This window comes from Urocampus carinirostris, chromosome 3, assembly GCF_059441175.1.
Source record: "Urocampus carinirostris isolate Australia breed hairy pipefish chromosome 3, RoL_Ucar_1.0, whole genome shotgun sequence".
Lineage (NCBI taxonomy): Eukaryota > Metazoa > Chordata > Actinopteri > Syngnathiformes > Syngnathidae > Urocampus > Urocampus carinirostris.
This window is the reverse complement of record NC_142351.1, coordinates 8,291,781-8,396,479: the sequence shown is the minus strand read 5'-3', so window position 1 is coordinate 8,396,479 and position 104,699 is coordinate 8,291,781. Positions and strand designations below refer to the sequence as shown.

Here is a 104,699-nt window from a genome sequence, read left to right as displayed (position 1 = left end):
GTTATAGTCACGGTCTAGCATTAGGTTTATCATTAGGGTTAGAGGTTCAGGTAAGAAACTTAGGGTTGGGTTTATTGTTATGGTAAGGTTAGGGCTGGAAAGGGTTTAGGGTAATCATTAGGGTTGGGTTAATCGTTGAGGTTGGGTAAAGGTTAGGGTTAGAAAATTGGGGCTAGGGTTCTCATCAGGGTTTAGGGTTCAATTTATTGTTTGGTTTGGGTTTATTGTAAGGTTAGGGTTGGAAAGGGTTTATTAAAGTTGCCATTGGGAATTAGGGTTTAGAGTAATCATAAGGGTTGGGTTTATTGTTAGGGTAGGGTTAGAAAGTTTCTTTCTGTCATTCTCTTATCCTTTTTCTTCCTTGCTTCTTTGTTCTCTTATCTCCTCTCTTTTTGACTTTTTTCTCTTATCTTTCTTTTTCCTCTTTTGTTTTCTCTTCTGTTCCTCTTCTTTCTCTGATCTTTCTCTTTCTTCCTCTTTTTTCTTCTCTAACTCTTTCTTTCTTACTTACTTTCTGTTATTCTCTTATCCTTCTCTTTCTTTCTCTCCTCTCTTTTTGTTTTCTCTTCTGTTCCTCTTTTTTCTCCTTACTCTGACTCTTTTCTTTCTCACTAACTTTCTGTCTTTTTCTTCCTCTTTTTTCTTCTCACTTTGACTCTTTCTTACTCGCTTTCTTTCCGTCATTCTCTTATCCTTCTCTTTCTTCCTCGCTTTTTTGTTCTCTTTTTGACTTCTTTCTCACCATCTCTTATCTTTCTCTTTTTCCTCTCTTTCGTTTCCTCTTCTGTTCCTCTTTTTTCTCCTCTCTGACTCTTTTCTTTCTCACCAACTCTGTCTTTCTGTTATCTTTCTCTTTCTTCCTCGCTTTTTTCTTCTCTCTTTGACTCTTTCTTTCTTACTTTCTGGGCTATCATTACGGTTCATGATTAGGTTTATTTTTTTGGGTTAGGGTTAGAAAGTTGCTTTTAACGACCAGCCCAAAGCTGAATGCTGGCTTCATTGAGCTGCAGCTGGCCAAAGAGACGGACGCGGTATCGATTTTCCATCGATTGTTGTATTTATGAAACTTCCGGCCTGTCGGACAAAAAAAATCCCGTACTATGACTGTAAAATGTTCGTTTTTGTTGTTTACATTCGACGTCTCGTGTCAATCGGATGTCGGGGACGAACCAAACCGGTAGAGCTCCAAAGACGGTTTGGATTTCATGTTGTGAAATTATTTATTGGGTCGAAGCTTTTTTGAGGAACCTGCTCCGGCAAAGGACTCAGGAAATGTATGAAAAACGGTCTTAACGTGGTTTTAAATGTTTCCACAATAATGTAAAAGCACAATGACTGAATTAGTTGTTAGAAAGACTGTAACTGGATGTACTCTTCATTTTATCTTCTCAGATTAAAGATATACTCAACACCGATTGGCCGATCGGGACGGCTCAGTTTTCCACCTCGAAGTCCGCCGTCAGCTGCGGACAAATCAAACAAAAATCGGGCTTGAAAATCTCTCGTTTTGGTGAAATTTGACAATTTAAGGTACCGTATTTTCCGCACTATAAGGCGCACCTAAAAGTCTCAATTTTTTTCAGGAGCTGACCATGCGCCTTATAATACAGTGCGCCTTATATATGGCTCAATATTAATTCGCAAAGTCTTGCAACTTACGCAACAGCCGCCGACTCGATTTTCCCCCGAACGCCAAGTAGTCCGCGGTGTATGATGGGATTTATATACCGGCGTTTCATTGGCTAACCAATGTGTCAATCATCATTTGAATCGATCCCTATTGGCTAAAGTTATTCGGAGCCTCGGATAGGCTAGAGGGCCAAAACAAACCCTGCAATTGGCCAAAAAAGATGTGTCAATCATCATTTGAATCGATCGCTATTGGCTAAAGTTATTCGGAGCCTCGGATTGGCTAGAGGGCCGAAACAAACCCTGCAATTGGCCGAAAAAGATGACTGAATAGCAAGCTTGCTAAAGTACGCCATAAAGAAACATGTTTCATTTAGTCTGTATTTGTAAATATTTGACTCTCCTGGATTTACTTCACTCACGGTTGTAAGAAGACCATGGTTACGTATCATTATTGAACGTGAGAACTTAGGTGAGCTATGCAGCTTTATAGCGAAAAAGAAAATAGAAACTAAGGAATGGTTGGCATTTCTTGAATCCCAAGACTTTAACCTTCCGAATGATATTTGGAACGACGCATTTGAGTGACATCGTCCGGACACCGCATCCGCACGTGTCTACGAGACGTATTTGCAAGCTTTGGGAATGTTAAGGGGGTAATCAGTTGGACTGAACCATCTGACTGTTTTGTCCACGTTCCCCTTGTAGCGCCTTATAATCCGGTGCGCCTTATCTATGGAAGATATAGGACCAAAAACTATTTTTTTGGGGGTGCGCCCTATAACCCGGTGCGCCCTATAGTGCGGAAAATACGGTACTTGTGACCTGGCGGAAAACGAAGTGAGTGTTTGAATCAAAACGTGAGTCATCTAAGTTGGAACGCACAAGCTTTCTTACTTTCTGTCTCTCTTAACTTTCTTTCTTCCTCGCTTTTTTGTTCTCGCTTCTCTTTTTTCTCCTCTCGTTCTTTCTTACTTACTTTCTCTTATATTTCTTTCTTCCTCTCTTTCTTTTGTTTTCTCTTCTGTTCCTCTTTTTTCTCCTCTCTCTCTGACTCTTTCCTTTCTCACTAACTTTCTGTCTTTCTTATCTTTATCTTTCTTCCTCTTTTTTCTTCTCACTTTGACTCTTTCTTACTCACTTTTTCTGTCATTCTCTTATCCTTCTTTCTTTCTCTCTTTTTTGTTCTCTTATCTCCTCTCTTTTTGACTTTTTTCTTTTCATTCTCACCTTCTCTCTTATCTTTATTTTTCCTTTCTTTTGTTGTCTCTTCTGTTCCTCTTTTTTCTCCTCTGACTTTTCTTTCTCACCAACTCTCTGTCTTTCTTCCTCTCTATTTTCTTCTCTCTTTGACTCTTTTTTACTCACTTTCTTTCTGTCATTCTCTTATCATTCTCTTTCTTCCTCGCTTTTTTGTTCTCTTTTCTTTTTGACTTATTTCTTTCTCACCATCTCTCTTATCTTTCTCCTCTTTCTTTTGTTTTCTCTTCTGTTCCTCTTTTTTCTCCTCTCTCTGACTCTTTTCTTTCTCACCAACTTTCTGTCTTTCTCTTACCTTTCTCTTCCTCGCTTTTTTCTTCTCACTTTGACTCTTTCTTACTCACTTTTTCTGTCATTCTCTTATCCTTCTCTTTCTTTCTCTCTTTTTTGTTCTTTAATCTGCTCTTTTTGACTTTCTTTCTTTCTTTCTCACCGTCTCTCTTATCTTTCTCTTTTTCCTCTTTCTTTTGTTTTCTCTTCTGTTCCTCTTTTTTCTCCTCTCTCTTTCTCACTACCTCACTTGCTGTCTTTCTCTTATCTTTCTCTTTCTTCCTCTCTCTTTTTAGTCCAGCCCTGTCGAAGCTCTCACGGCACGCGGACGGACGGACGCCTCGGTCGTTCGGTCGGCCATCCGTCCGCGGCCGGCCCTTTTCTCTCTTTTGCTCACCGCCTGCATTTCGGCGCAATTGACGGACTGCTCCAGAAGGTGGTAGACGTCGGGCGCCATGGGCATCATTTCGTCATGCATCCGGGTGGGGTGTCTGAAAAGGGGGCGGGGCCAGCAGTTACCAACCAATCCCAGTCACCGTATTCCTCGGTGTATACGGAGATCCCTCGCTTTTTTTTAGTAAAATAGATTTGCGCCGAGAGAGAGAGAGAGAATGGAAAACAGTTTGATTTTAAATTGAAGCAGTATTTTAAAAAAGTCAATTTTTTTGAGGATGTGCCGACTGAAAGAGAACAAATACAAACCCGCTTAAATTTTAACTTTGTCATGAGTGAGTGAGTGAGTGAGAGAGAGAGTGAGAGAGAGAGGGAAGAAACAGATAGAGACAGATATGTCGCGGAGCAGAGAAAAAGAGAGAGACAGATAGACGGGCAAAAAGGGAGAGTGAGAAAAAAAGAGACACAAAAAGAGAGAGAGATAGAAAGACAGAGAGCAGAGGGAGGGAAAGACAGAAGGAAAGAGAGAGAAACAGAAGGAGAGACAGTGACAGAGAGATAGCAAGGGGCAGAGAAAAGGAGAGAGAGTCAGATAGACAGACAGACAAAAAGGAGAGAGAAAAAAGAGACACACACACAGAGAAAGAGGAAGACAGAGAGAGACACAACAGACAGAAGGAGGGAGAGAGAGAGATGGCAAGAGGCAGAGAGAAAGAGAGAGATGGACGGACAGACAAAAAGGAGAGAGAAAAACAGAGAGGGGAGAGAGAGACACAACAGACAAAGGAGAGGCGGGAAAAAAGAGGGAGCGAGAGAGAGGGATGGCGAGGGGAAGAGAGAAAGAGCGAGAGAGAGAGAGAGACACATGACAGACAGGGAGGGAGAGAGAGAGAGAGAGAGGGAAAAAGAGAAACAAAAGGAGAGATACAGAGAGATGGTGAGAAGCAGAGAGAGAGAGAGAGAGAGACAGATAGACAGACAAAGAGAGAGGGAGGGAGATGGCAAGGCAGACACACGACAGACAGGGTGGGAGAGAGAGAGCAAGACAGAGGGAAAAAGAGAGAGGAAAAGAGAAAAAAAGGAGATACAGAGAGATGGTGAGGGGCAGAGAGAGACAGAGGGAGGGAGATGGCGAGACAGACACATGACAGACACAGAGAGAGAGAGAGAGAGAGAGAGCTGCATGGTTTACACAATTATGACGAATGCACGGTACTTTTCTCAGCGAGATGCAACGTACGCAGAGCAGGTGTCCAGACACCAAACAGTATAAAAGACGCCATGTTATGAATTGGCCAATCCGCATCAGAGATCTCGAGTCAAAAGGTTTCGGCCAATCAGCTTGAATCTCGGCTGTCCGAAACAATCTTTTTGTTATATTTTTGATTTTTGTCATGTGATAACTGAAGCGCAAAGTAGCAAGGGGTCTCCGTAACACCGTTTCTCTTTACCTCAAAAGAACGCCATATTGGGTGAGCGCAGGGTTGGGATTACATTCAATGACTTTTGGATGACTCCAATAGCAAATATGCTCATAAAAGACAAAAGAAACTCAATAGGAATCAAATGATGACTCACAACACGTGGTAAGCTTTCTCTCCTGGCTTTGATCTCCGGCAAAACGAACATGAAATGCGACAGAAACAAAATGAAAATAAATCCAACATCATTTTTGCCGTTCCATGAGTTCCATTACTCATATTTAGTTTCTTTTGTCTTTCATGAGCATATTTGGTATTGGAGTCATCCAAAAGTAACTGAAAGTAATCCAGTTCAAGTAACTCTACCCAACCCTGGGTGAGCGTTATACAGGAATAAATAGGGGTTGAAAACGTACACTTCAGAGATGGATATGAGCACCCTCTTCATGTAGCCCTTGTCAGTGTTCTCTTCGTTCATCGGTTCGGGATCTGGAGAAAAATCCGACACCAAAGAAGGAAAAGAAATGAGTTGAGCCGATTTGACAAACGGGAAAAATTGGGTTTCTAAAAAAAAAAAAAAAATTTGCTTTCAGCCGCCAATTAGACATTGTAGTCCACAGGTGTCGAACGGGCGGCCCGCGGGCCAGATCAGGCCCGCTGAGGGATTGAATCCGGCCCGCGGGACAACACTCAGAGAAGCGCAAGAGAAGAACGAGCTGCAGGTTGAAATAGGTCCACTTGATGTTGCCAAAGCCAGGTGCCTCCAACAAAGACACTGTACTTGTATTTCACTTTCTCTCTCTCTCTCTTTTTCACCCCTTTTCTCCCACTCTGTCTCTTTCACTCTCCCTCTCTTTTCCACCCCTGTTATCCCACTCTGTCTCTTTCACTCTCTCTCTTTTTCACCCCTTTTCTCCCACTCTGTCTCTCACTTTATCTCTCTTTTCCACCCCTTTTCTCCCACTCTGTCTCTTTCACACTCTCTCTTTTCCACCCCTGTTCTCCCACTCTCTCTTTCTCTCTCTCTCTCTCTCTCTTTTCCACCCCTGTTCTCCCACTCTGTCTCTTTCACTCTCTCTTTTTCACCCCTTTTCTCCCACTCTGTCTCTTTCACTCTCTCTCTCTTTTCCACCCCTTTTCTCCCACTCTGTCTCTTTCACTCTCTCTCTCTCTTTTCCACCCCTGTTCTCCCACTCTCTCTTTCTCTCTCTCTCTCTTTTCCACCCCTGTTCTCCCACTCTGTCTCTTTCACTCTCTCTTTTTCACCCCTTTTCTCCCACTCTGTCTCTTTCACTCTCTCTCTCTTTTCCACCCCTTTTCTCCCACTCTGTCTCTTTCACTTTCTCTCTCTCTCTTTTTTCCACCCCTTTTCCCCCACTCTGTCTCTTTCACACTCTCTTTATCTCTCTCTCTCTTTTCCACCCCTGTTATCCCACTCTGTCTCTTTCACTCTCTGTCTCTTTTCCACCCCTTTTATCCCACCCTGTCTCTTTCACTTTTTCTCTCTCTTTTCCACCCGTTTTCTCCCACTCTGTCTCTTTCCCTTCTCTCTCTCTTTCTCTTCCACCCCATTCTCTCTCTTTCTTTCTTTTCCACCCCTTTTCTCCCACTCTGTCTCTTTCACTCTCTGTGTCTCTTTTTCTTCCTTTGTTGCTCTTTGTCTCTTTCTCACTCTGTGTCTTTTGATCTCTTTTGCTCTAACTTCTTTTCCTTTTTCTCTCTTTTCTCTTTCTCTCTTCCTACCCTTTCTTTTCTCTTTTCTCTCCTTCTGTCTTTCTTTCTCTTTGGATTTCTTTCTTCCTCTTCCTTTCTTTCCCTCTCTCACACTACTTTTAATCTTTTGCTTCTCACGCTCTCTCTCTCTCTCTTTTTCTTTCTTTGTCCCGTCCTCTCTCATTTTCCCTCCCTCTTTCTCTTGAATCTACTAGTCCGGCCCCCGATGTTTGTTCTATCGTGCGGCCCCCGAGTTCAAATGAGTTTGACACCTCTGTTCTAGACCTCGTTGCGGAGAAAATAGAGTCAATCTGAAGAAAACCTTGCAGGACAGAATTAGAAAGGACATCATTTCCTATAGCTTACCGTCCGAGCTTTTGGGGTAGTACTTTTTGAAAGCCTGGTCTTTGGGGATGTCGGGATAGAGGAAGCGCAGCGGGTTATCGGGGATGTCGTCGGTGGCCATGACTTTGTAAGTGCGGATGATGTCGGCCAGCGAGACGGCGCTCAGATCCGTCTTGCTGTACGGGTCCACCGAATGGAAAACGGGCTTGTCTGCAACAAACCAGCACAGCTGAAGATCGAAAATCTTTCACCAGACCTAAAGAAAACGAGCTTATGTCAACTGAGGACACGGTGTGGACACTCTTATTGCGAAGGGGAGGGGGAGGCCCTGACACGATGCTTAGTCATGGTGAGTTACCGCTTCGCTCACCCTCCCTCCTTTAACTCCTTCCACCTCACCCCCTTCTTCTGTGGCGCTGTTTATCATGGAGGAACTCGGCGACGCAAGTATATTCTCTTCTGTCACATTTCATCTCAGGTTTGACTTTATTCTACCAAAAGCGAGCGGTTGTTGGTACTACCAAAACACGGCTAATTGTGTGCGGTTTCGTGTATTTGTTGTAAAAGCCGTTCGATGCCGCGAGCTAAAGTATGTTGTTATTGTCAGAAGGTAGCTCTTTCACTTTCATTAAAATGAACACAGAGCATTTTTTTTTACCGTGATTACTACAAGTACGGTATGTTTTTTTAACAGAGCCGTTTACTGTGTCGCGAGCGTGTTGCTAGTAGCATTTTGCTACCCTTCACGGGCACGGTTTGGGATGAAAGTTATAATATTATTAATAAAGCTTTGAAAACTCTCTCGGTGTACCGTCTTTGTAAATATGTGTAACCATGTATAATATGTATTTGCAACTGTATATTTTTCTAATGTATTTATTTTAGAGACTTATTCTGATATGTTTTCCACGGGCGAATCAAAAAGAAGGGGCGAAAACAACAGGGGCTGACAGGAAGTGGAGTACAACGGAAGGTGAGACGTGTTTGTGGACGCAGCGGACAATAGTGGATATATATGTTTCCCACCCTTTCCTTTGTAAATATACTTTTTTTCCCCCTTGGATTATTTTCAACGGGCCCCGGACTCTGCAGGTCTGCGTCAAACCTTAAGTACCGGTATCATTTTCCGTTCATTTTGCCGGCTGTTGTTTTTGAACTGTGGACTTTATATTCAGTTACAATCGCGGGACTCAAAGTCGGGTTTGGGTTAAATATGTGATTGGGTTACATGTTTTGATGTGTCTTATATACAGGTGCGCCTTGTGTAAGTACAAAAGTGGTTATCCTCTTAAAATGTGGGTGGTAGGTGCGCTCTATAGTCCGGAATTTACGGTAATTATTTTTAGGCATGAATAAAAGGTTATTCGATGTTCACTGCTCTAGTGAGAGATGGAAGATTCTTGCACTTGGTAGATGCAAAGAAGTGAAAAGGAAAAGGTTTCTTACTGTGCACGTCGTGTTCCACCCACGTGAACGTGATAGCGCCATCTTTGCTGCTCTCGCTGAAGCGCAGCAAGAAAGTGCCCGGGCATTTGTCGCTCAGCAGCGCCTTCTCGCGCTCTTTACTAATAAAGCCCATGATGAAACTGCAAGGAAAGACACACGAAAAAAGATGAGGCTTCCGCTTGTTCTATCCTTCGTCCAGTTCCGCCTCAAAAAGTTATAAGGAGAAAAAAAAAAGGGAAATGGAAAGTTTAAAAAAAGTGATGGGAAGGAAAAACAGAGTTTGAAAAAGAGGGGAAAGGAAAACAAGGGGGAAAAGGAAAAGAAGTAAAAGCAAAACTGAGGGGAAGGGTATACGAGTTTAAAAAATTGGAGGAAGGGAAAACAGATTTTGAAAAAATGGTGGGAAAGAAAAACAGAGTTTAAAAAAGAGGGGAAAGGAAAACAAAGGGGAAAAAGGAACCAAAAAAAGTGCTGGGAAATGAAAAACAGATTTTAAGAAAGAGGGGAAACGGTGGGGTTGAAAGGAAAACAAGGGGGAAAAGGAAAAGAAGTAAAAGCAAATCTGAGGGGAAGGGTATATGAGTTTAAAAAAATGGAGGAAGGGAAAACTGATTTTGAAAAAATGGTGGGAAAGAAAAACAGAGTTTAAAAAAGAGGGGAAAGGAAAACAAAGGGAAAAGAGGTAAAACCCAAAAAGTGGGGGTGTGAGATTTAAAAAAAAAATGGAGGCTGGAAAAACAGATATTGTAAAAATTGGGGGGGAAAGGAAAAAGTAAAAATGAAAAAAAGGAGATGAAGGTAAAGCGTTCAAACCTGGGAGGAGGGTAAAAAGAGTTTATAAAAACGAATAAAGTTAAAAAGTGGGGGGAAAGGAAAAACAGTTTTTAAAAAGAAAGTTGGAGAAAAGTAAGGGGGAAACCAAACAGGGGGAGGTAAAGAGTTTAAATAAAGTAGGGGGGAAAGGAAAAAGTTTAAAAAAGAGGAAAGGAAAACAGAGGAAAAGAAAAAAAGAAAAAGGTGGGAGAGTTTAAAAATATAGGAAGAAGGAAAAAGAGATATTATAAAAATTGGGGGGAAAGGAAAAAGTTTGAAAAAAGTGGCGAAAAAGTTAAAACGAAAAAAGGAGATGAAGGTAAAGAGTTTATAAAAGAGGAGAATAAAGTTAAAAAATGGGGGGAAAGGAAAAACAGTTTTTAAAAAGAAAGTTGGAGAAAAGTAAGGGGGATACCAAACAGGGGGGAGGGAAAGAGTTTAAATAAAGTAGGGGGGAAAGGAAAAACAGAGTTTAAGAAAGAGGGGAAATGGTGGGGTTGAAAGGAAAACAAGGTGGAAAAAGAAAAGAGGTAAAAGCAAAACTGAGGGGAAGGGTATATGAGTTTAAAAAAATGGAGGAAGGGAAAACAGATTTAAAAAAAATGGTGGGAAAGGAAAGAGTTTTTTAAAAACTAGTGGAAAAAAGGAAAAACAGAGTGGGAAAAAGGAAGAGTTAAATGAAAAAAACGAGATAAAGGTAAAGAGTTCAAACCTGGTGGGGAGGGTAAAAAGTTGATAAAAGTGGGGAATAAAAGAAAAAAGTGTGGGGGGGAGAGAAAGAGTTTAAAAATTGGAGAGAACGTGTGGGGGAGGAAAAAGAGGGAGGATAAAATCATTTTAAATATGGGGATAAAGGGGAAAAATACGAGCTTAAAAATGTTAGAAAAAGGAAAAACAAGGACAAGAGTAAGTGGGAAACACAAAAAAGTGAAGAAAAGGTAAAAAAAAGGTTTTTCGGACCCGTCGTTCCAGATGGAAAGCAAATGTTTCTTGATGAGGTCCAGGATGCCTTCGATCCACAGCCAGAATGGAAACGATTTCTCGTTGGCGTTTTGGGCCTGCGCATAAACAGAGCTCCTGTTATTTCAAGATGAAAATAAACATGCATCTATCCGTCCATCATCTGCACCGCTTATCCTCAGTAGAGCAAAGAAATTGACGGAGAGTGAGAAGTTGTTTTTTGATATTCGTCAGCGTTCAAAACAGCGTTCTCATTCGTCTAAGAGACAATCAGCTTTCTTATACCCTCCGGAGCAGACACATCACGTCAGCCATATCACGTGTTGTTTTTCTCTTACTGGGCGCATACTTCCCGGAATCGACAATGTTTTTCCTCAGAATGTTTTCGTCCTCTTTCGATTCTCCAAAATTACGCGATTTCCGAGAAAATCGTCGGAGTCGGCCTGACCCAGCCTAATTCCTGTCAGCTTCGCAAGCTGTTCCAAACCAAGGCGAGAGTTATTATTAATAACATTTAAACTCGGGAGAAACAAGCCTGGAATTTCCTGTCTAAACAAATGTGTCCTCATTATGTCAAAAAGCTCCGACTTCCACAACAATTTCTGTGTGTTCTTTGCATATTTATCAATCAGAAAAGTTTCAGTTTATAAACCTAGGGAAATACAAAATGCACTTTTCAAATGTTGATTCCGTTTATTAACCCCTTATTGTTCGATAAACAAAGTCACCGGTCACTGAAATTGGTCATGCCACGTATCATTGGAAAGCTTCCACTCATGGGATTCGAGATATGATGACGGTTTACAAAAATACTTATCACAAAATACCCGAAAACTTTAAAACTGTTATCACTCATTTCAGAGCAGCCCGAGAAATATGCCCCAAAATATGTAAAACAAGATGCAGGGAGAAGTCTTGGCGGGAGAGGGAGAGCTCGTTTAATTATCTTTATCAGTGTACACCACAGAGTTCTCTTATTCGTCTAAGAGACAATTTGCTTTTTATATCCTCAGACATCATCTCGTATTACTTCAGCACGTCCACCGCGCGATGACGCACGTGTTTATCTAAAAATGCACGCTGCCAGACAGAAGGTTTTTGTCCTCTTTCGATTTTCACAATTTCCAAGAACTGTTGGGGTCGGTTTGACTGCAAGAAGAATGTTATTCCTTGGCAGCCCAAGGCGATTAATAATAACATTCGCTGACATTCCCACTCGGGAGAAACAAGCCTGGAATTTTCCCGTTTTAAACTAATGCGTTCTCCTTATGTCAAGCTCGACTCCAATAATCCACAACACTCACCCAAAAGTGCTGAGAAATTCTACTCATCCCCGCAAAATATGGTCTGGTTATATTCACGAGAGTCCAGTGAATCAAACCACGTGAAATACTTACTCCAAAACCCACGCTAAAGCCAACAGATAAAGAAATCCGCCTAAAAGCATTCCTCCATCATTTGTCGATCATTGTGATGTCGGTTGTTGATCAAAACTCTCCTTTCAAAATAAACAGACTCGTCAGATGACTTCTGATATAACCGTTAGCCTATGACCTTTGATTGACACCACTCTAGGCCAATTGCAAGCTTTTTTTTCCTTAGCATGTGAAAACCTATAAGGGTCTGTATTGAAAAAACAAACAGACCTCATAACCAATTCGGCTTCAAAAATCTGGATTGACACATTGGTTAGCCAGTAAAACTCCCAACATAATTTTCCGCAATTTAACAAGCTGTATTGAAGTCAGAGCCGAAAAACAGCATGCCCAAATGCAACCCCAGGGTTGATTCTTTTATGTACTACGCGCAAGTATGCACAATCATGAATTGACTCCTAGAAAGAGAAGTCAAACATTTACAACTCTTTCACAAGGTCAAAAACTGACCAAAGTACACAAATGCAAAGTTTTAAGGGCTGTGAACTGGTCGTCTCTTGTGAAAACACCTACACCTACCAGTAAGAAAATGTGCAGGATAGAATGTTTAGCTTTTCAGATGGTGATCAATTTTGACAAGGTACCAGGTAAGGCTTCAAGCTACGGTCTCACCTGTTTTTCAGCTCAGATGCCAACGCTACACTCCCTCTGCAAAAAAAAATCTGGAAACTTCTCTTTCCGACAAGTGACCGACCCAACAGCAGCATAATAAAAAAAAAAAAACACTTACTGCAAAATAATAATAAATGTTATGCTTCCGATGCCGTGCATTGTCTGTGATACGAAAGGAGCCGTGCTGTCGCCTGCCTCGCGTTCTGATTGGTTGAAAACAAGCGCCCTCGAATCTACGGATTCATAGATCCGACGGCGCTTGTTCTCAACCGTTTGGCTGACCATTTAGGTCGGCCATCTTTGTATCACGTGTAATGCACACGCTTGGAAAGTGGTACCGCTACTTACAAATTGATTTGGTTCCGGGAGTAGCTTTGTAACCAGAAACGTTTGTAAGTAGAGTGTTTAGTATCAAAACGGGTTGGACCGTGTGTCTGGGTAACGTATATGCAACGATTGGTTTAGGTGAGGTTCGTCCCTTTTCCTCAGCTAAAAACTCATTTAGAGAAATGTTTGAGATGGATAAATGCATGCGGGTGTCCTCACAATCACCTTAACGTGCAGAGGAATGATGGGAACCGGAACAAAGCTGCTTTACAACAAGTGTTTTATTTCTATTAAAAGTTTACGCTGGTGTCTGGTGGATTGGTTGTCTGTGAGAGAATATGATACCGTGACCTTCTTGATATCACGTTAATTTGGTATATCACCATGAATTAGAAACTTGGACACGCTTTAAAAAATTTTTGGTTATGAACTTATAAAATCATCTGTAAAGACAGCCTAAAGAATACTTCTTTTTTAGCATTAGATGCGCCAAGAGATAAGCGTGAGGTGCCATATGTGAAACTCATGTAGGTCTGGCAATGGACTCCGGTGCTTCATCATTCTTGCTGCTGGTGGACCTTAGTGCTGCCTTTGACACTGTGGACCATAATATCTTACTAGAATGGTTGGAAAAATTGATTGGTCTCTCAAGAACCATCCTCTTATAGTTCAGATCCTACCTCTCAGATAGGACGCACTGTGTTAAATATGGTGAAATGATATCTGAGCCTTTAAGTGTTACCTGTGGAGTTCCGCAGGGTTCAGTACTTGGCCCCCTTCTTTTCAGCATTGACATGCTTCCATTAGGTGATATTATTTGCAAGAATAGTATCAGTTTTCATTGCTACGCAGATGACACTCAACTCTATCTTCCGATGGAGGAATCTGCCCCACTAAACTGTGGAAATTTGGAGGCCCGGCTCACTGAGATAAAAGAGTGGATGTCACTCAACTTCTTGCGCCTTAACTCTGAAAAGACCGAAATGTTCCTTATTGGTCCATCTAAATGCCGTGACTTGTCCTCAAAAACAGCTCTCAAAATGGACAAATGTCATATCACCCAGAGTGACTCAGTCAAAAATTTGGGTGTCATATTTGACCCCGATCTGTCCCTTCAAACACACGTGAAGAATATGACTAGAACAGCTTTCTTCCATCTTCGCAACATTGCTAAAATTCACCCTATGCTGTCTCAGTCAGATGCTGGGATTATAATTCATGCGCTAGTTACTTCCCGTCTCGATTACTATAATACACTACTCTCCAGTCTCCCGAAGTCCAAAATCAAGAGCCTTCATCTGGTACAAAATTCTGCAGCGAGGCTTTTACCTAAGACGAGAAAGTTTGATCACATGACCCCGATTTTAGCTAACCTGCATTGGCTCCCTGTTAGCTTAAGATGTGATTTGAAGGTTCTGTTGGTAGTATACCAAATCATGCGTGGACTTGCTCCCTCATATCTTTCAGATTTAATTCCCCCCTTCGTTCCGGTCCGGAGCCTTCGTTCTGAAAACGCTGGTCTACTCGTGATCCCAAGAGCCAAGAAGAAATCCGCAGGTTAAAAGAGCATTCTCAACTCAGGCTCCATTGTTGTGGAATGCTCTTCCCTCCGAGATCCGATCTGCAACCTCAGTGGAAATGTATAAATCGAAGCTTAAAACGCACTTCTATTCTATAGCATATGAATAACCTATATTTTATGTTGACAATATCTGTGTATTATTTGCCCTCATGTGGGTTTTAGATCAGGGGATGGTGTCATAATAGTCTGTAGTTTGTAATAGTCTGTGCAGCCCTTTGAGACTCTTTATGATTAAAGGCGTCACAAATAAAGATGAGTTGATTTAACTAAGCTTTCCAATGATATAAAGCATGAGTGCATTACTGACTGATGACATCGTACGGACACGAATTCACTTAAGGGGTTAAATACTCACAAAAATATGAAAAATAATTATAATAATCCCCTCGAAATTGCAATAATGGTCCACAAAATCGCTACCAATTTTTTCCCCAAAATCGTGCAGCCCAAGTGGTGAATTCGTCACCTTGCAGAACTTGTTCCAAGGAATTTGTCCCTCCGGGTTCCTCTGAGCCTCAGGACCTGCAGAGACGGGCAGATTCTTCTTACGGATTCAAGGAGACACTTGATAATGGTGGTGGTTCTGATTCTGACCCAGAAGTTTGTCAGCTAGCATGTTGAGTTGCTCGTGGTTCAGGCCTCGCTTGGTGAAGGAGGAGAACTGCCAGCTGAGAACCTCGGAGAGCTGAGCCCACGTGGCTGCCGGCGGAGACAGGAAGAACTGGAGGTTCTAGGAAAAAGACCCACGTGACTTTAGAAGATGAAACTTCCCAGTTTATAGAATCAAGGTCAGTTATCAGCAATGTTCCTTGTAATTTTCCTTACGGGTCTGAGCGTTCACACAAAGTCGGTGGAAACGCTTGAAACAACAGTGAGCCACCATAATCCCAAGTGTGGCAAGATAATTCATGATCAAACATGTCCAAAACTTGACATCAAGTTACATTTTGCGGAGTTTCCGGCAATGCAAAATTATTTTTCTCTTTTAAATGAATTGACTCATGTTCTATTGCAATATATATTAGTGGAAGTACAATGTTGGCAACAAGATTCACTTGATATCATTGGAAATTATTTGAACGCAACAGAAACTTTTTCCTCTTTTTCCCAGTTTTTTTCTCCTTTTTTTTTAAATTCCTTTTTTAAAAAAATCTCATTGTGTTTATTTTTTCCCAGCTGTTACTTTTCTCTTGCTTTTTTGTTCTCTATTACCTTTTTTCCCTTCATCTACCTTTCTTTTCTTCTGGCTTTTTTTCTGATTTTTTCCTGCTCTTTTTTTCTCTTTTTCTCTGCTTTTGTTTCGTTTTTTTTCTCAGCTTTTCACTACTTTTTCATTTTGGTATTTCTTTTTTTTTGTTCTATTTCCCTCCTTCCTTTAAGTCATTTGGTGCACAATGTTACATAATATTTGGTCGTGTAGGGATTAAACAAGCAAAAACAACCTGAAGAGCCGCTTGGGACCCGAAAGACCCGGTTCTTTTTAGTGAGCCGAGCCGAAGAAGCCGGTTCTCGAAAAACTCTACCGACTTTACTCAACTTCGTTCTACTTCGACCTTGACTTCAAAATACCGCATTTAGAACACAACGTCAGGGGGACCCGTGTATTTTTACCTTCATGCACTGTAACTTTGACTTAATTCGCTTCTTAATTAGCAATTTCGAGCCCTGATTTTTGTGAGCTGGCTAGATTTTCTTGTGCTTGGAAAAGCTCTGGTTATGAGGGATATGGATTCACCCTGAAGTTTCATTCTTCGAGGACTAGCCTATCTACAGTAGACCCTAGCGTTACGGCATGAATCGGTTCTGAAGTGGGGTTCGTAAAATGATATTGCGTCTGAATGGAACAGAATAGAATAGAATATACCTTTATTGTCATTGTTACATCATGGGATATATTGTGACAACGAAATTGGACGTGGCACTCCAGTTCCACATTTTACAGTGAGGATAAGGAAAACAAAGAAGATGTTTTAACTGTTTTTGTTGTATAGGCTTTGTTTTCCTCCGGAGGGGGGTGTATGAGGGGGTGAGGGACAGACAGAGATGGCCGGATCCAACTAGATGTTTGATCTTACTGTACACACAGTCCAGTGTTTTTTCCCTAATTGCTCAGTCCACGTGTTGAATGGATTTGGGAAGTACAGTCCTTAAACATGCCCGATTCAAGTCGCCGGCGACGATAAAAGCTCCGTCGGGGTGTGCAAGCTGCTGTTTATTGATAGCAGCGGGCAGGAGATTTAGCGCTATGCTAACGTTAGCATCCGGTGGAACGTAAACAGAACCACAATGACCACAGTTAGCTCTCTCGGTAGATAGAAGGGTCTACACGATACTGCTAGAAACTCAATATCGAGTGAGCAGTGTGTGTCAATGATTCGGCTGTTATTGTAGCGCATAGTCCCCAACCCGTTTCTACTGCAGTATAGAATAGAGCTGCAACAATTAGTTGACATCAGTTTTGGGCACGTTACTTTAAAAATCCAATAAGTTAAAGTTACTCATTACTTTTCCCCAAAAAGTAACTGTATTATATATATTTTTTAATTTATTTTAAGAATTTGTATGTAAAAGAATTGGAAACTTTCTGAGCAAATATATAATAATAATAATTTCCTTTGTATTGTCATTCTTTGTAACAATGTACACAGAACGAAATGTCGATACACCTGACCTGTTGTAGCGAGCCGATGCAGCCGCAGCCAACAGAGGGCGCCGCCATTTTACCAATGTTATAAGTCTTAGGTATATAACACCGCGGTGACATCTTGGACCGGTGTTTACTCAAACGACCCTTCAGGTTGTTTTTGTTGCTTTCATCCCTACATTACCAATTATTATGTAACATGAAAGGACTTAAAATGGGGGGGAAAATAAAGGAAAAAAATGGAAAAGGAGAAAGAAAAATAAAAACTGACATAATAGAAAAATAAAGGAAGAAACTTAACATTTTTATATGAATACCTTAACACTGAAAAACACGGGAAATAGAACTAAACTGTTTATAAATCTACCCCCAAAAAATTTAAAACTTTTTATCCTCAACAAATTTTAAGAGCCCAACACAGACCTCTTTACCTTCATCTCCTTTTTTCATTTTAACTTTACCTTTTCGCCACTTTTTTCAAACTTTTTCCTTTCCCCCCCAATTTTTATAATATCTGTTTTCCCTTCCTCCAATTTTTTAAACTCTTCCGCCCCCACTTTTTTGGTTTTACCTCACTTCCAAGGAACGTTTCGTTCTTGAATGACTTGTGCTGTCCAAACCCTCATTTGCCTTTTCTTTCGTTTTCTTTAGTTAAATACTGTATTCTAAATATATCTATCTATCTACCTTGGTCATATCCCTCAAGAGGGGTGACCGACAGCAAGACAAACACGTATACAAAAACAAAGAAAAGGAAAAAGTAGCAAAAAACACACACAACATTTTTGGACCATGGCCAACCCAAACCCCCAAACAAGTTAGGCACCTAAGTCGGTCATACTTTCGTCCATCCAGATGAAACGGGACACAAGAAAGCGGCCATGTCACCCGGGGTCAGGGTGACACAACACACTCTTCTGTTCAACAGCAGGGCCCGACAGTTTTCGCTGGTTTACCCCTGCCGCATCATACGGGTGCCGTGTCCATCCCATAGAACGCGTCCAAACATCCCACTATCCTTTTTACAACACCTCTCCACTCATTCCTTTCACCAACAAAGTGATTTACAAACACTTGCCCCAAAATGCAAGCACTTTTCAGTCCTTGAAAAGACAGTATTTTCAAGGATTTCAAGCACCCGTATGAACCCTGCGTAAAAGGTTATTGGAGCATTTTAGCCTGGATATGAAATGAAATGATCTGCATTTTTATAGCGCTTTTCAAGTCAATGACTTCCCAAAGCGCTTTACAATGTGCTCCACATTTTCCAATATCGGCCTTGCTGCCATGTAAGGGGTATTAGGGGTTCAGTGTCTTACCCAAGGACACTTCGGCATGTAACACGGACGAGTTGGGATTCGAACTGGGATCCTTGATCCCAAGACGAGCGCTCTACCTCCTGAGCTACAGCCAACAATGCAGAGTTCTAGTAATAGACACGTAACTCCTCAAGATCAATTACACTGCAAAGTTGAAATTTTTATTTGTTTTTGGGCACAAAAATAATTATTTGTTGGCGTACAGTGAAATTGTCATAAGCAGTGTTCCCTCTAAGCTGCGCGCGTGCGCAATTGCGCACTGCTCGCACATGCTCAGCGCACAAGAAAATCTAGCCAGCGCACAAAAATCAGGGCTCGAAATGACTAATTAAGAAGCGACTTAAGTCAAAGTTACAGTGCATGAAGGTCAAAATACACGGGTTCCCCTGACGTTGTGTCCTAAATGCGGTATTTTGAAGTCGAGTCGATGGAGAACGAAGTTGAGTAAAGTTAGTAGAGTTTGTCGGGGAACCGGCTTCTTCGGTTCGGCTCACTAAAAAGGGTCCTAAACGGCTCTTCGGGTTGTTTTTGCTTCTTTCATCCCAACATGACCAAATGTTATGTAAAATTATGCACAAAATGACTTAAAGGAAGGGGAGAATAGAAAAACAAAGAAAAAAAAATACCAAAATGAAAAAGTAGTGAAAAGCGGAGAAAAAAAGAAACAAAAAGAGAAAAAAAAGAAGGAAAAATTTAGAAAAAGCCAGAAAAAAGAAAGGAAAGAAATGTAGGAAAAAAGTCCCCCCCCCCCAAGCTCCTGGGTTTTAGGCAATTTACTTGTCCAAAACCATGCTTATATTTATCATTTAAGTAACATTTTTAGAAGATTAAAATAATTTGCCCACATAACTGATTGTTTAGTAAATACTGCAAGATAAGTTCAAATGCAGTTCAGTCCCTGCAGCTTGTGCAACAATGCGGCCAATTTTTCTGACGGCCGCCAGGGTGCGCCAGAGCAATAAAGGTAAGAGTGAGACAGTCGGATTTTGAATTTGTTTGCTACGAAAGTGAAAAATTCGGAATGCCTTTGGGGTTCAAAAACAGCGGAAATCCGCGGATCCGCGGAAAATCCTGATCCCTGTCAATAGAGAACAAAAAGAAAAAAGTAACAGTTCGGAAAAAATAAACACAATGAGATTTTTTTTAATGGAATTTTTAAAAAAGTAGAAAAAAAAAACACGGAAAAAAGAAGAAAAAATTTGTGTTGCATTCCAATAATTTCCAATGATATCAAGTGAATCTTGTTGCCAACATTGTCCTCCCACTCAAAAATGTGATTAAAGACAGTTCTGTATCTTACAACCGGCTAAATAAGCCCCCAAAAATGTTAATATTATGCGACAAAATATATCAGGAAATAAAAAGAAATGGATATCTTGTGAAAGAATTGTAAAAAGAAATGACGTTTGTAGGCAATCATACATGAGTCAATTCATTCAAAAGAGAAAAATCATTTTGCATTGCCGGAAACTCCGCAAAATGTAACTTGATGTCAAGTTTTGGACATGTTTGATAACGATTGAGTTGCCACACTTGGGATTATGGTGGCTCACAGTTGTTTCAAGCATTGCTCACCGACTTTGTGTGAACGCTCAGACCCGTAAGGAAAATGACAGGGAACATTGGTCATAAGGTGGGGTCGCCCTATCCCGGGGGTTTACTGTACTAAGCTGAATGGCGAAAGCGCCTAGGTTACCTTGGGTTCACTGGTCAGCATGTTGTACCACAGGATGGATGCCCAGCCGCTGGGAAGCTGGCAAACGTTGGAGATCACCACCAAAGGCAACGACAGCGCCTGAAACCATCACGGAGATTAATCGTAGTGCATTGCCTCTCTAAGTACAAGATGAATTTGTTCTCGAATCGAGAATTTCTCATATATCGGACAAATACTCCCCCATAAGAAGAAACTGAAGACCAGTTAATCGGTTCCCGGCCTCGTAAAATCAACAAACCCCGAATCACCGTAAAACACATTCAAATAGCTGCAGTTGTTTCGGATTTCAGTGAGAAAAAAATACTAAAATTTCCGCTTGTGCTGGAAGCGGCGGCCCTGGCAGTCAACTTTCCTTTTTTTATTAACGGTTGCCATGTCGGAAATGGGGTGGGCTAAAATTCCCACGGAAAGCCAAGAGCAAATATAGTACAAAATGTATTTTAAACTTGTTGTGAAAGGATAGTGGGATTGTGGACTCGTTCTAAAGCACAGGTGTCAAACAGGCGGCCAGCGGGCCAGATCAGGCCCGCTAAGGGATTGAATCCGGCCCGCCAGACAACACTCAGAGAAGCGCAAGAGAAAAACAGGCTGCAGGTTGAAATATGTCAACTTGATGTTGCCAAAGCCAGGTGCCTCGAACGAAGACACTCTACTTGTATTTCTTTCTCTCTCTCTCTCTCACTCTGTCTCTTTTCCACCCGTTTTCTCCCACTATCTGTCACTGTCTCTTTCACTCTCTATGTCTCTCTTTTTCTCTTCCTTTGTTGCTTTTTGTCTCTTTCTCTCTCCGTGTCTTTTTAACTTCTTTTGCTCCAACTTCCTTTTTTCCTTTTCTCTTTTTCATTTCCTACCCTTCGTGCTTTCTTTTCTCTTTTCCCCCTTCTGTCTTTCTATTTCTCTTTGGATTTCTTTCTTCCTCTCCCTTTCTTTCCCCCTCTCTCACAACTTCTCTTTTTATCTATTTTGTTTCTCACGCTCTCTCCCTCTCTCCCTTTTTTTCTTTCTTTGTCCCGCCCTCTCTCCTTTTCCCTCCCTCTTTCTCTTATTTCTTTATCTTTCTCTTTAATCTACAAGTCCGGCCCCCGACAGAATTTTTGTTCTATCGTGTGGCTCCCAAGTTAAAATGAGTTTGACACCCCTGTTCTAAAGGATGGGCTGGACACCCTTATGATGCGGCAGGGGTAAACCAGCGAAAGCTGTCGGGCCCCTGCTGTTGAACAGAAGAGTGTGTTGTGTCTCCCTGACCCGAGTGGCATGGCTGCTTTCTTGTGTCCCGTTTCATCTGGAGGGACGAAAGCATGACTGACTTAGGTGCCGAGGTGCCTAACTTTGGGTTGGGCTTTGGTTGGCCACGGTTCAAAAGTTTGCTATTGTACCCTTTATTTTCTTTGTTTTTGTATGTCTGTCTTGCTGTCGGTCACCCCTACTCTAACCCTAACAATAAACCTAACCTCAATTATTACTCTTAACACTATTGATAAACGATAACCCGAAACCCTCTCCATCCCTAACCTTTCAACTCCACTCTTACACCTTATCTCTAACGATAAACCTTACCCTAAGTTTCTAACCCGACCATCTAAGTCTACCCTAAACGCTAAGCCTACCCTAACGTCTTCAAAAAATAGTGAAACGGAGCTCTTCTACGGCTTTGGTATCTGCACTCGCTGCTTCCCTATACCGTGCCGCAGGGTGTATGCCATTTAGAGCACCCTCTAAAGGTAGCTTTTGGAAATTCTCGTAACTTGGATTTTCTGTCATATGCCGGGCAATTTTTGCTCCAAAGACATCCCGTATCTCGAGTTTTTCGTAACTAGAGTAGTTTGTATGGTCTGTCGATCACGTGCCCTCACCTCCAACTTTATGGTACCAGCCTGGGCGAACTGAAGCTCCGACTCGAAGCAAAGAAAGTGAAGTTCTTTCGTGACGATCAACGACGTCTAGCACAGGGAGGTCGTGTTGGGTAGTGAAGAGCGGAAAAAGAAGACGAGATCTTACCTTACCTTTCCTTGAAGTCTATGTTCTTTCAATTGCTGCGTGAAGGTGACACAAAAAAAACACAAGTAAGACCAATATGTGATTTTTAACCTTGTGTGTGCATTCATAAAGACATTTGATTTTTAGATATTGAGTAGATCGGAAATATATTTGTTTTGCAGACAAATCTCTCGCCATATAGCTGTTGCCAAGGACATTATTAGGGACCCCTCTCACCCCCATCATGGACTGTTCACTCTGCTAGCCTCTGGGAAGAGGTACTGCAGTGTGCGGTGCAGGACCACCAGGTTCTGCAACAGCTTTGTCCCCCTGGCCATTAGACTGTTAAATGGTCAATCACACACACAGTAAGCCTATACAGCTGCTAATCTTTACATCTGTTTGTTTTGTTTTTTTTGCACTACTGGCAGTTCTCTTATACCTAGCCACTCCTTTGCACATCTGTTCTCTGCACTATCAGTGTTCTTGTTATTGTATATTGACTTGTTTACCTGACTGCCCATTTTGCACATCTGGTTAGCTGCTCCTCTTGCACTCTTTGCACTACTGTATAATACTATACATAGCTATAATTATTTAGCATATTATTAGTACTTCAATACTCTAACTCAGTGCAACATTTATTTATATCTGTACATTCAAGGAAACTGTGCGGGTCAGATGTATCGACATTTCGTTCTGTATACACGTGTACAAGAATGACAATAAAAGTATATCTGAATCTGAAACTGTTGGGTAAAAATGACTGTACTATGTGGCAATAATTGATAGAAAATCCTTGCATTAATACACCTTTCGTAGTGCCCCGTTTAGGTGTAGCATGCACCTGTCCTCTAGAATGCGATAGGAAAGGGGTGATGATGCTTCATAGGACAATGCCTTACAAACTAATAGAAGCTGCCGTTAATCATGACTTAAGGTAAGACGAAATGCAATGGAAAACTGAAGCCACCAGAGCACAGTGTGGGCGTTATTTTTTAGCAGACTAGTTGAGAAACATGGCAACTATTTCAAGCATTTACTTACACTTCACCTAAAATCCAAGCACTTTGCAATCCTTGAAAACACAACTTTGAAATTAAGCATTTTTAAGGATTTCGAACACCTAGTTCACCATAGTTCAAAGCGGCGCTGCCACGAGCGGCTGCCTTTTCCAGCAGCTGCCCTATTGTTTTATTGTCTGCTCCTATCTTCGGTGTTTTTTCTTCCCGTTTTGACAACTACACTATGGATTACTTCTATCCTATGGGACATGGGTTTTAGCGCACAAAAAATGCGTGTATTCAAGGAATTTCAACTCCTTGCCCTGAAGAATTCTCGTGCCGGCGTGATGAAGGGGCCTATCGTGGAAGAAGAGCCGGAGCTAGCTAAGCGGCTAGCGGCGTTATAAGTCTTCGGTACCGTCCGTAATCATGGTAAATGCGAACTCACGACCAAATAAGATAATCGAGTACTGGTGGAAAACATCAAAGCGCACAGGGAGCGCAGTTGCTGTGTTTTGCGGAAACGTGGCTCACGTTTAGCATTCCGGACGCTAACGTGTAGCCACCCGGAGCTATTCTGGCTTCAACGCCGCTAAACAGAGACACGAAAGCCGGGGGGAATGGGAGAGGAGGCGGACTTGCTAACACGAGGTGGTGTATCCCTGGATTTTCACAAAGAAAGATCTGCCGCAGGGATGTCGAACTTTTGGACTCGCGTGACGTCAACCACTCCGCTACAAGCACCCTCGGGCATCATGTTCATCTGTTAATAAACAACGGGGTAGACTGCTGGAAGTGTGAATTTCCCTACGGGGATGAATAAAGTATCTATCTATCTATCTATCACCTGTACAAGTCAAGTCACATTTATTTATATAGCCCTTAATCACAAAAATGTCTGAAAGGACTGCACAGGATTACAATTACACCATCATCTGATCTTAAACCAAGAAAACAAGGAAAAACTCAAAACCCAAACCCTGTAAATAGCATGACTCTGTATGGGGAAAAAGGTTCGGGTCTCAAACAGTCTTCGAATACTGGTTTAAAACAGATTTACAAAAGTTCACTCCAGCCCTTTTTATCCTCCAAAAACGTGCAATTAAAAGCATACACAGGGTAGGATATCGAGATCATAAAATTAGATGATTTAGTAAACTTTTTCACTGCAAAACTGTTATTTAAGGTCAACAAAAACATACAGTGGAACCTCGGTTTTCGAACGCCTCTCAGTTCTCGACCAAAAATTTAGAGAAATTCTTGTTTCGCTTTTCGTTCAAAAAAATCGGAGTTCGAACGCCGGTACGCTAGGGGCGATGCTGAGCGGCGTACGGGTGTAGATTGCCCCCACCCCTCGTGAAGAACTGTTGTCACGTGACCGCGCACTTCTTTTCGCTTTCGTTTTTAATATCGGTGAACGGAGTGTTTTAACCCCTAATTATGCCTCGGAAGAAGGTCGGTGCAAGCAGCAAAGTTGCTACAGGTGAAAAAAGAAGAGTAGTGCGTACAACTATTGCATTTAAGAAAGAAATAACAGCAAAATATGAAGAAGGTGTGCGAGTTTCCCTTCTTTCGAGGGAATAGAGCATGGCTTCTGCAGACCACCACAAAGGTAAGAAATCCTATTCATAAATCTTTTCTTTATCCTTTAACCGCTCACCACTTGTTGTGGAGACCCCGGTGCTAAATGACGTGTAAACTGAAGAAGATAAGACCAATTTGTTGAAACGTCTCATACGTGTTCAAAGAAATGCAGGAATCAAATGACGTAAGACGGAGTTATTTTTTATTGATACACAATTTCAACAAAAAACTCAGCGAATCACAGATATGCGTGGGTGTTTGTAGTTTTCAACATAGCACGTGTACCCGGTTTGGCCCCGTCCCTTTTCACGCATGAAGGCGTACATGCCCAGGGTTCCGTCCTTATTTGGAAGTGTTTTTAAGTTTATGCCGGTTCATGTCACCTTGCCCTTTGCCGTTATCTCTTGTCCTCCCTTAAGGAGGATTGTTTATACTAATTCGTCCGCCGAGACCTTCCCGAGATGTAAACAACATTTCTCCCAACTGTAAGCAAGTCTTTCTACATTTCTATCTAAATGTATGCAAATCTATTCTACAAATGCAAGTTTATTTTTCTACAACAAAACGACCTGATTTTTGAATTTTTACACGTTCATGTTAGCGTAATCTTTTGTACGGAAGATTACGCTAACGCGAACGTACGATTAGCCTGGGTTAGCTTCATGTTTACGGTCATGGTAAACATTTAGGGTGTTGGAACGGATTCAAATGATTTTACATTACTTTTAATGGGAAAAACGATTTTCGGTGAGCGACCAAATCGGTTTTCGAACAGGGTTCTGGAACGGATTATGGTCGAATAACTGTTATTATTAATATCATTACAATTGTTGTTATATCATTGGTGTATTTGGTGGGGAAGATGAAGGGGTAGGGAATATAAGCATTTGCTTCTGACTACCCTTTTTCGAACACATTATGTAACGTTATTTTGTTGTTTTTGTTCTGTTTTTTATTTCGATGTTCGAATAAAGTTTTCATTCATTATGGTCGAGTACTGAGGTATCACTGTATGCGCTATGTAATGAAAAGTTTTATTAATGAGTCTTGAATACGCACCAAGGCTTCCATTGGTCAACTGCACAGTGTGTTGGATCTTCTTTCAAACACCAATTTTACAACTTTAAGATTTGGTGAACAAACATGAAAATCAACCAACCCGAAGGTCCAATCTCACTCAGTGAAGAGCTCAATGAAAAAAATACTCGCCAGATGTCGGAACTCTGCCGCCAGGCTGCCGTTGGACTCTTCCATGTTCATGACCTTGGTGTTGGTTCCCAAGAGGTTGAACTTCCGGATTCTGGAAAAAAATCTTGTCGTTCAAAAAAAGAAGACTTTCTTAATGTTCTGGAAGTGTGCAGGAAGACCAACCCTTTCGTATTCGGCAAGTCCCTACAAAGGTGAAGAGGACGCACCATGAAAAGTGGATACGAGATACGTTTTGGCGAGCGAGAGATACATACTTGTCGAACACAGCCTTGACTTTGAGCTTGTAGTTGAGCTCAGGAAGCTTCACCAGGAACCTGAATGCAAACAGCCGATGAAAAGTGAAGGATTTTATACGATTGACTCATAACGCAATGAAGATTTTCACTGAGTAGGCTTTAGTTCAAAGACAGGCCAGGCCGTTCCAAATGCAGAATATTTTGTCTAGGTCTGTTGATAACAAGACTGACGGAGGACGGCAGGCGTTGTTTTGAGGAACCACAGACATCGGGACGCTCGTCTCTGAGATTGTGAAGCCCACGTTGGGCTTCCTTGGCACGCCCATGGGAGGAGCCGGCACACCATTGTGCGGGGAGAAGATGGCCAATGAGAAGAGAGCTAAAGGACTTCGGAAGAGGGTTTCCCAGAGACTCCAACGACACTAATTCGGCGGTTTTCGATGGAGTACACTTAGTTAAATTGTAAATGAGTGTGGAAATGTCGGCTTTCCTGTTCATCTTTTCCTTCAAGAAACGAGCGCGCATAAATTGTTGGGTTAATTTAGGTTGTGTTTGGTTAATGGAGTCAGATACCTAATTCGAACAATTTGGTAAACGGTACATTTTGATATTAATTTCCAACAAAAGAAATAAAACGGGAAAATCAGCATATCTTAAGTGTGGTTAGCCAACGTACTATCCAATGGATAGACATATAGGAATTGACACAGTAGGCTAAGCCCTAACCGTGAAAAGGTAAGGCGATTAAGTGAAGGTGATGTCATTCTGTGTCGTTGATAAAAAACAAGATTCAACCTGACCCATAAAGCCCGCATGCGCTTCCGGTCCTCTTTGGCAGAACTGTCCAGGGTGGCAGAGCGGTAAGACCCTGCAATGGGTTCAGGACTTCAGCCAGGCAACCCTGTGACAGAGGTCCATGCCCAACTGCCGCTGATACCCTTTCAGGGAGCTTTGTAGGTTTATATGTACGGTACATTGATACGATTTGCTGATTAGACTAACATTATTTCCTGCACTTTTAATTTTTTTTTGTTGAACTGAAAGATTGGTCGAGTTAGTCGTGTTAACATGTATTTACTGTAAAAGGTTTCAGAGAGCTGTTAAATGTTTTATTGGAATTTGTAACAATTATTCTTCCTTTATTTTTGCGTCTTTTTGATAGAGAGGCGTCGTGGCAGATGATGGTAATGTATGGAGTGGGTGGAAAGTTGTTGGAAGCATTGAAGAGTGTTATGTGAACAGCAGAGCATGTGTAAGAGTAGGGAGTGAGACAAGTGAGTGGTTTCCTGTGTTGACCGGTGTGAGACAGGGGTGTGTGATGTCACCATGGCTGTTTAATGTGTACATGGATGGTGTGGTGAGAGAGGTGAATGCAAGAGTATTTGGCAGAGGTGTAGAGATGATGGATAACAGTGGAAGGGTGTGTCAGTTGTTGTTTGCAGATGACACAGCGCTTGTGGATGATTCTGAGGAAACATTGAGAAGGTTGGTCATGGAGTTTGGAAGAAGGTGTGATGGGCGTAAGTTATGTGTGAATGTTGGGAAGAGTAAGGTGATGAAGTGTTCACGTGGTGGAGTGGGCAGGGCGTTAGAAATAAGGTTGCATGGACAGGTGCTGGAAGAAGTTGAAAGCTTTAGGTACTTGGGTTGTGATGTGGCTGCAGTTGGTGGGATGGATTGCAAGGTATTGCACAGAGTGAATCAAGGGAGCAAGATTTTGGGTGCTCTGAGGAGAGGGATGAGCAACAAAAGTATGAGTATGGATGTTAAGAGGGGACTGTATGAGAGTGTAATTGTGCCGACTCTGTTGTATGGTGCAGAGACTTGGAGTCTGAACGCAGATTTGAGAAGGAAATGAAATCTTTTTGAGATGAAGTGTTTGAGGAGCATGTTAGGAGTAACAAGATTGGATAGATTGAGAAAGGAAATTGTGAGAGACAGAACTGGAGTCGTAGTGGAACTGAGCAAGCGTGTGGATAAGAGAATACTCGGTTAGTTTGGACACATGGAGAGGATGGATGAGGAACGAATGTTGAAGAGGATCTACAGAGCAGAAGTCAATGGAGGGAGACCAAGAAGAAGGCCGCGATGGATGCTCTTATAAATGGACTGCAGGAGAGAGGTCTAAATATAGTGGAAGCTAGAGCTCTTGTTGGTGATAGGAATGAGTGGAGAGGTGTTGTAAAAGGATAGTGGGATGTTTAGACGTGTTCTAAGGGAAGGGCAGGGCACCTCTATGATACGGCAGGGGTAAACCAGCGAAAATTGTCGGGCCCTGCTGTTGAACAAAAGAGTGTGGTTTTTTTGGTACAAATGTATTTTAAACTTGTTGTGAAAGGATAGTGGGATTGTGGACTCGTTCTAAAGCACAGGTGTCAAACGGGCGGCCCTCGGGCCAGATCAGGCCCGCTAAGGGATAGAATCCGGCCCGCGAGACAACACTCAGTGAAGCGCAAGAGAAAAACAGGCTGCAGGTTGAAATATGTCTACTTGATGTTGCCAAAGCCAGGTGCCTCAAACAAAGACACTGTACTTGTATTTCTTTCTCCCTCTCTCTCTCTCTTTTCCACCTGTTTTCTCCCACTATCTCTTTCACTCTCTATGTCTCTCTTTTTCTCTTCCTTTGTTGCTTTTTGTCTCTTTCTCTCTCTGTTTTTTTAACTTCTTTTGCTCTAACTTCCTTTTTTCCTTTTCTCTCTCTTTTCCTACCCTTTGTGATTTCTTTTCTTTCCGTCTGTCTTTTTTCTCTTTGGATTTCTTTCTTCCTCTCCCTTTCTTTCCCCCTCTCTCACGACTTTTCTTTTAATCTCTTTTTCTCACGCTCTCTCCCTCTCTCCCTTTTTTTCTTTCTTTGTCCTGCCCTCTCTCCTTCCCTCTTTCTCTTTCTCTTATTTCTTTATCTCTTTTTCTTTCTCTTTAATCTACAAGTCCGCCCCCCGACAGAATGATTGTTCTATCGTGTGGCCCCAAAGTTAAAATGAGTTTGACACCCCTGTTCTAAAGGATGGGCTAGGCACCCTTATGATGCGGCAGGGGTAAACCAGCGAAAGCTGTCGGGCCCTGCTGTTGTGTTCTGTCACCCTGATCCGAGTGAGATGGCCGCTTTCTTGTGTCCCGTTTCATCTGGAGGGACGAAAGCATGACCAACTTGGGTGCCGAGGTGCTTAACTTGTTTGGGCATTTGGGTAGGCCATGGTCCCCAAAAATTGTTGTGTTTTTTGCTACATTTTCCCTTCTTTTATTTCCTTTGTTTCTCGTGTATGTATTTGTCTTGCTGTCGGTTACCCCTCTCGAGGGATATGACCAGGGTAGATAGATAGATAAAAATGTCTTACGCCAATTTTGACAGCAAATGAATATCGGTTATCGCCTTATCTAATACTACTAATAGGTATCGGCCCTGAAAAACCCATACCCGTAGATCCCTTAACGGCAGGTGCTCATGCAGGTGATGAAAGCTGCCAGGAGCATGGGAACACTACTCCCAGAGTTCGGCACCACATATATCACTCGCGGTCTGAAGGGAGTCCACAACATCCTGCGGGACCAGCATCATCCTACGAACCAACTTTTTTTGCAGAATAAAAGTGGAAACAAATCATATACGAGTTACACTGGAGTATAAGCCACTCTAGCCATAAAATGCAGAGTGATGGAGAAAAAAAAATCATGTGATACGAACTGGAGTATAAGTCGCAACAGCCATAAAATACATAATAAAGAGGGGATAAAACATATGAAAGTTGTACTGGAGTATAAGCCACTCTAGCCATAAAATGCAGAGAAATGGAGGAAAAAGCATGTGATACGAACTCGAGTATAAGTCACACCAGCCATAAAATACGTAATAAAGAGAGGAAAAAAACATATGAAAGTTGTACTGGAGTATAAGCCACTCCAGCCATAAAATGCAGAATAAAGGAGGAAAAAGAATGTGATACGAACTGGAGTATAAGCCGCACCAGCCATAAAATACGAAATGAAGAGGGGAAAAAAACATATGAAAGTTGTACTGGAGTATAAGCCACTCTAGCCATAAAATGCAGGATAATGGAGGAAAAAGCATGTGATACGTACTGGAGTATAAGTCACACCAGCCATAAAATGCGTAATAAAGAGGGGAAAAACATATGAAAGTTATACTAGAGTATAAGCCACTCTAGCCATATAATACAGAATAAAGGAGGAAAAAGCATGTGATACTAACTGGAGTATAAGTCGCACCAGCCATAAAATGCATAGTAAAGAGGGGAAAACATATCCAAGTTGTACTGGAGTATAGGTCACATTTTTGGCAAAATGTATTTGATAAAATAACGCTTCCAAATTATCTGCCAATAATAGTCTGTACTAAAATTCACACATGATATTTTTCGTTCGAATACCAAAGCAAAAATTCGTAAAATATTCGGGTCGGACACCCATTATAGTTCAAATACAGTGTCATTATAAAAAAGAAGTTTCAATTGTAAGGTGGGCTAGGGGTACTTCCTCAAAAGTGTGTATTTCTAAACCAGATGGTATCTCAATCTCAATCTGTTTCAAGGGGGCGTTTCTTTCTTTTTCCGTCTTTGTTCTACTTAAATAAAAACAATTTGGCGGGGGAAGGGCCCCCAGAGTTAGGAGCGCGGCCAGGAGACGGACGTGAGTTCCTCTTCTCCTGGCCCCTCCCCCTCTCCAACTGCCAGTTGTAAAATGTCGAATGCCTGGTGTATCTTTTTTAGCGATTAGCCAACTTTAAAATAGCTCTCCCACAACATGTAAGAGGTCGATTTAGACCCCACGTCAGTGCACGCCAAAACACCAGTCACTTTTCCTTCTCGGCCGCCATTGTTAATCGACACAGAATGACGTCACTTCCTGTACGGAGGGAAGCTTGATCCAAAGCTTTTCTTACCGCAGTTTAACTGTGAACTGGATGTTTGTCTTTAGCACCAGGGGCCTCTGCGGATGAGTCGGCATGCACGGTTGCCTCTCCACGACCAAAGCACTATAAAAAAAAAAACAAGGTCACACCGCAACCCATAAAAGGGTGACCTAAAAGAGTTGTACTGGTTACTTGGAGAGGAGGTTTTTGAACATCTCCAAAGCTCGTCTCTCCAAGTAGTCTTTCTTTAGGGTGATGGGGTCGCTTTCGTAGGTGAACTTTTGCTCCAGTTCTTGCAGCTTCTTCACATACTGGCGAAACTGCTGAAGAGTTTCTGCTACAGAGGTGAACCTGGCAGGAGGACCAGAGTTGGCCATCAAACATTTCTATTTACCATATTTTCCAGACTATAAGGCGCAAAATAAACCCAAATAGAACAGAAATTTGAAAGCGCACCTCATAATCCAGTGCGCCTTATATAACAGAAAATATAGTGAATAAAATGGGAAAGGCATAACATATTTTCCAGACTATAAGCCTCTCCAGAGTATTAGTTGTACCAGCCAAAAAGTGGACAATTAAGAAGGAAATACATTTATAAAAATATTTAGTGTAAGGGGAATTATACTTTGAAGGTGCCTTTGTATGATTTTGTCCTCAAAAGTGCCTTAACGAAGCCAAAGATTGTATTCTTACAACACTTGGATCCTCTTGGATGAACTATTAATCAAGATGGCCTTTGCTTTGGTGCTGGGAAGTCCGGAGAAGAGCTTACAATTGTATCCTCTTGGGGTTAGCTAAGTATTAATCAAGATGGCCTTTGCTTTAGTGCTGGGAAGTTTGCTTCCCTTTGCCATTACCTTGACTTCTCAGTGACGCATTGTAACTTTTGTGTTACAAAGTTTCACTTTCCTTACTGCGCATTTATTATGCTCTCACGCCATCTAGCGACCAGCATTATTCACTTTATTCAAACATGTGTTTTGTGTCAGATTAGTTTTATGTATTCCCGTAATCTCGCTTAAGCCAATCGGATATGTTGTATTATGCCTGCTTTCAAAATAAATGAGTGTCTAGCCATTGGGGGAGCGTGATTTCTTCCAGAGCCGATCTTGGAAGCACGCGCCTCCGACGGAAGGGCTATCAAAATCCTAATTTCTGACTCAGAGTGTGTCATTTCTTCATCCTAATACAATCTCAAGTTTTAACCTGGACAATAGAAATTTGAAAGCGCACCTTAAAATCCAGTGTGCCTAATATAACGGAACATATGGTGAATCAAATTGGAAAGGCATAAAATATTTTCCAGACTATAAGCCTCTCCAGAGAATTATTAGTTGTACCAGCCAAATTAAGAAAGAAAAACATAAGTAGCTCTCTAAGTATTACCGTATTTTACGCACTATAGGGCGCACCGGGTTATAGGGCGCACCCCCAAAAAATAGTTTTTGGTCCTATATCTTCCATAGATAAGGCGCACCGGATTATAAGGCGCTACAAGGGGAACGTCGACAAAACAGTCAGATGATTCAGTCAAACTGATTACCGTACGATGTCACTCAAATGCATCTATCAAATATCATTCGGAAGGTTAAAGTCTTGGGATTCAAGAAATGCCAACCATTCCTTAGTTTCTATTTTCTTTTTCGCTCGCAACTTTACTGTGCATATGACAATAAACACTTGGAATTGAGTTTAATTCACTCAACTCATCACAGCAACATCAAAATCGTTCTAAAACAAGATACCGGGAAAATATAAAGCCGCATAGCTCACCTAAGTTCTCACGTTCAATAATGATACGCAATCATGGTCTTCTTACAACCGTGAGTGAAGTAAATCCAGGAGAGTAAAATATTTACAAATACAGACTAATGAAACAGGTTTCTTTATGGCGTTGTTTAGCAAGCTTGCTATTCGGTCATCTTTTTCGGCCAATTGCAGGGTTTGTTTCGGCCCTCTAGCCAATCCGAGGCTCCGAATAACTTCAGCCAATAGCGATCGATTCAAATGATGATTAACACATTGGTTAGCCAATGAAACGCCGGTATATAAATCCCAGCATACACCGCGGACTACTCCACGTTCGGGGGAAAATCGAGTCGGCGGCTGTTGCGTAAGTTGCGAGACCTTGCGATTTAATATTGAGCCATATATAAGGCGCACTGTATTATAAGGCGCATGGTCAGCTTTTGAAAAAAATTGAGACTTTTAAGTGTGCCTTTTAGTGCGGAAAATACGGTAGTCACATTTTTGGGGGGAAATGTATGTGATAAAATCCATAAACCAAAATACATGTCATCTTGAAAGGGGAATTAAAATAAAGATAAAGTACACGGTATACTAATTATACGTACGTGCATATCTTAGACTTGCCTGTATAGGTCAGTAACGATGTAACATATTAAGAGCTATTCAGATGACTCTAGCATAAAGAACATGCTTACCTAAGTTTTACTCCAAGTCATGAAATCCAATGAAATAATTATCCTCTGTCTCACTTTTACCAGTAAACAACTCCTCCAACTCGGGAAGTTCACCCCAAAACAAGGCAAGGCTGAAATGATCCACACAGGCATAGAGCGTCTTCTTGCGTTTTTGTGCAAAAATAACATTACAGTGGAACCTCGGTTTTCGAACGCCTCTCAGTTCAAACAAATCGGAGTCCGACCAAAAATTTAGAGAAATTCTTGCTTCGCTGTTCGGTCAAAAAAATCGGAGTTCGAACGCCGGTAATGCGTGAGTGCGTACGCTAGGGTGCGATGCTGAGCGGCGTACGGGTGTAGATGGCTCTTTTCCTGACCAACTGTTATCGCGTGCGGACGTGCTTCGTTTTGCTTTCGCTTTTAATATAGGTGTACGAAGTGTTTTAGCCCCTAATTATGCCTCCGAAGAAAGTCAGTGCAAGCAGCAAAGTTACTACAGTTGAAAAAAGAAAAGTAGTGCGTACAACTATTGCATTTAAGAAAAAAATAATAGCAAAATATGAAGGAAGTGTGCGAGTGTCTCATCTTGCTAGGGAATACAGCATGGCTAAATCTACGATCAGGTAAGAAATCCTATTCCTAATCCTTTTCTTTATCCTTTTTTTTTCATCTTTACACATTCATGTTAGCGTAATCTTTCCTACGGAAGATTACGATAACGCGAACGTACGATTAGCCTGGGTTAGCTTCATGTTTACGTTAAACATTCAAGGTAAACATTCAGGGTGTTGGAACGGAGCCCAACATTCAGGGTGTTGGAACGCAGCCCCCTTTTCAATGAACCGCTCGCCACTTGTTGTGGAGACCCGGGTGCTAAATGACTTGTAAACGACCTGATTTTTTTTATTTTTACACGTTCATGTTAGCGTAATCTTTCGTGCGGAAGATCACGATAACGCGAACGTACGATTAGCCTGGGTTAGCTTCATGTTTACGTTAAACATTCAAGGTAAACATTCAGGGTGTTGGAACGGATTAAAACGATTTACATTATTTTTAATGGGAAAAATTATTTCGGTGATCGAACAAATCAGTTTTCGAACAGGGTTCTGGAACGGATTATGGTCGAGAACCGAAGTTCCACTGTATATACAGTACCGCGACTACAAATTTTAAACTCAATGATATATTATCATTTCATGAGTATAAGTCGAGGCCAAATTATGAAAAAAACTGCACCCCCCCAAAAGTAGCCTTTTGTCATAAGACGCAAAGGGGTATAAAGGTGCATTGCATTGAAGCTACAGTAAGAGCTATAACCGCTGCACGTTTTTACTGTATATACCAGGGGTCAGCAACCTTTTTGGTGTGGAGTGCCACTTTCAGATTTCATTGTAAATCAGTGTGCCACACCAAGATAAATGATTCGTATAAGATTTTTTTAATATCCAACAGAGCTGTCATTTTGCACCAGTCCAAATATACAACATGGATAGACATTTTAATCGTATATTTTTTGGCACTGGAAAAGCTGCGGTCAATCATGGACAATCCATAGCATCCACTACACAGCATTATCTCCAGCGACAGACTGCTGTTACTGTCTTGTACTACGGACAGACTGAAGAGATCTTTTCTTCCTCATGCCATGAGGCTCTTTAACTCTACCCGGCAGAGTAAAAGCCCACAGTAAACCACACCACCTACATTGCATATTACCGAATCTTATTGCAATATGTATTCTGCGTAGCACTATTTAGTTATTCTATATAACACGCTTACAGTGGGCATTTGCACGTCACACTGGGTATTTGTATATTGTATTGTTTTTGCTTTATTATTGTATTGTTCTCAGCTCAGGGATGCTGCTGGAAATGTGAATTTCCCTTCGGGGATGAATAAAGTATCTATCTATCTATCTATCTTTTCAACCCTTTTTGAACCAAGGTACACTTTTATTTATAAGAAAGTTCCGTGGCACACCGTCCGTCGAAAATGTTTGAAAATGAAGAAATGTCAAATATTTCACTGTACTACCACATAAGCAGATAATTAGTATATAAATAGAAGAAAATAATACTCAAAATAAAAAAGAATGATGTGCTTTTTTTTTTTTTACAGTGCAATCTTAAACCGCTTTGTTTAACAATCCAGGTTATTAAATGTACTGTGCTCCCTTAAGAGCAGATAATTAGTACATAAAAAGTATAGAAAAATCTACTGCCACCTACTGATATGGATGACTATTACAGTTCCTCGCCTGAAGATAGCAAAAATACTGAATAATGGCCTGATTTTTTTGAAAGATGAAATTGGGCAAATTCCAGCGGCACACTAGACAAGGTCTCACGGTACACTGGTTGAAAAACATTGGTATAACTGACCAATTTATCTTCCACTATTCTTGTTCATCAATCAACTAAAAAATGAATAAAAATAACAAGTGAAAAGGCCTGTAGCCATCCATGACTTCAACTTTTTGCCACAAGAATCAACCATTCTTCATTAACAATGAACTAAAATCAAAAAGCAAGTGCTATGGACAGCTACCATACAATTCATCAATGATATTTTGTTGCAGAAGATATCAAAACTTGAAATAACAGCAGCAAGGCAGAAGGCACGCGCGCGCACACACACATACACGCACACACACGCTTCTTTAAAATATTTGACGTTTAACACTTGCTGTGCGAGGTACAACGCTCTCGAGGCATAATGCACAAAACAGCACGGTCATTTTTTTGTACATAGCCTCATTCGTCTGTCCACGCTGGCTGGAAAGAACGAGATGTTTTCGCTCGAGGAGCAGTCATGATTCGTTCATTTATCGCGCGCCTGTGTTTCGTTGGCTGAGTTCAAACACGGATCTCTCCTCTGCGAGGCGCCGCGCAAAGACACACTGACACAAGAAGCAGAGGAGGGGCGCTAACGTAAAGCCTCTAAATAACACAGCGCGCAACTCAAAATGTCTAAATTTCAGGTAAAAATGTGCATTTTTGAAATGTAATCATTATTATTTTGCCGTGCGCTCGCGTGCCACTGCTGGCAAGCGTGTCACAGGTTGCCGACCCCTGGTATATACAGTATAAGTGTAATGTTTCGAACATTACATGCTACAGGAATTGAACCCTGATCGCGGTGCTGAAACCTAGCCACAAGAGTACAATATTTCTGCCGGTGTTTGAATCTGGCAGCACGAAATTTGGAGATTTAAGGTGGTTCGGCGCTCACAAGCTCTGAAGCCGGTCCAGGCATGCGTTGGGCGGGCCCCCAATGCAGGCGATCTGCTGCCGTCGCTTCCACTCGGGCAGCTCTTGGGAAATCAGGTCCGACAGTAAAGTCTGGGTGACGTTGAGGAGCTCCACCAGCTGCTGGATCTGGTCCTGATGGCGCAAATATGGACTTTCTAGCGGAGAAGGAAGCTGAGGAAAACAAGTTGACCCACCTGCCGTTTGGCTTTAAGATCCAAGCACATGCGTTGGATGATCATTTTCTCCCTCTCCAGTTCCTTGGGCATCATTTCGTTGATCTCGTTTTCTACAAAACGGGAGTCGACTCTCTAAATAGCGTCGCGTGACAGAGATTCTCAGGGCGGCTCTCACCTCTGTTCCTCAAAGTGTTGAATTTGAAGTCGTATTCATCCTGCTGATCTTCCAGATTTTTGATGCTTTGATCCGCCACCTGTTTGTCAAAAACGCCGTCGAGTCAGAAAAGAACCAAAGCGTGGGTTGAGGATTTAGGGTTTAAGAGTGATGTCACGTTTTAACGGTTAGGGTTGAAGGTAAGGTTTAGGGTTTAGGAGTTAGGGCAGGGGTCGTGAATCCAAAATGCAGGGATCAGAATGGAGATTTTCATTTTCAGCTGAAATAGCCAGGGTCCAGGGGCCGCAGGCCCCGGCCAGATCCAGGGCGGAGCCCGGTGGGGGGCTCAGGGGGGCAAACCCACCCGAAGCCAACGGCATTTATCTTATTTGCTATGTGAAAATTGCACTAGAATGAATTAAATCCAACAAAACAGAAACCATGTATTTTTTTCCAGTTTTAAGATGTTTAAAACAATTGGGGATTACAATGTTACAACCATCACCATTGTTGTTGTGTTTTGATGATGAAGATGGACCTTGTATTTAGCTACTAATCAACAATATATATGAAAATATATACATTAATAACCATTCATCATTAATTTGAAAATAGAATGCACAAACTGAACATGCTTAAAGAAAATACATGTCAGTCTGTGACAGTCTTCTCCAGCCATGACCACTTAAATTTATTCTTGATTCCTTTATCAATCTCGGAGACAAAAGCCTCGTCTTTTTTTCTTAGTATTTTCATATTTACTTTTTCAAACACTCATTTCACCGTTTGAAAAGACCGGAAGGAGCGCCATGTTTGAGAAAGCCAATGCTCTGAACAAAAGCTCCGCTGATTGGTTATCAGCGAACCTATCGACCAATGGTAGGAGTCGATCTATTGGTTGTGTGTTATAGATCTAAAGCGCTGCGCTTCTTTTTGCCGATTTTTCTCGCGATCTCTAACTGCTAACTTGGGGTGATGAAACAGTCACGTATCATACCTCACCCCCCCCAAAATATTTTCTCATCGAATTTAGACGATTTACGGGAATGACCTTTGGGGTTCAAAAACAGCGGAAATCCGCGGAAAATTCTGATCCCTAAAAATGTTAAAGGGCCATATTGGAACCTCCCTCCCCTTTTCAAGAAATGCCCTGGTGTTTATGGGCGCGTTCAAAGTCACTCTCCACGCACATTCAATCTTATAGGTTAAACAAAGAAGCAAACCATTTTGATTTTCATTAGGCCAATATTGATGGATATTTGACTGAACATACAGGGTTCGTACACTTTTTTCATGGCCAAATTCAAGTACTTTTTATGGACTTTAATAGCCAATTTTCAAATTTCTCAGTTGTCATTAAAAGACGAAATCTGGTATGAATCGTGTATTTTGCAGAGCCAAAAATATGATGTATCTGCGATTCACATATGCGATTTTTAATCTTGAATGTGCATTCATCAAAACATGATTTTTAGATCTTGAGTAAATCACAAATGTGTAATAATAGTCTGAGGTTTGCAATTATCTGATCAGCCCTTTGAGACTCTTTGTGATTAAGGGCATCACAAATAAACATGACTTGACTGCTGCAAAAAAAAAAAAACAGCAGAAGAAAAGCTTGAATCTACAAAAGGGATTAGAGAGGTGCTGGCTAAGTGGGAGGAAATTGCGGCTTTCGTTGCAAAAAAATACTTCACTTTCCATTCTCAGGTTGCCGGCGTTTCTTTAACCCAAATACCACAAGCAAATAACAACACAAAATGACGACTTTAAGTCTGTATAACAATCTGGCACTATACTCAGCAATATGTTTGCCCTGACGCTGTCGTCTCGAATTATAGCGCTGAAATTTTACATGACGATGCCTTCATTTGCGTTTTCTTCTGGTGCAGTAGTAAATATGTGCCCCTCTTCGTAAACACTGACTCTGTGGTAGTCGCTATTTTGAATGGACACATGATCCAAAAACGTGGTGTACACAACATGGAGAAAGGAAAAAGGCGCAGTGGGCGGCAGTAACTCAGGAGGAAAAGCCCTCGTCTTGGGATCAAGAGGTCGCAGGTTTGACTCCCATACCCTCTGAGGTATATTTCGAGGTGTCCTTGGGCAAGACACTGAATCCCTAACGCCCCTGATAAGCAGGTAGTTGCCTTCCATGGCTGACAGTGCTGTGATTGTGAGCGATTGGGTAAGTGTGGAGCACATTGTAAAGTGCTATATAAAAGCAGACCAGGTATGTTACGGTTTAAAAAGTGAGTGTGTTATTGTGATTGTCTCACCTGAGCTTTGTCCCTCATCTCCTTGACTTTGATGTCCAGGTTTTGCTTCTCCACCACCATGGCTGACACAGGTCCTTCCCCCTCCTGTAATTTCATTCCATAGTTAAGAAGAGAGATGCGGAAGCGTCTTTCAGAATTAATCAATCCAAAGCCTTCCTATAGCTGAGTGTTTTCCTAATAATAGGGCGCGAGGCTCCCTCAAGGAGGATTCTTTTTTTTTAACTTTCCAAAGAATCAAGTGCAATTGCACCTCTGCTACAGTAGGGGAGGATTGTTTACATTTAGTCTCCACACAGTTCATTGAACACACAGAATAAGCATTGAGTATGAGGTTTAAATACAAAGTGGAGCAGAGAGGATTTCTTCTTCCGACGGGGGGCATGACAGTAGTTCAGGGCAGTGGAGTTACTTTTGCAAAAAGATCTTGCAATAGGGTGATTTCTTTAAGCAGAAACTTTGATTTTTTTCCCCTTTACAATCATCACTTTGAGGGTTTTAGAGAAACTTAAAATTGCAAGGGAATTTACATGTATTTAATATAAATTTGGCAAGCTGTTTTACGTTTGTGTAACGTAGCACCTTTGGATACGCCTGCCGAAAAACAACATTTTTACTTGGCGGTGTACGAAAGACTATTTTTGTCTCCAAGTTACCTGTCTGCAATTGGTCGGCATCCTGTAAAATGCTAGTCTGCGTTTGGTTTACGACACAGCATCTTGAAAATACCGATATGCTATTGGCTGAACTCCCTCCCATAATGGCTTTCTCTCTTCATTCAGTTCTGTGTTGCGTGCTTCGTAAAACCTTTAAGTTGACGTTACAATAACAGTATTTTTGTGTGACGTAATTTTACCTAAGGCTTGATGAGATGTAAAAGGGAGAATCAGAAACATGTTAACCATGGAAACAAAGCTTGAGACGATCAAGAAATACAAAGAAGACACACAAATGGCTAACTTCTTCTAGCTGCATGGCTGTGACCAATCAATAATCAGGAGAAATATTAAAAATTAGGAACCAATTAAAGCATGTATATTTATTTATGTTATTTATTCATGGTTGGTTGGTTCCCTTGATGGCTATGGTTGTAGGGGCACTATTTCCTGCGGTGTCTATGGCAAGTACAGCCCGGTGGCACCCATCCCTCTCCAGGCCAACAACATGTGCGGGCATATTATATGTAAGTACCGTAAATTCCTGACTATAAGCCGCTACTTTTTTCCCTAACTTTCAACCCTGCGGCTTATTCAGTGATGCGGCCAATTTGAGTAATTTTTCTAGCGGCCGTCAGCAGCGCTTGAGTGTTGCTACCATTAACTGCCCTGTCACAGCCACCGTTTGGGATGAAAGCTATATTATTTTTATTAAAGCTTTGAAAAATCTCTCGGTGTATCGTCTTTCTTTGTAAATATGCGTAACCCATGTATAATATGTATTTGCAACTGTATATTTTTGTAATGTATTTATTTTAGACACTTACTCTGATATGTTTTGCACGGGTGAATGAAAAAGGAGGGGCGGAACAAACGCGGGGTGCCGACTTTAAGTGGGGACCGCTAAAGGTGAGGGACAGACAAGGAAAGAAGAGGGGGTAAAAAGTTGGTTAAAGAAAAAGGAGTTGCGTGAGTAAATCTGATATATTTTTCCCACCCTTACCTTTGGAAATATACCCTTTTTTCTTAGGATTACTTTCAACGGGACCCGGACTCTGCAGGTCTGCATCAAACCTTAAGTACCGGTATCATTTTCCGTTTATTTTGCCGGCTGTGATTTTTGGACTCTGGACTTTAATGAAGGACATTTAGTTTCAATCGCGGGACTCGAAGTTGTGTTTGGGTTAATTTTATGTTTGTGTTACATGTTTAAATGTGGGCGCATGCGGCTTATATACAAGTGCGGCTTGTGTATGTACAAAATCGGTTTTCCTCTTAAAATGTGGTGGGTGCGGCTTATAATCAGGTGCGCTCTATAGTCCGGAATTTACAGTAATACTTACTATATAGTATTTTGTTATTCCATTTTTTTTAAGGCTTAAGATACCATTAGGTATGCATTAGTATGGCACCACCTTAAAACGGATCCATGTCGTATCCCGGGGTTTTACAGTAGATATTAAACGGCAACGTTATTGACGCACAGGTATGAAAGCGAAGAGCCAATCAGAATGCCGAACGCCAATCAGCGGAGTAGCGAGACTGCGAAAAGTGAACCGCGTTATAGCGGGGCTAAACTCTACACAAAAGATATATCTTTTTGTTCACCCTGGCGCTTTGGGCACATGTGAGGATGACATATTCGTCCTTTAGGTTCTTGGAAAGGATCATGGCCATGCGCATCGGGTCTTCTTGGAATCGATCCTAGAAAAGAGGCACCAAGAACTTGAGCGGTTGTGGAAAGCAAAATAGGAGTTTGTATTTTGGGCGAGCCCACCTGCAGGTTCCTCTTGATCTTGCGGAAATTGTGCTGCTGCAGGAAGTTGTTTTCTAGAGCGAAGCGGCTGTGTTGGTCGTCCAGTAGGGCCAGAAGCTCGTGAAAACGGACGATTGCTAAGGATTCTTGACAAGCCACAAAGTCCCTGAAGAAGACCGGGGACACACAACGTGCATTGACTGTTACGATGGTATCACAATGTTATCACTATGTTATTACTATGTTATTACTATGTTACTACTATGTTATTACTAAGTCTAAGCTTTATTGTCTGTCTATATGCGTTGACCAGAACGCCTGGTTAAATCATACCTGTCAAACTCCAGGGCTCCATGTCCTTACAAACTGCCGTATTTTCCCTTACAAAATACAAAATAATCTTACACCATATTTTTTTTTTCCAAACGTGTTTATTTCTGTCGTTTAACATGTTATATTGTACATGTGGTTTGTTATATCATATATATTGTTCATGAACAGTTTGTTGTGAGATACTGAGTTGCTCGACATGAATGAGGTTTATTATAAAAAATGAAGTCGCTTGGACGTTTACTGTAGAAGGAAAAAATACATGCAAATAGAATTAAGTAGAATCTTCTTACTCAAATTATGAATTCATTTTCCTGCATGAAATTATTGTTGGTAATAAACTGATTAAAGGGATTACCCCAAACCTGTCTTTTTTTCATTTTCTCTTTTTATACTTCGTTTTTTCTTAACTTCTTTATACGACATCATCATTCGTAATATAATGCATCAAAGCAAGTGAGCCGTTTGAGAGCCGGCTCTCTTGAATGAGTTGAGCCGAAAAAGCCCCTCTCTCTAAAAAGAGACGGACTTCCTTTCTCTACACAACTACCAAGGAATGATGCATGATGGGAAATCCCCAGGGGGCAGACGCATGCGCACAGTAACATCAAACCGCTCTTCGTTTGCACCGGAAAAAAAAAACATACCGAGATAGAGGCTACCGCGGCGAACTGGTTTGACTTGATTGATTTGCCGTTTCATGATAGTCGGTGTTTACCGGATGGTACCCATCATTGAAAAATTTGCGTTTTTCCTTACTGTTTTTATTGTGCGTCGTACACGTCTTAAAATGCATAATAAACGTACTTTGTACGGCAAAAACGTACAGGTTGACAGGCAATGTTCCCTGGAATTTTCCTTACGGGTCTGAGCGTTCACACAAAGTCGGTGAGCAACGCTTGAAACAACAGTGAGCCACCATAATCCCAAGTGTGGCAAGATAATTAATTATCAAACATGTCCAAAACTTGACATCAAGTGACATTTTGCTGAGTTTTCCGGGAATGCAAAATTATTTTTCTCTTTTGAATGAATTGACTCATGTACGATGGCCTACAAACGTCGTTTCTTCTTACAATTCTTTCACAAGATATCCATTTCTTTTTATTTCCTGATATATTTTGTCGCATAATACTAACATTTTTGGGGGCTTATTTAGTAGGTTGCAAGATACAGAACTGGACTTAATCACATTTTTTAGGGGAAGAACAATGTTGGCAACAAGATTCACTTGATATCATTGGAAATTATTTGAGTGCAACACAAACTTTCTTATTTTTTCCGTGTTTTTTCTACTTTTTTTAAATTCCTTTAAAAAAAAAACCTCATTGTGTTTATTTTTTCCGAGCTGTTACTTTTTTCTTTTTGTTCTCTGTTTACGTTTTTTCCTACATTTCTTTCTTTTCTTTTTTTCTGGCTTTTTTCTAAATTTTTCCTTCTTTTTTCTCCTCCTTTTTTTCCCAGCTTTTCACTACTTTTTCATTTTGGTATTTTTTTCTTTTTTGTTCTATTCACCCTTTCTTTAAAGTCATTTTGTGCATAATTTACATAATATTTGGTCATGTTGGGATGAAAAAAAGCAAAAACAACCCGAAGAGCCGTTTAGGACCCGAAAGAGCCGGTTCCTTTGAGTGAGCCGAGCCGAAGAAGCCGGTTCTCGACCAACTCTACTAACTTTACTCAACTTCGTTCTACTCTGACTCGACTTCAAAATAACGCATTTGGGACACAACGTCAGGGGAACCAGTGTATTTTGACCTTCATGCACTGTAACTTTGACTTAAGTGGCTTCTTAATTAGTAATTTTGAGCCCTGATTTTTGTGCGCCGGCAAGATTTTCTTGTGCGCAGAGAATGTGCCAGCTTAGAGGGAGCACTGTTGACAGATATGTTATATGTTTACCAGGATTTTCAGAGAGGGTCAGTGCTGGTTCTCGACTCTTGAGTCGCCACGATACCAAGTACTGATCCCGCAAGGACTCGAGATAGCAAACCTGACTCTATGGCTAAAGGATGTTATTGCGAGTATGTCACATCACCAGTCGATGCCCTCGATCCACTTGCTCAGATACTCTCGGATGTCCATCGGGAAGGAGTCGTCGTAGAGAAGGTCCACTTGCTCCAGGTATTTGGAATCCAGAAGCTGAAGCTGGCCCCACTGCGCCATCTCCTGGACAAACAGTTGAAATGCCCAACATTGGTAAATCCAAATGAAATGTTATCTGAATGAAGCAGTGATTCTTAAATTGTTGGGTAGGGGGTCGGGGAAGTTACGAGGCTTCGCCAACGGGGACGACTGTGTGTTTGGCCTCAGCGAACTTTAAAACAAATATTTTATGATAGAAAGTATTATTTTAGTAGTCGATGAATCAGTCAATTATTTTTACAATTACCGTATTTTCCGCACTATAGGGCGCAAAAGAAAGAGGAGAAAGATAAGAGAGATGTTGAGAAAGAAATAAGTCAAAAAGAAAAGAGAACAAAAAAGCGAGGAAGAGAATGATAAGAGAATGACAGAAAGAAAGTGAGTAAAAAAAGAGTCAAAGAGAGAAGAAAATAGAGAGGAAGAAAGAGAAAGACAGAGAGTTGGTGAGAAAGAAAAGTCAGAGGAGAAAAAAGAGGAACAGAAGAGACAACAAAAGAAAGGAAAAATAAAGATAAGAGAGAAGGTGAGAATGAAAAGAAAAAAGTAAAAAAGAGAGGAGATAAGAGAACAAAAAAGAGAGAAAGAAAGAAGGATAAGAGAATGACAGAAAAAGTGAGTAAGAAAGAGTCAAAGTGAGAAGAAAAAAGAGAGGAAGAAAGTGAAAGATAAGAAAGACAGAAAGTTAGTGAGAAAGGAAAGAGTCAGAGAGAGAGGAGAAAAAAGAGGAACAGAAGAGAAAACAAAAGAAAGAGAGGAAGAAAGAAATATAAGAGAAAGTAAGTAAGAAAGAACGAGAGGAGAAAAAAGAGAAGCGAGAACAAAAAAGCGAGGAAGAAAGAAAGTTAAGAGAGACAGAAAGTAAGAAAGCTTGTGCGTTCCAACTTAGATGACTCACGTTTTGATTCAAACACTCACTTCGTTTTCCGCCAGGTCACAAGTACCGTATTTTCCGCACTATAGGGCGCACCCCCAAAAAAATAGTTTTTGGTCCTATATCTTCCATAGATAAGGCACCGGATTATAAGGCGCTACAATGGGAACGTCGACAAAACAGTCAGATGGTTCAGTCCAACTGATTACCCCCTTAACATTCCCAAAGCTTGCAAATACGTGTCGTAGACACGTGCGGATGCGGTGTCCGTACGATGTCACTCAAATGCGTCGTTCCAAATATCATTCGGAAGGTTAAAGTCTTGGGATTCAAGAAATGCCAACCATTCCTTAGTTTCTATTTTCTTTTTAGCTCGCAACTTTACTGTGCATATGACAATAAACACTTGGAATTGAGTTGAATTCACTCAACTCATCACAGCAACATCAAAATCGTTCTAAAACAAGATACCGGGAAAATATAAAGCCGCATAGCTCACCTAAGTTCTCACGTTCAATAATGATACGCAACCGTGGTCTTCTTACAACCGTGAGTGAAGTAAATCCAGGAGAGTCAAATATTTACAAATACAGACTAATGAAACATGTTTCTTTATGGCGTCGTTTAGCAAGCTTGCTATTCAGTCATCTTTTTCGGCCAATTGCAGGGTTTGTTTTGGCCCTATAGCCAATCCGAGGCTCCGAATAACTTTAGCCAATAGCGATCGATTCAAATGATGATTGACACATTGGTTAGCCAATGAAACGCCGGTATATAAATCCCAGCATACACCGCGGACGACTTCGCCTTCGGGGGAAAATCGAGTCGGCGGCTGCTTTCCTTAGTTGCAAGACTTTGCGACTCAATATTGATCCATATATAAGGCGCACCGTATTATAAGGCGCATGGTCTGTAGCAAAACGTTATATTGGGTATTTTTGTATTCTATATCTTTATTTTATTATTTTGTTTTTCAACACAAGGATACTGCTGGAAGTGTTAATTTCCCTATGGGAATGAATAAAGTATCTATCTATCTATGTAAATGTGTGAAATAATTTTCTCCTTCCACCTTATCCAAAGATCACATTACATTTCGACTTATGACACAAAACAAAAACGAAGAAAGTGCAATAAAGTATATTAAATCTTTGAATATGATATACATTCCCAATGCGCAAATGATATACAATATGCTTAGAAGCAGATGTGGGGAGTAACAGAGTACATTTATTCTGTTTACTAGAGTAAGTTTTGGAAGATTTTGTACTTCTAGGAGTATTTTGAAATCCCTATACTTTTACTTGAGTACATTTGTGGAGAAAAAAACCTTTTACTCGGCTACATTAGGCAACCGTGGAGTTGTTACTTCGTGACTTAATAAACAGGGTTGGGTAGGGTTACTTTAACTTGATTACTTTCAATGACTTTTGGATGACTCCAATACCAAATATGATAATAAAAGACAAAAGAAACTAAATATGAATAAAATGATGATGGACCACAACATATTACTTGATCATATGGAAAAATGGAATTTGTATTAGGGTCTGTCGCACCTCCGTCCACCAGAGGGCGCCTAATTAATTTTGTAATTGGGAGAGGTGTGTCCAACCAAAGGAGAGATCAAAGCCAGGAGAGAAAGCTTACCACGTGTTGTGAGTCATCATTTGATTCATATTTAGTTTCTTTTGTCTTTTATTAGCATATTTGGTATTGGAGTCATCCAAAAGTAATTGTAAAGTAATAAAGTTAAAGTAACCCTACCCAACCCTGTTAATAAACCCCCTCCACTTAAGTACCTGTCCGTCTGTCTCCGCTAAGGCGCAATTATTTTGATGCAGAACTCCGCCAGGCTCTACCATGTTTGACCAATCAAACGTAGCGGCCTCGACACGTGACCATATTCAACTTGAGTGGGGAAAAATTGTTTACGGGTAATACAGATGGAATATGTTGCTTAGCAATACAGACTATGAAAACACAGAAGAGGAGAAGCACCCCTGGCCTCACATCAAAAGCACTGTCTCTTTAAGAAGGGTGCCAAACACCAGCTACAATATGCAATCTCTTCTTTGTTCGAGTTCTGGGCTAGCTTGATGTTCTGTTAAGTATTGGGGCTATAAATGTGCTACATGTGCTTCATTTATTGATTTGATTTATACAATTTTTATTTTAACTGAAAACAAGTGCTAAAAAGCACAAGGAAGAATACAAACTACAGAGACTCAAAGTGACCAGAACACAATATTATTTCCCCACATTTTTTGGCTTAGCGTTTCACAGAGAAAGAAAGGAGAAAAAAGAAGAGAAAAGAAGACCAAAAAGGGGAAAAAGAGAAACCTGAAAAAATTAAAAGAAAATGGAAAACCGAGGGGAAAAAAAAGTAAAACAAAACAGGGGATAAAAAAAAGAAGAAAGGAAAAGGGGAAAAATAAAAATATGAAAAGTAAAACAGAAAAGGGAAAAAAGAAAAAAAAAGGGAAAGAAAAGGGGAAAAGGAAAAGAAAAAAAGGAAGTAAAAACAAATTATTGATCTGATTTATACATTTTTTATTTCAACCGAAAACAAGTGCTAAAAAGCACGAGGAAGAATACAAACTACGGAGACTCAAAGTGACCAGAAGACAATATTATTCCCCCTCATTTTTTGGGCTTAGCGTTTCATGGAGAAAGAAAGGAGGAAAAAAAGAGAAGGAAAAATAAGACCAAGAAGGAAAAAAAGACAAACCGAAAAAAATGAAAAGAAAATACAAAACTGAGGGGAAAGAAAAGTAAAACAAAACAGGGGATAAAAAAAGAAGAAAGGAAAAGGGAAAAATAAAAATATGAAAAATAAAACAGATAAGGGAAAAAAGAAAAGAAAAAAGGGAAAGAAAAGGGGAAAAGGAAAAGAAAAAAAGGAAGTGAAAACGAATTATTGATCCGATTTATACATTTTTTAACTTCAACCGAAAACAAGTGCTAAAAAGCACGAGGAAGAATACAAACTACGGAGACTCAAAGTGACCAGAAGACAATATTATTCCCCCTCATTTTTTGGGCTTAGCGTTTCATGGAAAAAGAAAGGAGGAAAAAAGGAGAAGAAAAAATAAGACCAAGAAGGAAAAAAAGACAAACCGTAAAAAATGAAAAGAAAATACAAAACTGAGGGGAAAGAAAAGTAAAACAAAACAGGGGATAAAAAAAGAAGAAAGGAAAAGGGGAAAAATAAAAATATGAAAAATAAAAGAGAAAAGGAAAAAAAATAAAAGGGAAAGAAATAGGGGGAAAGGGAAAATAAAATAAAGGAAGTAAAAATGAATTATTGATCCAATTTATACATTTTTTAATTTCAACCGAAAACAAGTGCTAAAAAGCACGAGGAAGAATACAAACTACGGAGACTCAAAGTGACCAGAAGACAATATTATTCCCCCTCATTTTTTGGGCTTAGCGTTTCATGGAGAAAGAAAGGAGGAAAAAAGGAGAAGAAAAAATAAGACCAAGAAGGAAAAAAAGACAAACCGAAAAAAATGAAAAGAAAATACAAAACTGAGGGGAAAGAAAAGTAAAACAAAACAGGGGATAAAAAAGAAGAAAGGAAAAGGGGAGAAAATAAAAATATGAAAAATAAAAGAGAAAAGGAAAAAAAATAAAAGGGAAAGAAATAGGGGGAAAGGGAAAATAAAATAAAGGAAGTAAAAATGAATTATTGATCCAATTTATACATTTTTTAATTTCAACCGAAAACAAGTGCTAAAAAGCACGAGGAAGAATACAAACTACGGAGACTCAAAGTGAGCAGAACACAAAATTATTCCCCCTCATTTTTTGGGCTTAGCGTTTCACGGAGAAAGAAAGGAGGAAAAAAGGAGAAGAAAAAAAAAAGGCCAAAAAGGAAAAAAAGACAAACCGGAAGAAAGTACAAAACTGAGGGGAAAGAAAAGTAAAACAAAGAAGGGGATAAAAAAAGAAGAAAGGAAAAGGGGGAAAATAAAATAAAAAAGGGAAAAAAAAAGGGGAAAAAGACGAAAAGAAAGACAAGGAAGTAAAAAGGAAAAGAAACGAGAAACACGGAATATAACAAAGATGACGCATAAAATGAGCACATGTTTTGAATAGGTTTCCGTTTTTTGTGAAAAAGAAATAATAAAAAGTCTGCGCAGAAAAATAAATTTAAATTTCTCGACCGCCTAATATCTTTTTTAAATGCATGTTTACATGAAATGTGGACCTGGAGTGACACGTCCAATTTTGTTGTCACAATATCTCCAATGTTGTAACAATGACAATAAAGGTATATTCTATTATTTCTATTCTATTCCAGTTCATATATGTTTGCTTACCAAATAAACTAATATTGTTTTGTTTGTTTTCCAAATGAAGTTTTTTTTTTACCACCAGGGGGGGCTAAATAATACACAGTCCCTTTAATACAGTAACTAAATTAAACAGAGTAGTCATTCTACACAGGACGTGCTGAATCCAACTAAGTCATTTTGATAGTAGGCTAATATAATTATATAAGGCTTATATAAAGGTTTTTAATTATTTTTTTTCGGGTCCTGACAAATGACAGCTTTTGATTTCTTGGTCCAATATGGCTCTTTCAACATTTTGCGTTGCTGACCAATGTCCTAACTTGGGGGCCATACGATAGAACAAATATTCTGTCAGGGGCCAGACTAGTAGATTAAAGAGAAAGAAAAAGAGAGATAAAGAAATAAGAGAAAGAGGGAGGGAAAGGAGAGAGGGCGGGACAAAGAAAGAAAAAGAGAGAGAGGGAGAGAGAGAGCGTGAGAAACAAAAGATAAAAAGTTGTGAGAGAGGGGGGAAAGAAAGGGAGAGGAAGAAAGAAATCCAAAGAGAAATAGGGAGACAGAAGGAGGGAAAAGAGAAAAGAAAGCGCAAAGGGTATGAAGAGAGAAAGAGAAAAGGAAAAAAGGAAGTTAGAGCAAAAGAGGTTAAAAGACACAGAGAGAGAAAGAGACAAAGAGCAACAAAAGAAGAGAAAAAGAGAGACACAGTGAGTGAAAGAGACAGACAGAGAGAGAGAAAAAAAAATATGTACAGTGTCTTTGTGAGAGGCACCTGACTGCAACATCAAGTTGACATATTTCAACATGCAGCTTGTTTTTCTCTTGCACTTCTCTGAGTGTTGTCTCGCAGGCCGGATTCAATCCCTTAGCGGCCCTGATTTGGCCCGCGGGCCGCCTGTTTAACACCTGTGTCCTAAACTGACGCAATTCGTAGTTGTCGATAATATACGATATTATATTTTTTTATCTTCACTAATAACTTCGTTTTCACAATAAAATATCAATGTGCGTTTAAATGTAGAAAGTGAAAGTAAAACTGTAAAAAATAAAGTCAATTCGCGCCTAATACTATATTGTACCTTTAAACGCTACTTACGTAAAATCCGTAGTACTTATATTCGTTACTTTTATTGAACCGACGTTATTACGTAACTGTCGTATTCCAGAACTACGTCGCCATAACTCCAAAAGTTATTTTATATTTTAAAGAGTAAGAGTGAGTGCGACATATTTTCATACCACTAAATAAAACATAGGAGGGACCTACCGTTTATATTCTGGTCGAAAAAAAGAAATAAAAAGGGGAAGTTTTGTGATTGTCTCCTTCTGTTGCTTCTTCCTCGTTTTGGTAAGGATGTTGTCAAGAGGAAATTGCTTGCCCTGCTAATAACCAATCACCATCGAGATTGTTTTGACAGGTCCGCCCATTTCTTAGGCAAGCCAATCAAATGGTTCCAATCTGGCTCTTCCGTTGTTTACGACGTGCTCCTATAAAGTCAGGGACACTTACTTGAGCTGTTTAATATAATGATATTGTAAGAACACAACACTCGGCCAATAAATGTTATGATTTTTTTTGTGTGTTTGAGTTGGTGGAAAATGGTAAAAGATTTGAAATTGTGGGATTTAGAATCCCAAAAGGACTCATTGACGGGGGGAGGGCGTTTAGTTAAGGGAACAGCCAAGCAGACCACGTGTTTTCAGAGAAAGCGAAACTAAGAGCAGTATGCAAAATGTCCTAAATTCGAAACGTATTATTTTTGTGCTCTTCTCCGGTAAATATGAATTTGCATTCTACGGAAACGGTACTCTATTACTCATTGGTGCACTTTGCATGAGAGCAATAAGATGTTGATGTGTAAAATATCCATCCATTATCTGCAACGCTTATCCTCAGTAGGGTCGCGGGGGTGCTGGAGCCTATCCCAGATATCTTCGGGAAGTGGGCAGGGGACACCCTGAATTGGTTGCCAGCCAGTCCCATGGCACACAGAGACAGACTTGCTCATTCACACTTAGAGACAATTTGCATGTTTTTGGAATGTGGGAGGAAACCTGAGTGCCCCCGCAAGCACAGGGAGAACATGCAAACTCCACACTGGAAGGTTCGATCTCATGACCTCTGAACTGTGCTGCACACGCACTAACCACTGCGCCGCCGTGCTGCCCGTGTAAAATATGTATTTTGTTGTCTCCGAGGTCCTTTGGCAGCGGTTTGTTGACTGTTCCTAGGGTGAGGACCAAAACCAACCAATGGTGAAGCAACATTCAACCACTTTGGTCTGCAGGGACCCTTGATAGGCTCAAGCCCCACTTTTTTAATATGGTATTAAGTTTTGATCTGTGTCACTTCGAATACAGTAGTACCTCTACTTAAGAATGTCTACGTACGAAAATACCTGAACGTGAAAATATCGCCTCTAGTTACGAAGTCAAAAATACAGTACAGCACGCTCTGCTATTAGCCCTTCCAAGAGTTTCCCCCAAAGTAAAGAAAATGGCTATCGCTTTAAATCTGCCTGGCAACTCTGTGCGCATGCGTGCTTCCAGCATGCTCTTCGTGTCGCCGTCACAGTTCAGAGTTCATAGACGAGGAAGATTTCTGACATGATAGCGCAAATTAAAGACATTTTAGCAAAATTTAACAAAGTCTCGGAAATGATGGAAAGGTATCACCTGGAAAAAGTGTTGACAAATGGGGTTATCGCTACGTCTGCCTCACGCATATCCAGGGTTGGGTAGGGTTACTTTAACTTGATTACTTTAAATTACTTTTGGATGACTCCAATACCAAATATGCAAATAGACAAAAGAACTAAATATGAATAAAATGATGACTCACAACACGTGGGAAGCTTTCTCTCCTGGCTTTTAAAATGGGACAGAAACAATCCAATCCAAACAGCTTGCCAACATCATTGTTGCCGTTCCATGTATTCCGTTACTCCCCAAGCCTGCACAAAATTTAGTCATTTTATTCATATTGAGTTTCTTTTGTCTTTTATTAGCATATTTGGTATTGTAGTAATCCAAAAGTCATTAAAAGTAATCAAGTTAAAGTAACCCTACCCAACCCTGCGCATATCCGACAGATTGTGAAAAGCTGGCTATAGCAGACATTATTGGATCAGTTTTTCAACAAACGCCAGGCAAAAAGGTAAATGCATATTGGTGTGGTTCAATGGCTGAAATCCTGAGGCCGTCTGCTGCCATCCCTATCAGTGTGGATGACCCTCCGTCAGGTCTCTTTCCTCACATGGTTATTCTGTGCCTTTTCATAATCATATTTTGTACGTATTAATATTTCTTTTGATTTTATTAAATTTTAAGCAGGCAGCACGGCGGCGCAGTGGTTAGCGCATGTGCGGCACAGTTCATGTCTTGGGAACCTCCTGCGTGGGTTCAAATCCAGCTCCAGATTTCCTGTGCGGCGTTTGCATGTTCTCCCCGTGCTTGCGTGGGTTTCCTCCGGGCACTCTGGTTTCCTCCCACATTCCAAAAACATGCATTTCAGGTGAATTGGCCGGTCCAAATTGTCCCTAGGTGTGAATGAGCGAATGAGTTGTCTGTCCCTGAGTGCCCTGCAATTGGCTGGCACCCAGTTCAGGGTGTCCCCTGCCCACTGCCTGGAGATGGCTGGGATGGGCTCCAGCCCCCCCGCGACCCTAATGAGGATAAGCGGTACGGCTGATGAGATGAGATGAGACATATTGTCAACCTTATTGATATACTTCTTTGATACCCCTTTCATACTGTTTATTGAAAATCAGCATGATGCAGTATCTTACTTGATCATATAGAAAAATTGATTTTGTATTAGGTGTCTGTCGCACCTCCGTCCACCAGAGGGCGCCTAATCAAGTTTGTAATTGGGAGAGGTGTGTCCAATCAAAGGAGAGCCAGCCATCGAACCACACAAATATGCATTTACCCTTTTTGCCTGGCGTTTGTTGAAAAACTGATCCAATAATGTCTGCTATAGCCAGCTTTTCACAATCTGTCGGATATGCGCAGGGTTGGGTAGGGTTACTTTAACTTGATTACTTTTAATGACTTTTGGATTACTACAATACCAACTATGCTAATAAAAGACAAAAGAAACTAAATATGAATAAAATTACAACATTTTGTGCAGGCTTGGGGAGTAACGGAATACATGGAACGGCAAAAATGATGTTGGTAAGCTGTTTGGATTTATTTTCATTTTGTTTCTGTCGCATTTTAAAAGCCAGGAGAGAAAGCTTACCATGTGTTGTAAGTCATCATTTTATTCATATTTAGTTTCTTTTGTCTTTTATTAGCATATTTGGTATTGGAGTCATCCAAAAGTCATTGAAAGTAATCAAGTTAAAGTAACCCTACCCAACCCTGGCGCCCAGTAATGGGTGATTTTATTGAGATTTTGCAGTGGACCCAAACGCAGGAAGCGGGAAAAGGCAGGGTGCTCAAAAACGGATTTTATTACGAAATAATCAACAAAGTAACAAACGGTCAGAACCGGGAAAAAAACAAACCTCAGAAAGCAGGATCAACTGGGAAAAGGTGATAGTGGAAAATGAAAAGTACCTGACACTGGGTGCTGTCCAAAATGTCAGGCTAAGTAGGTCCCAATTGTGTGCCTTACCGTTATCATATTTAATTTTTTTATTACTATTGATTTTGTTTTTATTGTATTTTAACCATTGTGTGTGTAGGTGAATGTTTTCATACAGCACTCAGTGTCATGATTGCTGATGTGAAGCACTCTGATTGGCTCCCTGTCCCTATTTCAACCCACTCCTTTCTGTCACCTGTTGTCAGTCCGTCTGCAAACCTCAGCTTACTCTAGGCAAGCTTTCCGACCCTGACTCACTCCTGTTTTGGCTCCCGTCCGTTCCCCGGCTTCCCGTTTTTTGATCTTGACCACGTCTACTCTTCTCTCCTGGCTTTCGACTCGTCGCTGATCCCGACCACGCTTCGCTCTCCTGTCCCGGCTACCGACCTGTTTTTTCCGCTCCCGGCACCGCCATCGAAAGGCCAGTTCCGCGTTCAGCTTCCAGCGATCACCGGATCGTGTGTGCAATCCTTCCCCCTTCTTCCCATTAAAACTGAGAGAAACGTACGCAAGTGGGTTCTGTTTCTGTTCTGGTCCTGACACTCAGAGACTCAATTTATCGCCTAAAAAGTGGTTTGCATCAATTTGATTTGATTCGATTTTAAAAAAAATAACCCATAAACCACAATTTGAACAATTTTCTACCGTAAATCCCTCGTGAACTCACATTCAGGGCAGTAAAAGTCATTTGCGGACACGGTGTTCAGGGTCATAAATCCCCATGAAGTACAACAACATCTAGGACATCTGCACGCAGCATCCAATGAAGACAAACACTCCCGTGGAGAACAGTTTTATTTTGAAATCCTCAATTTAAAAAAAATCAGAAAATAACTTTATGTTTCTTTCTTCCATGAAGACATTTTAGTGAAGCGTGATGGTTCTTCTTCCGTCTGGGATCTAAAATAACTGAGCAGGTCTAAAAAAGGGACAAAATGTCCACGGGGACGTCTCGATGAATTAATGTCGTCCGGTTCTCAGCGTGACGCTTGGGAAGAAAAGGCCAACCGGGTTTATTGTTTATCAAATAAAAGCACATGCTCGACATCCTGCCGACTTTTTTCTTTTGGCTAAAACTGGAATCGGACAGAAAACCGACGGGAAGCCTGGCGGATTTTGCGGATAAAGTCCGCTGAATACAGATGTAGCTTACAGTTTTCGTCAAACATTTCTGGCAAACGTGATCCGAACATTTTCATACGAATAAAAAAAGTCTGTGTGAACTAAAAGTATTCAAAAGTTTCTGCATTTAAAACAAGTAGGAGTTTTGCATAGTTAATTCTATTTATTAGGGCACGAGAAAATCAAAATCTTTCCGGCTGAATAACCTGTATTTTATGTTGACAGTATCTGTGTATTATTTGCCCTCATGTAGGTTTTAGATCAGGGGATGGTGTCATAATAGTCTGTGGTTTGCAATAGTATGGTCTGTGCATCACTTTGAGACTCTTTGTGATTACGGGGGTCACAAATTAACATGACTTGACTGAGGTGTTGAGTTTTTCCTTGCCCTCATGTAGGTTTTAGATCAGGGGATGGTGTCATAATAGTCTTTAGTTTGGAATAGTCTGTGGTCTGTGCAGCCCTTTGAGACTCTTTGTGATAAAGGGTGTCACAAATAATCAGGACTTGACTTGAAGTTTCTTCATTCTCATCATGTTGAGGTTTTTGAGTTTTCCCTCGCCCTCATGTAGGTTTTAGATCAGGGGATGGTGTCAAAATAGATTGCGTTGGTCTGTGGTCCGTGCATCACTTTGAGACTCCTTGTGATTAAGGGCGTCACAAGCTAACATGACTTGACTGAGGTTTTGAGTTTTTCCTTGCCCTCATGTAGGTTTTAGATCAGGGGATGGTGTCATAATAGTCTGTAGTTTGGAATAATCTGTGGTCTGTGCAGCCCTTTGAGACTCTTAGTGATTAAGGGCGTCACAAATACACATGACTTGACTGAGGTTTTGAGTTTTTCCTTGCCCTCATGTAGGTGTTAGATCAGGGGATGGTGTCATAATAGTCTCTAATTTGCAATAGTATGGTCTGTGCAGGTCTTTGAGACTCTTTGTGATTAAGGGCGTCACAAATAAACATGACTTGACTGAGGTTTTGAGTTTTTCCTTGCCCTCATGTAGGTTTTAGATCAGGGGATGGTGTCATAATAGTCTGTAGTTTGCAATAGTCTGTGGTCTGTGCAGCCCTTTGAGACTCTTTGTGATTAAAGGCGTCACAAATTACCATGACTTGACTGAGGTTTTGGGTTTTTCCTTGCCCTCATGTAGGTTTTAGATCACGGGATGGTGTCATAACAGTCTATTGTTTGGAATAGTCTGTGGTCTGTGCAGCCCTTTGAGACTCCTTGTGATTAAGGGTGTCACAAATAATCAGGACTTGACTTGAAGTTTCTTCATTTTCATCATGTTGAGGTTTTTGAGTTTTCCCTCGCCCTCATGTAGGTTTTAGATCAGGGGATGGTGTCATAATAGTCTTTAGTTTGGAATAGTCTGTGGTCTGTGCAGCCCTTTGAGACTCTTTGTGATTAAGGGTGTCACAAATAATCAGGACTTGACTTGAAGTTTCTTCATTCTCATCATGTTGAGGTTTGTGAGTTTTCCCTCGCCCTCATGTAGGTTTTAGATCAGGGGATGGTGTCATAATAGTCTTTAGTTTGGAATAGTCTGTGGTCTGTGCAGCCCTTTGAGACTCTTTGTGATTAAGGGTGTCACAAATAATCAGGACTTGACTTAAAGTTTCTTCATTTTCATCATGTTGAGGTATTTGAGTTTTCCCTTGCCCTCATGTAGGTTTTAGATCAGGGGATGGTGTCATAATAGTCTTTAGTTTGGAATAATCTGTGGTCTGTGCAGCCCTTTGAGACTCTTTGTGATTAAGGGCGTCACAAATAAACAGGACTTGACTTAAACTTTCTTCATTTTCATCATGTTGAGGTTTTTGAGTTTTCCCTCGCCCTCATGTAGGTTTTAGATCAGGGGATGGTGTCATAATAGTCTTTAGTTTGGAATAATCTGTGGTCTGTGCAGCCCTTTGAGACTCCTTGTGATTAAGGGTGTCACAAATAATCAGGACTTGACTTAAAGTTTCTTCATTTTCATCATGTTGAGGTATTTGAGTTTTCCCTTGCCCTCATGTAGGTTTTAGATCAGGGGATGGTGTCATAATAGATTGCGTTGTTCTGTGGTCCGTGCATCACTTTGAGACTCCTTGTGATTAAGGGCGTCACAAGCTAACATGACTTGACTGAGGTTTTGAGTTTTTCCTTGCCCTCATGTAGGTTTTAGATCAGGGGATGGTGTCATAATAGTCTGTAGTTTGGAATAATCTGTGGTCTGTGCAGCCCTTTGAGACTCTTAGTGATTAAGGGCGTCACAAATAAACATGACTTGACTGAGGTTTTGAGTTTTTCCTTGCCCTCATGTAGGTTTTAGATCAGGGGATGGTGTCATAATAGTCTGTAGTTTGCAATAGTCTGTGGTCTGTGCAGCCCTTTGAGACTCTTTGTGATTAAAGGCGTCACAAATAAACATGACTTGACTGAGGTTTTGAGGTTTTCCTTGCCCTCATGTAGGTTTTAGATCAGGGGATGGTGTCATAATAGTCTCTAATTTGCAATAGTATGGTCTGTGCAGGTCTTTGAGACTCTTTGTGATTAAGGGTGTCACAAATAAACATGACTTGACTGAGGTTTTGAGTTTTTCCTTGCCCTCATGTAGGTTTTAGATCATGGGATGGTGTCATAATAGTCTGTAGTTTGCAATAGTATGGTCTGTGCAGGTCTTTGAGACTCTTTGTGATTAAGGGTGTCACAAATAAACATGACTTGACTGAGGTTTTGAGGTTTTCCTTGCCCTCATGTAGGTTTTAGATCAGGGGATGGTGTCATAATAGTCTGTAGTTTGCAATAGTCTGTGGTCTGTGCAGCCCTTTGAGACTCTTTGTGATTAAAGGCGTCACAAATAAACATGACTTGACTGAGGTTTTGAGGTTTTCCTTGCCCTCATGTAGGTTTTAGATCAGGGGATGGTGTCATAATAGTCTCTAATTTGCAATAGTATGGTCTGTGCAGGTCTTTGAGACTCTTTGTGATTAAGGGTGTCACAAATAAACATGACTTGACTGAGGTTTTGAGTTTTTCCTTGCCCTCATGTAGGTTTTAGATCATGGGATGGTGTCATAATAGTCTGTAGTTTGCAATAGTATGGTCTGTGCAGCTCTTTGAGACTCTTTGTGATTAAGGGCGTCACAAAATAAACATGACTTGAATTGAGTGGCCTTATGTGAAAAAGCAATTGCCCCCTGAAGTTAACAGCGAGTTGGGCCACCCTTGGCAAGAAAAACAGGAATTAGGTTATGATAATTGGTAATGGGTCTTTCACAATGCTGTGGAGGAGTTTTGACCCACTCTTCTTTGCAAAATCGTTTCATATCATGGACTGCCAACTTAGATTTAAATCCGGACTTTGACTTGGCCACTCCAGACCTTTAGTTTTGTTTTGTGGACTTGCTGGTGTGTTGTGGGCACGAACTAATGGCCGGACATTCTCCTTCAGGATCTTCTGATAAGCACCAGAATTCATTATTCCGACAACCACAGCAAGTTCTTCTTCTTGTGAGGCAACAAAGCAGACCCAGACCATCACACTGCTACCACCATGCTTTACTGTCGGCATCATGATCTTTCTGTCAATTGCTGTGCCATTTTTACTTGACTCCAAAGAATGTGTCTCCAAAACTCTTGAGGATAATCAAGATGCTTTTTGGCAAATGTGAGATGACTCTTTGTGTCCAATTGTGTCAGCAGTGGTTTTCGTCTGGGAACTCTCCCATGGATGCCATATTTGGCCAGTGTTTTTCTTATAGTGGAGTCATGGACAGTAAATGGTCTAGGGCTGCTTTGCTGCCTCAGGACCAGGACAGTTTAGACCAGATCAGTTTGTCATTTATTTAGGTTGGTATTTTGTGATTTCATCATGTAATTTGTGAATTTAGTCATTAATTTCTGTCTTTTCGTGTATTTCGTCACAACAAAATGTGAATTAAATGAGGTGACGGGTCAAACTACCAATGCTTTTCACTTATCGGTTGATTAGCGATCAACAGATCTACTAATCTACCAATCAAACTCTACCAGTTTGACCTTCCCCCTCGTTTAAATTTTCATGTGACAAAATACACAAAAAATACCGCACAACAAAACATACCACAAAATACTCAATAATATAATTGCATGTACAGATATCCCCATGATTTAGGCGTCATGACAAAAGGAGCAGGACACATACTCTTCTCAGCGAGATGCAGGTTACGCAGAACAGGTGCCCAGTCACGATACAGTATGAAAGGCTCTATGATATGAATTGGCCAATCGGAATTTGAGATCTCAAGTCAAGAGTTGCAGGCCAATCAAATTGAATCTTGGCTGCCCGAAACGTTCCTCGGTGGTGCAGGAACCATCCGTTGTTTTCTTGTATTTTTTGCAAAGGACAGAACCAGCGATAACTGAAACGCGAAGCAACGAGGGGCCTTTTTGTCATACGGTGGAAACCTCGGTTTTCGGACGCCTCTCAGTTCGAACAAATCGGTGTCCGACCAAAAATTTCGAGAAATTCTTGCTTCGCTGTTCGGTCAAAAAAATCGGAGTTCGAACGCCGGTACGCTAGGGGCGATGCTGAGCGGCGTACGGGTGTAGATTGCCCCCACCTCTCGTGAAGAACTGTTGTCACGTGACCGCACACTTCTTTTTGCTTTTGTTTTTAATATCAGTGAACGGAGTGTTTTAACCCCTAATTATGCCTTCGAAGAAAGTCAGTGCAAGCAGCAAAGTGGCTACAGGTGAAAAAAGAAAAGTAGTTCGTACAACTATTGCATTTAAGAAAGAAATAATAGCCAAAATATGAAGGAGGTTTGCGAGTGTCTTTGCTTGGGCAGTGTGGAGAAAGTCATCTTTCTGACGTCCCGGCCAACTCAGGTAACTTGCCCCAAATAACGCACCGTATTTTCCGCACTATAAGGCGCACCTAAAAGTCTTAATTTTTTTCAAAAGCTGACCATGCGCCTTATAACACAGTGCGCCTTACATATGGCTCAATATTAAATTCGCAAGGTCTCGCAACTTACTCAACAGCCGCCGACTCGATTTTCCCCCGAACGTGGAGTAGTCCGCGGTGTATGCTGGGATTTATATACCGGCGTTTCATTGGCTAACCAATGTGTCAATCATCACTTGAATCGATCACTATTGGCTGAAGTTATTCGGAGCCTCGGATTGGCTAGAGGGCCAAAACAAACCCTGCAATCGGCCGAAAAAGATGTGTCAATCATCCGTTAAATCGATCGCAATTGGCTGAAGTTATTCGGAGCCTCGGATAGGCTAGAGGGCCAAAACAAACCCTGCAATTGGCCGAAAAAGATGACTGAATAGCAAGCTTGCTAAACGACGCCATAAAGAAACATGTTTCATTAGTCTGTATTTGTAAATATTCTACTCTCCTGGATTTACTTCACTCACGGTTGTAAGAAGACCATGATTGCGTATCATTATTGAACGTGAGAACTTAGGTGAGTTATGCGGCTTTATAGTTTCCCGGTATCTTGTTTTAGAACGATTTTGATGTTGCTATGATGAGTTGAGTGAATTAACCTCAATTCCAAGTGTTTATTGTCATATGCACAGTAAAGTTGCGAGCGAAAAAGAAAATAGAAACTAAGGAATGGTTGGCATTTCTTGAATCCCAAGACTTTAACATTCCGAATGATGGAACGATGCATTTGAGTGACATCGTACGGACACCGCATCCGCACGTGTCTACGACACGTATTTGCTTCTTTGCAAGCTTTGGGAATGTTAAGGGGGTAATCAGTTGGACTGAACCATCTGAATGTTTTGTCGACGTTCCCATTGTAGCGCCTTATAATCCGGTGCGCCTTATCTATGAAAGATACAGGACCAAAAACTATTTTTTGGGGGTGCGCCCTATAACCCGGTGCGCCCTATAGTGCAGAAAATACGGTACTCGGTCCGTGGATTCAGCGTCACGCAACTCTTGATTTTTACTGGAAGAAGAGCCGGAGCTAGCGAAGCGGCTAGCAGCGTTATAAGTCTTCGGTACCGTCCGTAATCATGGTAAATGCGAACTCACGACCAAATAAGATCATCAAGTGCTGGTGGAAAACATCGAAGCGCAGAGGGAGCGCAGTTGCTGTGTTTTTGCGGAAACGTGGCTCACGTTTAGCATTCCGGACGCTAACGTGTAGCCACCCGGAGCTACCCGGAGCTATCCGGCTTCAGCGCCGCTATGCAGAGACACGAAAGCCGGGGGGAATCGGAGAGGAGGCGGACTTGCTAACACGAGGTGGTGTATCCCTGGATTTTCACAAAGAAAGATCTGCCGCAGGGATGTCGAACTTTTGGACTCGCGTGACGTCATCCACTCCGCTACAAGCACCCCTAGGGCATCATGTTCATCTGTTAATAAACAACGGGGTAGACTGCTGGAAGTAAGAATTTCCCTACGGGGATGAATAAAGTATCTATCTATCTATCTATCTATCTATCTATCTATCTATCTTGCCTGCGCCTTCTGCTGACCACCACAAAGGTAAGAAATCCTATTCATAATTCTTTTCTTTATTCTTTTTTAAATTTTTACACGTTCATTTTAGCGTAATCTTTCGTACGGATGATTACGATAACACGAACGTACGATTAGCCTGGCTTAGCTTTATGTTTACATTGAAGATTCAAGGTAAACATTCAGGATGTTGGAACGGAGCCCAACTTTCAGGGTGTTGGAACGAAGCCCCCTTTCCAATGAACCGCTCGCCACTTGTTGTGGAGACCCGAGTGCTAAATGACTTGTAAACGATCTGATTTTTTTTATTTTTACAGGTTCATGTTAGCGTAATCTTTCGTACGGAAGATTACGCTAACGCGAACGTACGATTAGCCTGGGTTAGCTTCATGTTTACGTTCATGGTAAACATTCAGGGTGTTGGAACGGATTAAAACGATTTACATTACTTTTAATGGGAAAAACGACTTCGGTGATGGAACAAATCGGTTTTCGAACAGGGTTCTGGAACGGATTATGGTCGAGAACCGAGGTTCCACTGTGTTTAGGTATTGTGTGATTTATTTATGTTTATGAATTCATATATTTGTAGCTTTTTATTTATTCATACCTCATTTCCATATATGGTAGTATGGGAAGCTAAGAGCAACCACAGTGGTCCACCACCATAGAAGGTATTTTTCCGTAGATGATCTGCTCCTTTCGATTGAAGTAGAGCATGTTGATGGGCGACATTTTGGTCGGAGTGCAGCAGGGCCCGGCTGTGCCGCGAGGGTTCGCCTTGTTGACCAGGTGGGCGTGAGGATATTGCTGCAGGTGCAAAAATTCGCACTCCCCCGAGCAGTAGTTTGCACGGTAGCGCTTGGGCGCGATGATCCAGTCCCAGCCGAACTCCTCGAAGTCGACCATCAGCGGGTAGCGGCAGCAGCGAGTTTCCGACGATTCCTCGTCGCAGTTGATGCCCGAGTTGCGCCTGGAACGCTTCGGGTTGTCCAGGATCTTCACTTCGATGAAGGGTTGCTGAAAAACGATGACTTTTAGTGTCGTTTTTTTTTTCAGGAGAATACGCAATTAGCTTTAATTTAGCTACGAGAAAGCTAAACGTGGTGTCAAACGGGTGGCCGGCGGGCCGGATCAGGCCCGCTAAGGGATTGAATCCGTGAGACAACACTCAGAGAAGCGCAAGAGAAGAACGAGCTGCAGGTTGGAATATGTCAACTCTCTCTCTCTGTCTGTCTCTTTCACTCTCTGTGTCTCTCTTTTTCTCTTCCTTTGTTGCTCTTTGTCTCTTTCTCTCTCTGTCTTTTTAATTTATTTTGCTCTAACTTGATTTTTTCCTTTACTCTCTTTTTTCTTTCTCTCTTCCTACCCTTCGCGCTTTCTTTTCTCTTTTCTCTCCTTCTGTCTTTCTATTTCTCTTTGGATGTCTTTCTTCCTCTCTGTCTCTCTGTCTCTTTCACTCTCTATCTATAGTATTTATCTACGGTATCTATCTATCTATCTAGACATCTATCTAGACATATATCTATGGTATCTATCTGTTTATCTATCTATGGTATCTATCTATGGTATCTATCTATGTATCTATGTTATCTATGGTATCTATCTATGGTATCTATGTTATCTATGGTATCTATCTATGTATCTATGTTATCTATGGTATCTATGTTATCTATGTTGTCTATGGTGTCTATGGTGTCTATGGTATCTATGGTATCTATCTATGTCATCTATGGTATCTATCTATGGCATCTATGGTATCTATGGTATCTATCTATGGTATATATCTATAGTATCTATGTATCTATCTATGGTATATATCTATAGTATCGATGTATCTATCTATCTATCTATCTATCTATCTATCTATCTATCTATCTATCTATCTATAACAATCTGAAAAATTAACTTTTCTCTGACTTTTTGTCTTTAAGAAAATGGTGTCTCTCTCTCCAAAAGAGAAACCAAAATGTTTTGCTTTGATGACTCTTTGATTCAAGAATGGTCCTGACTCCTGTTCTATAGCATACTAAAGTGATGCTAGCGGCTAAAGCGAAGCTAGCCATCAAAACGGCGCTATTGGCTAAATGTAGTTGTGTTTTTTTTGTTTTTACAATGTTTTAATAATAATAATGATCACTTTTTGGGGAAAATGGTTGAAAATTTAAATAAAAGCTTGTCACATTGCAAATTATTCGGAGCGGGCACTCACCAGGCCTTCCTCGCCCGGTGCGGCCGAGGTGACGGCCAAATCTTGTCCCCTCGGGTCGAAGGCATTAATGTGTATGGCGTAGTTTGCATGGGCTTGGCGCAACCAGGCCTGCAGCAGCGACTTGATGTCCAGATTGTGCCAGGATCCGGCGCCGACCTCGGCGTCCACCTTGAGGGACCGCAGCCGGACCCGGGTGCTGTTGCCCCCCCGCTCGGCTTTTATGCGAGAGATCTGCAGGAAGACGGTGGTCAACGTCGGCACCGGCCTCAGGTGGACCCAAAGCTGAGCGCTCAGGAGGTTCTCGCTGTGGATTTTACGGCTCAGGCTGAACAGACAGTAGGACGGAGTTCCCTCAAGCACGGGATCTGGATCGGACACACCAAAGAGAGAAAATCAAAGAGGGTAAAAAACTCGGTCTGTAGCAGCGATACTCCCGTATCTAGACTTATAAATATAGAAATATAATCGGTCTTCATTTGAACTGTGAAAAGTGATGGGTCCCGGGGACTCGCATGCTCTAAACCACAGGTGTCAAACAGGCGGCCCGGGGGCCAGATCAGGCCCGCTAAGGGATTGAATCCGGCCCGAGAGACAACACTCAGAGGAGCACAAGAGAAAAACATGCTGCAGGTTGAAATATGTCGACTTGATGTTGCCAAAGCCAGGTGCCTCACACAAAGACACTGTACCTGTATTTCTCTCTCTCTCTCTCTCTCTCTCTCTCTCTCTCTCTCTCTCTCTCTCTCTCTCTCTCTTCCACGCCTTTTCTCCCACTCTGTCTCTTTTTCTTTTCCTTTGTTGCTCTTTGTCTCTTTCTCTCTCTGTGTCTTTTTAATTTCTTTTGCTCTAACTTCATTTTTTCCTTTTCCCTCTTTTCTCATTCTCTCTTCCTACCCTTTGCGCTTTCTTTTCTCTTTTCTCTCCTTCTGTCTTTCTATCTCTCTTTGGATTTCTTTCTTCCGCTCCCTTTCTTTCCCCCTCTCTTACGACTTCTCTTTTTATCTCTTTTGTTTCTCACGCTCTCTCCCTTTCTCTCTTTCTTCGTCCCGCCCTCTCGCCTTTTCCCTCCCTCTTTTTCTTATTTTTTTCACTCTCTCTCTTTCTCTCTTTCTCTCTCTCTCTTTCTCTCTTTCTCTCTTTCCCTCTCTCTCTTTCTCTCTTTACCTCTCTCTCTCTCTCTCTCTCTCTTTCTTTTCCACCCCTTTTCTCCCACTCTCTGTCTCTTTCACACTGTCTCTGTCTTTTTCTCTTCCTTTGTTGCTCTTTCTCTCTCTATGTCTTTTTAACTTATTTTGCTCTAACTTCCTTTTTTCCTTTTCTCTCTTCCTACCCTTCGCGCTTTATTTTCTCTTTCCTTCTGTCATTCTATTTCTCTTTGGATTTCTTTCTTTCGCTCCCTTTCTTTCCCCCTCTCTCACGACTTTTTATCGCTTTTGTTTCTCACGCTCTCTCCCTCTCTCTTCCTTTTTTTCTTTCTTTTTCCTGCCCTCTCTCCTTTTCCCTCCCTCTTTCTCTTATTTATCTCTCTTTTTCTTTCTCTTTCATCCACTAGTCCGGCCCCCGACAGAATGTTTGTTCTATCGTGTGGCCCCCGAGTTCAAATGAGTTTGACACCCCTGCTCTAAACTCTATGGGTCCCAACAGAGATCTATGGCTCCCCAAAATTTTGTGTTATAGAGGTTGACATTGTAAATCGGTGACAAATATAGAATAAAAATCTATATATTCATTCAGTTTTAATCATCAAATTATTGTTGGTAATACACCGATTAAATCTTTTTTTCATTTTCTCCTTTTATACTTCCTTTACTTCTTAACTTCTTTATACAACATCATCATTCGTAATATAATGCATCAAAGCAAGTGAGCCGTTTGAGAGCCGACTCTCTCGAATGAGTCGAGCCGAATCAGCCGGTTCTCTAAAAAGAGACGGACTTTTCACGACATAACTCGAGATCGGCGTGCAGACGAAAACGCGAACCGCGTGACCAAAACAACAATGGCGGATCTGCCTGACGAAAAGTTTGGAGTGCGGTAAATCTTTGTTAAATAATGATAATGACAATTTGGGGTCAAAAAAGTTGCGTCCCGGGGACGCACGTTGATTCGAGACGATGCGCCCCCAGCGAAAATGATGCGTCTAGGACGCGGGGACGCGGGCAAACCAGAACACCGAGTAATATGTAAATCCTGGTCTACGTGTGTGTGTGTTTGTATGTGGCCTATAACCGCTCAACCGATTTTCGTGATAATTTACACCAGGGGTGTCAAGCGGGCGGCCCGCGGGCCAAATCAGGCCCGCTAAGGGATTGAATCCGGCCCACGAGACAATACTCAGAGAAGCGCAAGAGAAAAACAAGCTGCAGGTTGAAATATGTCAGCTTGATGTTGTTGCCAAAGCCAGGTGCCTCTCACAAAGACACTGTACTTGTATCTCTCTCTCTCTCTTTCTCTCTCTCTCTCTCTCTCTCTCTTTCTTTTCCACCCCTTTTCTCCCACTCTCTGTCTCTGTCTCTTTCACTCTCTGTGTCTCTCTTTTTCTCTTCCTTTGTTGCTCTTTGTTTCTTTCTCTCTTTGTGTCTTTTAACTTCTTTTGTTCTAACTTCTCTCTCTCTCTCTCACCCCTTTACTCCCACTCTCTGTCTCTTTCACTCACTCTCTCTCTCTCTCTCTCACCCCTTTTCTCCCACTCTCTGTCTCTTTCACTCTCTCACCACTTTTCTCCCATTCTCTGTCTCTTTCTCTCTCTCTCTCTCTCTCTCACCCCTTTTCTCCCACTCTCTGTCTCTTTCACTCACTCTCTCTCTCTCTCTCTCACCCCTTTTCTCCCACTCTCTGTCTCTTTCACTCTCTCACCACTTTTCTCCCATTCTCTGTCTCTTTCTCTCTCTCTCTCTCTCTCTCACCCCTTTTCTCCCACTCTCTGTCTCTTTCACTCACTCTCTCTCTCTCTCTCTCTCTCTCACCCCTTTTCTCCCACTCTCTGTCTCTTTCTCTCTCTCTCTCTCTCTCTCTCTCTCACCCCTTTTCTCCCACTCTCTGTCTCTTTCACTCTCTCTCTCTCTCTCTCTCTCTCTCTCTCTCTCTCTCTCTCTCTCTCTCTCTCTCTCTCTCTCTCTCTTTCTCACCCCTTTTCTCCCACTGTCTGTCTCTTTCAATCTCTCTCTCTCCCCTTTTCTCCCACTCTCTGTCTCTTTCACTCTCACTTTCACCACTTTTCTCCCACTCTCTGTCTCTTTCTCTCTCTCTCTCACCCCCTTTCTCCCACTCTCTGTCTCTCTCTCTCTCTCTCTCTCTCCCCTTTTCTCCCACTCTCTGTCTCTTTCACTCTCTCTCTTTCTCTCTCTCTCACCCTTTTTCTCCCACTCTCTGTCTCTTTCACTCTCTTCTGTCTCTCTTTTTCTCCTCCTTTGTTGATCTTTGTCTCTTTCTCTCTCTGTGACTTTTAACCTCTTTTCCTCTAACTTGCTTTTTTCATTTTCTCTCTTTTCTCTTTCTCTCTTCCTACCCTTCGCACTTTCTTTCCTCTTTTCTCTCCTTCTGTTTTTCTATTTCTCTTTGAATTTTTTTTCTTCCTCTCCCTTTCTTTTCCCCCTCTCTCACGACTCGTTATCTTTTGTTTCTCACGCTCCCTCTCCCTCTCCCTCTTTTTCTTTTTGTCCCGCCCTTTCTCCTTTTCCTTCCCTCTTTCTCTTATTTCTTTATCTCTCTTTTTCTTTCTCTTTAATAAAATAATAAAATAAAGATTTAGAATACAAAATACTCAATATAACGTTTTGCTATAGAGTATTTAAATAGGTATCAGGCAGGAAACATAGAAACAGGAGAGAACAGGTTGATGGCCCGGACGGAAGAGCAGGGCAGAAACGGGTCCAGAAACAGGTCGGCAACAGGTATCATGCAGGAGAAAACAGGGCAATTTCGTTGTCACGATATGTTAACCCATTTTGTAACAATGACCATAAAGGTATATTCTATTCTATTCTATTTTGAACAGGGCAAAATAGACGGGAACAATACCGGACAGAAAACTCAAGCGGAAAACAGGACAGAGTCGAGACCCACAAGGTTCGTTGACGGACTGACAAAGGGAGAGTGAGAGCACTGATCTTAAATTAAAGGGAAGCCAATCTATCAACGAGCCGCAGCTGGCGACACACGGGCGGGGCCAATTGGGCGCCATGGCAACCGTGACAATAAGTTAAGGTTAATTGATGTCTATGTGTGTCAATCACAGTGAATGAGTAAAGATTCATTGACGTCTATAATTGGTAATTGTCACGATTGTCGATCGAGCGCAGCTAATTGGTGGACACTCTCTTTTTAAACCCCCGGCTTCCTCCTGGAAGCCGTCAGATCGTTATGCGAACTGTTGCCTTCAGCTCAGTAAGCCTTTTTGTCCGACTTCGTTCCTGTCCTACTTTTTTCTGCCTGATCCTTGTTTCCGACCTGTTTCCAGACCTGACTAGCCCCGTTCTGCCTGCCTGTTACCTGATTTGTTTCGCCCCGTTACCTGCCTGCCTCCTGCTACTGACCTCTCTTACGAACTCGACACGCCTTTGATCTCCAGTCCCGGCCAACAACTTGCTATTCCCGTCTGTTCTCCGATCCTCCTTGCTCCTTTTATCTGTCAGTCATCGGATCATGGAAGCAAGCCATACTCTCCCTTTTTCAATTAAACTGAGAAAACGAGCGCTATTGGGTCCTGTCTCCGCTCCTGATTCGTGACAGTAGTGGCAGTAATTAAATTGGGTTTTATTGACGTGAAATTGCTTTAAAGGAAATAAGGGTTATTGATGCCTACAGTGGTCTTGGGAACCTCCTGTGTGGGTTCAAATCCAGCTACCGGACTTACTGTGCGGAGTTTGCATGTTCTCCCCGTGCTTGTGTGGGTTTTCTCCATGCATTCCGGTTTCCTCCCACATTCCAAAGACATGCATTTCAGGTGGATTGGCCGATCCAAATTGTCCCTAGGTGTGACTGAGCGAGTGAGTTGTCTGTCCCCGTGTGCCCTGCGATTGGCTGGCAACCAGTTCAGGGTGTCCCCTGCCCATGGCCCGATGATTGCTGGGACAAACTAGACGGGAACAAAACTGGAGATCGATATTGAACAGGACAAAATAGAAGGGAACAAGGAAACCTAAGCAGGACAGAGTCAAAACCCACGTCTTGCGGGTGCAGAGGTTCGTTGACGGACTGACAAAGGGAGAGTGAGAGCACTGAGCTTAGATAAAAAGGAAGCCAATCTGTCAACCAGCCGCAGCTGGCGACACACGGGCGGGGCCAATTGGGCGCCATGGCAACCGTGACCATAACTTAAAGTTCATTGATGTTGATGTATGTGTATGCTCCAGCACCCCCCGCGACCCTACTGAGGATAAGCGGTGCAGCTAATGAGATGAGATGAGATGAGAGATGATGCCGACAGTGCCTTTATACTGAGACATTTTTAACCCACTTCTAACCTGGTAATAACATGATTATAACATAGTAACGACATAGTAATTACACAACTGGTCGCAATTGGCACAAACAGGAACAAAAAACGGTCAAAAATCATCAATATAAAAATAGAAATGAAGATCCGGTTTACACTTTGTAGCCATGGTGATGATGGTCTCTGTGGCGGCCCGGTCCTCGTCCTCCACGCTGGGTCGGTACTGGTCCAGGATTCTGGTGAGGGGGGGCGCTTTAGGCAACATCTGCCGGACCACGTCCCTACTAATGTTGGGCGCCGTCTGCAGACGCAAGATGCTCAAAATTTGAGACTTGATGCTGTAGAGTCTCATTTGCTTGCTGTGCTGACGAAAATGGCAAGCCGGGCACTGATCCGGTTCCCAGGTCCGGTTGGACCAGACGGAGGACAGCAGGGCGGCTGCTGCCAGCACCACCAACATCTTCTCGGACTCCGGGAAAGAAGGACAGCCGGGACCGCCGGGGGGACGTTCTCCAAAAAGGGGGTCGTCCCCGCCCTCACTGAGCAGCCGTTGGCTGATTTGACTCCAAGCGGATTTAAAGAGGTACAAAATGTTTTCCAAGAGATGTTTGGAATCAGATTTAGAACTTCACGATCATGATGTAATGGATAACGTGAATCCATCCATCCATCCATTATATGCATCGCTTATCCACAGTAGGGTCGCGGGGGTGATGGAGTCCATCCCAGTTATCAATTCCCTCCCTCATTCACACCTAGGGACAATTTGGACCGGTCGATTAACCTGACATGCATGTTTTTGGAATGTGGGAGGAAACCGGAGTGCCCGGAGGAAACCCACGCAAGCACGGGGAGAACATGCAAACTCCACAGCGGAGGTTCAATCTCATGAAAAAAAAAGAAGGACAAAAAAGCGAATAAAGGAAAAAACAGAAGAACAAAAAGAAAAAAGGGAAAAAAAGAAAAAAACAGAAGAACAAAAAAAGGAAAAAAAACGAAGAACAAAAAGAAAAAAGGGAAAAAAGAAAGAAAAACAGAAGAACAAAAAGAAAAAGGGAAAAAAACAGAAGCACAAAAAGAAAAAGGGAAAAAGGAAAAAAAAAACGAAGAACAAAAAGTAAAAAGGAAAAAAAGATTTTAAAAAAAGAAGAACAAAAAGAAAAAGGGGAAAAAGGAAAAAATAGAAGCACAAAAAGAAAAAAGGGAAAACAAGGAAAAAAACTGAAGAATAAAAAGAAAAAAGGGAAAAAAGAAAGAAAAAACAGAAGAACCAAAGAAAATGGGAAAAAAGGAAAAAACAGAAGCACAAAAAGAAAAAAGGGAAAAAAGAAAGAAAAAAACAGAAGAAGAAAAAGAAAAAGAAGGAAAAAAAGAAAAAAAAGGAATTTTGTTTTTTTTCGCTCTCTCATTCACACCTAGGGACAATTTGGACAGGCCAATCCACCTGAAATGCATGTTTTTTTGGAATACGGGAGGAAACCGGAGTGCCCGGAGGAAACCCACGCAAGAACAGGGAGAACATGCAAACTCTACACAGGAGGTTCGATCTCATGACCTCAGAACTGTGCCGCACGAGCGCTAACCACTGCGCTGCCGTGCTGCCATATGAAAATCAATCAATCAGTAATAATTTCCATGGGCTGCACTTACATTAAAGGGACAATGTGTTAGTTGCATTGTTAGTTGAGAAGGAGTGCTAAAAAGCACAACAAAGAATACAAACACCAGAGTCACAAAGTGACCCAACCGCGACATTTTTCTTCTCAATTTAAGCAGCCGGTCTGGCGTGGAAAGACAGGAAGCCAGAGACCGACGAGATCGATTCCGATTGCCCGAGTTGATATCGGACAGGACGGGACAGACAGGATAGATAAGGAATCAGGAAATCGAAAATAAATAGGAGAAACTAGACGAGAACGAAAACTGGAGAAAATAATAAACAGGACAAAAATAGACGGAAACAAAACTGGAAACCGAAATGAAACAGGACAAAATAGACAGGAACAATACCGGACAGGAAATACCAACAGGAACAGGACTGTGTCAAAACCCACGTCTTGCCGGGCAGAAGTTCGTTGACGGGCTGACAAAGGAAAAATGAGAGCACTGAGCTTAAATAGACGGAAAGTCAATCTGTCAACGAGCCGCAGCTGGCGCCACATGGGCGGGGCCAAAAGTCTGGACTCCAGAGCAAAACTTAGTTTGACATCCCTGTTTCAGATGCACTCAAATAAAAATACTTTTTCATCTTTTGTGGGATTTGGGTTGGACTGTACTACAAAAAAACTTTCCTCATTTTCACCATTTTTATGCTACACTAACAAAGATATGTGGTGACAAGCCTAAAGTGTCAGGACCAGAACGGAAACAGGACCCACTCGCGTAACGTTTACCACAAGTTTTACTGAAGGAACCAGGTCCGGTGTTCGCTCTCGTACTCGGCTTGTGATCCGAACACGGAAGTGGATCTTCCGTGGCGAACGATGGCGGTGTCGGGGACGGAAAAAACGGTAGCCGGGACAGGGGAGCAAAAACGTGGTCGGGGTCGGAAGCGAGTCGGAAGCCAGAACGGGAGAGCAGACGTGATCGGGGTCAGAAACGAGTCGTAAGCCGAGAAGGGAGAGCAGACGTGATCTGGATCAAAACGGGTTGTGGCCAGAGACAAACGGGAGCAAAAGGGGACAGGCGGGGGTCAGGGTCGAAAAAAGCTTGCCTTGAACACACGGAGATTCGCAGACGGACCGACAATTACAGGAGGAGAACCCAAATGCGTGACATTTCGCACACAAGCTTTTATTTTACGGGAAATGGGGAGTCACGCACGTTAGGAAGCCGGTCTGACGTGGAAGGACAGGACGCCAGAGGCCGACGAGATCGATACCAATTGCACGAACAGATATCGGACAGATGGGGTCGATACCGGACAGGAAGTGACACGCAGGATAGATAACGGATCAGGATATCGAAAATGAACAGGAGAAACTAGATGGGACCGAAAACTGGAGAAAATAATAAACGGGACAAAAACAGACGGAAACTAAACTGGAAATCGATATTAAACAGGATAACAATGAACGGGAGCAATACCGGACTGGAGATATCACAGGAAAACAGGACCGAGTCAGAACCCACGTCTTGCGGGGCAGAGGTTCGTTGACGGGCTGACACTGAGAGCACTGAGCTTAAATAGACCGAAAGCCAATCTGCCAACGAGCCGCAGCTGGTGCCACACGGGCGCCACACGGGCGGGGCCAATTGGGCACCACGGCAGCCATGACACAAACGGGCGGGGCCAATTGGGCACCACGGCAACCGTGACAGAAACGGGTGGGGCCAAGTGGGCGCCATGGCAACCGTGGCAGTCTTCTTACTGTCAGAGAGAGCATTTGGTTAGCAGGACGGGACAGACAAACTAGACGGGAACGAAACTAGAGATCGATATTTAACAGGACAAAATAGACGGGAACAACACCGGACAGGAAACACAAGCAGGAAGCCGGACAGAGTCAAAACCCACGTCTTGCGGGTGCAGAGGTTCGTTGACGGACTGACAAAGGGTGAGTGAGAGTACTGAGCATAAATGAAAGGGAAGCCAATCTGTTAACAAGCCGCAGCTGGCGCCACACAGGCGGGGCCAATTGGGTGCCATGGCAACCGTGACATAAATGAATGTACATCCAGACAAATATAAATCAAATGTTACTAGAAAATTGACAGTGAAAACCAGTTACTTCAACCTGCCACAAGAGGGCGCTCAAAAACCACTCCCGCAAACAAAAACATACAAATTCAATTGCTTGTCTATAAAATATCAATTATTTAATAAAATATAATAAAATATGGGCAGCACAGCGGCACAGTGGTTAGCGCTTGTGCGGCACAGTTCATGTCATGGGAATCTGTCGTGGGTTCAAATCCAGCTCCAGACTTCCTGTGCGGAGTTTGTATGTTCTCCCTGTGCTTGCGTGGGTTTCCTCCCACATTCCAAAAACATGCATTTCAGCTGAATTGGCCGGTCCAAATTGTCCCTCGGTGTGAATGAGCCGGTGAGTTGCCTGAGATCGAACCTCCTGTGTGGAGTTTGCATGTTCTCCCCGTGCTTGCGTGGGTTTCCTCCGGGCACTCCGGTTTCCTTCCACGTTCCAAAAACATGCATTTCAGCTGAATTGGCCGGTCCAAATTGTCTCTAGGTGTGAATGAGCCAGTGAGTTGTCTGAGATCGAACCTCCTGTGTGGAGTTTGCATGTTCTCCCCGTGCTTGCGTGGGTTTCCTCCGGGCACTCCGGTTTCCTCCCACGTTCCAAAAACATGCATTTCAGGTGAATTGGCCGGTCCAAATTGTCCCTCGGTGTGAATGAGCCAGTGAGTTGTCTGTCCCCGTGTGCCCTGCGATTGGCTGGCAACCAGTTCGGGGTGTCCCCTGCCCACTGCCCGATGATTGCTGGGATGGGCTCCAGCACCCCCGCGACCCTACTGAGGATAAGCGGTGTAGCTAATGAGATGAGATGAGACAACATTAAGACACTGAAGCGGTTGAAAACTTAAGGCTGCAATCATGACTTATAGCCAGTAGATGGCAGCAGAGTAACGGATAATTGACGTGCATTTCTTAGACAACATTACACAGTCGGACATAACAGTAGCCGAAGAGGCAGTGCAATATAATACAGGTACACTTGCCTGCTCTAACTGAACAAAACATAAAAGAGACTATGCAAGGTATGGTCAAACACAAACTAGTTCCAACAGAACAAAACATGAAATAGGGACGAGACGAGTCACATTTACGCGGTTGGACAGAACAAGAAAACAAGTGCCATGCAGGCACACTAGCTCACTGTAGCTGAACAAAACATGGTGAACATCAATCAAAAAACACAGGTAAGATGTAAAAATGTGTCCGGAAAATAACTGAACAAAACATGAAAGGGATCGCTCGAGAAACATTCCACAGTTGGACAAAACAACAATGGACAACGAGGCAGTGTAATATAATACAGGTACAGTTGCCGGCTCTAACTGAACAAAACATAAAAGGGACCATGCAAGGTATGGTCAAACACAAACTAGTTCCAACAGAACAAAACATGAAATAGGGATGAGACGAGTCACATTCACGCGGTTGGACAGAACAAGAAAACAAGTGCCATGCAGGCACACTAGCTCACTGTAGCTGAACAAAACATGGTGGACATCAATAAAAACATAGGTAAAATGTAAAAAATGTGTCCAGAAACTAACGGAACAAAACATGAAAGGGATCGCAGACATTTTCCCAGCTGTTTACATAACAATAATCAGAATTTAACAGACGAAAGGCATGACGACCATGAACAAGCAGGAGAGACACTGTGACATAACAATAAGGCTCTAACTGAACAAAACATGAAAGGGAACGCACAAGAAACATTCCACAGTCGGACAAAACAACAATAGACGACGAGGCAGTGCGATATAATACAGGTAGACTTGCCGGCTCTAACCGAACAAAACATAAAAGAGACCATGCAAGGAATGGCCAAACACTCACTAGTTCTAACTGTACAAAACTTGAAAAAAGATGGAAGTCATTTTCCCAGCCGTTGATATAACAATCACCAGAATTTAACAGACGAAAGGCATGACGACCATGAACAAGCAGGAGAGACACTGTGTGACATAACAATAAGGATCTAACTGAACAAAACATGAAAGGGAACACACAAGAAACATTCCACAGTCGGACAAAACAACAATAGACGACGAGGCAGTGCGATATAATACAGGTACACTTGCCGGCTCTAACTGAACAAAACAAAAAAGAGACAATGCAATTTATGTCAAACACTAACTAGTTCTAACTGTACAAAACTTGAAAAAAAACGGAAGTCATGTTCCCAGCCGTTGATATAACAATGACCAGAATTTAACGGACGAAAGGCATGACGACCATGAACAAGCAGGAGAGACACTGTGACATAACAATAAGGCTCTAACTGAACAAAACATGAAAGGGAACGCACAAGAAACATTCCACAGTCGGACAAAACAACAATAGACGACGAGGCAGTGCGATATAATACAGGTACCCTTGCCGGCTCTAACCGAACAAAACATAAAAGAGACCATGCAAGGTATGGTCACACACTAACTCGTTCTAACTGTACAAAACTTGAAAAAAAAAGACGACAGACATTTTCTTAACCGTTGATATAACAATCACCAGAATTTAGCAGACGAAAGGCATGATAAAAGGCACCAAGAACAAGTAGGAGAGACACTGTGACATAACAATAAGGCTATAACTGAACAAAACATGAAAGAAACAACAACTGTCGAGAGAAAAACGGACAAAAAAGGAATATCAAAGGCCGGGTTGAGGAGGTGGAGGGAGGGTCCCAGGAAGCTCCCGACTGACAGCGTCAGGATAAGAAGATAAATATCAATGCTGGACTTTTAAGCTTCCAATTTGTGTTCCTTTGTCCCCGTCTTTTATATTCGATAGGAGAAAACAATGACCCATTATTGGGAATCGTGCTCATTACTCTCTTCCCCGTAAGAATAGTATGACAGTTAAAGGGACAGTGTGTATTATTTCCCCACTAGATGTCACCGCATTCTGCCTAGCCGCCGAAAACGAGCGCTAAAAGCAGAACAGAAGAAGACCGAATACGGAGACTCCAAGTGACCACAACACATCTTATTAATTTTGAATACAAGAGAAATAGGAAAAGAAAATAAATAAGACAAAAAGAAAAGAAAAAAGGGAAAAAGGAAAGAAAGAATGGAAAAAAGGAAAGAGAAAAAAAGGGAAAAAAGGAAAGAAAGAATGGAAAAAAGGAAAGAGAAAAAAGGGAAAAAATGAAAGGAAGAATGGAAAAAAAGGAAAGAGAAAAAAAAGAGAAAAAAGGAAAGAAAGAATGGAAAAAAGGAAAGTGAAAAAAAGAGAAAAAAGGAAGGAAAGAATGGAAAAAAGGAAAGAGAAAAAAAGAGAAAAAAGGAAGGAAAGAATGGAAAAAAGGAAAGAGAAAAAAAGAGAAAAACAGGAAACAAAGAATGGAAAAAAGGAAAGAGAAAAAAGGGAAAAAAGGAAAGAAAGAATGGAAAAAAAGAAAGAAAAAAAGGGAAAAAGGAAAGAAAGAATGGAAAAAAGGAAAGAGAAAAAAAGGGAAAAAAGGAAAGAAAGAATGGAAAAAAGGAAAGAGAAAAAAGAGAAAAAAGGAAAGAAAGAATGAAAAAAAGGAAAGAGAAAAAAAGGGAAAAAAGGAAAGAAAGAATGGAAAAAAAGAAAGAAAAAAAGGGAAAAAGGAAAGAAAGAATGGAAAAAGGGAAAGAGAAAAAAAGGGAAAAAAGGAAAGAAAGAATGGAAAAAAGGAAAGAGAAAAAAGAGAAAAAAGGAAAGAAAGAATGAAAAAAGGAAAGAGAAAAAAAGGGAAAAAAGGAAAGAAAGAATGAAAAAAAGGAAAGAGAAAAAAAGGGAAAAAAGGAAAGAAAGAATGAAAAAAAGGAAAGAGAAAAAAGGGAAAAAAGGAAAGAGAAAAATGAAAAAAAATAAAAATAAAAACAATAGAAATCAAAAATGGGAAAAATAAAAGTCATTGAAAGGTTCGAGTCCTTTTTTCCTTGAATTCCTTTCTTTTCTCTCTTTCCCTTTTCTTTATTTTTCTCCATTTTCCTTCTTTTGCATTCTTTTCCTCTACTTTTCTTTTTTATTCCTGTTTTCCTTCTTTGCCTCTTTTTGATATTTACTTTTTTCCTTAAAAAATAATCTCTTCTTTTTGTCTGTCTTGTGAAACGCTGGTTAAAAATGGTCTCCTTTTTTTCAGTTAGTGCTCAAGCACTTGTGCTGTTCAGGTTGTTAGCAATAGCACTCGGCGACGCTAGCGTTAGCATACAGGCTTCTTGGTAAGCTCACTATACTCTTCCCGTTTCTTTTGTCTTTTATGAGCATATTTGGTATTGGAGTCATCCAAAAGTAACTGAAAGTAATCCAGTTAAAGTAACCCTACCCAACCCTGATGATTATATAGGCTGCCTCTTGGTGGGACTTATCTTATATAAAAGACTCCTTGTGTTTAAACAGGACTTGACTGGAGGTTTTTGAGTTTTTCCTTGCCTTCATGTAGGTTTTAGATCAGGGGATGGTGTCATCATAGTCTGTAGTTTGCAATACGTAGTCTGTGGTCTGTGCAGCCCTTTGAGACTCCTTGTGATTAAGGGTGTCACAAATAAACAGGACTTGACTTGAGGTTTTTGAGTTTTTCCTTGCCCTCATGTAGGTTTTAGATCAGGGGATGGTGTCATTATAGTCTAGTCTGTACAGACCTCTGAAACTCCTTGTGACGAAGGGCATCGCGAATAAATAGGACTTGACGTTTTTGAGTTTTTCCTTGCCTTCATGTATGTTTTAGTTTAGGGAAGGGTGTCATAATAGTCTGTGAAGCTCTTTGAGACTCCTTGTGATTAAGGGCGTCACAAATAAACAGGACCTGACTTGAGGTTTTTGAGTTTTTCCTTGCCCCCATGTAGGTTTTAGATCAGGGGATGGTGTCATAACAGTCTGTAGTTTGCAACAATCTGTGGTTTGTGCAACCATTTGAGACCCTTTGTGATTAAGGGCCATAAAAAATAAACAGGACTTGACTTGAGGGTTTTGAGTTTTTCCTTGCCCTCATGTAGGTTTTAGATGAGGGGATGGTGTCTTAATAGTCTGTAGTTTGCAATAGTCTGTGGTCTGTGCAGCCCTTTGAGACTCCTTGTGATTAAGGGCCAAACAAATGAACATGACTTGAGGTTTTTGAGTTTTCCCTTGCCCTCATGTGTGTTTTAGATCAGGGAAGGGTGTCATAATAGTCTGTGAAGCTCTTTGAGACTCCTTGTTATTAAGGGCATCACAAATAAACAAGACTTGACTTGAGGTTTTTGAGTTTTTCCTGGCCCTCGTGTAGGTTTTAGATCAGGGGATGGTGTCATAATAGTTTGTAGTCTGTACAGACCTTTGAAACTCCTTGTGACGAAGGGCATCGCGAATAAATAGGACTTGAGGTTTTTGAGTTTTTCCTTGCCCTCATGTAGGTTTTAGATCAGGGGATGGTGGAATAATAGTCTGTAGTTTGCAATAGTCTGTGGTCTGTGCAGCCCTTTGAGACTCCTTGTGATTAAGGGCCAAACAAATGAACATGACTTGAGGTTTTTGAGTTTTCCCTTACCCTCATGTATGTTCTAGATCAGGGAAGGGTGTCATAATAGTCTGTAGTTTGCAATAATCCATGGTCTGTGCATCCCTTTGAGACTCTTTGTGATTAAGGGCATCACAAATAAACAGGACTTGAGGTTTTTGAGTTTTCCCTTACCCTCATGTAGGTTTTAGATCAGGGAAGGGTGTCATAATAGTCTGTGAAGCTCTTTGAGACTCTTTGTGATTAAGGGTTTCACAAATAAACAGGACCTGACTTGAGGTCTTTGAGTTTTTCCTTGGCCTCATGTAGGTTTTAGATCAGGGTATGGTGTCTTAATAGTCTGTAGTTTGCATTAGTCTATGGTCAGTGCAGCCCTTTGAGACTCCTTGTGATTAAGGGCCAAACAAATAAACATGACTCGACCCGACTTCCTTTTTCCCCGTTTACATTCCGATAAAATCGTCAGGAGGGATGACATCAATTAGTCCAGTTTGAGTAAATTACAGATAATACCAGAGAGATAACAACACAAGGTTTGAGATAGGGGTAAGCAACTCCTCGGAAGCCGGGGGTCGGAAAACTTTATGACCCATTAAAGCAAAATGTTTTATTATTTTTAACATATATAGCACTTAAAATGTGTCTCCCTCCATCTGTTACTTAAAATCGTTGAGGCTCATCTTGACCGAAATCTTTGCCTTAGATAATGGTTTCCAAACAAGGTGCAAGCAAAGTTATTTGTTTAAAAATGTCACCAAATACTGCAAAGATTTGCCATGGCGCCCGATTGGGCCCCGCCCATGTGGCGCCTGCTGCGGCTCATTGACAGATTGGCTTTCTGTCTTTTTAAGCTCAGTGCTCTCATTTTTCCTTTGTTGGTCCGTCAAGGAACCTCTGCCCCACAAGACGTGGGTTTCGACTCGGTCCTGTTTCCTGTTGGTATTCCCTGTTCCCGTTTATTTTTGTCCTGTTAAATATCGGTTTCCAGTTTCGTTCATCCTGTTTATTATTCTCTCTAGTTTTCGTTCCTGTCTAGTTTCTCCTGTTTATTTTTGATATCCTGATTTGTTATCTTTCTCTTCTGTCCCGTCCTGTCCGGTTCCGACCCCATCTGCCCGAGCGGGCAATTGGAATCGATCTCGTCTGTCTCTGGCTTCCTATCTTTCCGCGCTAGACCGGCTGCCTAAAGTGCATGACTCCCCATTTCCCGTAGAATAAAAGACTTGTCTGAGAACGTCACACATTTGGGTCCTGATCCTGTTCTGGTTCATGACAACAATGGGGAAAACATAGTTTCATGTTTGGTATTGAATGGGTTAACTGATTTTCTTTCAACAGTGGAGTGAATGCAATTTCACACCTGAACCAACTCACTGGCTATACAACCTCAACACTGTCCTCTCTCAGAACCAGAACAGGATCTGGACCCAATCGCGTGATAGATAACGGATCAGGATATTAAAAATGAACAGGAGAAAGTAGACGGGAACGAAAACTGGAGAAAATAATAAACAGGATAAAAACAGACGGAAACTAAACTGGAACCCGAAACTAAACGGGACAACGATAAACTGGAACAATACCGGACTGGAGATATTACAGGAAAACAGGACCGAGTCAGGGCAGCACGGCAGCGCAGTGGTTAGCGCGTGTGCGGCACAGTTCTAAGGTCTTGGGAACCTCCTGTGTGGGTTCAAATCCAGCTACCGGAGTTTGTATGTTCTCCCCGTGCTTGCGTGGGTTTCCTCCGGGCACTCCGGTTTCCTCCCACATTCCAAAGACATGCATTTCAGGTGGATTGGTTGGTCCAAATTGTCCCTAGGTGTGAATGGGCGAGCGAGTTGTCTGTCCCCGTGTGTCCTGCCATTGGCTGGCAACCAGTCCAAGGTTTCCCCTGCCCACTGCCTGATGATTGCTGGGATGGGCTACTGAGGATAAGCGGTACAGCTAATGAGATGAGATGAGACGAGGACCGAGTCAGAACCCACGTCTTGCGGGGCAGAGGTTCCTTGACGGACTGACAAAGGAGGAGTGAGAGCACTGAGCTTAAACAGACCGAAAGCCAATCTGTCAACAAGCCGCAGCTGGCGTCCTGATCGAGTTCTGGTTCATGATAACCGACATCTTTAGAGAGAACGTCCATAGATCTGCACATCTCTCACCCACCTAAATTGCTCTGTGTGCTTTGCTGGTGTGTACAGTTTGTTCTGTGGGTTTTCATCATGATTTGTCTTAAGGAGTGAACATATGTTGTTTCATGAGGATTTCTTAGCAATACACAGCCAAAACGGGGTATGTAGGTGTGACACCTTGATTGGAAACTGTAGTCAAGACCAAAGCTTCCCGAACCCTGGATTACATGAATTTCTCGAGAAAAACCACGACAGACGGATAAATCCCGGACTTCCCGGACCATTCCCTTTATTTTACGAAACGTTCTCTGAGTGTGCATGACAATCCGAGCACCTTTGCTCCAGCGTGAGCTCCTTTCCAAAATCCGAGATTACGGCAAGGACATTGTGCCGGCCTGTAACTCCGCCCCCTTTCTCTCTAATCCCCCTTTATAATCTCGGCGCTCAAGGTTCGCGGCGCTAAATCACAAACGAATGTTTACAACTTTCAGGAAAGTGGATACGCTCCAAATTTCCAGGGCGCAGGAGGTACTTATCCCTTAGGTGAGTTTTCTTTTTTCTGTGTGTTCATTTTTTCTTGAATACAGGGGTCTCAAACTCAATTTTCTTGGGGGCCGCAGGCGCTGGGGTCCGGATATAGCACTTATATTCAGGGTTGGGTAGGGTTACTTTAACTGGATTACTTTCAATGACTTTTGGATTACTCCAATACCAAATATGCTAATAAAAGACGAAACTCAATATGAATAAAATGATGACTCACAACATGTGGTAAGCTTCTCTGCTGGCTTTGATCTCTTTGATCTCCGGCAAAACCAGGGTTGGGTAGGGTTACTTTAACCTGATTACTTTCAATGACTTTTGGATGACTCCAATACCAAATATGCTAATAAAAGACAAAAGCAACTCAATATGAATAAAATGATGACTCACAACCCGTGATAAGCTTCCTCTCCTGGCTTTGATCTCTTTGATCTCCGGCAAAACCAGGGTTGGGTAGGGTTACTTTAACCTGATTACTTTCAATGACTTTTGGATTACACCAATACCAAATATGCTAATAAAAGACAAAAGAAAATAAATATGAATCAAATGATGACTCACAACACGTGGTAAGCTTTGTCTCCTGGCTTTGATCTCTTTGATCTCCGGCAAAACTAATATAAAATCAGGGTTGGGTAGAGTTACTTTAACCTGATTACTTTCAATGACTTTTGGTTTACACCAATACCAAATATGCTCATAAAAGACAAAATAAACTAAATATGAATAAAATGATGACTCACAACACGTGCTAAGCTTTGTCTCCTGGCTTTGATCTCTTTGATCTCCGGCAAAACCAGGGTTGGGTAGGGTTACTTTAACTGGATTACTTTCAATGACTTTAGGATTACTCCAGTACCAAATATGCTAATAAAAGACAAAAGAAACTAAATATGAATCAAAAGATGACTCACAACACGTGGTAAGCTTTCTCTCCTGGCTTTGATCTCTTTGATCTCCGGCAAAACGAACATCAAATGCCACAGAAACAAAATGAAAATAAATCCAACATCATTTTTGCCGTTCCATGTATTCTGTTACTCCCCAAGCCTGCACAAATGTAGTCATTTGATTCATATTTAGTTTCTTTTGTCTTTTATTAGCATATTTGCTATTGGAGTAATCCAAAAGTCATTGAAAGTAATCAAGTTAAAGTAACCCTACCCAACCCTGCTGATATATATGTATATATTACTCTCCAAATTAGGATCTAGAAAAACCCTCATCAAGAATTAACATAAAAATCATCCATCCATCTATTATCTGCACCGCTTATCCTCAGTAGGGTCGCGGGGGTGCTGGAGCCCATCCCAGCCATCATCGGGCAGTGGGCAGGGGACACCCTGAACTGGTTGCCAGCCAATCGCAGGGCACACAGGGACAAACAACTCGCTCGCTCATTCACATCTAGATAGATATATGTCCAGATAGATGTCTAGATAGATAGATGTCTAGATAAATAGATAGATTAGATAGATAGATAGATACCATAGATAGATACTATAGATAGATACCATCGATAGATACTATAGATAGATAGATATATAGATATAGATAGATAGATACCATAGATAGATACTATAGATAGATAGATACCATAGATAGATACTATAGATAGATATATAGATATAGATAGATACTATAGATGTCTAGATAGATGTCTAGATAGATAGATGTCTAGATAAATAGATAGATTAGATAGATAGATAGATAGATAGATACCATAGATAGATACTATAGATAGATAGATACCATAGATAGATACTATAGATAGATATATAGATATAGATAGATACCATAGATAGATACCATAGATACTATAGATGTCTAGATAGATGTCTAGATAGATAGATGTCTAGATAAATAGATAGATTAGATAGATAGATAGATAGATAGATACCATAGATAGATACTATAGATAGATAGATACCATAGATAGATACTATAGATAGATAGATATATAGATATAGATAGATAGATACCATAGATAGATACCATAGATAGATAGATAGATAGATGTCTAGATAGATATATGTCTAGATAGATGTCTAGATAGATAGGTGTCTAGAAAGATAGATAGATTAGACAGATAGATAGATACCATAGATAGATAGGTACCATAGATAGATACCATAGATAGATACCATAGATAGATACTATAGATGTCTAGATAGATATATGTCTAGATAGATGTCTAGATAGATAGATGTCTAGATAGATAGATGTCTAGATAGATAGATAGATACCATAGATAGATACTATAGATAGATAGATATATATATATAGATAGATAGATACCATAGATAGATACCATAGATAGATAGATAGATGTCTAGATAGATGTCTAGATAGATATATAGATTAGATAGATAGATAGATACCATAGATAGATAGGTACCATAGATAGATACTCTAGATAGATAGATATATAGATATAGATAGATACCATAGATAGATACCATAGATAGATGCCTAGATAGATGTCTAGATAGATAGATGTCTAGATAGATGTCTAGATAGATAGATAGATTAGATAGGGGGATACCATAGATAGATAGGTACCATAGATAGAGATACCATACAGACAGAACCTGGCGGCACACGGCGGGGACCAATTGGGCGCCATGGCAACCATGACAGCTAGATAGAGGCTACCGCGGCGGATTCGTTTGACTTGATTGATTTGCCGTTTGGTGATAGTCGATGTATACCGGATCGGGCCCCATCATTGACAAATTTGCGTTTTTCCGTACAGATTTTCTCGTACACGTCTTAAAATGCATCATAAACCTACTTTGTACTACAAAAAACGTACAGGTGCTCTCATTAAGATTGTAATTCCCTGCTCTCCGGATTCCCCCCAAAAGAGGCACGAGTGACGGTTTCAATATGAACCAGCTTCAGTACAAATCGGGTATCGCTTTTCCATTATCTCTTTTCTCCCCTTTTCCTTTTTCTCACCGCGATCAGAACAAAAATGGTTGACATTGTATCTCCACACGCCGTGCCGTCAGAAGGCGAGGTTCTGGTGGCCAGGTGTTTTCTCACCAAGATTTTGCGAAGCTCCATGAGGTACAAGTACTCTCTGAGGAACTGTCCTCCATCTTTCAAAAGCAGCATCCATGATCTTGTTTCTCTTTTTGCGACATGCCAACCAGGAGGAGTCACCTCAAAGGGTATGTTGACAAAGAGTGAAAACCAGATGTTTGTATCTGAAGTTCTTGGATTCAAAATCCTGACACCAAGATATAGATAGATAGAAACTGTAGATAGATACCATATATAGATACCGTACATAGATACCAAAGATTGGTAGATATAGATAGATATAGATGGATAGATACCATAGATAGATACCATAGATAGATACTATAGATGCCATAGATAGATACCATAGATAGATAGATACCATGGATAGATATAGATAGATAGATACCATAGATAGATAGATAGATAGACCATAGATAGATAGATACTATAGATAGATATAGATCGATAGATACCATAGATATATATAGATAGATACCATAGATACCATAGATAGATAGATAGATAGATAGATACCATAGATAGAGATACCATAAATAGATAGATAGATACCATAGATATAAATAGATAGATATAGATAGATAGATACCATAGATAGATACTATAGATACCATAGATAGATACCATAGATAGATAGATAGATAGATAGATAGATAGATACTATAGATAGATATAGATAGATAGATACCATAGATATATAGATAGATACCATGGATACCATAGATAGATAGATAGATAGATAGATACTATAGATAGATAGATAGATACCATAGATATAGATAGATGGATACCACAGATAGATAGATAGATACCATAGATACCATAGATAGATAGATAGATAGATAGATACTATAGATAGATAGATACTATAGATAGATAGATATATGGATATAGATAGATAGATACCATAGATAGATACCATAGATGGATAGATAGATGTCTAGATAGATATATGTCTAGATAGATGTCTAGATAGATAGATGTCTAGATAGATAGATACCATAGGTACCATAGATAGATAGATAGATACCATAGATAGATGCCATAGATAGATAGATACCATAGGTACCATAGATAGATATAGATAGATAGATAGATAGATAGATAGATATATACTATAGATAGATATAGATAGATAGATACCATAGATATATAGATAGATACCATGGATACCATAGATAGATAGATAGATAGATACCATAGATATAGATAGATAGATACCATAGATAGATACCATTGATAGATACCATAGATAGATACTATAGATACCATAGATAGATACCATAGATAGATATAGATAGATATAGATAGATATAGATAGATATAGATAGATATAGATAGATAGATACCACAGATACCATAGAGAGATAGATAGATAGATAGATACTATAGATAGATAGATACCATAGATAGATACTCTAGATAGATAGATATATAGATATAGATAGATAGATAGATACCATAGATAGATACCATAGATGGATAGATAGATGTCTAGATAGATATATGTCTAGATAGATATATGTCTAGATAGATAGATTTCTAGATAGATAGATTTCTAGATAGATGTCTAGATAGATAGATAAATTAGATAGATAGATACCATAGATAGATACCATAGATAGATAGATACCATAGATAGATAGATACCATAGATAGAGATACCATAGATATAGAGATAGATAGATACCATAGATAGATACCATAGATAGGTAGATAGATACCATAGATAGATACTTTACTCATCCCCGTATGGAAATTCACACTTCCAGCAGTATCCTTTTGTTGTTTATAAACAGATTAACAGGATGGCCTCGGGGTGCTGTGTTGTAATTTAGCAACAGCGGGGTGGATGACGTCACACGCTAGGCCAAAAGTTCGACGTCCCTGCAGCAGATGAAAATCTTTGTGCCCAGGGTTACACCACCTCGTGTTCACGTAGATAGCGAGTCTGCCTCCTCTCCGGTTTCCCGCAGGCTTTTGTGTCTCTGTCTGACAGTGCTGAAGCCGGGTAGCTCCAGGTTATCGTCCGGGATGCTAGACGTGAGCCACGTTTCCGTAAAACACAGCAAACTGCACTCCCTGTACGCTTTGATGTTTTTCACCAGTGCAGCCAGGTTGTCGGTCTTATTTGGTAGAGAGTTCACATTTCTCATGATTACGGACGGTACCAAAGGCTTCGATCGCCGCTAGCCGCTTAGCCTTCACCTTAGATCTGGCTCTGCATCCACGATAGGGCCCCCTCATCACGCCGGCACGAGAATTCTTCAGGGCAAGGAGTTGATTCCTCGAATAAACGCATTTTTGTGCGTTAAAACCCATAACCATAGGATAGAAAGTAATCCAAAGTGTAATTCTCCAACGGGATGAAAAACCGAAGATAGAAGCAGACACTTAAAACAATAAATCATAAAAAGAGCGAAATAACACGGAGCTGCTGGAAAGGCTGCCGCTTTGATTCCAGATTTCTCTTTTTCGCTAACCAGGAAGAATGTCCAGAACTCACGACCTCGTTCCTGGGAACCTTCCAAGCTGACGGTAGAGGAACCTGAGCTCCTCATCAAAGAGTCCACTGCAATGCCAGTGTGGAAGCAAAAAGAGAGGTGAGCCTGACAATTTCTATTATTCAATGACCAAGATTAAGGTCATTGAAATCGTATACCTGACCAATTTATCTTCCACTATTCTTGTTCATCAATCGACTAAAAAAATGAATGTGTCATGATTACTGATTCGGGGAACCTGCGAATGCCCCATTGGCGCCAACAGCCCTGAGCGCTGATTGGTTAATTGACTCTTTCAAACCCCCGGCTTCCGAGAGGAAGCTGTCAGACCGTCCTGCGAACTTACGCTTTTGCTAGGCCACCTCTGTACCTTCCGACAATCTCCTGCCCTGTTTTCTCCTGGCTTATAACTGTTGCCGACCTGTTTCTGGTCCCGTTTCTGCCCTGCTCTTCTGTCCAGGCCATCGACCCGTTTTGCCCTGTTTCCCGCCTGATACTTGTTGCCGACCCTTTTTAAGGACTTGTTACCGCCCTTGCTTCCCTGTCCCGGCTATCGACCAGCTTTCCCGCCGCCTACGACTATCCTCGCTCGACACAGACGTGCCACTTCCACGTTCCTGCCATCAGCTACCCGTGTCCGACGATCATCAGATCGTGGAAGCAAGCGCTGCTCTCTTTATCAATAAAACTGAGTAAAAACGAACGCTATTGGGTCCTGTCTCCGTCTCTGGCTTGTGACAGAATGTGAAAAACAAATGGAAAGGCCTGCAACCATCCATGACTTCAACTTTTTACCACAACAATTAACCAGAATTAACCATTCTTCATCAGCAATTAACTACAATCAAAAACAAGTGATATGGACAGCTACCATACCATTCAACAATGATATCTTGTTGCAGAAAATATCAAAACTTGAAATAACAGCATCAAAGCAGAAGGCTACTTGAAAATAAGTGCAACAGAAAAAACAGCTGATTTGGTCGCTGATATAAATGGTTATCTGTGCTTTGCTATGTAGTGAGCAATGTGATAACTTACTTCAGTGGTGGTGTTTTAAGCCGTGACATAGGTTTTTCAGGGTCTGTGTTTATTGGCCGTACCTGGACACTGCGCGTTTTAATGTCTCTGTCTTGTCAGACACATCCTTGAATTCATGTTTTCGTCCCGCAACGATGTTAACACTTGCTGTGCGAGGTACAACGCTCTTGAGGCATAATGCACAAAACAGCACGGTCATTTTTTTGTACATAGCCTCGTCGTCTGTCCACGCTGGCTGGAAAGAACGAGGTGTTTTTGCTAGAGGAGCCGTCATGATTCGTTTATTTATCGCGCGTGTGTTTCGTTGGCTGGGTTAAAACACGGAGCTCTCCTCTGCGAGGCGCCGCTCGAACACACACTGACACACGAAGCAGAGGAGGAGCTAACGTAAAGCCTCTAAATAACACGGCGCGCAACTGAAAATGTCTAAATTTCAGGTAAAAATGTGCATTTTTTAAAAATAATCATTATCATTTTGCGTGGCACTGGTTGCTGACCCCTGTACCTGAGGAATGAAAGTGACCAGTTTGGTTAGCTTGGAGTAGGGCGCCCACCCTGAGACTGGGAGGTCACTGGTTCGAGTCCCAGACGAGTAAGACTTTGGTACCCAATGCCTCCCTTCTTGCCGCCTGACATTTAGGGTTGGATTTGGGGGTTTTGGTCATCTAATGACTCCCAACAGCAGATGTAGAACTATCGTAGTATCACTCACCGTTCACAGTACCACATGTGCGACTGAGATAAGAAGAGAATGGATGGAGAAATAAGAGTGATGATATTTAGGGTACAATGTGACTATGATCTCAAGTGTTCCTGTGACTTTTCACTCTAGGCTCCAGGAGTCGTCTTTTCAACAAGGTCAGAACAACAGACATCTGCTACCTGGCCAGCACAGCTCAGTACACAACATCAAGAAACCGAAGAACCCTGCAAACGTTTTACTACCTTCTTCTACCAAATATACGAGCAACACCGAACCTCTCCGCGGTTCAGAAGGTAAAAGAGAAGCATTCAGCTGTTTTGCTACCCCACTCGGCAGGAAGGGAACCAGTGCGGACAACATTTTTTTCAAGGGTCTCCAGGATGAAGGTCCCTTTACAGCCAAGTACTTACAAACTTCTAGCCAGGAGGCACCATGGCTGGAGAAACAGAATCCCTCTTGGATTTCAAATAGATTCAAACCCAGCATCGGTTCAGTCTGGCAAGTACCGGAAAAAAAGGCGAAGTCTCCTGCTCTACCTCCCCCGTCACACAAAGATGGCTGTGTTGTGGCAAACCAGTTCCAACACTCTAAAACAAATCGTGTGAGCTACCACAGGTCAGTTGAAAAGCTGACTGATGGTAACACATATCCGCCACAAACAAACACCAAGTCCAGATGTAGCGTCACATCACTGTCCGAGAACCTTTTCCGTCCTGGCAATGGACAAGAACTCCACCAACTGCAACCGATTAAACATTTTTCGTTGTCCGGCACCGATGTCAGAAAATCGTATCATTCCAACAGATCTTCACACCAAAAACAGTACAGTAGCCATAACGCTTCACGTCTCCAGACAACCGCAGTTCCCGACGCCACGATTGAGACTGTTGGAAGTTCTTATCGCAGTTTACAGGAACTGCCCATGAATACCTCATGCCAGGGGTTGGTCTGGTGCTCCTCAGCCTCTGTGCCTGCCACAAACCTGGAAAATGAGAGATTCAAAAAGGGAAAGCACCAGATGGTCCACCCGGAAAATAAGGGCTACGCTGGTCTTCTAAAAAATGTTCGCTATTCTCAATCCAAAAACTCTGAAAGCTTCCGTGGTCCACAGGATGTGACCAAAATGAGTGACAGAAACACAAACAGGGCAAAAATAATGACCCCAGCTCATCAAAATAGCACACACGAGGTTTCAAGCTTCCAAGACCCTTGGGTACTACAGAAAGACCAGCCAATATCCCCTTCAGGAACTCAGTTCCTTCATTCCTTGCCACAGGAGAATCAACCCCAATCGGAAGTCAAAGCAACCTCCTGTTTTGCGTCAACCCAGAGTGTCTGTGACTCCACCCGTGGAAAAGTCAATGGCCGGTATGCCACAACACAACGGAACAGAGTCCAACAGAGGGGAGCACTGCTGCAAAAAAGCTGTAGCGTCGCAACACTGACTTGTGATCTCGAGGAGGGCCACCCCAAAGACTGGAACCGGGAAAACCATTTGACGTCACTCAGTAAATTGTCTTCAAACACCTACAAGGACAATCTAAAAGAGGCACAAGCGAGAGTCCTTCAGGCTACGTCGTTTCAGAGACGGGATCTAGAACCACTCAGCTCAGAAGCATCGGGTCTTAAAACCAATAATGAACGCATTAGAGGACGTAAGCGCTTTCCTATACCCAACCGTGTGCATTCCTTCTCTGAACCTGACAAGATGGACAGAGTGGGAGTGGACAGAGAGTATCACCACAGAGCTTTCAACCAAAGGAAAGTCTCTGAGGCTAAGCCAACATTTTCTAAACCGGTCAGGTCAGTGTCAACATCCAATAAAGATTTGAACCCTGGCCAAGGTAGAGCAGTAGAAACCAAAGAGAAAGGATTATCGGGAGAGAATCGATACACTCTTCCACCTGTAGACAGTCTCCCACGGGAACTGGTCCTACAGGAACAGCAGAAACTTGGAACTTCTGCCGAGTACCAAGACATATGGAACCAACAGAAAAGAACACGTGAGAGCAAAATTCAAAGGAGGTTTTACTCGGCAGAGAACATTTTGGAAACTGAGGATGAGGAGAAGGCGGACTGCTTACAGGAAAGATCCAGATCTTCTCCCTCCGCAGACTATGGCACTCAGGTAAGCAATGGACATTTCTTTGTTTAGTTATAGAACTCTTGGTGGCGAGGTGGATCACTGGTTAGCACATCTGCCCCAGAGTTTAGAGGTCCTGGGTTGAATTGTACATAGTAGCCTCCTTGTTTGGGGTTTGCGTGTTCTCCCTGTGCTTATGTTGTTTTCCCTGGGCACTCCTGTTTCCCTGAACTCCTGTTTTACTCCCGCCTATCGAAAACATGCACACCAGGTCGATTAGCGAATCAAAATTGTCCATAGGAATGAGTGTGGGAGTGACTGGTTGTCTGTTTGCCCTGGCTGGTACTGCCCAAAGTAGGCTGGGATAGGCTCCAAAACCCAGAGACCCAAATGAGGATAACCAGCCAGAAATTGAATGAATGGACAAACTTTACAACTCCCCCCACCCTGACTAAACACTATACATGTATTCTGCAGGATATTCCATCAATGGTTAAAGATCCTAGGAATGCCAGAGTCCTAAAAATCGCAGACCATCAACCCAGCCCAGAGTTGGTCAACCAAAACTCTGCAATGTCTCCTGATCTTCAAAGCCAGAGCCCAGACATCAGCTCTAAGCAACCAGCCGAGCCTCCACAAATGGATACTATTTTGCCCCCCGAGTCCCGTTTAGGTCCAGATACAACCTGCTCACTGCAGGATTTGTCATTATCCGTCCTTTCAGAAACAGGAAGCTCTCCTTGCCTATTTCCTCAATCTGGAGGGGGAAGAGGAGATTCCCAGTGCAAGAAAGATCAGGCGGCATCTTCCTCGCACTTAGAGCTACTCACAGATAACAACACTCACGCTACCTCACCGCAAACGCACCCGACTGTGTCCGTGCAGGAGGATTCGTCTTTATGGTAAGCAGATTATCTCAAGCGCTTCAGGTCCACATCATCTTCTTGTTACGTAACTGTTTGCTCTTCACTGCAAAGTACCAGATGAAAGCGTTGGAAATTTGTTTATTTTCAGGTCTGAGAATGACTCGAAGCTCTCTGAAGTACTTCTGAAGAAAAACGATTCAGCGAAAGAAACAAGAGACTCTCCTCAGACCAAAAACACCTCTGACATTTCAGTGGACACAATCAAGACTTCTTCGTTATCGAGTGTTTGTTTCAAGTATCCTACTGAGGAACTGGGACAGGAACCGTCTAGAGTCAAAGAGTCAACACTAACGGTGGAAGAAGACGAAAAAACCGAGCAGTTGGTAAGGGACATTGTGGGCAAAGACAAATCCCTGGTGGAGATCTTGGACCAGACTGGAAGGAAGACCACCATGGACCTCATGGAGGGATTATTCATCCAGGAGAAGCAGATCCTGGAGAGGTCTCAGCAGCGTAGAAGAACTTCGATTGGCTCCAGGTTGACTACCTCAAGGTTTGTGGGTTCCTATCGACTGTACGCCAAAGGTCCTTGGTGTCCTAACCGAAGTTCTCTCTTTTTGTCCACGGGAACGTCGGGGTTAGGAGGGATGAGGACGAAGTCTCGGCCGTGGTTTCCCTGGTTCCTAATTCCTCCTACTACAACACTTCAGCTCCGAAAGCTGAGCTCCTCATGAAGATGAAAGACATGCAGGGACAATTGCTGGGACAGGATTCTGAAGACGAGCTGAACTTTGATCTGGCCAGTAAAAAGGTAGTACGTTCTTACAATCCAAGACCAGAAACAAAGACCTCTATCCAAGGGCGTAGAATTGGTCTTGGTGGGGACATTCTTTTAAGTGATCACATAACATTACCGTATTTTCCGCACTATAAGGCGCACCTAAAAGCCTTTATTTTTTTCAAAAGCTGACCATGCGCCTTATAATACAGTGCGCCTTATATATGGATCAATATTAAGTCGCGAAGTTTTGCAACTAATGCAGCAGCCGCCGACTAGATTTTCTCCCGCGGTGTATGCTGGGATTTATTTACCGGCGTTTCATTGGCTAACCAATGTGTCAATCATCATTTGAATCGATCACTATTGGCTGAAGTTATTCGGAGGTAAAGGGGGCGGATCCTTTTTATCATTTACAGGCTGGCATTGGCTTAAACGGCAAAACAAATCCTGCAATTGGCCGAAAAAGATGAATGTGTATAGCATGTTGGGTTGACGGCATAGAGAAAACAGTATTTTACTATTCTGTACTGTATTTGTAAATATTTTACTCTTCTGGAAATACTACACTCACGGATATAAGAGGACCATGGTTGCACATTATTATTGAACGCAACGACTTCGGTGAGCTACTCCGGCTATATATTTTCCCAGTATCTTGTTTCAGACTGAACTCGATGTTTCTGTGATAAGCGGTGCAGATAATGGATGGAATGGAGTGTCTATTTTTAAATTCAACTCAATTCCAAGTGTTTATTGTCACATGCACAGTAAAGTTGCGTGCGAAAAAGAAAATAGAAACTAAGGAATGGTTGGCATTTCTTAAATCCCAAGACTTTAACCTTCCGAATGATGGAACGATGCATTTGAGTGACATCGTACGGACACCGTTTCCGTACATGTCTGAGACACGTATTTGTTTCTTTGCAAGCTTTGGGAATGTTAAGGGGGTAATAAGTTGGACTGAACCATCTGACTGTTTTGTCGACATTCCCATTGTAGCGCCTTATAATCCGGTGCGCCTTATGTATGGAAAATATAGGACCAAAAACTATTTTTTCGGGGTGCGCCCTATAACCCGGTGTGCCTTATAGTGCGGAAAATACGGTAGTTAAATTAGAACACGTGAATATTCGGACATTGTTTGATCTTGTCTTGTAAATTGTTCCAAAGTTTGACTCCACACACAGACACACACATACTTTTCCTGGTGGTTCTCACCTTTGGGAGTATGAATTCACTACAGCCCCTTAAGTAATGTCCTTCTTTATGAATGAATAATTTTGGGATGTTTTCTGGCACTATGTTTTTGTTGACCTTATATAACAGTTGTGCAGTGAAAAATTTTACTAAATCATCTACCGTAAATTCCGGACTATAAGCCGCTACTTTTTTCCCAAACCTTCAACCCTGCGGCTTATTCAGTGATGCGGCCAATTGATGTCATTTTTCTAACGGCCGCCAGCGGCGCTCGAGTACAAAAGGTAAGATTTAGACCGGTGGAATATATGTGCAGAGGAAGACTGCAACTTCTTAGCTTGTGCACAAATTAAGTTAGCGTAGACATATCTTCATCATGCAAATTGATAAGGATGGTTTACCGTGCTTATTCCAAGTACGGTATATTTTTTTAACAGAGCTACTAACTGTGTTGAGAGCGTGTTGCTAGTAGCGTTTTGCTACCCTTCACAGGCACGGTTTGGGATGAAAGTTGCATTATTATTATTAAAGCTTTGAAAACTCTCTCGGTGTACCGTCTCATCTCATTATCCATCTCACCTTATTCTGATATGTTTTGTAAGAGCAAATGAGAAAAGAAGGGGCGGGGCAAACGCGGGCTGACGGGAAGTGGAGTAAAGGTGAGACGTGTTTGTGGACGCGGCCGGCAATAGTGGATATATATTTTTCCCACCCTTACCTTTGTAAATATACACTTTTTTCCTTGGATTACTTTCAACGGGCAACCGGACTCTGCAGGTCTGCATTAAATTTTAAGTACCGGTATCATTTTCCGTTCATTTTGCCGGCTGTGTTTTTTGGAATTTATCGGGTATGGGTTAATTTCGTGTTTGAATTGCGGTTTTTCAACGTGGCTGCATGCGGCTAATATACAGGTGCGGCTTGTGTATGTACAAAATCGGTTTTCCTCCCGAAATGTGGTGGGTGCGGCTTATAATCGGGTGCGCTCTATAGTCCGGAATTTACGGTAGTTTGAATCATTTGGACTGCGGGGATAAAATATTACTAATTATTAGTAGTTATTCCCTACAATTTACCAACATATCGTTGGTTCGGATAATCTTGTCCGGAAGACCAGGTTTTTATTCAGCACTCCTTAATAAACCCTGTTCATGACCTAAGGCTTATATATGGGTGGACAAATATAAGAGATTCGTTTTTTTAAAAATCATTTGTTGTTATTATATTTTCAGATTTTTATCATTCTTTTTTTTATATTCTTATTTTAAAAGTATGTAACATACGGGGACAAAAGAGGCCGAAAGCCAGGACAGGAGAGAAGACGTGGTCAGGATCAAAAAACGGGTCGAAGCCAGGGAAGTGACGGGAACAAAAACGGGACAGGTAGGAGTCAGTGTCGAAGAAGGGTTGCGGCCACCATCCGGTGATTGGGGGACGCGGGAAGCAGGTCGCTCTGATACTCGGATTGTGTTTCGAACGCGGAAGTGGATCTTCCCGGGCGAGCGATGGCGGAGTCGGGGACAGGAAAAACGGGTCAAAGCAAAAAACAGGTCAGAAGCCGGGACGGAGAGCAAAAACGTGGTCGGTGTCGGAAGCGAGAAGACGTGGTCAGGGATAAAAGAAGTCAAAAGCTGGGACGGGAGAGTAGAGGTGGTCAGGATCAAAAAACAGGTCGAAGCTGGGAACAAAAGGGAGCAAAAACGGGACAGGTGGGAGCCAGGGTCGAAATAGGGTTGCAGCCACCATCCGGTGATTGCTGGACGCGGGAAGCAGGTCGCTCTGATACTCGGATTGTGTTTCGAATGCGGAAGTGGATCTTCCGTGGCGAGCGATGGCGGAGTCGGGGACGGAAAAAAACGGGTCAAAGCAAAAAACGGGACAGAGAGCAAAAACGTGGTCGGGGCCGGAAGCGAGAAGACGTGGTCGGGGACGGAAAAAAACGGGTCAAAGCAAACACGTGACAGAGAGCAGAAACGTGGTCGGGGTCGGAAGCGAGAACACGTGGTCGGGGACAAAAGAAGTCGAAAGCCGGGACTGGAGAGCAGACATGGTCAGGATCAAAAAACGGGTCGAAGCCAGGGAACTGACGGGAACAAAAAACGGGAACAAAAAACGGGAACAAAAAACGGGACAGGTAGGAGTCAGGATCGAAAAAGGGTTGCGGCCACCATCCGGTGATTGCTGGACGCGGGAAGCAGGTCGCTCTGATACTCGGATTGCGTTTCGAATGCGGAAGTGGATCTTCCCTGGCGAGCGATGGCGGAGTCGGGGACGGGAAAAACGGGTCAAAGCAAAAAACGGGACAAAGAGCAAAAACGTGGTCGTGTCGGAAGCGAGAAGACGTGGTCGGGGACAAAAGTCAAAGCCGGGACGGGAGAGCAGAGGTGGTCAGGATCAAAAAACAGGTCGAAGCTGGGGACAAAAGGGAGCAAAAATGGGAGAGGTAGGAGTCAGGGTCGAAAAAGGGTTGCGGCCACCATCCGGTGATTGGGGGACGCGGGAAGCAGGTCGCTCTGATACTCGGATTGTGTTTCGAACGCGGAAGTGTATCTTCCCTGGCGAGCGATGGCGGAGTCGGGGACGGGAAAAACGGGTCAAAGCAAAAACGGGACAAAGAGCAAAAACGTGGTCGGTGTTGGAAGCGAGAAGACGTGGTCGGGGACGGAAAAAAACGGGTCAAAGCAAAAACATGACAGAGAGCAGAAACGTGGTCGGGGACAAAAGAAGTCGAAAGCCGGGACGGGAGAGCAGACGTGGTCAGGATCAAAAAACAGGTGGGGAACAGATGGGAACAAAAAAACGGGACAGGTGGGAGTCAGGGTTGAAAAAGGCTTGCCTAGTGTTCACTGAGGTTTGCAGACGGACTGACAGGAGTGGGTACAAGTACTGATCGGGAGCCAATCAGAGTCCGAGGCAGTTGGCGCCTAAGGACAATTTATCTTTCTTTTATCGGGCCTGTTCGGGGCGGAACAAACCCCCCAAAATATGAAAAAAGAAGAGTTTATCGGAGCGTTTCGAAGGCGGTGAAGGCATAGGTGTAGCCCGCCACTGCATTTTTTGTAATTTTTTGTGATTTTTTTTTTGTAATCTCGGCAGCAGGACCTGATCTGGAGCCTGTCCAGGAAGCTGGAGGTTCTCCGAGAAGCTCGGCAGAGCCTGCAGGAGGACGTGGAGGAGAACGAGGCCCTGGGCAGCCAAGTGGAGAATACGGTGCAGCGTTTTTGTCTTCCCAACCAAGTGGAAAAATTCCGCATGTTTGTGGGCGACCTGGACAAAGTGGTCAGCCTTCTCTTATCGCTTTGGGGGCGACTGGCCCGGGTGGACAACGCCCTCGACAGTCTGGAAGATGGGGCGCCCCCGGAGGAGAAGGTCATTCCTTTTACTTTCTATGTATCTCTTTTAGATTTCCTCAATTTGTACTGCTTTTTTTTCCTCCATGTTTTTTTTCCCTTTAATCTCCATTCTCATTTTTTTCTTTTTTGTTCCTTTTTGTCTGTCTTTTTTCTCACTTTTATATTTTCCTCTTTCAATTGTTTCTTCTTTTATTTCTTTTATTTGTTCCCAGCTTTTTACTTATTTTTCTTGCCACCCCCCCTTTTTTTTAAAACCTTTTATCTCTTTTAGTTTTCCTCAATTTTATTGCTTTTTTTCGCCACGTTTCTTTTCCTTTTGTTCTCCATTCTCATTTTTTCTTTTTTGTTCCTTTTTGTCTTTATCTTTTTTCTCACTTTTTTATTTTCCTTTTTCAATTGTTTTTTCTTTTATTTCTTTTATTTGTTCCCAGCTTTTGACTTATTTTTCTTGCCATTTCCCCCCCCCCTTTTTTTTAAAAAAACCTTTCATCTCTTTTAGTTTTCCTCAATTTTTATTGCTCTTTTTTCTCCACGTTTTTTTCCTTTTGTTCTCCATTCTCATTTTTTCTTTTTTGTTCCTTTTTGTCTTTATCTTTTTTCTCACTTTTTTATTTTCCTCTTTCGAATGTTTCTTCTTTTATTTCTTTTATTTGTTCCCAGCTTTTGACTTGTTTTTCTTGCCATTTTTCCCATTTTTTTTAAACCTTTTATCTCTTTTAGTTTTCCTCAATTTTTATTGTTTTTTTTTCCTCCACGTTTTTTTTTTACCTTTTGTTCTCCATTCTCCTTGTCTTTTTTTTAAATTATATTATCTTTTTTTCTCTCGCTTTTTTCCTCTTTCAATTGTTTCTTCTTTTATTTGTTCCCAGATTTTTGCTTATTTTTCTTGCCATTTTCTCCTTTTTCTTATCGATTTACTGCTTTCTGTTTCTTTTTTACCTTCTCTTTTTTCCCCTTTTGTTCTCCATTCTCCTTCTTTTAGTTTTTTGTTAAAATAAAATTAAAAAAAGTCAACATAACAGTATAAAAATGACTATGCAATCCCTCTATGAGATGGTATGCGCATAGGAACATCGGAACTACATTACCCAGGATGCCACATTGTCACCAAGCATGTTTGATAACCTCAGCGCACTGAAGCGCAAAATATGACACACTGTCCCTTTAAGAAACAACAAAAATGTGATTTCTCCTCAACAGCGCACCCTGATGGAGAAGCGCAAATTGCTGAGGCGACAGTACCAAGACGCCAAAGAACTGAAGGAGAACCTGGACCGGCGGGAGCGTTTGGTGTCCTCCGTCATGGAGGCCCACCTGGACCCCGAGAACCTGGACGACTACCGCCATTTTGTCAAGATGAAGTCGGCTCTCATCGTGGAAAACCGAAAACTGGAAGACAAGATCAAACTGGGAGAGGAGCAGCTCAAGTGCCTATTGGACAGTCTGGACTCCAGGTCTCAGTTCTAGACCAAGGACTACTTTGTGGAACGGGGACCTTCTATTTAGCTTCTCGGAGACGTTCTCCTTCAACCCTTCACCATTATTTTCTCAATGGATCGGATTTCTTCGACGTTTTTCACTTCCTCTTTATTCAAATATTGAAGTGTTGGACTTGAACAAATGAACAGAATATTCTGTAATATAAAACAATAAAAAATCCAGGTGTTTGTCAATTAACGTGACAATAACCAGAAATACATACAAACTAATGACATGAAAAACTGTGAAGGATTTTATACATTTAACTATAAAGGATTTTATACAATTGAATACAAGTTACATTTATTGAGTTTAATGCTGTAGTGATTTACTGACTGTGCCTTTATTCAATGAGCAGTGAAAGTTCAAGGCAGGCATGAGTGGTGGAAGATGTTTACAGAACGGGACGTACCGCTGATAAGATAATCGGCACATTCGGACGGAGGACGGCAGGCGTTGTTTTGAGAACAAGGCCCTGATGACGTAGAAACGCTCGGTGTTGTTTTGAGTATTCCAGACATGGCGACGCTCTTCGACGAGATGGTGAAGCCCGGGGGGGGGGGGCTTCCTTGGCACGCCCATGGGAGGAGCCGGCACACCATTATGTGGGGAGAAGATGGTGAATAGGAGAGAGCTAAAAGACTCAGAACTAAGTGTAAAACAGGAGCTGTCTGAAGTGATGTTGGAGTGAGTGTGAAGCCTTCTTCTGAAGTCCTTTAGCTTTCTCTTATTGGTCCATGTCTCCCCGCAAGATGACGTCTCGGCTCCTCCCATGGGCGTGCCAAGGAAGCCCAATGTGGGCTTCACAATCTCATAGACGAGCATCTTGATGTCTGGCTTCCTCAAAACAACACCGGGCCTTTCTGCGTCAACAGCGTCTGGGTGTGCTGATTACCTTATCAGCAGTACGTTCCGTCCATTTAAACATCATCTTCCACCACTTATGCCTGCCCTGAAGTTTCACTGCTCATTGAATAAAGGCAGTCAGTAAATATCTATTACATTAAATGTAATTTGTCAATTGTATAAAATCCTTTATAGTGGAGGATTTTATACATTTGACTATAAAGGATTTTATATGATTGAATCCAAGTTACATTTATTGAGTTTAAGATAAGATAATCAGCACATCCAGACGGAGGACGGCAGGCATTGTTTTGAGAACAAGGCCCTGATGACGCTCGGTGTTGTTTTGAGTATTCCAGACATGGCGACACTCTTCGACGAGATGGTGAAGCCCAGGGGGGGCTTCCTTGGCACGCCCATGGGAGGAGCCAGCACACCATTATGTGGGGAGAAGATGGTGAATAGGAGAGAGCTAAAAGACTTCAGACGACACTAATTCGGACGTTTTCGATGGAGTACACTTAGTTAATGAGATTAAATCTGCCCCCCTGTGAAAATGTTGGTTGTGTTGTGGTTATTGGATAACTCATTCGAACAATTTGGTAAACGCTACATTTTGATAGTTAATTCCCGACAATAGTCAAATGTATAAAACCCTTTATCTTTTACTACCACCTCATCCAAAGATCAAATGATATATCAAAAATATGATCTCACTTTTCAAAATGTTGTCAACAAATATTGTTTAATGGGATTAAATCTCTGAATACGAACATTCCCGATATGAAAACGATATAGAATATGCTTAAGACACTGCCCCCTTGTGTAGTTTCTTTGTATTACAGTAAATCTTTCTGTTCCCTTGAAAATGTATTTGTCAAACTCTACAAAGTTAAAACTTCCATGCCAAATTTTCTTTCTAAAAATTCAATGTTCAATAAAAAGGATTTTAAAAAAATGTAAGAGATTTTTTTTTCTTAGTGCCCTCTACCGGACCAAAGCGGTACTACAACTCTCAGCGTCGCACCAAAACGTACCGAGTGGCTCCTAAATCACGTGATACAACAAATTGATGATCTACATCACAGGTGTCAATCCGGCGGCCCGCGGGCCAGATCAGGCCCGCTAAGGGATTGAATCCGGCCCGCGAGACAACACTCAGAGAAGTGCAAGAGGAAAACAAACTGATGGTTGAAATATGTCAACTTGATGTGGCCAAAGCCAGGTGTACACTGTACTTTTTATTTCTCACTCTCTTTCTTTTCCACCCCCTTTCTCCCACTCTGTGTCTGTCACTTTCACTCTCTGTCTTCTTTCCTCTTCCTTTGTTGCTCTTTGTCTCTTTCTCTCTCTCTGTCTTTTTAACTTCTTTTGCTCTAACTTCATTTTTTCCTTTTCTCTTTCTACCCTTCTCGCTTTCTTTTCTCTTTTCTCTTCTTCTGTCTTTCTATTTCTTTCCTCCTCTCCCTTTCTTTTCCCCCCTCTCTCATGACTTTTTGGCCCAATCCCATTTCTCTCACTCGGCCCCGAGAACCCTCCAGTGAGGTCCCTCGATAGAGGAGTGCCCTTATCGAGTGGAGTGCAAAGTGGAAAAGGTTTGGACAAGACTTGCAAGGTTCCACCCCTGTCCAGGAGATGGCGGTAATATTAATTGGCTGTAGACCTTAGTGACGTATAGGCCTACGTCACATGTAAACAACTCGAGTCTCAACCTGTAGTGTGTCAGTTGGAGATTTCGTGCAACGTTAAAAATGCCCGCTACAGCTGTGTTATTACCGATTGCCTGAAAGCTCATCATCTTTTCCGTGTCTCCAATCAACGGAGGAGAAATGTGCTATACTGAAGACAGCTTCGGCGCTATGTAGTGCTGATTCACCTTTACAAGGTACGTACACTCATTAAAAAAATGACCCGTTCGGTCAAATACAGTAAAAGTTAACATACAATGCACGTTCACATAATACCTTATGTTTGTGTAGACATAAATGGCAATCTACTTATTAATATCTTAATGCCATTTTATGACATATAGTAGGGGTCTTTAGTGTGTGACATGATGAAAAGTAAACAAACACAAGAACAGTCCACCTGACCCTTAAGCTGACATAATATCGTCACCAAACTTCCCTGTACGACCCAAAAACCTTAGTTCATAAGGAATTTAATTCAAAAGAGTTGTCATTGGATATAAAAAAGGTGCTTGATTGCTGTTGTTTGGTCATGATTGTTTTCTGTTGTTGGTGTCAAGGGATTTGTTCAGACCAAAAAAGACAATCGACTTTGGCTTGGACAGATCTATTGACACTAACAAAGATATCATATAATGAAATTGTGAATATGCTTGATTGCAAATAGGATTTTCGAGAAGGGTTGTTCAAACCCTCACATTGTGTTTGCTGTTAATAACATCATATTGGAATATAATATTGTGAATGTGCTTGATTGCTGTTGTGATTGTCATGATTGTTTTTTTTGTTATTAGTGTCAATAAATTTGTTCAAACCAAAAAAATTTCAACATTTTTTCATGATGCTTACATCACAGTTAAAGCGGTCTTTTTCTTTTCTATGCCCACATTTATGTCTAAAATGTTTGTTTTCTATTGTGTTCCAGAGTGGCTGTCCCATAAGCATGGACAGGTTGGACAGGAATGTTCCCATCCTGTGCTTATGGTTGGATGTGGAGTCAGAACTCATTCAGGACTTAAGGTTGAGCAAGAAGGTTATGTGGGCCCTGCAGGAGCTGCTAAAGAGGGAACAGGGCCATGGCTGGAGGTCCTGATCTACGTGTACTGGCTGGCCCACGCTCTGTCCTACCGTGTGGTGTCACGGGTCTTCAGGGTTCCCAGGTCCACCGTACAAAGAATTGTCCACAGTTAATATGGAATAAATTGCCCAAAAGCCATATTTTAGGCTCTTTAAGTCAGACCCACATTTGCATTATGTGCTTTTCTGCATTACTATTCAATAAACATCTTCATTTTGAGTAACACCTTGGTGGTTTATTTCATAATGATGTGAGATACTGCGTGTGAACTATGTGACTGTTGGACAGAAAACAACTACAAATCACTCCAGCTTAAATAATAGTTTACTTTCAGAAAAACAAACTCACATTGGGCCAAAATACATAATAGTAAATAAATAATGTGTCACAAATTTTAACAAAAATATACCAATACTTCCATGAAGCTGGAAAACACAAACTGGAACTTCATTGAGTTCTTAATAAAAAAAAATATTTTCCTTTTATAAAACAAAGGGAAACATTGCAGAGATGTCACTGTTCTGGAAATTTGTCCACGAGCTTCCCAAAAAGGACGGGAACCGCTCAGTTTTGGCCACAGTTTCTTCGAGACTTTTCCTCACTCCGGCAGACTCCGCTTTCAAAAAGTCAAGGAGTGTATCGTGCTTCCTTTTTTTTTCTGGGTGATTTGGGGTTTGGCGCCGGATTAGAAGGTGCCAACGACGTGCCCGGTGGTGTGGATGGCGTGGTAGCTGTGATGGTGACCAGCTCTTCCACGGGACGTTCTTCAGTGGCCTTTAGGTTGGGTGGAAAAAACAAGAATTACTTAATGCTGATGTATTGTACAAAAACAACTGTGTATACGATGCTCAACTAGTTGATGTGAGACATGAAATTGACATGTTATTCTTATGGCTGTATGAGCCTTCTATTGGCCAGCATCACATATGCTTTAGAATTGTCTCCACATTTGGACAACATTTTGAGAAGGTAATTCGTTCACTTAATATGTGTTTACAGAGAAGACAGTGAACTATGTGATAGTAGTTTGTTTCAACTGTATTTCCACGTGAAATTCGGAGACATTACTCGTAATGCATGATGAAAACTAATGCATTCTGATCTCACATGAAAGAATCATATTGTAAATAAAACACGACACCCGAAATTGTGTGCAGTAAACAAGCGCTTATGTCCAGAACGGTATTCTGACTATGCTCCTTTAGCGACTGGCCATGTACATGAAAAGCACGACTCGTTTAAGATAAAAACAGGGATGGGCTGAACCGTGATTTTCTGCACAGTTATCCTACTTTACAGTTTGTAGCGTGAAGGTTTTTTTTTTGCCAGCTCCCTTGGTAGATTAGTGCACTTCGTAAAGTAGCGATTTTGCAATGTTCGTGTTTTAACGCGAAAATACGATTTTCTATTGCATTTACGTCTAACTAAGATATCTCGATACATTTTATTGCAAATACATGCGTGGTTGTGGAAAACTACTTACATTTGTGTGGTTCCTTTTCGGGCATGTTTGTTGATATTGAGAATTCGCAAAGCCTTCTGGGTAGTCACTTCGCTGCCAAGTGAGGTCGAGAGCCCCCTCGGTCTTGAAGTGGTTACGACTTGGTTTAAGGGCACTTCTGCCTCGGTCTTGAGAGTATCGGGACACACCCCATTTTCACGTGAACGCGCAAACCGAGTGACTAGGGCACATAGCGAGTGAAAGTGCGAAGAATGGGACGCAGCCTTTATCTTTTGTTTCTCACGCTCTCTCCCTCTCTTTTTCTTTCTTTGTCCCACCCTCTCGCTTTTCCCCCTCCCTCTTTCACTTATTTCTTTATCTCTCTTTTTCTTTCTCTTTAATCTACTAGTCCGGCCCCCGACAGAACGTTTGTTCTATCGTGTGCCCCCCCCGAGTTCAAATGAGTTTGACACCCCCGATCTAAATAGTGAACACTTTTCATAATCAATTTTATCGCTGAGTTGTTGCAGCCCTACTATACATTAAAGAACCATTCCAGTTTTGGACTCCCAGGACTTGATAATTCAGGGTGAGGAACCTATGGCTCGGGAGTCAGATATGGCTCTTTTTAGGAGTACGAAAGACCGGAATCGTTCCAAATGTGAACTGAAAAACGACTACCGTGAACTAACACTAACCACTAGGGGGCCCCCAAGAGTAATTCACTTTTTTTTGTCTCCATTGTCACTTTTGTGTGTCCACTCCAAAATACTTTTACAGAAATACAACAAAAATACTACACATTAGCTATAAAACAAAATATCAAATATAGTGCTTGAAAACGGGGAGATCATATATTATTTTGCTTTTGTTCTGAAAATAAAAAAAATGTAAAGAATTACTACAAAAAACGACTACAGTAATACTATATGTATACCACTACAAAATTATTCAATCCAAAAATACTATGAAAAGATAACTACAGTAACATGACAAAAATATTACTATGGAAGTACTACAAATAATCTACAAAAATACTGCTTTGGAAGTAAATCAATTATACATAATTACAAAATATAAATACATATTACTTAACAAAAAAAGTAGAGAAATATGACTACTAATATACTACTACAAGAGGTTTACAACAGAAATACTGCAAATGACACCTATAGCGATACTACAAAAAATTCTCCCAAGGAAATATCACAAAAATAAAACTACAGCCAGACTGTACAACATAAAATACTACAGAAATACAACAGATATACAACAAACATTCTTATATAGAAATACTACAAAACACAGCAAGGATAATAAAAATACTTAAAAAAAGAATACTGCAGTTATACTACAAAAACACTATGATAAAACTACTCTAATAATACAAAAATAATATGAAAGTAGTACAGATATACAAACAAAAAATCCAAAATACTACAAATGTACAGCAGAAATCATGAAAAATACTATGCAAATACTACATAAAATGACTTCAGAAACACTAAAAAAATACTACAAAAATAAAACTACAGTCAGACTGTGCAACATAAAATACAACAGATATACAACAAACATTCCTATATAGAAATACTACAAAACACGGCAGGGATAATAAAATACTTTAAAAAAAGAATACTGCAGTTATACTACAAAAACACTATCATAAAACTACTCTAATAATACAAAAATAATATGAAAGTAGTACAGATATAAAACGAAAAATCCAAAATACTACAAATGTACAGCAGAAATCATAAAAAATACAATGCAAATACTACATAAAATGACTTCAGAAACACAAAAAAAAAAACACTACAGTACAA

General features: G+C 41.6%; 3 protein-coding genes and 1 long non-coding RNA gene across 5 annotated transcripts; 2 read left to right on the top strand and 2 right to left on the bottom strand.

Annotated features, from left to right (window-relative positions):
- Positions 1-1,282: 1,282 nt before the first annotated feature.
- stat1a (signal transducer and activator of transcription 1a) lies at positions 1,283-50,491 on the bottom strand. Its single transcript, XM_088330553.1, has 24 exons — positions 50,377-50,491; positions 43,831-43,961; positions 41,484-41,628; positions 41,315-41,410; positions 39,054-39,137; positions 36,796-36,874; positions 36,639-36,730; positions 36,425-36,576; positions 30,957-31,115; positions 30,795-30,887; positions 25,916-25,975; positions 25,824-25,844; positions 25,662-25,752; positions 21,891-21,920; positions 21,741-21,827; positions 19,867-19,965; positions 14,802-14,937; positions 14,674-14,729; positions 10,251-10,348; positions 8,478-8,617; positions 7,053-7,241; positions 5,390-5,462; positions 3,557-3,650; positions 1,283-1,463 (listed from the first exon to the last, which is right to left on the bottom strand). The coding sequence occupies exons 2-24, from the start codon at positions 43,956-43,958 to the stop codon at positions 1,434-1,436; spliced, it is 2,232 nt and encodes a 743-aa protein (XP_088186679.1). The 5' UTR covers positions 43,959-43,961; positions 50,377-50,491; the 3' UTR covers positions 1,283-1,433.
- An 11,096-nt stretch (positions 50,492-61,587) lies between these two features.
- LOC148368575 (growth/differentiation factor 8-like) lies at positions 61,588-69,400 on the bottom strand. The gene is made up of 3 exons (XM_088330552.1): positions 69,089-69,400; positions 63,496-63,860; positions 61,588-62,303 (listed from the first exon to the last, which is right to left on the bottom strand). Exons 1-3 carry the CDS (start codon positions 69,390-69,392, stop codon positions 61,923-61,925), a joined length of 1,050 nt encoding a protein of 349 aa, XP_088186678.1. The 5' UTR covers positions 69,393-69,400; the 3' UTR covers positions 61,588-61,922.
- An 11,293-nt stretch (positions 69,401-80,693) lies between these two features.
- LOC148368574 (protein Shroom2-like) lies at positions 80,694-98,412 on the top strand. 2 transcript variants are annotated; one of them, XM_088330551.1, is made up of 10 exons: positions 80,694-80,765; positions 83,736-83,837; positions 83,924-83,941; positions 86,300-86,416; positions 88,191-90,189; positions 90,622-91,046; positions 91,159-91,563; positions 91,653-91,821; positions 96,088-96,357; positions 97,542-98,412. In XM_088330551.1, exons 2-10 carry the CDS (start codon positions 83,743-83,745, stop codon positions 97,806-97,808), a joined length of 3,765 nt encoding a protein of 1,254 aa, XP_088186677.1. In that variant the 5' UTR covers positions 80,694-80,765; positions 83,736-83,742; the 3' UTR covers positions 97,809-98,412. The 2 variants fall into 2 exon arrangements, with proteins under 2 accessions (XP_088186677.1, XP_088186676.1); XM_088330550.1 differs by having other exon boundaries at positions 96,085-96,357.
- Positions 98,413-100,250: 1,838 nt separating this feature from the next.
- Positions 100,251-101,655, top strand: LOC148368573 (uncharacterized). Its single transcript, XR_015849940.1, has 2 exons — positions 100,251-100,551; positions 101,280-101,655. It is a non-coding gene; the product is annotated as an uncharacterized LOC148368573 (long non-coding RNA).
- Positions 101,656-104,699: the final 3,044 nt, after the last annotated feature.

Bases quoted from the DNA above. Each gene is read 5' to 3' on its own strand.
- stat1a (XM_088330553.1), bottom strand. From the start codon at position 43,958: ATGGCGCAGTGGGGCCAGCTTCAGCTTCTGGATTCCAAATACCTGGAG. The intron at 10,349-14,673 runs GTGACGAATTCA...GTTTATGCGCAG, and splicing joins CTTGGAACAAGTTCTGCAAG to GCCCAAAACGCCAACGAGAA. The intron at 5,463-7,052 runs GTAAGCTATAGG...ATTTTTCTCCAG, and splicing joins CTACCCCAAAAGCTCGGACG to ATCCCGAACCGATGAACGAA.
- LOC148368575 (XM_088330552.1), bottom strand. From the start codon at position 69,392: ATGTTGGTGGTGCTGGCAGCAGCCGCCCTGCTGTCCTCCGTCTGGTCC. The intron at 63,861-69,088 runs GTAAACCGGATC...TGTCCGATCCAG, and splicing joins CATCACCATGGCTACAAAGT to ATCCCGTGCTTGAGGGAACT. The intron at 62,304-63,495 runs GTGAGTGCCCGC...ATCGTTTTTCAG, and splicing joins CACCGGGCGAGGAAGGCCTG to CAACCCTTCATCGAAGTGAA.
- LOC148368574 (XM_088330550.1), top strand. From the start codon at position 83,743: ATGGTTGACATTGTATCTCCACACGCCGTGCCGTCAGAAGGCGAGGTT. The intron at 86,417-88,190 runs GTGAGCCTGACA...TTTTCACTCTAG, and splicing joins GTGTGGAAGCAAAAAGAGAG to GCTCCAGGAGTCGTCTTTTC. The intron at 91,047-91,158 runs GTAAGCAGATTA...GTTTATTTTCAG, and splicing joins CAGGAGGATTCGTCTTTATG to GTCTGAGAATGACTCGAAGC.